General features: G+C 41.8%; 1 protein-coding gene across 9 annotated transcripts; it reads right to left on the bottom strand.

The window, feature by feature from the left end:
- Nucleotides 1-16,551: 16,551 nt before the first annotated feature.
- LOC108602833 (homeotic protein antennapedia) lies at nucleotides 16,552-106,325 on the bottom strand. Of its 9 annotated transcripts, XM_017991075.2 has the most exons (11): nucleotides 105,404-106,325; nucleotides 93,598-93,602; nucleotides 62,926-63,000; nucleotides 50,717-50,761; nucleotides 36,873-36,899; nucleotides 25,961-26,185; nucleotides 25,396-25,907; nucleotides 25,122-25,337; nucleotides 24,955-24,993; nucleotides 24,601-24,841; nucleotides 16,553-17,201 (listed from the first exon to the last, which is right to left on the bottom strand). In XM_017991075.2, exons 7-11 carry the CDS (start codon nucleotides 25,801-25,803, stop codon nucleotides 16,951-16,953), a joined length of 1,155 nt encoding a protein of 384 aa, XP_017846564.1. In that variant the 5' UTR covers nucleotides 25,804-25,907; nucleotides 25,961-26,185; nucleotides 36,873-36,899; nucleotides 50,717-50,761; nucleotides 62,926-63,000; nucleotides 93,598-93,602; nucleotides 105,404-106,325; the 3' UTR covers nucleotides 16,553-16,950. The 9 variants fall into 9 exon arrangements, with proteins under 9 accessions (XP_017846568.1, XP_017846571.1, XP_017846564.1 ...); XM_017991079.2 differs by lacking the exon at nucleotides 36,873-36,899 and having other exon boundaries at nucleotides 16,552-17,201; nucleotides 25,396-25,891; XM_017991074.2 differs by lacking the exon at nucleotides 36,873-36,899.
- Nucleotides 106,326-122,119: the final 15,794 nt, after the last annotated feature.

The following is a 122,119-nucleotide window of genomic DNA, read 5'->3' as shown; positions in this document are numbered from 1 at the left end:
GTCAGTGCGTCCCCAACCTGAGCGACTCGCATTCCCCGCCGTAAGCGTTCCACGCTAGCTAAGGCGAAGATCTTGTTCCGTATTATGTATTTTGTCTTGTTGTCTGAAAGGTTTTCGGTTTCGGTTTGCTGTCTTCTTATGCAGAGATTTTTTAATTTGAACCCTGGCGGAGTTTCTGTCACATACTATGATGCAACAAAATTTTAAATAAACGCCCAACAAACTCAGAATCAGCTTTGATTCAAAGTCACAGGGTATATTTGAAGATAATTTTTAATCTTTGCTAGAAACTTTTAAGCGCTAACCTATAAAATTTGCCAGATTTCTGCACTTTCTACAATTAAGTTTAGAAATTTCACGCTACAGTCTTTAGTTGTTGCTACATAAATATGTATTATATTATTTATATCTACAATTGTTTCCAAAATAAATACTTATAAATTGAAGTAACAGCTCTTTTGATCCTTTAAGTGCTTTAATTGTTATTTAAGTACTATTCAAATTGTATAATCACGTACGTTTGCCCATTTTAAAACATTTACTTAAAGCTGATGCTGCTCTGTGTAATATTTTGAGCTCCAAGTTTACAGCAGAGGGAGGAGACAGGAGGCAGCTCGTGCCGCGTGGCTTGGCACGAATGATTATTCGTCTTTTTGTTTGATAAATGTTTTTATCACCGCATCGAGTTCATTCATTGCCAGCAGCTTAATCTGAATGCCATCGTCAACTGATGGCAACGCATTAGTTTTGCCAGCTGCTGGACGGACTAGCGGGGCTGGCAGCCAGCGCCAGAGCACGAGGCACCAGGAGCGGAAGTTTCATTACAGTTACCAAAGGAAATAAGCTGATGCCCACGCTCTTGCAGTCGCTCTTCAGTCTTGAGTCTTGGAGCTGGCGGCGCTGAAATCGATGCGTATCTCGCATGATGATTTGCGGTGCGAGCTTGACGAAACTTGAACTTTTGGAAAACCATAAAATAATTAACACTTGATTGTTGTTTGGGGAGCGTTCACAAACTTTCGCTCAGCTAAAAGTTTGCTTAAGCGCCAACGGGGGTGACATTGTTTTAATTTCCAAACTATTTTGTTGCAATCTAAAAACAAATTTAGACTTTGTCTCTGCTCGTTGTCGTCAGCATGCAAATTGTTAAAATAGTTGCAGCACAAGAAGATTAATGTAAACATTAATTTATCAAATTTTTACGTTCTCAGCTCCGTGTTTGTCCCGTACCCGTACCCTCGCTGGCCTTTGTTCTTTCTAATAAACTTAAGTGCAGCTTTGCAGGCGCTGCTATTGGAGCGCACTGAAGCTGAGACAAAACAAAGGCAACAAAATATAAAAAATTAACGTCAAACAAAGAAAATCCACCATTATTATGTGCCACGCACATAAAACTTTTAGCTCCAAAATGCGAACAATACACTAACACATATACATTTAAGGTTGCAGTGGGTGGTAAGAAAAGTTTGGAAATATATTTTATATGAAGTTGGCATTAAAATAGTTAAAACCATAATAGAATGGCAGGCATACCCAACCTATTTTACCTTTCTTTTCTTGTTTAGTATTTTTTGCAGTCAGTGCGACAAATGTTTAGTCTGTGTAAACGCTTTTAATATTTTTATTAATTTGTATAATTTGCTTGACACTAAATTAAAATTATAAATAAAGCTAAGAATGCTTAAACTATTACATAGTAGCAATAACAATTAATCAAGCTTATATTAAATGATTTTAAGCTAAAATGTTGTGACACTAATAATATTTTGGATTAATTTATTACTAGTTTAAATGAATAAGGCTTGAACTATTAATAGTTATGCCACATAATATTATATTTTTACTTCATAATTGTATATACAAAATTATAACTGAAGAAACTAATTTCTACAAACTCTTCGAACTGCTCCATAAACCAAAGCGTGAAAAAATTCAGCTTTTCATCCCCGAAAAGGAATCCATTGTTGGTTTTGTTTTTTTTTTTTTTGGTTGTTGTTGTTGTGTTATATTTTTTTGTTGTTAGCTAACGAAACAAGGGTGACTTGACGGACAGACGTCGGCGAGGCTGTCGCTGACGACGTTTTTCATCAGCTCTCGTCATCGTCATCGTCTCATTCTCATTCTCATCTTGTGCCAACGCCAGGCTACGCACAATTGTGAGCTGCGTATGTCCTGGGAACAGTTGCCGTTGCCCTTGCCGCCGCCATTGCGTCTTTTGCGCTAAGCCTGTCGCAGTGGTTGCTGCTACATGCGGAGGCACAGCCACAGCCACAGGGGCTGGTGCTGATAGCTGAAGGCTGATGGCGGCAGTGGCAGTGGCAGTGGTGGGAAGTTGTGCGTATTTTTGTGTCACATTCCAATCTATATCAATCTTGTGTTCGCAATGACGGATGACATTTGTCAATGTCAGACATTTTCGTTTTCCATTTCAGCCCCCATTGCAAACTGCTGCTGTTGCTGTGCTGCCTGTGCCTGAAGTTTTTGTGTCTGTAAGACAATGTCCTGGTGCTATGCTGGGCTTAAAGTCACTTGCCCCAAAAGTCAGCTACTTGCCTTTAACGCCCACCCACGAATGATGGGCGGCCAAACGCATGAGTTTGATGAATTTCATGTCAAATATTTTCGTTGCTTGCCTCAAATTCTTTTTTATGAAAAGCATTTTCCCGGAATAAGCATTAGCTATGTACTGGGCTTGGCTGGGGGGTGCGTATCCACCCCAGTTGTGACTTGTTGGCAATCAGTATGGCTGGAATTACTTAATGTGTTTGCATTAAGTGTTTTTGATTCACAAATATTTGCATGCATGCCAAGCTGAATTTACTTAGAGGGTTGTGTTAACTAATTAAAATTTCGCTCTACTTCGTTGCAGTTACGCTTTGGATAATGACTCTTTTTAGTTACTCATGGCCCAATCTTAGTGAGTGGCACTTTAGATAGCAAGTTCATTAATCAAAGGCTGTTTAAATGTTTAATAACAAGCAAAGCAGCGTTGTCAAAACAAACACTCGACATCATTCAACAAACTCTAATGATATGGCCAAAACGAATCCAGCCTCTGTTCAGCTCATCATCATCATCATGAGATACAAATGTGAGTATGAAAACAAACAGGAACCACCCGCAAATCAACAGTGGACAGAGTGTCATCGATGGGCCGCAGAGCCGTAGCCACAGTCGGAGCAACAAATCGAGAGAGAAGAAAATAAGCAACAAGCCGCCGCCGTTTTGTTGAACATCATTAATAACAAACTGCAAGGAGAAGGAATTTGGCTGGAATTAATGAATGCCTAAACGCATATCCAGCCCAACGTCCAGCCCGAGTGCTCCTTTTGCTTAAATTAATGAAGTTTCTTGTTCGAACCGAAAAAAGAATTAAAAACAAAACAAACCCGAAACACGCATAAACAATTGAAAAGTGTGCCGATGACAGAGCTGCGAACTGTGGCCCACCCAACTCATCCAAGGGCAGCAGCAGCAGCAGCGGCAGCAATTCGGAGCTGGAACCAGCGTGTCTGCAGCGTATCCTGCGCCAAAGACTAGACACCATGTCGACGCGCGTCATGGATATGGATGCCGAACAAGTGCGTTGGGCTTTGTTTGATCGATTCCAGCGTAGGCCCGCTCCGGACCGGGCGCACACTTGATTAATGAACGCCAAACGTGGTTTCACACCCAAAACGATATCGCATACAAATCGAATTAAAGACAGCGCGCACACCAATGCGGTAATTAATTTCTAGTAAATGTTGATAAATGATTTCCAATACGCCAGCCAGCCAAGTGCCAATGCAAATTCTGTTGGACTGGAGTCAAGCGGAGAGTTTTAAACTATGCCACAGCCACAGCCAAAGCAGACAAAAGACTATAAACTATAAATAGTTGCTGCTGCTTCCGCTGCTGCTGCCGCTGCTGCTGCCGCTGCTGCTGCCGCCGCTTTGGCTGCTGGGCTCCAACACACACTTTTGACAAATGATGTGCCGAAGAACAGCTTCAAGTGACGGTGGCAATTATGCGAGGAGCCAACTGAAACGCAAATGACAGGTCGATTGAGTTAACGTTAACGCTAAACGCTCAGCCGCGTGCCACAGCGTTTAGTGGCAGCCACAGAGCAGCTTTGTGGCTATTTTTGTGAGCGAATTTTACGCGCGCTCGCGATCGCTGCACGATCGATTGCCAATCATTAATAATCCATCGAAACGAGGGCCGCTCACTCGCGCATTTGTGGGGCCAACAGGTGTTGCCACAGCAGCAGCAGCAACTTGCAACAGTCTTTGCTTCGATTAGGCAGCACGATCGTCCTTTCTGTGCTGGTTCCTGGCTTAAGAATCGATCATCGTCACGCGCGTAGCTCATTGCATTTAAAGCCAACTACCCAAACAGCTAATAGCAGCGTTCGATCGTTCGTTCGTTTATAGCCATATGGCTATGAAAAAGTAATTAAATGTATGGCAAATTGTTTTGCGCTTTCAAATTCAATTTGTAGTTTCGATACTCTGCGCATGACCACACACTATGCACTAAAAAGTTTAATTATAAATTTAATTTTCAAAAGTCAGACTAACTTTGAATTGAAATCTTTAATTTAAAAGACTTAACTCGACGCTTTTTTATTGCCATTATAATTTTGATATAATAATCGTAATGAAAGTATAAAGCCCAGTTAAAACACTTTCCATTTCTAATTGTTGCGATTACAAATAATTAAAGAGCATTTAAAATATGCTAATCATAGAGCATGAGACTAAGAAAAAAGTCACCACAGACTCAGCTCTGAATCGACTATCTTTAGCTAAAGCTTACACATACAACGATGCTAACTTATAACTAAAGCTCGCTTTAGTTAAACAGCAACTAACACAAAGTTAATACTGGCAAGTAGTAATTAAATCGTTTTAGATTTATTGCAAGCACAACAATGTATCATAATTTGAATTCTTTGCTTTTAATTAAAGATTATTTAATATGCGAAATGTCAAATGCACGCTAGTTGGTTAATTTAGTGTCTACGCTGAATTAATCCTCATTAGCTTAGGGATAACGAAATTAAATAATCAATTGATAGACGCTGTTTGTTACTATTAATGCTTGGCAAGTGTGGTTAAGCAAATGCATATGTATATACTTATATATATAATTTCAGAAAAGCTATGAAGTTACTTAAATCTAAAATCCAAAATTTAAACGACTTTCAACTCACATGTGTGTGTTTGCTTAGGTTAAGCAAAGACATTCTCAACTGCTTGTGTCAAGATGGAAATCGAAACTGAATGCAAGAGTGTAACTGCTGTTGACAAATCCAGAGCTCACATTAACTGGGCCGTCAAAGCCGTAAGTCATAAATCAAGAGAGAGCAGCCCAGACAAAAGGCGCAACACGGTCAAAAGTCAGAAGTCAAAAGTCAAAACACAAATGTAAAAACAAAGAACAGAAAGTCTGTGGGGGAGTGACATGCAGAGCAGAGCGAGTTTTATGACGGTCATCGATGACAATTGACAAGGACACAGCAAATACTACCTACAGCAAGGATTACGTACAAAGGATTGCCGAATACAAAATATTTGCATATGCGACGAAGCGTTACGCATGCGGAAAATGTCAAGGATGTGCAAAACAATTGAAAGGCAAAGCGAATCGAATGCAAATACAAATATTGACCTTAGACTGAATCATTGCAAATAGTAGTAGAGCACATGTTATTAAGAGTAAGAGCTACTACCTAGAGCAAACAAATAGTTATAAATTAACTCAAGGTCTCAAGCCCTTTGCTAACCAGTTTGCAGTTCACTTGAATTAGCTACAATGAAAGCCAAATTGTTTACGTTTAAATTGTTGCCAGTGGGGCAGACAGACAGAGGCTGGTGCAACAGCTTGTTGCATTGCGTGAAAATGTTGAGCATTTGCATAATTATTGTAATTATGAATAAATATTCATTAGTGCTGGGCTGTGCTTAAAGTTAATTCGATTTTAATTATGGCGATAATAATTACACTCGATTAGTTCGGGAACGACGGGTAAAAAACCTTTGCTCATTTGCATGCTAAATTAATAAATATTTATTTAATTTGCACTTGTTGTTAAAGTGTAATTTTTAAAGTATGAAATATTAAAGGAAAAAATTGTGAAATTAAAAGTAAACCAGTTTGTTTGCTATTAATGAAACTTTATTGAAGAGCTAAATAAAATTTACTTGATTGTAAACATTGTTAGCTTCGCTTGCTTGAAGGTTACCCAAAAATCAAGCACACCTTTTATTTAAATCATGCAGATTCCGACTAAGCGCTGTAATTAAAATTGAACAAAAACAACAAACCCGAATCAGCCATTGACCTCACACTGTGGACTGTGGGTGAGCAGCTGAGAAACCAGTTTCGAGCCCTGTCCAGTGACCCATGCGAGAAATGCAGTCTCGAGCAGATAAATTTTCTACCTGTCAATAGATGAGGCTACCTTAATGGCACCCAAGATAAACAGGCATGTTGTTTTCTTCTTTCTCTTTGATTGTGCGCTTAGCTCAAGTCCGGGGCGCTCTCTCTCTATGTTCCCATTGCTGCTGCTGCTGCAGTTGCATTTCAAAATGGCGAGCTGGACACATGGCTGAAAATAGGTTAATGCACTTGCTGCCAAAGCCACTTAAATGAAAATTCTTATAATTATATTGTAAAACATAAGACGCGCTCAATGCGAATTAAGCGCAACACGCACCCATTGAGTTGCTGCCGCCGCCTTGGCTGGGGCTGTGGCTGGGGCTGGGGTAATGGCAATGTCAACAGCAAATGTGGCGGCCGTATCGGCTGCTTGCAGCTCCAATTTCGTGGTCTCCGCCAAACCCGTAATGAAGTCATTAAAATTGCACCCTTATTATGGCTTTTAAAGTGATTGCAAAATGAGCTGAGCTCGCCACCTATGGCTGCTTGTATAAAAAACTGGGTGTGAGTGAGGGGGGGTAGCGGGCTTCGTTTATTGCAGTCAATGTCTTCATTTTGCATGCATCAAATTTGTGATTAAATAAAAAAAGTGCTGGCACCTTTTTCTTATGAAATATTAAATAATAAAAGCAAAAAACGCGCACACACGCATGCACCTGAGCGGAAGGAAGGTGCAAGGAAGCAATTTCCTGTAATTGCCACCATTCTTGTTAATCACACTCACACACAGACACACAAATGCACATGCACATGCACATGCACTTGACTGCAGTAGCTCAATTTTGCATCTAAATAAGCGTTGAAATATTAATAATGAGCTTTTAAAATTCAGCGTTCAAGGCATACGCCCAGCTTGCTGCACTGCTCTCTTATCTCGCCGTCTCTTTCTTTGTTGCAGTACATCAGAAATTTCACCGCTTAAATTGGAAGCTATAACATAAGTGAATGAATCGATCGTTTTGTCGGTAACTTAAGTGATTCTGCTGTGATTATATGCTGGAGAAAATATGATTTTTATTTAAGCATCGGCAATATAAAATGTGCTAAATACGATAAGCATGGGCGTAGCTAGCTAATCATAAAGGGGGTTAACTGCGTAGCTATTCTAAATGCTATAAGAGCAAACATAACATAATTATTATATTATTTTATAGCATATAATATAATATTTTAATACTCTTTGATAAAAAATTAATATAGCTTAAGATATAATACGAGTAAGGTAATTATAAAGGGGGTTAGGGTTATCTGCAAACCAATTTTATAGTGTTTAAAAGCAAATATAATATAATTATTCAATACTCTTTAATTAAAGCTGCTGTTGAATACAATTTAAGATAAATTACAAGCATAGGCGTAGTCCATGAATACAATTCAAGATTTTACCCAATCATGTGCTTAGGAAAATTCTGTAAAATTCGAATTAAGTTTTGAAGGTGTTGCCTACCCCCTCTTCACAGTTACATGACTCCACCCATGGCACACAAGCCTTTCACCAAAAGCTCGAGGTATTCTAAGTATTCTTGATTACAATCTGTTGTTGGCACACACAAAAGCGTCGCCATTAATTACGCCAATTAAACATTTTCCTTATTTGTCTTTTTGGTGTCTGTGTTGCAATTTCTTTCATAATTTGCTGCAATTAACGACTGATCAGCAATTAAAGTTGCATTACCCGATTCAAGTCTTAGCCCCGCCGTCAGTGACTTCAGTAATAGTCGACGGCGCCTTAATCGGCAGCTGCAGATCATCGAATGATGCCGCAAAAGTGCGTGTATAATAAATTTGTTGTTGTTGTTGTTGTTGTCCAGCGGGTTTTTGGCACCGTCTCGAGTCTCGAGCGTTGAGTGTACATCAAAAACGACTTAAGGCCACACTAACGTGTGTTTGGAGGATTTTTCACAGTTTCTAATGATGATGACCGCATGGCCATTGCCTGGCCACAGTCTCCACTCTCGGTTTAGCCTTGGCTCAAATGAAGCTATAAGCATTAAGTTAAGCTCTTAAAGCTTAGACACACTCAGTTGGCTTAGCTATTCGAAAGTCGGTCACTTTAACATTTCCTGTCTTCACAGCTGTTTACTTAGGATATTAAAATGCAGATACAATGCGATTCAATCTCATCAGAGTGTAAAGCTCGCGGCCCCGACTGCACACACACAGTGAACTGAACTTATGAGCGAGCCAAGATTTATGAGTTTTAATTTCCTGAGCTGTTGCTTGTTGCCGTTGCCGTTGCCGTTGCCGTTGCCATTTCGTATGTTGTGCATCCCGACTACACAAGTTTGTATCTTTATTCCTGTGTGCCCACACATGCGTGCAAGGAGGACACACATAACAAATGCAGCAGCAGCGCTAAAAGGATGCAAGGAAATTTGAAGTGCCACACGTAATATGCAGGGGCAGCGACAATGGCGGCAACGGCGGCGGCGGCTGCCTGTCAGCACATCTGCAAGCAAAATGAGCTATGGCCAATTCTCATAATATTAGGCTAATGTCTGGGACTACCTAAGCGGTACAACAGCGGGACAGCTACTGGGAAAAGTGAAAGTGAAAGTGCGCCTGGATCGAGCCAGGGCAAATTTCATGCAACACTGCGTGCCACAAAAACAAATTATGCAAGAAGTGTGCCCTGAGCAACTGCAGCAAGGTATTGGCTGCTCTATTGCGTGTGGCAAAATGCAAAATGGCAACGCAACTTTTTTTTTTGGGAGACTCTCTCGACTCTCGACCCGACTCGACTGACTGACAGCGAGTTATATATGAGTGCACTCACTCAAACTGACTAAATTTCGTGCCCTTCGCGTGGTTGGGGACAGCGCCAAGCGAAATGTTTACCCTTGATCGATTGCCGTTGAACCGTAACGGAGCAACGCACGCGTAACAAATGCAATCCTCCTTAAAAGCAGAAATGTGTCACACGTTTGCCAACAAGCCCCACACTCCGCACCCAGACCCGCCCACAATGCGCGCCTGATGCTTTCAAATCTAATGGCTGAATCCTTTCACAGCAGCAGCAGCAACTGCTCAGTGTTTTAGTTTATTTTTATATTGTGTATATGTGTGTGTGTGTGTGTTTTCGGGCTCCTTTTGGTTCCGTCATTGTCGCCATTGTTGATGTCTCCTACAAGTTGAGGGAGCTCCTTGCTCGCTGCCTTTTTTTATTATAAACTTTTTCTTCCACAGCGCATTGCTGCTTGCTTGCTTCTTTTTATTTTATTGTTGTGTTGTGTGTGTGTGGAGAAAACAAAGATAAATTGGTTAATTTCCCCATGCTATTGTTGTGCAGCCATCAATCGATGCCTGGCTCTGGTAATGGACTTGGCTGAGCTTACGCATTACTCCTGCTCCTCGTTCTGTGTCCCTGCGCTCACAATTCTTCTCTTCAGCTTGGCCAGTTCTATTATCGCTAGTGCAAGTGTATTGTGTTTGTTTTTAAGTAAATTGTTTTTGGTCTTTTGCAGCAGCAACCATTAGGTTTAAACAAACACAAATTAGCACAACAATTGGTGAGCCTTAAGCCAAATGCATTAAATTTACATGCCTAACGACCTTCTAATATCCTGCGGCGATAGTTTTAATAAAGGTCAACCCTTATTTAATACACCTGTAGCTTAAACTATTGTTTATCCCATAAGCAGCTGTTGAAGATTTTAGGAAGAAAGGAATAGGAATAAAATAAGGGTAAACAACATTAGAATAAATTATATATTATTATTGAATTTATTACAATGTTGCACATGTAGTTTTAATCATATTTCATTGCTTATTAATATTTACTTAATTATTTTTTTATATATTAAAAATACTAAGAATTCAAATTGTTACATTTCAGCAAAGTTTGATTTAATTAATTTGCTTTCAATTCAATCTGAATTTTTCTTAGCTTTCTGCTTCACACTCTCAATACATTAAATGAAAACTATACGCATATTTATATGCCCATCATCAAGTCTAAACTGATGATAATGGCAAGATAATTAAGATCATCACTCTATGGAATTGATAAACATGTGTAAGCTACAACTTTGTAAGATCTATTACAATCCATAATCGTTTAGCACTTTGCTGTCAATCAGTCACTCGACTCGACCTCTCCATCAGGCACTCGAACAGTCGAACAGTCGAATATGGATAACTTTTCGAATAGAAATTCCAAGCTGACAAGTGTGCATCACACTTCGAATTTAGTGCCCAAGGCATTGCAGCAGCAGCAGCGGCAGCAGCAGGCCAAGTTCAACCAAAGATTTGCTACCGTTAAGAGCAGTGGCAGCCCATGTTGAGAGCGGAGGTTTGAGAACGGAGAGAGGGCTAGAACAAAAAAGACTTCAGCGTGCACAAAAAACGGAACGAAAACTGAAATACGACTGCATCATTAAATTTAATATGATACTCATTTAATGAAATTGTTGCCGATTTGTTTTGGAATACACGCGCGCACTCGCCTTCGACTTTGACGCCTTCGCCAATGCGGAACAGTGCGCTGCTGCCCGAAGCGCCAAGCTACTACTATGACGACGATGGCTGTGAAGGAGGTTTGCCTTGTGGGCGGAGTAGAGAGTGCAATATTGCGAACATGGCCGGATAATGACGACAATGCCAGTGGCTGTGGCTCTGTGGCAGCGCCCTGGACCACGAGCGCCCATGACGACTTGAAAGGAAGCCCTGCCGCAGGCGAGGTGGAGAAGGCAACAGCAACTGGAGCTGGAGCTGGAGCTGAAGCTTGAGCATCGTAGTTAGTGGCAAAAATCATTCTAATGACAGTAGAGAACGTAAAAAGCTCGGAAAGTGTTAAGTGGTTTCTCATTAAACTTTATGTACTGCTTCGTCTGACGCTATGTCGGTCGCTTAGCCGCTCGGGCGGTCTGTGTGGGGGTGGCATGAGTAGCAGGCAGGCATAAACGATGGCCAGACCAATGTCATTAGCACTTTTAACCGCATATTAAATTTAGTAAAGCGTTGATTAATTACCACACACTAAAGTTCTTTTTATTTATTTTTTGTGCTGCTGCCCCATGTTGCAAGCTAACTAACTAACCTGCCACAAAAGCTCTCAAACTTTGGTGTATATCATATCGAAGCTGCTGCTGCTGCAGTTGCCGCTACCGCAATCTTATCTTTCAATGAGCCGCCGAGACAAATGACACGTGATTTTATTTGATTTACTTACATCTGCAGCTCAATTTTCAGTTTGACTTTTGGTCTCGTTGCCTGTTTCTTATGGTCACACTTACAGTTACATTTACAACTGGCAGCCACTCTTCCTCTTTCGGTCGCATTATCCAAAATGATTCGATCATTAGTGGCGCTGAACAGTTGTCGTCGTCGTCGTCGTCGTCGTCGTCATCGTCGACCTCGTCGTTGTGTTCCTTGGGCATTACTGGTAATTACTGGAATGTTGTGACAACATTTCCCTGCTTGTCTTCAAATTACTTAATTTTAATGGCCAGCAATATCGCACAAAAGATTGAGATGTTCATACTTGGTAAGTGAGTGGATATTAGGAACTCGACTCTGGGCTGATTGAGAAATTGATATGCTAATGTTAATGCGAAAACAGTTATAAGGCTCCTACACTGTTTAACCTTTTCACTTGATGCGGTCCACCCACAGAGTAATTACAAAATTAATAATTACATTTTACGCTCATAAGACTATTTTTTAGAATTGTTTTGTTTAAAAGAATTAAATATTTCTAATCCAAGTTCTTCATTTAAATTTTACTAGACAACTACATAAAATATTTATTTTATATTTTCAGCATTTATAATTTATTCTTTGAATTATTATCTCTACATTACAAATTAAATTACTTATTAAATGAAAGCACAAACATTTTTAATTTATGAGCAGCTTTTTTATTTGCATTTTTATTAAATGAGAACTAAAATAATTAAATTTGATGAGCAACTTTATTATTTTCAAATTTGTATTTTAAATAATTTAAATAGTATTTTATTATTAACAACAACTCACAGCTGCATTAAAATCACCGCCGGCATCTACTTACACACACACACACACGCATACACATAGGGACACTCATACAAATACATGGCGTAGCTGGCAGCAGCAGCAGAGATGGCAACGGCGGCCATATTGAAAATCATTCAACTATTTCGAAAGTGTGGGCGGAGCGTCAAGTGCGCATGCGCGTGCGAGCGAGACAACACTAGGCATGTTTTGTTTGTGAGTGGCTGAGCGAAATTGCGGTGCATGCGTATTGAGCAGAGCAGATGACAGAGGTCTGCAGCGGCCTGAGTTCGAAAAGTAACTGAAATTTCGAAAACTTACGATGGTCAGGCACAGTGGGAGCGATAGCTGCTCTCTCTGCATTTGTGAATGTATTGGTTGGCACTTGCATGAGTATTAGTGCCGGCGAGATCTTCGAAATTCGTGAGGGCTTCAATGTGTGCGTTTCGAACTGCGTCTCAAACCGGATTTCGAGCTTACTCTCTCTGGCGGCGGTGAGGATGAGTTGTTTTGTTCCATAACTGGTTTCTGCTCCAACTCGGTTTGAGGTTTACCTGCTGCTGCTGCTGTTGCCGCTGACGCTGCCGTTGCGGCTGTGTGGCTGCCATCGATGCTTTTTTGGGAGTTAATATTCTATTAGAGGCTCATTTGTGTGATTGCCATCAAGGATATGGACACTGACTGGCAACTGACTGACTGACTGACTGAGTGAAGCGATTGTCGTTACACTTGATGCCCACAGCCATTCAATTGATATTGCCAAATATTTGCCAAGTGTTGTCTAAGCTCTAAGCGATTCCTAATAGTTTGAACAACTCAATTTGAAGCGTTTTCGTCTGCAAAGCTGCTAATTATCGTTGTTGTTTCTTTGTAAATGATTTATGCCTTGGCCATTTTAAATTTATCATTTTGCCTGCGGCTGAGCGCAAACTCAATATCATTTTGATGGATAGACGATCGATTGATGGATTGATTGTGTGTCTGTGTGTGTCTGAGCGGGACTGGGCTGCACTTGTCTAGCTCTCATCATTAGTTCGAGTGGATTTCTGACATCTTGCTTTGTCTCTTGCTGTGGCCTTCATGTAGCCTGCCTATTTCAATTTGTTTGTAATTAATGATTTATTCAAGGTACTCAGAGTGTTGTCTTAATTCCAAAGAAGTGATTATTGTCTAGCGAGTACCAAGAGTGTTAACTTGACTTGTATTGGCTGCAATACGAATAAAAATGGCGACACTCTCTTGCATTGATTAATGCCTTTCGTTCGACATAAGGCGTGCGAATTTAATTAAATTCATATTGTGCTTAATTTGCACTCAATTAGTAAAACTAGATAAATATTACGTTCTATTCTATACACTTGTGCTAGGTAATAAGGCATTAAGAAAGATGAGCATCACACCCAAGAGATAAATATGGTCGCTCTGTCTAGGTAGCGAATTCAATTTAAATTCTATGCGAGGTGCTTCATTTTGGGCAAACAAGAACGTTTTTAATTAATTTCAACAGACCGAAAAGCAAATAAAATTCAACAAACTCAAAACCCGATGCGTTCTTGCAGAAAATCTTGCAGTCGCCTGCGGCTACACAGACTACTCAGAAAGTGGGAAATGGCTGAGGCTGTGAGGGACTTGAGCAACGCATCCGCGTTGGCTTGACGGCCAGATAGAAATTGGCAGCTGCTCAAGAGCTATTTCGAGTGGGGATCGAAATGCGCTTTACACACACCCAGCAACTACTTCAAGTAGCCATTGAGGCGCAACTGCAAACACTGGAAGGAGCTGGGGAGCTGAGCAGCTGCGGAGCTGGGGGCGGCAATCAAATGTTGACATATTCAAGCAGTTTGCGGAAAAACGATTTATACTCGCGCCTGTTGCAAGTGCCAGACGCTGGGCTTTGGCTTTGTGTCGTGTTCTGCATATTTTTGTTGTTGTCGTCTCAATTCAGAGAAATAACTCGCCACACAAAAATTATTAATTTCCAACTCAGTGACATAAACGTGAGCACAATTCTGTGCAGCGTTTAACAAATGGACAGCGATTATGCGAACAATGCGAATTCAATTTGTTTAAGTTGCTGCTGTAGCTGGAGCTCGAGTACGCGCTGCCCACCTTCGCCAGCTTGCATTTGTATGTTGCAATGGTGTCATGTGCTCCTGAGCTCGCAATCGCAGCTGCTGCTGCTGCTGGTCCGTTCGGGTCGCAGCTTCAGGTGGCTTTGCTCCATTGGTCAGTTGCTGTTTTGTTAATGCCACTTGATTAATGACTTATTATGATGTCAGATTAATAAGATCGTTTTCCAAATGGCTTGCTTGGATCACCAGCTCTCTGTAAGGCAACAAACATGTTATTCGCATGAGATCAAGAGTTGAAGTCAACATTGCCACTCACCTTTGACTTTGGGGGCCGCTGCCCATGTCTGTGCCTACAAAATAAATTCAATTTTAATATGTTTTAAGCAACTAAATAAGGCATTAATACGCACCATTCGCATAGCAAGCTGTTCATCATTATTGTTGCCTGTAATCCCCACCCACACTCACAAAAGTAAATTATTGTTGAATTTTTAAATACTATATTTTTATTATAAATATTACAAATAAAAACAAAATCTCATTTGTAATTTAATTATAATTTTTATGCATTTTGTTTGCTTCTCTTCTCTGACACCTTCATCTTGTTTTACACTAGTTTAAGTTTTATTTACAACAAATTCAACACACCTGTGCTTGTGTGTGTGTGTGTTTCTCTTTCTATATAGCATACACTTAATTGCATCTTTAAATTTAGTAATAATTTTGTTTTCAATTTTTGTTTTTTTTTGTAAATTTTTTATGCTTTTTTGTTTGTTCATGTTAACCGAAACTTAGACGTTTACTTTCTTACAGAATGAGGCCGAAAGTTACGTATCTGGATTGAGTTGAATGTTTAATGCCAATCTATTGCAATCTTCAGATTCTCTTTTTGTTTGTTTAATGAAATGATACTATTAACTTTTGCTTAGTGTTTTGGATTTAAAGCGCATTTACAAAACGAAACGATCGCTACAAGTTACATGCACTATATATTACTTTAGTTTTTGTTTAAATACATACACATATATCTACATATAAACATATGTTGCATTACTTTACTTTTTGCTTTTCCTTTCTTTATAACTTTGGTATATGGATTTTCTACATTTCTCTCTCTCTGTCTGTGTGTGTGTGTGTGTGAAAAACGTAGAAATTTTTGAGTTTGAGTTACATACATACATTCAATATAATTGTTATAGTTAAATATAGTTGGCGACTCTACGACTTTCACAATATCTCAGCGCCCTGCATTCAACAATGCATTTTGTTAATTATTGCATTAAATTATTTTTACTACTTTACATGGATTATTTGCATTTTGTTACATAAATAGTTTTTTTTTTTTTTTTTGAAAACAGCGTGTACATTTTTTATTAACAATATTTAAGTTTTATGTAATTTTTTCACTTCTTTTTTTTATAAATTTGCCAATTAGTTTTTACTTTCGGTATACTTTATATCCTTTATGTTCTAATTCAAATGTTTTTGCAATTTTTTTTATAAATTTTTTTTAAATACAAAAAAAAAATCAAATTAAAAATTGCACAATAAAAATATATAGTTTGCTTTAAACAGCGTGTAGCGCTTGCCAGAAATTTTGTATAGCAAAATAATCTTTAGGTTTTGCCAATCTTTTACTTTGGATTTATCTTTCATGTTTTCTGCGCAGGTTTTGGTATCTCTTTGCTCCACTTATTGTTAGTTTGGGTTGCTAGTATGCTTTGCTATTTTAGTTAGTGGTCGTTGTTTGCTTTCTCAGACATAAAAGACGCTACTCTTAGCAATTGGGTTCGAGTTTATTGCTGCTAAAATTGCTACAAACATTTATTCAAATTTACGCTTTATATGTATGTATGTATGTCGTAGGTATATATTATGCTGTGTATATAGTATATTTACGTATAAATTAATCGTACATTAAAGTATGCTTTACACTTAAGACGCATTAGACTAAAGTTAGTATGTGTGTGAATTATTCGTATATATGTTTCATATATAGTGTTTGCCTTTTAATTATTATGTTTATTATTATTACTCGTAGTAGTTGTTATTATTATTCATATTATTATGCTTTAGTTAATATATATAGTATGTATACATATATAGCTTATTTAATTCTGAGGTCACATGAGTTGGTTTTGTTGAGTTTTACGCTTTAATTGTATGTTTACTTTTTTTAGTTTTTTGTTTTCGTTTGTTTATTCATTTAACTTATTACGCTTTCTCCATTTGCATTTTGTAAAAATTAAATAATAAGTAGAAAATAATAACAATTAACTAAGTTATAGTGTATAGTGTTTAGTTTAAAGTTGTGTGTTCTACTCAGAGACGCAAACACCACCATCGTTAGTTGCATAATAGTTCAAAACAAATTCATAGTTTGTAAATTGGATTTAGCTTGAAATTTTATTTAGTTTTTGCTCTTAGTTATGCGATCTGCGCTACTTGGGGATTCGGGATTTGGACTGCTCTCTCTCGCTTATTGGGGACTGTTGGGTGGCGTTATTTCGTCGCCCTCGCCACCGGAGCCCGGCTCGCCCTTCGTCTTGTTCTCCTTCTTCCACTTCATGCGTCGATTCTGGAACCAGATCTTGATCTGGCGCTCGGTTAGGCAGAGCGCATGCGCGATCTCGATGCGTCGCCGGCGCGTCAAGTAGCGATTAAAGTGGAACTCCTTCTCCAGCTCCAGCGTCTGATAGCGTGTGTAGGTCTGGCGGCCACGTTTGCGCTCTGTTGGTTAGCAAGAAGAGCAGAACAGAAAGCGGAGAGCAAAGAGAGAGAGAGAGAGAAATACGCAATTAAAATCAACGCACAAAATATACAAAACACCAACAACAACAATACAACAACGATTACAATGCATACACCAACAACAACAACAACAACAATAACAACAATGATTACAACTATAAAATGTTTTTTTTAATAAATGCAGCCGCATATCTGCATTTGTATCTGTGTAGCTATAGCTGTATCTATAACTGCGGGCTTTGTTCTAGACCCTAATCTTAGCTTCTTCGTCTCCGACCCGTACCCTTTCCAATCAGCGCACCGCACACCACATGAAGCGAGACGCACGCAGCGTCCAACGCGTAGACCGATGCTGATTAAAAGACGACCTTACCGAATTCGGAAATTTGTACTTGTCAAAATCCCCACAGGTCCACCGACGACTTTTAGGGGACTCGGACTGCGGCTGCTTTTGGATTAAGGTTTGAAGATTTCATGGACACACACACACACACACACACATACGCAGGCTAACTAATTACAGTGGAATGCCATGAGTCGAGTCTAAAGCATATCATGAATTTAGCTCAAATGCAAAATGGCTGCACAGTAGCTGCTAAAAGTATGTGCACGTAACTGTAAAAAAATTCGGCATAATTACAATGGCCGCAATGAGTACAGCGCGCCTAATGACACTTACTATAATTATAATTTTGGTAATGACAAGCAGCACACAAAAAACAGAGAGAAATAATAATAAAAACCGAAAGCAAAACATGAAAATGCCACACAAATATGTCAAATATAATATCCAGCTAATATAATTGTCAATGGCAATCTGTCTCAGCCGCGCACCCGCACCCCCGCAGCCCCTTTTAAATGCTTGACTAGCGTGAGAGCGCTGGGGGTGGTCAGGCAAACAAAAAAATTGTCAACAGCTAGACGCGCGTTTAGTGCGCAGGAAAGGGAAATGGAAATGAAAATGGAGTTGCAAATCACCTCAAGTGCTGCAAGCTTTTGGGGGCGGCTGAGCTCAGCTAGCTTAACTATTTTTTAATAACATCTTCAGCATTTGTCTTGCTCAGTAGTTTTTTTTTTTTCTTATTTCTTAACTTGGCTGGCGGTCATTACATCATAAGCTCTTTTTATGCGGCGGCCATTAATGTGCGCGAATCGGTTTCAAGCTCAAGCGACGGTCGAGCGACGGACAGAGCGACGCGACGGGCAGAGCTACCTTCTTTTAAATGACACGACTGATGCCATGTCTATAACCCAAGGCGTACGCATTTAATCATCATCAGTTAGACGAGAGCCGCACAAAAAGTTCAAACCGCGATTTGCAGCCATAAAAGAAACGCGTGCGTTTTTTTTTATTTAGAACTTTGTTCTAGGACGCTTTAAAGTAAACTTATAAGCTTATGCTCGGAACGGAAGCAAAAAATACTGCAGCTAATTAGCAGGACCCCAGCTCGAGACGTCAGGCACATGCAACTCAAATAAATGATTATTTTAATTGATAAAAACACCTTCATGGCTCACAAGCCGTTGACGACGACGACGACGCTAAAGTGTTTAGCTGACCGTTGAAGGGTAATTGATGGGGTTGGGCGGTGGCCAGAGCGGAGGAGAGCTGAGCAATTTAAGAGCGAGCACGCTCACTTTTGGCGGCTAAAATTAGTTTTTAATGATGCCTTTGCACATTTCATGTGGCCATCACTCAAAAGCATCAAAACACAAAAATTGTTTCTTGGCTTTTTAGATACGATAGAGCCCACTACACACTCTCTCATTCCCCCCTCACTCTCATTCTGAATCTAAATCGTGTACGTGTACAGCAAAAATTATTATAAACGCATTAATGGCGCTGGCTGCTGGTTGCATGTTGGTTGGAGCAGCGGCCTGTGGCAGGGGCATGCGTATCAACTACAAAAATATAATAAAGGTGAAACAATTAATTTGGTTGAAGTAAAAACGCGGCAGCAACTACGCACTCAAGCTCAAACTTAGGCCAAGGCGCCGAATGTGGCGCACAGTTCTCGGTTCGTTGCCACGCCCCAAATGTCTAACTACTGGCCAGTTGGAACTACCGGACGGACGGACGGACTGGACGGCTGGCATTAATGCTTTTTGATATGAAAGCGTATTGTAATTAAATTGCGATTAGGCCACCATTTTAGCCATTTTACTCGTCTTGCTCCATAATGGATTTTATTCCATTTTTTTTTTTGTATATTTCCCCACACACAATTACAATACAATTATTGTGAGTGTATTTGTATTTATGTGTGTGTGTGCGTGTAGAACGTTTAAAGGAAATCATTAAAATAATTACTGCGGCATTTTATGAAATGCGTTGAAGTTGCAAACAAATTATAATTATCTAAAATCAAAATCAAATTTAAAATATAATACAACAATCAGACAGAGAGAGAGAGAGTGAGAGCAAAGCGTGTGAAATGCAATAATAATTTTAATAATTTTGTTTACTTATAATTCTAATAAAGTTGCTTGATTGATTGCCTTTGCCATTTGCTTATCGAAGCTACAACACAAAAAAAATTAATAAGCTGCTACTTGGCTAACCTCTAGCTCTAGCTTAAAGCCAGGTTAAGGCTTCGTAGCCATGACTGTTATTGTTGTTGTCGACGTCGGTGGTCGTTTGTCAAACTTGCATGTCATGCGCCAGCAGCGCTTAAAAAAATGTGAATGCAATGGAGAAAAAAAGTAAAAAGCACACACATCAAATGCGAGTAAATGTTTTTTTAATTGCGGAAATTACAGACAAACGCGCGCCGCCTCAGCAAATGCTGGCAAATTATTATTATTTATATATATGCGCCGTAAGTTGATAAATTTTCGTAGCCCAGAGAGCTCAAGAATGCTCGTGTGTGGCATCAATGATGTCACCCCACTTTGCAACTGCAACTGCAACTGCAACTGGCAACACGTAACTGTCAAGTCAGTTAGATTGTTGCTTATGCTAAATAAATAGCGCCAATGTCTTCATTTTTAATTAAACCCACAGAGGTGGGCCACAATTAAAAATTACCATTGACCAGCAGCAGCAGCAGCAGCATAAACAAATTTAATTTCAGTCTCTTAGTTAACCCTTGCTGGCCATAATCTCAGGAGACGCAGCGACTTTTTAATTTGGGACTTGTTAAGCACTTAAGAGGGTTAAAAATCGACAAAAGTTGACAACACAAAAGGATCAGCAAAAGGAGCACAAAACAGAAAGAGTGCTGGGGCAACGGACTTATGAATGCGTTCATTATATTTAGTTAAACCCACCACATGTGGCAAGTGTCAGCTGAGAATGCCAGACTTGAGCTAAGTTTGAGTTTTAGTTTAATTTGGAGTACAGGGTATTTTATAGTTCAGCTTGCAGCAATTGTGGCAACATTGTTAGTTGCATGTTCCCCATTTTGGAATGTATTTCGAATTTAGATTCAGTCGTTCAGTCGCTCTCGCTGGCCAGGGCTACCCATGTCAAAATATTTGACAGCTGACTAAAACATGTTATGCGAGCAGAGAGACGGCAACGGGCACAGAGAGACCAACTAGGGTACAGCTACGGCTACGGCTAAGTCTAAAGGCAACGGGGGCGGTTACACACACACACACACACACACACACACACACACATAGACATATCCCTAGACATACCAAACTTTGACTGCTCTCAAGCCCAGCCTGCTGAGCATGGCGGCCATTGAAGACATTGGAACATGTGCTCTCAACATTGATGGCTTCAGTTTGAATCAAGACTTTAGTTGAAGATTAATTTAGCTTATTAAGCTGTTGATTCAAATTGAAAAATTTGCATAGCTTAACAATAGTTTTCTCTTTCATATTAATATTAGTTTAGCTAATTGAATATTCATGCCACTTACACTTCTCGCACCTCATTAAAAATTCTGTTTTAAATGCAAATATATCAACTAATCAAGTTGCTTGCTTTTGATTAAACCAACTGTCATGTGTGAGTAGCTTGGAATACCTTATGGCCTGCAAGTGCTTCCACTTCCACTCACGCATATGCAATGCAATGGGGGAATCCGTGGCAAAAAGATGCTGCTGCTGCTGCTTCTGCTGCTGCTGCTGCTGCTGGGGCAGACCACAAGAGAGCTTCCTCACTTCATTGCTGCATGAATAATATTCGTAATTTGTCAAAAAGGTTGGCCAAATCCCAAAATAAAAGAACAATACAGCAAGTGAGAAAAAATTCAACGCAGAATCCAAAAGTAGCGCTGCGATTGAGCCAACAACAGCAACAACAACAACACCCACATTTGTTGTTGTTTTGCTTGTGAATGCTTTGGGGCAATACCCCGAGGACCTTTGGCGAGCTGTTGCCATTATTTTGGACTTGTCTTCTATGCTGGCCAGCAGCACTCCAAACAACAACAAAAAAAAGCGAAGTAGAATAAAAGCGAAATTTCCTTTTCGCATTTGCTGCGCTTTATTAAACTTTTTTTTTTTTGCCGGCACATGGAAATCCCAAAAGTTCCTGTGTCATTTTTTTTACGTTGCTGCCCCCCAATGTTGCTGCCTTGATGCGCAGTTGTCGTTGTCGCTTTCGTTTTGACAGCCCGTGTCACATTGGCCGGCTGGCAGCAGCTGCCAGCAATGGCGTTGCCAAGGCAGCTTCGATGGTTGCGGTTCTGCTGTTTGGTTTGAAAAAATCTTCACGCATTTGGCAAATTATCTTTTGATCCGCACGCTTAAATTGTGTGCGCCCTAAGGTGACTAGCGGGGGGAGGGGGGAGGGGTTTGGCCAGCGGACAGATCTAAGCCGCAGCAATCGTTTGGCTAAGTAGTTGTTGTCTCGGCATTGAAAAGTAGTTTGCGCGCAAATCCGCAAGTTAACAAAACTCCTCTAGCCAGGATCTCGAGCAGGACATTACCGAGTAAGTGCAGACAACAAAGTCGCGCGCCCAAGTTTCTAAAGCCAGCGTCAAGTGGCGGAGGGGAGTGCAGGCGGGCGGGGGTTGATGGGGATCAACGTTTTACGTTGAGCGCAGCCATGAAGCCGTGAAAAACTTTTTGCAAACAGACAACGTGCAACGTCCAATGTGCAACTTTTTGGCGAGAAGTTCTTTTCACTGACACTGACAAGCGTCGGGCGGAGCCAACGCCAACTATATATAAATATATATATATATATAAATGTGGGGATTGGAAGCTGTCGCACATAATGCGCAGAATGAAGTGCACTTTTCATACTTGCCACAGAATTGAAAAGTTGTTTGCCACACGAACGCGCATGCAGCTTAAATAAATATTGAGTTAAATAAATTGGCAGCTAAGAATCTCTGGAGCTGAAGGTCAACAGTCACTTGTTGCGCGAAATTATCAAACAATACACTCGGCTGCTAATAAACTTGGCCAGCAGCAAAAACCCAACTAGGCGCTTGCTGCACTTGAACTTGCTGCGTCTCCACTCTGTTGTCTTCTTATGAGCTACAACTTAATTGTGCGCTGCGCTTTTGTGGCTGCGAGTTCAAAAGGACGCCAGTCACGATTGGCGCGCCTAATGCGCGCATGAAATATGACGAGGCGTTAAGTAGTTCCCCCTCCCCACCAGTCGTAGATACAGTGGTTGCAATATATATGCGACTGTGCCACTCAATGCACAAATCTAATTTAAATGCAGCCTGCTCAGCTTCTCAGTTCTCTCTCTCTGCTTTGGAAATTGAGTTGTTGTGCGATTTGCTTTAAGTAATTTTTAATATTCGATACCACTGTCTTGGCTATTTTTATGGCTTGCACAATCGGCAACGAAAGGCGAATATATAAAACCTAAGCGAAAAATAAACTCGTATGCATTTAATCATCGTAACTTAAGCTCGCGATCATGTTGTGCCGCGCTCACAGTCAGACTCCAGCTCCGAGTCTAAGCCGCACCCTGCGCGCTCTCAGGTTGCAAGTTCTGAGCGCTTGTGACTGTGACTGGGACTGTGACTCTGGGCTTTGTGTTTAAATGCAACAACAACAACAACAACTGAAATGCAAACTTCATGTCACCGCAGCGTGCGCGTTGCCTTTTTATATTTTTTTGTGGTAGGACAGCAGTGGTGGCGGCATTAAGACGGCGACCAAAGTGGCCAGCTTCGGGTCCAGGCTGCTGCTGCTGCTGTGGGGGCTCTCGCTCCATGAATGGAGCGCGGCCGCAGCGTGTTCTGGAGATTAATAAATTGATGGCATCCATTGCACATAACGTGTAACTAATGGCGCTCATCAATTCTGCTTTACATCTCAATCTGGTGTTGGCAAATAAAACACACAAAAAAGAAAAGAAAAGAGGAGCAGCCAGCGTGGATATAAAAACGCTGGCAAGATTTAGTAATGAGCAACGCTTGTGGGCAGGATTAGAGCAAACACTTAAGGCTCAGTTCACTTTCGCTTTAGCCTAAACACGCTCGAATTTCTTTTCAGCGAATTGTAGCACTTATGCAACTCTCGATGTTGCATGCAACATGCGTCTGCCTGCTGAGCATTAGTTACGCTACGATTCTCGGGCAACCTTTTCGCTTTCGTTGCCCAGCACTATTGTCGATTTGCATTATTTTGCCGACCGCCTCCTGTGACAATTGACGAGCAAACTCCTCGCTGCGTCTTCCCATTCCTTTGTACCTCTTTCTGACCTCTTTCACACACTGCGTGACCAGTCCGTCCGGTCTGCAGTGCATTCATCCATTTCGTTTTGGGAAATTTGCAAATGCTGCTAAATGTCAGGTATTGTGCTCACTGCAGATGGATTACGGCTAATGCGAGCGATTGGCCAAGGCAATAAAGTGAAATTACTCGAACGTGTTCCAAGGTCGGCAAACGTTGCTTGTATTTTAGAATTTAGTTGCCAAACATGTGCCAAGTGTCTTAAAGTCTGCAACTTCCTAAATTAAATACGTGTTTTTAATCTATGAATATGCATAAACTATTCATAGCTACTGTGCTGCTCATTAACTAAAATTATTAATCATTTGTCATATTAAATTTTGACTACGCTTATTCCCTTGCCGCTTTGTCTGCACTGCTTGCTCGACTCGAATGAAGCAGTGCACAGTGCAGCCATTCACAAGTGTACGTAACTGTTTTTCAGTGTTGCCACATTAACCTTTTGAGATTCTAGATAACACTTAGAGAAATTTTATTGCCCCTTTATAATTTTTGGAATTTGATTTAAAATTTTGTGCCATCCCATTTTATTCCAAATTAAGTTGTTAAAGCTTATTGTTTGTTAATGAATTGTTGTTTGTTTTTGTTGTTTGTTTTGAGCGTATGCAACTACTACTTTCTATTAACTACGATCAACGGTACAACTAACTACAGCAACCCACTACTATAAGAAGAAGAAAAATTCCACTTAATACGTTTCGTGGAATTGTCGATCACTTTCCTTGACACTTACCAAACTGACTTCGCATCCAGGGATACAGTGGTGACGGCATCCCTGAAGATTGCGAACTCGGATTTTGGGATGGCGGTGTATGTTGTCCTGGATGTCCCTGATGCATTTGCGGCGGTCCCTGCCCGGCGCCCGGATGACCCATCATGCCCTGCGGCGGAGCCACAGCTGAGGGCACGCCCGTCTGCTGTTGACCATACATGTTGCCCATGTTGTGATGGTTCTGATGCACCTGCAAATTTAACAAGAGATGGATTAGCAATGGTACGAACAAAATCGATGAAAAACCAACACCAGCCGCTTAAAGAGATTTGATTTTGAATTGGCGTAGGGCGGGCTGCTTACCTCTGTTACATCGGGAACGCCTACGTCAGTGTAACCCAACTGGAAAAGCAATGCCATGGGAAATGAAAGAATGCAAGCGTTAGAGTGTTTGTTAGAAGCGGTTATTACTGTACTTTTGGGGGTGATGAAGAGCAGCAACCAATATAAGAATAGAAATTTTAAATTACCTGCGCCTGCGGATGTCCCATGTGATGTGGCAGCGACATCTGTGCGTTCATATGATGGCCACCCATTTGGTCTACTAGAGGCGGCGAGCCACCCTCCTGCACCAGTCCCAGCCCACCGACGGCTGCCTGCAGCTTGCAGCTGGCATAGACGACGGGCTGTTGCTGTGTCACCTGTTGCGTCACCTGAGGATGCTGCTGCTGATGCTGATTTGTGTTCTGCAAGGAGTTCGCTTAGAGACTTTGCTTTGACTTTGCACTTGAGTCGGTTGCTTACCTGTTGCGTCACCTGAGGATGTTGTGGCTGCTGGCCTTGCTGCTGCTGCTGTTGCTGCTGCGGCTGTTGGGCAACGGAAACGAGCTGGCCGCCATTGGTTTGCACTTGCGGCATGACGCCGCCCACTTGACTGGAGGGGCTGTCGGGACGCGAGTAGCCTTGATGCGCCTGCTGCTGTTGCTGGTCCATGCCCTGGCCATTGTAGTAGGGCATGCGATCGTAGGGCGGGAAGCGCGGGTAGGGCATGTTGCCCTGCTGATTTGGATTCTGGCTGTAGTGATGCATCTGCTGCGCATCGAGATCGGTGACGCCGTTGCCCGGATAGTGGCCATGGTGCATGTCCGCGCCCATATAAGAGTTGGTAAAGTATGACGTCATGCTTTCGCAATTATTTGTACTCATCGTCATTTTGTTTGTGTGTGTGTGTGTGTGAGTGTAGAGTTACTTAGTTGCTAGTGACTGTGACTCGACGTTGCTTGTGCTTTTAGCTACTTTCCTATATACAAAGTAAACTGTGAACTTAATTAGTTTCCATCTATAAATCGTATTAAAGATTAAGACTTACCTAAATATGCTTTGAACACTTAAGTACAATGTACAGTTGCGTCTTAAACTTATTGTGTGTGTTTGTGTGTGTGTGAGGTATAAAATAATTCCGTTTGCTGTTCCTCTTTTATTGCTGTATTGGCCAATGTAAACTCACACTCTCTCTCTCTTTTGGTAGAAAATCCGTTAGTTTTGTAGCCTTATCCTCTAGTTGGTAATTTGCTCAATTTTGATTTTTGAAACTCTGCAAATAATAAAATGAAAATTTAGTTGCTTAGCGCTCAAAGTTTGTATCGTGAGTGTCGCCTTAGATTGATTCAACATATGTCTGCAGCTTGGGGCACATATACATACATATGTTGCACGATCTGCTGCTGCGGCTGATAAATTGCTTATGCTACGCTTTGCAAATATTCTTAAAACTAATCAGCCGCATGTTGGTTGGCTAGAGTTAAGCTTACAATTCCCTAGAATATTTCAGATAACTTTGCTGTGTCTTGCTGCGCCTTGAGAGCTTCGGGTTGACATGCTGACAACATTCGTTGAATTTATGAATATTAAATCAATTGTGTTATCCCCTTTGACCTGACATCCTTCCGGTCAAAGTGATTTAATTTCCTGGCTCATTATCACGAGTCTCTGACCCCATAAATCAAAACTCGAACAATGCAGACGGACGGACGGACAGAGAGTCGAACACACACACACACACACAGACAGACAGAGACACACGTTACATGCCAGTCTCCAACTCTCTCTCTCTCTCTCTCTCTCTCTTTTACTCTTTCGTTGTGGTCGTGATGACAATACTGCCAAAAAACTAACTAACGGTAACTTGTTGTCGGAAATGAAACTTTCACAACTTTGTAAAATGGCCAAAGCGCAAAAAGCGAAAATTGGGGTAGAAAGAGAAATGGGAAACTTTAAAATATTTTAGCGACAAGCGTTGGCTTGCATATTTTTCCGCCATTTCTCTCCACTCTTTCTATTTGCTTTCCCCTGCTCCAGCTCCTGCTGCTGCTCCTGCTTGTTGTCTGCCATTCTATGTTATTTCGCTATTGTTAACGAAATAATTTCTTGTGCCGCCAACGCCAAACGCCAACGCCAATGCTGCCAAAGCCAAAGCTTCCCTTTCAATTACACATTTCCCGCTGATGCGAGCAGGGAGGCGGCTGAAGTCGGCGCGAAAGGACAATGCCAGGCGGAAGGATGCGCAAGGGCCGTAACCACTCACACACACACACACAATCCATAACGGATGCGAGCAAATCGGTGGCGATGGCTCGCTTTCTGCCTATGATGCTGCTGCTGGTCTGCAGGCAGGCAAGTGTACGATATGTAGGTGGTTATCAGACATGTGGTGGGGGGTGGAAAATATGCGGACGAGACGACAGCCTTGGCCATGGGCCGAGCAGCAGTTGGGGGCAAAGAAACTCACTCAAGCACAAGCGAGATGATAATAATGTCTGATGTGTGTTTTGTGCTGTTGTTGTTGTTGTTGTTCGTGATATTATTGTACTATGCCACTTATTGTTGTTAAGTGAGAGGGAGAGAAGTGTGTGTGTGTGTGGGGCTGTTTACTTTATGATTTATGCTTGTCTGATGTGATTTATTCAAGCGAACAAATGCTAAAATTTGATTTGCAATAAAAGATTTGCGGCCAGCTTTAATTGTTTATTAGCTATTAGTATAGGAAGTTAGCTATTTCTAATAAATAAAGCAGTTTTCAGTATTCAAATTGTTATTGTGAGTGGCAGCCTGCCTCACAGTTATGCAATAAAATATGATTTGAATTTGAAATATCAGCTCGAGAGTATGCAACTTATTTCAAGCATAACTATTTTTGCCTCACAGGTGGCGCTTGTTAGCTTAGTGCATCAGATTTTACAAGAAAATAAGAAACTCATTTATTTTTTACTAGAGTTTGTTGATAAACACATTTTTGAAACGAATTCAACTTCTAGATAGTAAATATATATTAAAACGAAACATCACAAAATACATAGCGGCAAAAGTGAGCATTAAAAAAAACGTATATTTTTCGTTAAATTTGTTTGGGCGAAATTTTGCTTTTAATTTCACTGAAAGGTATGCAACAGTTTTTATGTTGCCAGTCGCGCTCTGTTGGTATGACATGGAAACTCAACTGTGCTTGGGCTGACAGATGTCGCTTTTTGTTGACGTGCCGTGGCGCCACCTTGTAAAGAATTTAGGAACTGTCAATCATCATAAAGCAATTCAAATGAATTTGTTTTGAATTTACGCGCCCAATAACAGTACTGCTGATATGAGTAACAAAATGCTCTATGTTTATGTTAGTTAATTGTTGAATATGAAGCATAAAGATATTTTAATGATCGTTCGATATGTATGAAGCTATATAAATAATTAGTTAAACATGTTAAAGTTAAACTTTGCTATTCAATTCATCAATACAATTTGTTGCAATTAAAAACATTTTAAGCCTATTATATTTTAATTGTTTAGAATTTAGTATAAAATAATATATGCCTATCGCTCAAATTAATTTCACACCACTGTGCGACTGTTCTTGCAATTAGCAAAGACAACAACCTAAGTTTCAAGCCCAGCCCACTTTCTCACTCACACCAAATGCACACTCATACACACACACACTGGCAGAGGCATAAACTGGATTGCGCATATGCATATGGCAGTTCCGTTACCTGTTTAAGTTGCCTACAACAACAAAAACAAAAAGCAGAGCAAAAACAGCCGCCAGCTGATTTGAGAGTCAAAAACGAGCGCAACAACAAAAATTTGCCCACACACAACAGACAGCCAATCCATCAAAAGCAGCAGCAGCAACAACAACAACCAGAGTAAGCGAAGTGCAGTTAATCAGTGCAGACATCAACACAATACCGATTATGAGTGTTCGGTCTCACTCACACGCATGCGCTGTCTCTGTTCCAATGCGATGATGGAGGAGCGAAAACATTCGTAAATGAATGATTTCATTCTTCAGCCATCAGCCATCAGCTGCAGCCATTTTGATTTACGACTGCGTCGGCGTCGCTGCTTCTTCTTTATAGTTTTGCATAGCAGCCATGCGAAGGCGTCGCCCGTCAATGTCGCTTTGCCTGTATCTTTTTTTTTTAGCTGTTGCTGTTTTAGTCTTTTGTATTCTGATATTATGCTATTGCTATTGTTGTTGTTGTTGTTGTTGTTGTTGTTGCTGGCGGCATCATCAGAGACTAGCGCCGACTCAAGGCAACGGTAAAACTACAAAAAGGTAGTTAGTGTAAGCCATGTTAGCAGGCCAACATGTGGGGTGGTGGGGTCTCTCAATTAAAAGCAGAGTCGGAAACGTTCTGCTTTGTTGCTCAAATTGCTGCTTTGCATTTTATTTAAATAAACAATCTTTAGCGCTCTTGGTTGCTGTGCAGATATTTTTATTTTGGAAATTAAGCAACGAAATCAAAATAAAAAGTTCCTGGAATCCCACATGTTTTCATTTTGTGGAAACTTTGTTTTCAATCGAATTGTTTTCACTGATTTTGCTGCGGATTATCGCAACTCTGCTGCTTACCCAAACGCTTATCTTAATTCGCCCTAAACGCTAAACAAATGACCTTGAAACATTGACCAAATTGTTGACAGAAAATAAAAAAGTTTCATAAAAAAAAAACACAGCAAAGCGAAAAAAAATCGAGAATAAATAAAGAGGCAGTGAGGAAAAAATAAAGAGAGCTGTGGCAAGTTGAAGCACGTGCCTCAGGGCGAATGCCAGAAGAGTTTATTGTGCCATCAACTAAAGGAGCAAATAAAATTTTATTACCACTATAAATTTCAGCACTTGAAGCGGACCAAAATACAGAGAGAGACAGAGAGAGGCGAAAGACGCAGAACGCAAAACGCAAGAAGCGTCGGCAGGTTGCTCCGCAGGCTGTGGGGACTGCTCTACTCAGTTCCGAGTCTGAGTTTGAGTCTGAGTCTGTTCTGGTTTCTGTGGATAAGCCCACGCGATTTAGCGACGGTGTTGCATAAAGACGAAAGAGCGAAAGAGGCAAAACGACGAGAAACAGGAGGACAGGACGGAAGCAAAGGGGCAATCTCGAGAGTCGAAGTCGAGGCCTGCATTTTTCTCACATTTATCTTTTTTCGAGTGCTGCGTTTTATTGCGATTGGAAATTGAGCTTGTCAACGCGGCTGGCCGACAGAACGACCAAGCGACTGAACGGCGACGCTTGGCTAGTCCAACTATAAGGGGGCGTCCGTCCGTCTGTCCGTCCGTCCGTCCGTCTGCTGAAGGGCTAAAGTGGCCCAACAACAGCTGGCTCGAGTTTTGGGCGCGCGCGCTCGAGTCTCGCTGATAATAAAAATGTCAGCCGCTTGACGATTGCCGGTTCATAAATAAAGTTTTGCATTTGAATTGGAAATTGAGTAACGTATTGAGCGCGCCGAGGACGAAGCCAGCCCTGACTAAACTTAGCCTGAGCAAAGTGCATTTCCTACATTTAATTGGCGCTACTTAGCATCGGCTAATGGACATGAGCTCAGTGTGAAGCACCTGCCCAATTGGGAATATTTTGCCAAGGAACAAACTGAAATAAACTGATAATAAATCTAATTGACACATTTGCGCCGGCAGATAGGAGAGTCTCGCATTCCCAGGACAATTGACATGACTCCGCTGCGAGCAGAAGCAGCAGCAACAATAATAACCAAACATATGTGAGTGCGTGCAATTAAAACGGCAATGCATTGCTAATGACCTCGATTTGCAGTGCTTGGCCATCGATCAGACGATCTAGTAATTATGGCCTAAGAGAGTTGACATGTACAACAGCAGAACAGCAGACAATGCAGGATAGGCATAATTTGCGATCATGATCGAAATCATCCAAAGCAGCAACAACGAAGCGATCGAACGAGGACGAACGAAATCGGAAACGAAGCGAGCGATCGATCGTCAATCTTGGCCCATGTCTGCCGTGATAGGACGCGGCCAAGGTGACCGGGGTCGAAAAACTCAACGTCAGTCTCTGGCCGTTCGTCAAGTGGATGCGCCTGCTGTTCCATGTTGATCGTCGATCGGTGATCGGTGCCTGCTGCTGTCTGTACTGTCCACACTCGAGTGTGGAGTTTTGCGTCAGCGCTTGGACTTCATCTGTGTGTTGCCATTGATTGGCAGGCAGGCAAAAATGCGCCTCCTTGCCTCGGTGCCTATTGGAAATTGATTGGCAACAACATGGCCAGCGCTCGTCGCTGCTGCTTGTTGTCCGCCATCAGTGTTGTAATGAGGAATGCCTTCATTACAAGTTGCAATGCGTAAACGCAATGCACGCATGCGCATTGCCACAGCCGCAGTCGCAGTCGCAGCAACAGCAAAGTTGCAACAACACGCAAGGAGACGGCAGCACGCAATGAGGGGCACAGGCAAGGGGGGCAAGCTATAGACGCTTTTGCAGCTTTATCGCCGTTTGTCACTGGACGTTTGTTGCTCTTGTTAAGTGCAAATGCAACCGCTTGTCGCTCGTCGCTCGTCTCTCATCTGTGTTTATTTTTATTTTAATTCTGTGTTTTTGTTGGCAGCAGCAGCAAGCAGCTTTGCTGCTTGTAATGAGAGAGCAGCAGCAACTCGCAATATTGTTCCACAATTGAATTGTTAAGTGCGTACGAGGACAACACAGAGACACCAAAGCCATAGACGCCATGTCCACTGTCCAGCAGCCACCCCCTCGGGTGAGCGGGAGGGGCAACAAACACGACACAGTTTGCGGATTGCGTGTGAAAATTATAATTTCGTGTTTAAGCTGCGAACCCAGCGACCGACCAACTGAGCTGAACCGCTGAGCAGTGACCAGGCCACGACAAAGAAACTTAACTTAAAATGTTGTCAACAATTTGCAAAGTGGTTGCAAGTTGCTTTTCAGCTTCGGTTTGGGGTTTCAGGTTTCTTTCAGTTTCTTCAGCTATAAAATTTCATTTAATTGCAGCCAACGCGAAAGCTAACAACATTTTATTTATAACAAACAAACCATAAATTACCAGCAGTTTAATTGCTCGCCAAAGACTTTCGCAACTTTAACAATTACTAAATTAATATTCAGAACTGCAGACTTTCACTAAAAGTGGCCAGCTGAGCGCGAATGGAACAAAAGGTTGAGATCTGTTTGATGTCCTGCCGTGTGTTGAGCAACAGCAGGACATAAAGAGAAAGTTGGGCAACGTGCAATATGCAATTGTTTCGAATGTTTTTCAAACTAAAAATGACGCAAGAGCGCAGGCCTTGAACTCAGTGCACTGCAGGTGCTCTTAAAAACTGTCACTGGGCCAAGCGCGCTTCGTTTTATGGCAATTTTATGCTTTTGTTTAGCTAATTATAAACTTGGAGAGCGAAAAGCATTTAATTGCTGAAGGTGTGTCAAAAACGTTCCGTATCGAGTCATCTGCGCTAACGTTTTCAACGTGTGTGGGAATACTTTACTTAAGGATTCAATCAAGCTAAATAGCCGGATTGGCCTAAATCTTTAGTGCTATAGCAGTGATCAGCTGCAGCCAATGTGCTTGCCACTAATATCTCGCTCACAAGCTCCTCCATATAGCTGCTTATTTACTTATGTGGGCAAATCGGTGAAATTTCCCTCTCGCCCTCCCCACACCACGACCTTTTTCTCATCGAGCAGCGCATTTCCCAAACTGCTGCTTCCCCCCGCCTGCTCGACTCCTGCCTCGTTCTGTCTTCCTGTCTCCATCTCTGTCCTATTCAACTTGCCGCTTGACACTTCTCTGACAGCGACAGGCCATGAGCAAAACTTTTGTTCTATATATTTTTTTGTGTCTTTCTTTTTCTGCCTCAGCCTTCTGCCTTCTGCAGCGCTCTCTGCCCCGCTGCCTTCGCTTTATGCTGAATATGAGGCAAGCCAAAGTAAAGTAAAGCCAACTTGCAAAAATGCTAAAAACAAAACGAAAAGCGACGCCCAGCTTTAGCCGCAGCTACAGCTACAGCTACGGAGCTCCAAGCCCAAGCCCAGTGAATGTCATGACAGGCTCAGTGACTTGGGAACCGGGGGCCAAACTGAATTGCTGACTAACAGCCCTGTCGCGAAATATGAGTCCATTCTCCCAAGCAGATACACTCTGGGCACACTTGCTGAAAGGGATGTGTGTGTGTGGGTCTCTGTGTGTGTGTCTATGATCTGCCTTTGGCTCCACTGTGCGCGCACGTGCTTAAATACTTTGGCAGCCAAAGCGAAATGAGAGAATACACTTCAGGATGTGACACAAAATGCCGCCATCGTCGTTGCTGTCATCATTGTCTGCTTTAAAGATTACACAAAATATTTGTAAAAATACAAAACACAACAGCAGCGGCAGCAGCAGCAGAGGCGTTGGCGGGGGGTTGGGCTACAAAAAATAAACTCACAGCTTTACAAAAATAACAACTGCGGAGGCAGGCAAGGCAAGCAGTCAAAAGAAAGAAAAGAAATCAAAGAAAAACATCCAACAAAAATGAAAAAATGTAACAGACACACACACACAAGCACACACATACGTATTTATATATATACGCTCACACGAAATATTTACAAAATATTTTCCACTTCAACGAAATGGAAAACGCGACCGCCCCAGTCGCAAACGCTTTGCCCGCGCCCCTTTGCTTCAGCTTCTTGTTGTTGTTGCTGTTGTTGTTGCCGTGACACGACTTGAGTTGACTTGGCTTTTGTCTACCCCACCAGCAACCAGCACGTCCGTCAGTGCGGCTGTCACAGCGTCCTGCCCGTCTGGCTATAGCTATAGCTATGGCAATGGCTCGTTGGCTCCGCGTTTGCGTCTGCGTCGGCGTCGGCGCCGCCGCCTGCCAACGACAAAAAGAAAATGCAGCGCAGCGTAAAATACCTCGGGAGCAACACCAGCAGCAGCAGCAGCAGCGGCAGCAACAACAACACTAAAGCGATTCAAATGCGCGCCAAAAACAAATTGCAAACTGAACTTGACTGAGAAATCAGCAGCAACAAGAAAATCTCATGCGTACCACTTGAAGCGGCAACAACAACAATAACAACAACAACATCTTAGTGTGAAATGTATCTGTATCTTTAGCTAGCTGGCTGACAGCAGCTGCAGCTTTAGTATCTTTAGCATGCGTTTGCTTAAGTGAATTGTGCGAATAAAATAAACAATCATAAATGCAATTGTTCAACTTTGTGCTCCGGCACTTGGCACAGTGGCACAAAAGTTGCCGACCCAGAAAAAAGTAAAAGCCTGTGGCGCCAGCGCTGTTACTGCAATAACCTTGAAATGTCTGTTCAAAATATATATATATTATATATCTTTAATTTAATTTCAAACATGCAACTTTATAGTCTCGCCATTAGCCTGGAGTTGACTTGAGCCTATCTATGCTAATGCGCTGCTGCTTGGCCCCAAATCCCTTTAAAAGGACACACGCTCATTGCCCACCAGAGAGTTGGTTACCACTCAGCGCCTGCCTGCCGCTGTTGCTCTATGATATGATAATTATGTGGCGGCCACAAAAAGCGCACACAAAATGTTAAATTCATACGCATGCGGCGGGGAGGGAGGGGGAAAAGGAAACAAGCAGCGACAACTACAACTCAAAAAGTGGAAAATGGAAAATGTGTGAATATTTCATTCGTTGTGCAAGCTAAACATAAAAATATAAAAACGAGCCGGCGGCGGCTGCTACACATGCCACATGTGGCAACGGCAACGCATACACGTCAATGTTAATTTAGTCAACGCCAGCAAACAGCGCTGCAAACAAATGAAACAATTCCATTGGGCATTGTTGTGGCCAACCTGCCCCCGGCCCCTCCGCCTCAGCTACTGCTACTTGGCATTGCCAGAGCAGAGTCCTGGCACATTCGCCTGATTTCACATGTGCTTCTTTCTCTGTCAACTTTTCCGAAATTAGTTAGCAACATGACGAGCTGCCAGCCAGCCAGGGAGTCAGCCATTCAGCCAGCCCTGCGGCAACAAACACGCCCATTAGCAGGCATCAGAGCAGCGTGCACTGGGGGCTGCGCCTAATGCGCAGCTGACACCTTGCCAAAGTAGTTTTCGTTGTTGTCGAGTCGAGTCGAGTCGAGGCGCGGGGGATAATTCACAGCGGCAACCACAAACGGCACAAGCTGAAGCCATAACCGAAACGCAAAGGTCCCGTTGGGGATTTGGCCAACAGGCCTCAAACTCGGCCCACACTCCCACATACGGACTGGGGGGGCTGTGGCCACGCCTTGCGCCTAACTAACTCATTGCTCTGTTAGTCGTGCACGTGTTGCAACACCGCACACTGACGCGAGCGGCTGCCACAAGCGACGACTGGCAACGGTTGGCGTTGGCGTTGCTGCTAATTAAAAAAATTTCAGCTCACCCACCCACAGCACAGCCACCCCCTCATGTCATAAGCTTTGGCCTGTGGCGGTCATTTAGTTTAATTATTACAAATGGCCAAAAAAAAAGACAAAGCGAAACAACTAAAAGCCAGAAAAAAACAAAATGCAGATTGCAGATGCAAGCAAATAAATTAAATTTACATTAAAATGCAAATAGTTTTAAATGCAGCAAGTGACATTTCAATTGGCATGTGACAATCGACATATAAATAGCATAATTGCTATTTATTTTAAATTATAAAATGTACAGTAAACATTCTCTATAAGCAAACATACGCCAAAGTCTTGCAAATTGCATTCGATTTTAACATTTTTTGATATCAAAATGTCTATGCAAATTTTACTTTAATTTTGATATTTACAGAAAGGCCAAAGTCTCAGTCTCATTAAAAACTTAAACAGGCCGCAGTGAATTAGAATTAAGAGCAATAAGATATTGTAAATAAATGAATTAATTAAATGAATTATATGTATAAAATACAAAACTAATTTGCCTTACAATTGAACTCAACATTTTTTATATATGCAACATGCAAATAAGTTTTAGATTAGCTGCCTATTTAAGATGTTTACTGTATGCTAATAATGAATTCTCAAAAGGGAGTCTTTAGCCTTTTAAAGTTACTCAAATCAACACTTGCTGCAATAGCTGGAAATATATTTTTAGAAAAGAATATTTTGGCATTTCGAAAATTACTTTATGCTCAAATTGTTCGCAATTTTGACAGCCACTGCGCTGACATTTACTTCAACTTGCCTAAGTAAGCCAAGCTGCCCCTTCACAACGATTTGGCAACTTAACTTTGGCGCTGACTGTGAAATCTGTTTTTGCTGCTGCTGCTGCTGCTAAACTTTGCCGTGGCCATCAACGCCCAACGCCAAAGTCAAAGCCCCAACCACTGCTGCTGTTAAATCGATAAAAACATTTCAACTGCAATTTGGCTATCGGTTTTTGTTTTTTTCAGGCCGCAACGCCAACTACTTGTGGCTACAATATGTTCAGTGGTCATGGCTATCGAGTTGTCCCCGCATTAGATACAGAGATACTGAGATTCAGTTGTATGCCCACGGGAGCTCTGAATGTTGAATGCTGTGAGCTGAGTGCGTGTGTGTGAGATAAATTCGCTTAGTCATAACCAACGCAACAAGCTAAGAAACTAAAGGCGGACTGGCCATTGAGCCTGCCCAGATAAGCGTCCAGCTGGTGCGGCGGCCAACTCGACCATATGGATGGGCAGCTAAAAATGGCATTAGACGAACGTAATCGCAAGCGTTGCACACGGCTCGGCTCGGGTGGATTTTCCATTTTCCGCACAGAGCGCAGCATAGGAAAAACAACCCCCCAACCAAGGGTAAGTTCAATACGTTGCGTGTGTGTATGTGTGTGTGTTAATGTGTGTGTGGGGTGGTTTTTATTTGTTCACTATTGAAGTTTTTCCCATTTTCATTGCAGACTCAAATTAAAGCGTCAGGGTGTAAAAATTCACATTTACTTAATTACAACGTTTCGAATTGTATTTTAAATGAATTTTTTTTGCTTACGCTTCAAGTTGGCGAACAGATATTTACCTGAAAGTATAAAAAGAAAGTAAATGATTAGTTTGAATTGTTTGCTTGACTTTAATTTAAATTGAGCTACAATTACTTCAATTTAAGTTGATCCCCGCACATTTATTTGGAACCAATTGAGCAATATTTTCAAATACAATTTCAAGCTTGGTCGCATTCAATTTAGAGCATTGCTATTGCGATTGCTATTGCTGCTGGCACTTAATCGGCTGTAATAAGCAATTAAGAAAAAGTCAACTACAGACGCAGCGCCAAAGTGTTGATTAAGCAGCCATAAAAGCAATAAGCAGCCCAGCCAAGCCACAGGCCAAGGCGCAACATCAACAACACTTGCCAAGACCAAGAGCAACAGCAACAGCAGCAGTGAAAAAAATTACTTAATTAGCCACAGCAAGATGTGCTCTCGAGCAAAAGGCAAAAAGTCCACACTTGGCCAAGTGTAAATTGAATGAAATATTCATGCAGAGATTTCTCGTTGCTGTTGCTGCTTCAGCCCAAAATTGGCAACGGTCAGTGGCGAAGGCTTCACAAGTTTTTACATTTCTTGCGCCTTGGCTGCATTTTATGTTTTATTGAATTGAAAATCTCATTATCACCTCGACGCATTCTTTGAATGCATTTGGACGTGTCCGGGCCAAGACAAGAACCAAACAGGTCCCGAACCCAGCGCGTTCACATGGCTCTGCTTGTCCGTCCGTCCGCTCCTTCTGGAGCTTGGAGCAGCGCACAAACTGTGGCCAACAGAATCGTCAGATACTCGCAGCTAATTATCGTAATTATTGCAAATTTACAAATTGATATGAAATTGATTAGTGCCGCCAATGGCAAGACAGCAACAGCAACAACAACAACAACCCAAAGAGACAGCGACAGCGACAGCAACTTGGACAGACAGCGACAAGTTAAGACGAAAACTTGTTTTATGAATTTTGTTGCTGCTGCTGGTGCAGTTTGCGATTTGTGATTTGCTGCCGTTTAGGGCTGCTGGCATATTAAATATTTAAAAATATTAAAGCTTGCAACTCAACTGTACCTCAATGTAATTCTACTTAAAGTCATTCAATTTGTCCAGCCACTGGCAATGGCCACAATACACTACAAAGAAGCTTCATGGTGAGAACAAATTTTTCAATTAAGCCATTAAATTCACTGCGCGCCACACACCAACAAATTTACACACACACACACAGAGAGACAAACAATCTCTCACACTCGATCATCATGATTATCATCATCATCATCTCAATGTTGCTGTTGCTGTTGCTGTTGTGCTCGTTGTCGTTCCTTCTGTCGCATTATTTTATTAAGCATCCACATCAACATTCACTCGGTCCCAAACTCTGCTCTGTGTTCTCCAATTCAAATGTCGCTCTGGCTCTTGCTCTGGCTCTTGCTCTGCTCTCCTTGCTTATTTGCTCGTTGTCCACTTTTACGCAAATTTTATTCATGTTTGCCTCTGTGTTTTAGTTGTTGCTGTTGCTGTTGCTTGTTGCACAGCCTCGTTTTGCTCACATTGTAAAAATGTCGTCGGTTGTGAGCTTTAGTTGCAGAACTAAGCGCAATATTCAGTCGATATATGTGAATTATTAATGCGACGATTGCAATCAAAAATAATACGAGTAATTTAGACTTTGATAAGTATTAAGTACTTAATGTTGCCCAAATTTATTCATTTCATGTTGAACCCTTTATAACTTCCCTAATTATCAATCACAAGCGTGGGAATCAAACAGAGCGAATGCCAATCAGCAGTGAATTCCGCAATATCCGTTTGCCTTGCTACTAAATTTGAGTTTTCATTACTTAAGCTAGAATTTTGCAATCACTAGGGACATTTCCGCTTAAGCTAAGTAAACAATTTATAATAAATGCCAACTCAGGCCTCAAATATGTCAATGAGTTTTATGCGCTTGAATCGAATCACATATGTATGAGTAATCCTTGTGTATATTTGGGCAATCGATAGCTCAGCCCACCTGCAGTTGTCAGCTGGTGGCTGGCACCGTCAACAGCGGCGGCGGCAGCAGCAGCTGAGACCGCAGACAAGGGACAGAAAGTTACTAATTTTCAACACCTTTTTTTCCTTTTTTATGGGTGTGCGATGTTGGTCTCCCTAGTTGGTTGCTTTGGTTGCTGGGTGTTCATGCAAATGGAATAGTTTTCACCTGCTTCCTTTAGTAGCAGCAGCAGCAGCGGCTGTAGCAGCGGCAGTGGCAGCGGCAAAAAAAAAAACCATGTGTGGCATGCGTGCTGCTTGTTGTAGGTTGGTGGAAATTGCATGTTATTAGCATTAGCCGCATACATGATCCCTACCACTGATAGCGCAAACCATATTTTATTTTTATACAAAATTTGTGCGCTTAGACGTTTTATTTACCAATAACCAACGAGCACATCAGACAAGCTAAAAGCAAAAGCAAAAGCTGAGGCTAGAGCCGTAACAGTGTCGCAGCATAATAAGAAGACATTACAGCAACAACAGTGGCAACAGCCACTGACTGTAAAAAAATAACAAAAAAATATAAAAACAACTTTAGCAACAACCTTTGCGTGCTAACATGCAATTTCAGTGTAACCAATCGACAGAGCGGGAGAGTGAGAGAGAGAGCGAAAGAGAGAGAGAGAGAGACTATAAAACATTGTGAATAAATTTTCCAAATACTAACAAAACGTTGACGCTGCTGCACAGTGGCATAGAATCATAACAATAAAGAATATTATCTAAATATTACGTATACGCCAGTTTGTACGCAAGTAAATCGTTACACGCGCACACACACACACACACACACACACAGCAAATAGCTGCTACACATACAAAGATTTTGTTAGATTTGGCCCCTTGCACCTTCATCAAGCTCTAACTGCAATCCTTGCCACGGCTGCCACAAACTTTCTGTTTGTTTATCATTAAGACATTTTACACTTTGCCACGGGGTTGCCTTTTATAATCTGCCGTCAGCATATGTCCTCATATGCGAACAGTCTCTGGTTGTATGTGTGTGTGTGTGTGGCAGGATATTGGCGCCGTTGGCTGTTTGTTGTAAGGATTAAGCGCCAGTTACCAACAGCCAACTGCGCTCGTTGCTGGTCGCCCAACTCTGCACGCATTTGCGGCTCTGCCCTCTGGGAGAAGTTCATGTGTGGCTTACATGTGAAGCTTGTTGGCTCGCTACATGGCTCGCTCTAATTACAATAATTTTTCTAATGCCGCGCGGCATAAATTTGTAACGTGACGTGACGATAGTCATCTGCCTGGTCTGCCCAGTCCACAGAGCCCGCTTGAGTCTGATTTTCGTTCGAAAGCAGCAACATGACAATTTGCAGAGACCGACACGAACATGCAACAGCAACAGCCACAGCAACATGGAGGCCGCAAGCAGGCAAAACAGGCAACAAGAAACGTGTGCTCCGATAAGCATCGCCGGGTCGCTGTTGTCAATCACACAAGTTGCGCTCAGAGCTTTGATTACGCTCATTGCGCGAGTTCGCTTGGGTCGTCTGCAGCTGCTTGATTTGAATTCAAATGCGCAATAGACGCTGCCGCCGCGACGGCCGCATCAGATGCACATTGAACAAGTGCTCAAGTGATCAAGTCTCAACTCGGACCGCCCGAAAGTGTTGGCCGGTGGCATTTAACCGCTGTAAATGAGTTTATCTGGCGCAATCAGCAATTTTCGGTATCCGCTTTTGAGTCACAGAGTCGCTGCCGCAGTCGCTGCCGCTGCCGCTGCGCATGTGCAGCTGAATGTTAATTAATTGAAATGTACTCGAGCCTCAAGCTCAGAGCAGCGACAGTGTGACAATGTGACAGTGCGACAGCAATGGCGAAGACGACGCCAGCCAAGCAACAATGCAACAGCAACAGCAACTGCTACTTGCAATCGCAAATCGCTGGCTGGCCCCAAAGTCGGCGGCGGCGGCTCCCCATTGGCAATCGCGATCGCTGACGATAAGCAAATTGCAGGCGCTACAGTTCAAAGGAAAACGAAAATTATGCGACACTAAAAAGCCGATTTTTGAATTTAAAACAATTCGAATAAAAACCTTGAAGTGCGCTGTACTCAGCAGTGGGAGGCAATTGGGTTAACTCCAAATAATATTTCAGCTGCAATACGGTTCGCTAGCTAATGACCCATTTATAAGAACAACAGCAGCAGCAGCTACAACTCTTTTGACAACAACAATAGCACTTACGGCTAATTAAGTTATTGGCTGCTAGTTGGCAACTTGTTGGCCCGTCGGCAGTCGCTTGACATTCGAGTGCAATTGAGTTAATCCCCGGTAAGTCGCTGCTATCTGCAGCTGCCCCAAAACCTACACGAGTTGCACCACCAGCCAACAACAGCAGCGGCTACAACAACAACTTGCATTGTGTACTCGCCTTATTTGTACAGCCAACAACAACAGCAACGTGCGCTGCGTTGGCGTTTTGCTGTTGTTGTTGCTGCTGTTGCTGTTGCTGCTGTAGTTGTATGTTAATTTGTTGGCGTTGTGCATCTTTGGCCAACTGCAGCCTCAGTTGTCGTTTAAGCCTTGTCTATTTGGCCGCATTACCGCAGCGCGTGTCATCATTAACGTGGCTGCTTTCCTGCTCATTGTTGTTGCTGTTGTTGTTGGGCCCTTTTGCATTGTTTTGGTTGCCCCTTGCCCCTGCTGCTGCTGCTGCTGTTGTTGCCAGCAGTGCATTAATGTCGCCACTGACCATCTTATGAAACCGCAGCCAACAATAGCGACCACATTAATGGCAACACCAGCGGCAACAACAAATGCAACAGCGACAGTTGCCTCTGACCCAAAAACTGAGCAGACAAACGAACTCGGCTTAAAGAAATGTTAGCAGCATGGCTAAGAGTTTAAAATAAATATTTTTCTAATTTTGAAAACGCAAGCAAATGTAGCAAAATATCAAAAACTTTAATGAATAGTTAAGAATTTTATTAAAAGCTTTGAAAGTCATTTTGCAATCTTTATAAATTATGCAGCTATTTTAGATAATTGCCTATTTACTTTAATACTAATTCTTTGCTTTTAGATTCTTTTTAAATCTAACATTAAGCTACTGTTGAAGTTAATGGTTACAATCTGATTTAGCGTCTGTTATAACTTGAAGTTAATACTTATCTAGCCTTTAAAACTAAAGCGCATATTTAAATAAATAATTTGTGATTTTGATTGCCAGCTTAGGTTGGCTTAACTGTAAATTAGAGTGTTCTGTTTTTAATGCCAATTGATAACTAGTTTGCCTGCATAAATTTCAGACTGAGACTGAGACATCTGCTTTTAAGCCAAAATCAGCGCGCAGATTAATTTTAAGAAATACATGCGACAAATCTATTGGCTTAAGTTGTAGCAAATTAATGAGTTTGCATAAGTTGTTCATGTTGTTGTTGTTGCGAAATCGAATCCGAGCAGTTGGCACAGTTTAAAAGCGAAATGAAATTAAATTGGCCAAGTCCAGTGGGAAACTTGTTGCTGGTCACAAAGTTGGAAATACTGAAATCAGTGCTGCAAAATCTTCCCAAGCCACATTGATTAAGCGCTGTGACATTTCTATTGCTTGCTCTCAAAGAAATGGAAATTAATGGCAGATTGATAGAAATCGCCAGAGCCATAATGGATTCGGATTTTTATGGATGCTGCTGCTATTGCTGTTGCTGTTGATGTGGCTGTTGCACGAGTTGCTCTTGTCATTATCTGTATATACAATCGGCGCCTTATGCAAATGTTGTTGACAAGCTTTCAATGTGTATGTGTGTGTGAAATGTATTCATAAAACGAGTGATAAAAATTTGTAATTTAATTGCAGTCAGTGAGTTGGAGTTGGAGTTGGCCACATGCAATGCCAACTACAACAGCAATAATGTTGTCATCATCATGAGTTGCAGCCCAATGTGAGTCACACACTCATATTGTATGTGTGTGTGTGTGTGGCATATTTAGTTAGAGATTATCGGCGACAGGTGACAATGACAGCTTCATTATAAAGCAATTAGTGTTATGTATTAAACTCACATGTGTGTGCAACTGAATTGTGGAAATTAATTTTTAATAAGACACTACGACAAACTGGCAGTGACAGGAGTCAAGCAGACAAAGGACCAAAGCTGCACTCAGCTGCCAGCTAGTCTGGCTGCACTTGTCTCTGGGCTTTAGAAGTCAGCAGCAACAGCAGCAGCAGCAGCAACAGCAGCAGCCACTCAGCTTGCAGCTTCAAGTCGAGTGCGTAGTCCAACAGCATGTTGAACAAGCAGCGCTACAAGCATCTAATGTTCATATATATACTTTATATATAGTAGCTATGCTATGTAAACGATATGCTAGAAAAATGTCAGTCAAACTGTCGCTTCCAACACACGCGCAGCAGCAGCAGCAGCAGCAACATCGAGAGCAGACATTTTAGTCACTTGATGCTTATATTGAAAATTGTTTTCTGCATTGCATATTTTGCATGCCCCACGTTGTTGCATCCGACAGGCTACTCAGTGCTCAGCTCTAGGTGTATGAGTATTAGTGCGAATATGAGTGCTCATGTGTGTCTGTGTGTGTGTGAGTTTTACCTTCGGCGCTGCTGCTGTCGAGCTTTGTACCAGCTGCGACTGCCGCAACAGTGTCGGCAAAAAATAAACACACATTTATGGAAATTTATTCATAGAACTTATGAAACCGATAGACAACAGCAGCAGCAGCAGCAGCAACTACAGCGACAACAACAACAACAACAGCAGCAACAAAAGAGGCTGCCGGACTGGGTCGCATGTCCACTAGCCCAGGGGGGTTATAGTCAACCCCCCACTCCGTTCGCCAGTCGACACTCTTCGACCGCAAGTCTGGAGGTTGTGAGCCTGGTTTAGTTTTGCCAAACAGTTGGCAGTTTTTTGCTATTTCTCTTTTTGTTTGTGTTTTTAATATGATTGCCGTTGCTATGTGCAGTAAATTGTAGTTTAAAAATTGTAAATGACGAATTCATAGCTAGATAATCATCAAGCGAACATCTCAATTAGAATGCATTGTTTAAACAAATAGAAACGTGTGTAATTTAACAAGTTTTTATACGCTTTAAATGTAATTGTTGTTATTGTTGCATAAATACTTGACGCCATGTCGTGGGCACATCATCATTACACACACACACACAGACGCACACACACAAATATATTCATGTGCAATGGCACTCAATAGAAGCAGGAAAAAAAGAAACTTAAAAATATGCGAGAAATGATTTATGATGCTACATACAGCTCTGCGCTTGTATTGGTGAATGGTTGCTGTATTGTTGTTGTTGTATTTGTGACTCTCTCTCTTATCTGTCCAATGCTTGAAACGTTTCATCTGCATGCGCTAATTATTTCATATGCATGTAAAGTGTTGACTCTCTCGCTCGCCCCCCCAACATGCTTGCGCTCTCGCTCTTCTGCTATGTTGCTCTCGCTCTCTCGTTAAGCTTTTTATAATTTGTGACACTTGCTGTCCGTTTACTTAGAACAACTTGTTTGATTATTGAACCGCGTAACTGTTTAACCCGCTATTAACAATTTACAATTCACAATTCGCGATTTACGATTTGCGATTTGCGATTGCAGCTAATTTGTTTTCTACAAAACGTGCCGAGCTCGAACGTTGCCGAGATTTATGAACTGTTTTAATGATCTAATTAAATTGCAACTAGCCATGACTATCATCCTATCGTTTCAGTTCATTTTTCAACCAACTTGCAATTAATTATGAGACTCACTTATGCAAATTGCTGCCTCAACTATTTTGCAAATCATTTAGCTGCAACAACAGCTCATGGGAAAATCGCATATTTTCAATTACAATGCAAATACATCAAAGTTTATGCTAATAGATTAAATTGAGTCTCTCTTACCTTAGTTGTTGCTGTGATTGTTTTCGTGTCTTTTTTATATTTTTATATTGTATTTTTTTTTTGGTTATGTAAAAGTCGGTGCCCAAAATACTTTGCTCAGTTGAATTTGGTGCGTTAGTTCTTTTTAAAATTGAAAACTGCTTTGAGGCTTTGACTCTACTTTATATACAAATCGATGTATTTGTTGTTTGTTTGTTTATAATTTAATATATTTAATATCACAAATTCGTTTTTTGAAAACGTCGACGCTTTGTTAAATTTACACTTAGATTAATTGATTCGGTTGCGTTTATTTACAAAATCGACAATCACAATTAATTATATTTCGGCGAATTTATAAAACACAATATATATATATACACACACGTAGACAGACACACATATATATTTATATATACAATCAACAAATAAAATGTTGCAAATGTTTTGTGTTTGAGTTTTTTGATTTGATTATCGTTGTTATTGTTGTTGTTGGTATTGTTGTTAATGTTAGTATATGGGTATTGATAAACTTTTTGAATTTCTTGAAATTTTGCAAACGATACAAAAGCAAAATGAACAAAACTCGCACCACTACGATGGCAATCAGAACGATAAACGAAAGTACGAGAAGACGCAAACGCAAATAATTTCGATGTTGACGGGTCGACTTGCGTTTTCTACCCATAAACAACAAATATTTTATATTATTATGTACGGTCAAAATCAATTCGGCAGTCTCGATTCCAGTTCGAGTTCGAGTCCCCCCAAGAGTGGCGCAACGCAGTCACCGTCGCCGTCGCCGTCGCTGTTGCCGTTGCGTGCTTATCACCCAGCATACGTTTCTTATCAGCAGCGGCGTTCAGTTGGTTTCGCTCGTTGCTGAGCCAGCGCCAAAAATTCGCAGAGATTTGGAGTCGATTCGAGCGATGCGAACGCTGATGAAGTTGATGGCAATGTTGTTGTTTCAATGTCTGCCCAAGTGCCGGTGACATCTCAGCCCTCGAAGAGAGACCAGAGTTCAGTTGCTGTTGCTGTTGTTGTTGGGCTTTTGTTGCTGATAAGGCAGTTGGGCGCAATTGTTATTGCAGAAATTGAAAAACAAAAAAATCAATTGAATTCAATTTAATTTGGCTTTGTGTGTGTTGCTTTTCTTCTTCCTTTTATTGCGGCTGCTTTTGTCAGTCCACATACGATTTTCTACGTATTTTCCATGTCATTTTCGCGCACAGTTATTACTCATACTCGGCCACACGTAGCGCTGCTTCATTTTGCGCCAAAAACCTTGCACCCAAAAGTGTTTGTTTGTCTAAAAAGTCAGAGAGTTGTGTGTACGCCACGAAGCCTTAAAAAAGCGAAAACTTCCTTTAAAATGCACACAAGTTTTAGTTTCAGTTTTAGGTTTGGTATTTGCCACACAAATGTTGTTGCTGCTGAACACGAGAATTATTTACGTCAGTTTGGAATGAATATCGCGAGAACGAATACCCGAGCGGCGGCAACACGTCTATTTGGCACGTTCATTCATTCACAACTAACCGTTAACGCTCGTAAACATGTATCTGAAGCATTCACCAGCAGCACAATCCGCACACAAGGCTCGGGCAACATGTTGCTGAGAGTCAGACGAGGCTGGCTGGCTGGCGAATGAGCGTGCTGGCAACACGAACATGATAAATGGCGGCATTGTTTTTGGGCAGCGCACAGTGCGTGCCATGTGCATAGAAACGTTATGGAAATTGAAACGCATGCGAGCTACAGCTGCTCAATAAGAAATTAATTACAGTTAAGCAGCTAAATAATTTTTATATTTATTTATGCATATTCTCATATATTTTCTAACTTTTAGTTATGTTTTAAAACGTTTAATTGCATTATTGCTGTCTCTCGTGCACATGACAGCCATTGTATTGACTAGCAACATTTGCTTTCCAGCGTGTTGGCAACATGTTGCTAATATGTTGCGCGCGCTGCAAACTTGTTGGCTGCATGTTGCTGGCTGCGTAAATGAAGCAATAAAGTCATAATTAAATACTATTTAATGCCAGTTGAGCACTTTAAACTTCACACACATTATCTATAATATATATGTATATATATTATGCCTAATGTGCATATTGTAATTGAAAATTGTATAGAAATTCACAATTGTGGCAAACTAAATACTTTGATTTTGTGCCGATAATTGCTGTCATGAATATATAATAATAATTTTATAAATTTATCCAATTTTATGTGCTGCTTTTTTTTCTTGTTTAAGGGGGTTGGGCCTGGCTGAGAAGGCGGCAACCGACAAAAGTTGCTGGCGCTGTTGTTGTTTGTTTAGCCGAAAACCCTTTCAACTCTTTTTTGTGGGAAACAGGCTGAACTTGAATTTGAGTTTGCAGCACAAGCAACAACAACATAATCACAAAAATTACCGCCATGCATATGAAATACAAATACGTCGCCAAAAGCGCACGCAACAAACATGAAAAACATTTTTTTATTTTGTTTTTTTTATAAACGAAAAGATTTATTGCTTTTGGCGGCGCAATTGTTAAGAGTAAAGGCGAGACAGAGAGCGCGCATAAAATAGTAAAAAGTTCAGCTACAATTGAAAGTGAAAAGCGTGGAAACGTGGAAGTCATCGAGAGTGTTGCCGTCGTCGTCGTCGATGTTGCTGCTGCTGCTGCTCGGTCAGCGACGCCGGCGGCCACGTGAATGGCTTCATTATGAATATGCTTGTCCTGCTGCTCAGCTCCTGGGGCGACTTGTTGTTGAAAATTTCTGATTTCAATATCCCTTTGCATACATTTAAGCGCTAATTGCGTGAAGCCATAAATCTCAAATTCTGTATTTTTTTTTTTTTTTTACAAACAACATAAACTGAAATTGAAAAAAGAAACCCGTGCGCTGACATTGATAGCTTCATTTAATGCATTTGCAACGCAACAACGAGCAACAGTTGCCGAGCTAACAGCTGTAGATAAAAAAGCAAAAGCAATTGCTACTAAACAAATTCATTTCATGCTAGAGATAACATAAAGATTTGTATTTGTATAGTAAGAGTTTCTAACAATTTCTGAGCTGCAGCTTACATTTAAGTTGTCTGTTAATTTAATTTATTTGGGCATCTGCTTCAAGCACATTTAACATCCATTAGGCTAGGCAATTCTCTTGATTGCACACACATGCGATTGCACCACCCTCATGCCCGCCGCCGCCGCTCCACTCCCCCCGTTTTTAGCAAATAAAACCGCTTCTGTTAAGTGACATTGACGCGTTTGCGTTATTAGCCGCCCTCACCCTGCCCAGCGCTGCCCTGCGCTGCTTAGTTCAATGGCAATGGTCGAAAATCAAGGCTGAGAGCCTGACGCCGACACAATGCAGACGACAATGACCAACATATCAAAAACAATTCCCGGCAAATCCGTTGAATTGAAATTTCAACTTTACGCACTGAAAAACTGTAACGAGGGCCCTGAGCCTGAGAGCCAGAGTCTGATCTGTTGTTGTTCTGCGCTCGCTGCTGTGCCCGAAAGCTGACAAAAGACGAAAATCAGCAAACGTTACGTGGCGGGCGCATGTCCTGGCAGCCACTAGATTTGAAATTAGAACCTCCCATGCACAGCTAATGGGCGCAGCGTTCGCAGTGAGTGAAATGCGGGTCGACGTCACGGAGAGGGGGGTACGGGGACGGGGCAAAAGATATTCCAAACTCCCATATCCGCACACATTCCACATTCCGCATATGAGTATTGAACGACGAAATGAAACGCACATAAATCAAAATGGCCGGACAGCGGGCCAGCGGACGCCGCTCTCGCTCGCTCTCTCACACCCACACTATTGCGTTTCCAGTATGTTTCGGCTGCTGTGTGTCTCGCTCTTTGTGTGTTGGTTAGACTGACAGGCTGGATGGCTGGCAGGCAGGCACACGGGAAATGAAACTGAAAAGGGAAAGGAAACAGCGTTTTGCTCTGCTGCAAAGGGAGCTGCTCGCTCGGGCTGCTGCTGCTGCCGCTAACGGGTGCGGTTGGTGGTGGGGTGGTGCTCTGGCTTTGAGGGTAGCAGGGCGAAACATGGCTGAGTGCGCGCTGCTGAACAAATGAAATGACGACGGGTTGACTGCCTGTCAAAAGAACAAACATGGGCGCATTGCGTTGCCGTCGCTGCCGTCGCTGTTGCTGCTGCTGCTGCCGCCATAGGAAATCAAATGAAATGAAATGCACACATGACGAAACAAAAGCCAGGCAAAAACCTAAAAAACCAAACAACAACAACAGCAGCAACAACAAAATTATCAACCAAAAAGCAAAAAGGCCTCAGCACAGAGGGCAGAGCCAGACCCAGACCCCAGAGCTCGAGCTCGAGCTCGGTTTGCCTTCATCCCGACAGCAAATACTACAACAAAAGCTCAAAACAACAGCCGAAAATAAGCAAAGGCAAAAGGAAACCAACAGCCATCATTGTAATCATCACCAGAGCAACGACAACAGCAGAGCACCCCCCTCGACTCTGCTCCTCTCCTCTGACTCTGACTGAGTGTGGGTGCCAGCAATGTTTGACTGCTGGGTCGCGTCGCGGTTGCTGCTTTGTGGTCCATTTGCTGTTGTTGCTGAATATTAATTAACGCTAATAGAATTGTTGCATTGAACTGTTGCAATCAACTGTGAGTTGAATGACAGTCGAAAAAAGGAAACTAATTTGATATTGAACAAATGAAAGCAGCACCTGTCGTCATGGCAATAGTTTATAAATAAATTTTCAATAGAAAAATGAGCGCTAGTTAAGGCTACGTAACGCCCACGCAAAGGAAAATTGAAATGTTTTCTTTTTCACCCCTCTCCACTCCCTTACATGTGTTCTCGAGCAAGGATACGCAGCTAGGCTCTGATCAGGCTGCCAACGCACATGTTCCAATCTAAGCGAACAGAACAGGCAACGGATACAAAAAACTGTACATGGCATGATTACACTCACACATGTACATATGTATGTGCACAAGCCGAAAAAAGAATTTCAATTTTGGAAACGTGTTCCGGCTAGTTTTTTGTTCTACTTCGATTGGAGGGTGAAACACAGACATCGACATCGACACAGTTGCAGATACAGCTACAAGCCCAACAACATTTGCCTTCGAGTTGTCTTTGCTGCGTTTTTGGACACTTCGTTGCGTGTGTCAGTACCAAAAGAGCAACCAAAAAAAGTCACCCCTCTGGACAATGACGGATGAGTGTTTGGTGCTGCTGCTGCTGCCGCTGCTGTCATTATGGCGGCGAGGGCGGCAAAGTGTCTAAAAATGTTGTGCCTAGAGAGCTGACGAACTGTCACTCACAGCGAGAGATTTTTCGGACTATGAATGGCGTGTGTCAGGTCAAAGGGGTGGGGGATTGAGCGTCTCGACGCAACTTCAAAATGGCTGCCGCGCAGAAGCTGCAACGTTAACTTGGGGGCGGCTGCCTTTAACATTATTTCCGCAACATGCACCTTGATTAATATTCATAAATATCCTGCCAGACACAAAGGGTGCTGTCGACAAAAGTAAAATACAATGCACAAGAGCTAGAAGCAAAGAAAAAAATACGCTGGCAAGCGGAAAATGGAAAATGTTAATTGTTGCCTCTTGCAACGCACTCAAGTCGAAAGCGCGCACGCAGTGGAAATCGAAGTGAAAATGCGCAGCTTTACATTTTCCATTTTGTAGTTATAATTCTTTTGTTTCCACAAATGTGTTGAAGGCCAGCAGAAACAAAAAAAAAATATCATTGTGTTTTCTTTTAAAATTATTCATGAATAATTTGTAGGCCTGGTTTTTGGGTTGGGCTCGAGACTAAGGTAGAAATTTGTGTGTGTGTGTGTGTGTGCGCGTCTTACAAATGTTTAATTGGTTACGCTCGTTGGTTCGAGTTGGTTAAACGCTGCAGTTAGTACAACTCTATGCAGCTGATGTGAAAGATCTGGAGAATTTGATATCAAAACTTACTTTGCTTAGCTAAGAAGGTAATCCAATTGTTTATCCAAAGCGTAGCTGTAATGAAAACCAGAATACAAACTTTTGATTAGCAAATGCAATAAATTATAAATGACTAGTAAACAGAACTGTAATGCACTCAAAAATTCGTCACACGTACACGTGCCCAAGCAAATGGAATTACTTTCACTTTACCCTTAAAGTTCTGCTCCCAAGCAATTTAATGTGATTGCAAAAGGGCTGTGGACATAATTACACGAAGCATTATCAGAAATTAAATGCCCCAAATCAGTTGCCAAACTGTTGCAGCTACATTTTCGCTTAGATGACAACAATGTCACTCGCATACAAATGCGTCTGGCCTTTCCCCAAAAACCAAAAACGAAAACAAACAAACAGCCAAAAGTCTGTAGCGCCAACAGCAAAAGTAACTTTTATTTTGTTTGGCTGGCTGGCTGGCTGGCTGGCGTCCTTTTTGCTCTCGCCCATACATGAGTTACAATATTTTTCAATTAGAAATTATTCTGTTGAAAGTAATTCGATTATTTTCACTTGGAGGGCGAGCAGCCAGCGCCAGCAGCCAACAGCATTGGCCGCTTCCGTTGCCCAAAATGCCAAACAGTGCCACAGGACAAACTCACAGCGTCGCCGTCTCGCCAAAACAAAAAAAAACACAAAAGCACAAGTAAAGTAAAAATTGAATTGCAGAGAGAGAAATGTTTGCAAACAAATCGAAAGGTATGGCAGCATTTTTGTTAACGCTGCAATTGGCCAAATTCTGCAGCTGACAATACACATATGAGATTAATACGCGTTTAAATAGTTAACTCGGCTTATAAATCTTTAATCTCTGATTGCATACAAATTGGCAAACGTGTCGCTTAATCGAGCAGATCACATTCGTTACAAATGTCGCTCGCACTTCATAAAACAAATTTATGAACTCGACGTCGCCGCCGCCGCCGCCGATCATTGATCTCGACATCTTCATCAGCTGCTCACTGCGCACTGCAGTGCAATTGAAATTGGTGCAGCAGCAGCCGGAGCAGCAACTGTGATCTGATCTCGAGGCACTTACAACAATGTCGAGCATGTCCGAGACTGAGGGCTCTGTGGTTATAACTCAATCGCTGATCCAAATACCAAACCGCCACCGTCGCTGCCGTTCGCAGCAATTGCTCCCAGGTTACCCATTGTTGTTGATCCCCCCACCATACTCCCCTCTCCCAACTGTTGTCATTGCGTCGTGCGTCGCTCTGACTGACTCTGAATTGCGATTGCAAGTACATTGGAGCTGAGCACAGCTTTTGAGCCTGGGCTAATGAATATAATGCAGCTTTTGGGGCTGCGCATTGTTGCGTCGCATTTTTTGCCATATTCGTCTGACGTTTTTGCGCACGAGTTATGCGTATTTATGATATATGTGTGTGTGTGTGTGTGTGTGTGTTGGCCAAGACTTTGTCTGCGTCTGGTCTTTGGCTAGCTAAAATGCTTGAGATGATTGTTTGGTAACCTGTTGCGTTGTTGTCGGCAGCGTTTTTACCTCCTCCTTTTTTTTTTTGTATCTTGGCTTTAGTTGTTTATTGTTTGCCTGTGGACCGGTTTGCGTTTATGACATTTTGTTGTAAGCCACGCACCTTCAAGTCAAATTTATAACGCTCATTGCGAATGAAGTTGTTACAGTTTTTCGCAGTTTTTGATTTGATTGTGACATGACATGGACTTGCAGTTGGGACTGGGACTGGAGCTGACAGGCAATGACGCAATGACGTTTGTGCCAAGGTTTTTTTTTGGCTTTCATATTTGGTCTGCAAGCCGTTGTTGGCAATTAAATGGCTAAGTCTGCAACATGCTAATCCAATTTAGTGTCTTCCCGGAACTTATGAGCGCACACAGTTCAAATCGATTCATTAAAATCAAAGCCAAAAGGCACCAAATTTGCCAATGGCCCAAACCCAAAAGCTGACCCAAACACACACATACATATGCGTGTGTGTGTGTGTTTGTGAGCCATAATCAAAGCGAGCACAGAAAAAGTTCGCAGCTTGTGGTAATTTTGTGGGCGTTCTTACTTATATTAGGTCAGGAACGTGCTTCGCATAGCTTTGCTCACATCTCTCTCTAAGGCTCACTCTAAGCCCAAGAAGTCCTGCGTGCGAATCAGTTAAACAGCAACGTGGCCACCTTTCACATGCTGCTGCTGCTGCTGCTTGCTCAACACTCGATGACGACTCCGACTCCGACGCCGACGCCGACTCCGACTGCGACTACAGCTTGCGCCAACGCCATCTTGTGGCCCAATATATGCATGAGGCGCACATAAATCAATGTCAACCATAATCATTTAAAATCAATCAAAATACGAACGCTTTGACTGCAGAATTGCCTGGAATTGCCCGAACGTGGCCAGTCGAACAGCCGGCCAAGCAACCAACCAGCCAGCCAGCCAGGCTCTCTGCTGACTGCTCCTACTCCTACTCCTGCTGTGTTTTGCCCTCTGCGCTATCTACCGTCTATGATCTGTGTGTGTGCAGTTGGTCAGCTTTTGCCTCAGACTGGCTCTGGCCTGGACTGCCTGGACTGGCCTGCAGTTGAAGCGATTAGCGGCCTACAGCTCCTCCACATGGGCGCCCCCGCTAAGCCTCTCTGCTTCGTCAATTTGTGCAGTTTTTACGCGTGTGTCTCAACCTGTCCAAAAGTGGTCGAAGTTAGATACTCACACACACACACAGACACACAGGCACACACACTGACATTACCATACACACAGCTTTCCAATTCATTCTCAGTGTATGTCAGTCAAATGGCCTGCGTGCTTCTATTCAGGCTTAGTTGCTGTTGTCTGGCCAGTCTCCGTCATGCGTCATGCCAGCCATATCCATCTAATAGCTGCACAGTGGTGCAAAGCTTAGCTAACACGCGACTAAATTGTAAACTAGATTAATTCATTATATAGAAGTCTCAGCTGCTCACTACTAATAATATTTATTATTTATTTGATTGCTGTGCGTTTTATTAACTTAAAGTCAAGTAAAGTACTTTCATTCTTCAGTTATGAACAATCTGCATATATTTCATTACTTTCATCTTCAACTACTTATACTTAACTCCCCCTCTTTATTGACTGTTACTCTTGACTGCTATTTTAAGCTCGCCCAACACAATTTCCACATCTTTCATAATTTATCTGAAATATTTCTTTCTTTTTATCTGTCTGCTCGCCTGCTGCTAATTTTCTATATGCTGCTGCTTATTTAGCTCAATAATTTTGCATATTTACCCACTGTCATGGACTTGTTTTCTCGCTTGGCAGGCAGGCAGCACCACCAGCGTTGCAATTTGAAGTTGCCTGTCGCCTGCGCAGTTTTGATCGCCGGACTAAATTGGCTTATCGACCCAACTCTGGGGGCTGTCTGTGCGCCATTTCGACCAAAGGCAGCAAGCAGAGATAACAAACAGGCGCAAATTATGGCTAAATTATCAATACAAAAGCGCGATAGGCCAAACAGCTATTACAGTTACGTTGAGCGTTTATTGATTGCCCAGATCCTGCTGCCAGTCAATGCTCAATGCCTTGCCACCTGTCAGCCCCGATATATACGCATATATATCAACTATATGCTTGCATATATATCGTGTGAACTGCTGCATATGTTAATGTTTAACGCGCCATCTTGCCCCAAGCGTTTGCCTGCTTTGTTTCTTTTGTTATTATTTGAACTCGGCACTGGGACTGGGTTTGGGTTCGCCGCAGGCTTTGAGCTCGCATTGGCTTAGAAAATTACAGTGCGGCTACTTTATGATGGCGGCGGCAGCGGCAACCCACGTTACTATTTTTTGAATAATTTAGCGCTGTGAAATTCTTAGCTTTGCTTTCGTTCATTATAATAGCGGGGCAATAAATCATCAAAATTGCAGCTTTCATTCAACTTCAACTTCAAGCGTTGCTTTTGATTCTAATGGCTGCGGTTCTGTATTTGAAAATAATTTGCCAATTGTCTTTAGAGACTTTCAAAAACCTCTTCAGACGGCGTTCAGGCGTTGGCGGCGCTTGAAAATCCATGTTATTTATTCTGTATAATGCATAGAGTTTTGGTCAGCTTGTGTGTCAATTTTTGGCTCGGCTCGTGTTGATTTCTTTGTTGTATTTGCGTGTCTCGCATAAATTTAATGCGTTGTAGTTGACATGACATGTGCGTGCAAACATTTCTCATTTCCATATGCTCAGTGTGTGTGTGTGTGTGTGTTAGCGTTTAAAAAAAACTTTATTTATATATATACTTTATGCTACGTAATTAAACTAAACAACAAGCAAGCCCCAAAAAGAAAAACAACGTGGCCTAGTGAGTGCAACTAAATCGAGTTTTATTGTGTTTCCCTCCAGATAAGCATCGCATAGAGTTCTAATTACAAGCAGAGCCATTCATAATTCACAAATATATAAACCAACTGGCTCATAACTTGAATAATTTTAGTGCGACTGCGTGTTGGAATTTAGTTCTCTAGGTATTAGTTCCAAACTGCTTGGAGCTTAAATTTACGTTATTAGCTTAGACTTAATGACTTCATAAAGTGCAACAAATTAGCCTTGAAAACAATTAAAGCAAACTACATGACAGCAGCAAGTTTTGTTGGCTCTATTCATAATTCATATTCATAATTAATTAGATTACAATTCCAATAAAATAAATAAAATAAAGTAAACTAAAATGTGTGTAATTTTTTATTTACTATACATTTGTAATTATAATGATTAGCAATTGAATCTTTACTATGTCCAAATGGCTTTCAATATATTTGAAATTGTTTCACCAACCAATTCGAACTTAAGCTATTAGTTAGTATATGCTTCTAAGTTGTATCGTTGTATGTATAAGCTTTGGCCTAAAGTTAGTCGCCAGCTTAGTTAGCCTGATTTTGAATTCAGCTGCCAAATCATAGCTCTATTTTTAGCATTTTACTAATATATACAACAACTGAATTATTCAAATACTTTTTAGCTTAAAAAGTGCACATAAATTAATCGCAGTCGCATATTATTTGTCATTCTTTTGTTTGTTTGCTTCATATGCTGCAGGAAAAGCTTTGGAAATTTATTGACGCGTTGCCAAATGGATTTCACCCCCAACCTAGACGACAATTATTTATGGTCAACGCAATGTTCTTTTTTAATTATGACAAGACAGCGCTACTTGACAGTTTTAGCACTGGCAAGTGTCACACGCTGGAAAATGAAATAAACAAAAGTAAAACCCGAAAATACAAATTGGAGGAAAGTGATTTTCCTCAGGCTATTTGCATAAACGAAATTCGAAAATAGATTTATACACACAAATGTCAGTCTAAGTGTTTTGCAACATGTTTATGATGACGACAAATATATAAATATGCATGTAGTTATTTTAAATATATATTTTAAATAATACAAACACACACACACGGATAGAGACAGACAAAAGTTTGTGGGGACGGCATCGATTGATTTATGAGCCCAAATTGAGGGCCCATTGCCGGATACCGAAAATTGTGGCAACCAAAAAGGTGCACAAGCAGCTTGCCACATAATTTTCATTCATGAAACTTGCCACATTCTGTGAGTGGCGCCTTCGCTGCACAGCTGCAAGAACATATGTATCTAATTTTTATTAATTATCAAAATTGATTTCAGCTGAAAAATGTTTATAAAATTTGTGTGCATGCGTTTTATATTTTTTAGACAGTTTTGAGTTTGTTGTGGGGGTTTTGAGTCTTTGCCCTTTTGGCTGGCAGCTTGTGCGCATAGAACCTTGAAATATTTTGGCTTTGGCTTTGGCTTTGACTTGTCGCTGGGCTCTGTGTTTATTACTTTATGAACTCATTAAATTTAATTTTACTGCGCATTTTTATTTCAAGCACGTTCCCACTCTGACCCCAGACTGAGAGACTCAAAGTCTAACTCAGCTGAACCGTCAAGTTTGTTGCTGCTGCTGTTTCCTCCCCCGCTTTTATTTTTTGTTGTTGTTGCTTTGTTTTTGTTTGCTAATTAGCTGAAATTTTCATTGTAGCCAATTAATTATGTGACACGCTTATCTGCAGCACATTTAATTTCGTCTGACCTGCGGAAGTGAAAAGCTTGCCCACTTCCGCTCGCCCTCTCGCTCTCGCTCTCTCTCTCACACTCTTGGGCTGACCAATTGCGACTCAAGCAGGCCAATTAAAAGCCAATAAGCAGCCAATTCATGTAATTCACTTAAACAAACTGGTAGAGCTCATAAAAAGCATTTTACGGCCGCATTAGAACCTTTCAACTCGCAGCTCTAGTTTCAGTTCAGTTTCAGGCCAAAGCCAAAGCCACTCGCACTCGTTGGGCTGGGCCACATTTTATGGGCAACCAGCTGTGGTCTCCGAGACTGCGAGACTGAGACTCTGTGCTGTGGCTTGTGTGGCAAATGGCAAAATGATTGCTTTTTATGACCTCATAAAATTAGATACAAATCGTTTATCTCGCTCTGCCTTTAGCTTGTCTGGAGTGTTGATTTTATGCGAAGTACGCGAGCATCATCAAGCTCAAGCTGCTTTCATCGGCTAATAAAAAGTGAGTGTGCCACCAACTGGCTAAGTAAATAATTATTTAACGCCTTTTATGTTTATTTTATGTGGCGATTTGTGGCTTCGGCTTGGATTTAACGACTTTTGGGTTAGGTCAGCAAGGCGTAGCGGAAATTATGCAATGCAAACTGCAAAATCTGTCATGCCCAATTGAAATTGAATATATATGGAGAAAAGGTATAAAATAACTTATAAGTTGTTAATAAAACTAAATATTTTATAACTAAATGCCATATAAGAGAGAGAAACAGCCACAATTAAAACAAGCTGCGCTGCTTCAGAGTGCAGAGACGTGGGCAAGGGGGGCATAATAATAATAAACTGAGCCGCAGACACGGGCGGATATTTTTTGACGTCCAAAGTAAAAGACATGCTGCGCTGCTGCTGCTGCTGCTGCCTGCCCAGAGGCGTAAATGGTTTCGAGGCCATATGCATTGGCCCGGCCGAAAGAAAGAAAGACAAAAAAAAAAGGAGCAGACACGCGGGGGAGCGCAAACGAATCAACAGAATCAGTTTTTGGTGTTGCTGACTGGCGGCTGCTTAAAAAGGGAACTCGGACGCAGCTGGTGGGCAGCAACAACAGCGACTAAGAGAGTGAGAGAGAAGGCAGCACATCCTTTGTGCACTCAAGCGAAAGGTAGCAACAACAGCAATCGTGGGTTGGCAATTTCGTAAAGTGACCAGTTCACAAAATGTGAAAAAAAAAATGGAAAAACTTTAACTCGTTGCCAGAGCCAAAAATTGAAGGCATTACCAAAAACAAAATAAACACACACACACACACATACGTACGTATGTTACATATATTTGTTGTTGGTTAAACGTGTCACAACTTTAATTTCCGCCCTTTGGAGCTCTATCCGCCGCAGGACTTCCTACATCAGCGTCGAGTCGAGTCGAGCGTCGAGCGTCGAAACAAAATGCACACTCGCTCTTAGCCATGTTCACTTTGTATGTAAATCATTCGAGCAGGAGCAAGAGCAGCAGCCAGAGGATGCGGATGCGCCGTAGGTGGTCAACGTCAACGGTACGCGACCGCAGAGGGCGCCGTAAAAGCTTTTTGTGTCAACGCCATCAACGCTGAAATCAATTCAACCACCAACAATGCCACCCAGCCCGCCACCCAGTCAGCCAGCCACCCGTTCTTGCCACTTGCCACAAACAGTGTCTACGCTTGCCTCGATTGCATGCGGGGCGAACTTTCACCTACGCGCCTTGCCACACAGCACAGCGGGCAGCACCAGCAGCAGCCGCAGCAGCAGCAACAGCAACAATGCTTGTCTTCTTTGTATATTGGGTGTTGGTGTTGTCGGTGTCGAGCTGGTGTCTCGACTGCTGTTGGTTGGTGCGAAGGATGCCTTCAGCATGTGTCAATAGCAAAACTGCGCAGGAATTATGAAATATTTTATTAAAACTGAAGGCAAATGACAAAGACAGCGACAGCGACAGCAGGAGACAGAAGTGCGAGTGGGAGTGGCAGTGGGAGTGCGAGTGGGTGTGGCACTTAAAGTGCGGCGCATGTAAATTAAATTTCTAGTAACGGAAATAATATTTAAATTGATTTAAATATTGCGTTTAATGCTTGGGCAAAGCTTTCAAATTAATTTGTATGCCCGAACAACATTCAAACAGACAAAAGTACAAAGCCATCAACACACACACACACACACATATATATGCATGCATGTATGTGTGGGCAATAATTCATTGTGCGTCGCTCGCACGCCAATTTCAATTATTTAATCAATAATATTAATTTTCGTATCATATTTTGTCACTGGCAATAAATGCAAAATTTGTAAAGCAGTCCACACACACACACACACGCAGAACATTTCACTCATGTAACACAAACACACACATACACACACACAGCGGCAGTCTGACTGCTGCAGGATGTTCACACATTTTGCATTGCATGCCATTGTCCTGCATCCCTGGGCGATTGCACATTTCATTTGCATTTTGTGCATTGCCTGCAATTTCATTTGTACCACCCCCACCCACTCAGCTGTGGCCAGCAGCGAAATTAGCCACTTAAATGCGCCTCCCACGCGCAGCAACTGCTCGATTTTCATTAGCAACAATTACTCAGAGCGGATGGGCGACCAATTTGCATGGCCAAAGCTGTTGCCACACACACACGAACCCACACACACACACGCATACTTTCACTTAAATACGCATCCTTGTTGTCAGGGCTTGTTTGTTTTATATGCATTTCATTTCATTTCATTTCATTTCATAGTACGCCTCGTTTTTTAATCAAATTGTCAATCGCTGTCGCCCTCGTTAAACGTTAAGCGTGCTCAGCTCTCTGCTCTCTGCATTGGCCCAACGCTTATTTATGGCCAATAAACTTCAAACGTTGCACTGGAATTTTTTCATTTCAGTCCCAGCACTTTAGGCAGCAGCCAGTCCTTGTTGTCCTTGCCAGCATCACACACAACAAGCAGAAATTGAATTTAATTTTGTGTAAATTACAAAATGCCAGCAGCCAAGCAAATAAAAGTTAAATAGTTGACAGCGAGCCCGAGCTCAATTTTAAATACTTCTTTGTTTCTTGAACATATGAAATGCATATTTATGCTCTAAAAAGTAAAACCCACAAATATGAAAGGACATATGCCAGCCAAATTGCATCATAACGACGACGGCGCCTTGAGTCCTTCATGAAATGATAAACTATTAGCTACTTGACCTTGCTACAGTTTGGGCCTAATGGCAATTAAAATTTAATGCGCTTGCACTTTCCGCTGACCTTGGCACATTGCATAAGATTGTGTGGCAAACGAGGTCATGCAAATTAGTGAGGCATGTCCTTGCAGCAAATCTTTTTGCTTTTTGTTATGTAAGCGGACCGCCAACCAAGCCGAGTCGCTCTATATTTTGACTATACAAATGCGCTGAAACAAAAGCAACTTTCTCTTTCGATTGTTGCAGTCGGTGCCTGGTGCCTGGTGCCTGGGACTAATCTGCAGTGTCCTGTGAGGTCCTGACACTTTCGCTTGCGCTGCAAAGCAGTTGCATTCTATTTTCTATTTGGCAAACAGGTTCCCGCAGTGCACTGACAAATTTCTCGAGTCCGACCGCTCGCTCATTCGTTCGAAACGAAGATAAATTGTGTGTGAGAAATCCTTTCAAATGATTTGTTTACCAACAGCAGCTCAGCCTTTCTCCTAGCTCTCCAGCCGTGGCAGCTGTTGCATTTTCCACGCATTTATCAGTCCACGTTGTCTGCCAATACGCCATGTCCATGTCCTCCTCATCAGGCGATGGACACACATATTTCAATGTTCGTGACTCGATTTCTTTTTCTTTCTCTTCCTGGTTTGGACGCTTGTTTTCGTGCCCGACTCAACTGGCGACTTGAACATTTTTATTTTGTGCGATTTAATTTTTATATTATATGCGGTCTCCCTCTCTCTCTCTGTCTCACTCTCGGCAAGCATCCCTCATGGCTTTATCGACAAACACTTTAAGCGCTGCCAGCGGCGTCCGCTCAAGGGGGAAATCCAGAGCCCACAATGGCGACTACACCACTGGCCCAACAGCTGGACCGAAGCTGGGAAAACATGTTTGAGCGCATCCATAAGCAACTGGAGCGCTACTTTAGCCGTTAGCTTTCACAGCCAGTATATAAATCGTTGTTGTTGTTGTTGTTGTTGCTGTTGTTGTTGTTGGCCATCATTTGATGCTAAACTTGTCCACACTTTATTACCAGACTCTGTGCTCAAAGGCTCAATCAAGCACTCAAACCTGTGCGCGCTTATTAAACGTTGTCCATGGTTCAGGCCTGGCCTGGCCTGGCCTGGCCTGCGTCTAATCTCGGCTTGTCACTGGCTTTGGCGCGTTTAAAGTGGCCTGCCCCATAGCCCCATAGCTCATAATGCTGCACTGCACCGCGAGTTGCCCCCGACACTGACACTGGCACCGACTCTTGCTCCGGCTCTGAGCTCTGGGCGCTCCGACTTGGCGGCACAATCTTCAATTCATTTACATTTTTATTCACGCAGATTAACAGTATCGGCTTGTCATCTGCTTTTGTGTGCGCTGCGGCTTATGCTAAGAGCTGCGAGCACATTGAGTGGCCATGTCTTTGGCTCTTTTGCGTCGCTTGCCAGCTGGCAACACTTCGCTGCTGGCTGCTGGCAGGTGGAGCGAGCGGGGCCAACTCCTCCTCCTCCTCCTTCTGCTTGTCGCACGTTCGCCAAACTGTTGCAATGTCGCAAATTTTTATCGCACGTCTACAAGAAATTCAACGCGTGCACATTCCGCATTCTGTGCTCACAGCACATCTTCGCATAGCGCACAGTGGTGCCAAATGCAGTGCAAACAAAATGATAAAATAATTAAATTATTCGTATAAATAAATAAAACAAATTTACAAAAGCGCTGGAGATTTTTAATGAACTGCTTGGCTTAATAGCTTTGCATTGTACAGTTTAAAATGATTATATTATGATCTCTAACGCTTTTCTTCAATGGCAAACCTAAATATTAAATCATATTTATAATTTTTAAATATTGTTAATACATGTTCTCAACAAATAAATTACATTCAAAGCAATGCTGAAGACTTTTCAACTAATTGCAAGTAAAATTTACAAGTTCTTTGAAATAATGAAGGATTAGACTTGGATTTCTGTCGTTTTCATTTATCAACATTACATGTGAGTACTCTTATAAAAATGATACCAAAACTCTTTGTTTTTGAGCAAAAAACTAATAACAATTAACTGTTAATAATTGAAAGATATTAAAGCAGATTTGAATTCTAAACTTTCACTTCTTTTCAATTGCCTAAAATCAAACGCTGCTTTTGTTCGGAAGACACTGAAAAGTAGTTCTCAAATAAATGATTTTGTACAAATTTTCGCATTGCTTTGACCCACTGTGCTTGTGATTTGTCGTTGAACATTAGCAACGGCAACAGCATTGCCTGTTTGGCAGCTTGCACTCGCGTACATCTGTCTGTCTATTTGCTGGGCTGTTGCTGATGCCTGTTGGCTGGACCTGGAGCTGGAGCTGCAGCTAGAGCTGGTAGCCTGGCTGGGTTGGTTGGTTGGCAGCAGCAGCAGCATTAAGCAGAGACATACATAGAGAGTAAAATACATTGGTTGGTGTGCAATTGACTTGCGCTTGTTTGATTGCATACGAGCTCGCACCTTGGGCACGGACTTGGATTGAACGCTGTGGTTTTAACTGTGGATTTGAGTTTGAGTTTGGGTGGATGTCTGTGCGCCACAGTTCGCAGAAATAAAGATGTTAAACGTTTTGCTGATTCGTGTTTTATGAACTCAATTTCAATTTATAATCTCTGTTGCCACTCACTGGCTGCAGTCGCAGTCGCAGTCCGACAGACAGTTTGAGGCGTTTTAGCCTTTTGTGTTATCGGCTACACTCTAGAGATTGTTGCAGCAACAAAACACAATGTCCAGTCCGACTGTCTGTCTGTTCGTCTGTCTCTCTGTCTGTCAGTCAGTGCAAGTATCTATGGGTTACTTAGTTAGCTCTTGGTGCTGTGCATTGTCAAGTTTGCAATTTTAATGTTGACAGAAATCAGATACAGGCGACTGGAGGAATGCTGCATGCGCATTTAAGGCATTTCGCATATAAATACATTGGCTTACTTGGCTATAAGTAGATGCTGCTGCAACTACAGGTGCGATGCGCTGCTTTGCTTCGCTTTGCATTTGCGTGTTTACCTGCAATGAGTAGAGAGTGCAAAATAATTGAGAATTAGTACAATTGCTAAACAGATTTATTATGCAATAATTAATTGTGTGTGAGTTAAGCTAAAACTATGAGAAAGTCTCTCACATAGTGCATGCCCTCGCTCTAAAGCCGAAATCATATTTCACAGACGATATCATTCCAATTAAGTGCAACATGTATGCGCTGGCGCCAACAGCCGCTGGGGACTTGGACTTTGACTTTCCCCACTTATCCGGCCAAACAATGTCTGTCTGCATGTGTGTGCATGTGTGTGTGTGTGTGTGTGAGAGTTTCTCAGCAAGATGTTGTCGAGTGCTTAAGACGCAGTTTGTAGATCTAATTTCCCTCAAAAGCAGCCTGTAATATCCTGTCTGTCTGCTAGCTAAACATGCGTGTGTGTATATCTGTTATATGTGTGTGTGTCTGTGCGTGTGTGTGTGGGTGGCAGTTGACACTTTGAAACAATTTACTTATTTCATGTTTGCTGACGTCATCGCTAGAAAAAGTGTTGCCTATGCAAAATGAAACCCAAACTAAACATTCAGAGCTCACTCTCTCTCTCTCTCTCTTACACGCTCAGCTATGGCCGCATGGGCGCATGAGTTAATGGGCGTGGCCAGGGGCTCTGATTACTGCTGCATACTTCGGGGGTTGTTCGCTTTGCTGCTGCTGCTGCTGCTGCTGCTAATATTGACGCTCTGCTGATGCCGATGACGTTGACAGTTACATTGATTTATGGCCGCCTGCTCTGCTTCGGCTTCGGCCTCGTCCTTTTCCGTATCCTGTTCAGCGTGCAACTCGCTTACCCGTTTCATTTGGTCGCCTGAAATCTTATCCATCAAGCGACATGATGATGTTGCGCCCCTCCCCCTTTTGGGCAGCGCTCCTTTTTTTTTCCTGCTGCTGCCCTAACTGGGACGCAATTAATGTATATTATTCACAAGTCCGCTGGCAGCTTGATTGCGGTCCTTTGTGTACAATTAGTTAATTGAGCTCTGACCAGCTCTTTTTCCACTCTCTTTGGCGTTAGTTGAAACAAAAGTGCGGCCTTATCAGAAACAGTTATTTGTGGCACCGTCAGCGTCTCGTGTTAACGCTGATGAACTCATCTCTCTCACTCACTCACTCACTGTGTGCCATGCCCTCGCTGCTGCCCTCGTGGCCATCACGCAAGTTACAAGAAACAATCAACTGACCATTGCCGCGGGCTCCATAGAGAGCGCGAGCCCAGGATATCAGAGAACTCAACTTATGCTGGCAAAGGCAGCGGCAGCAGCAGCGACCGGACTCATGTCGAATGCGGTAAATGCAGCACATCCGATGCTGCTGCTGCTGCTCCCTGTCCAACATCACAGCTGATGATTCAAGGCGTAAAGTAACACAACGCTGGGGACTGTGTGTAAAGCGTGTGGATTGCAGCAGAGGCAGCAACGGCAACGGCAACGGCCACGGTGGCAACGGCAGAAAAAAGTGTGTAATGAATTATTACCCTCTGATAAAAGTGCATGTCGACTTTTTCCTCTCACTGTTTTTTATTTTTTATTCTTTCTCTATTTTCATATGCTTGCTATTGTTGTTGTTGTTGCTGTTGCTCATCGATTGTTGTTGCATTTGAATTGAAGTGCGGCTGCGGCTTTTAAAGTTCAGCACGTCAATAGGCAGAAAGGATATAAAATAATAAAATAGAATAATGTATTTGAAGCTATGCAAAGCAATAATTATAACTGAGGTTTTTTATGAATAAACTTAGAGCCCAATTTAACAAAGTATTCTCCATTTATACCTTTCTAAAAATAATGCATTTAAAATCTAAATAATTATAATTTGATTTACCGTCATGTGTTTAATTTTTGTTTTCATTAAATCTCTCGTCTCTGAACTTGTAACTAATAAATTTATGGAATTTGTTTCACAAAATTGAATTCCAAAAATAAACGAATTACTCAGATACTTATCATTAAAAACTTAAAATGTTTAAACCAATAACGCAGCAAATATTTTTATCAGCAACATAGTCGAAATTTACTGTTGTGCTGAATCATAAAATTGAACACTTTATAGCTACAGTAAAGCAACATTTATCTGGGCAGCATCTAAGTCTGGTCTACTGTCCTCTGGCCACTGCATTTACTTTTCGGAGTTCATAGATTTAAGACAACAACAAAAAAATGAGAGAGAAAAAAAACACAAGCACCGCTGGCTAAACACGCGCCCGTAATTGCGGCAATTGGGGCTCATTTCTCTGTCATAAATATCTTAGCTGAGCTGAAAAATTACCAAATCATGCATGTGCACACACACACACAGATACACACACACACACACACAACAGATACAGTGGTGAAGCCAGCATTGTAAATCACCTTCACACCCAACAGACACGCAGACAACAGCAACAGCAACAACAACAGCAACAGCAACAGTTGCAGGCTCCACTCATGATGTTGCTGTTGCCTACAATTTCTAACACGGGCGGCATAATCGATGCCCATTGCCCCAAGGTCACAACGTTTGCGCTAGAAAACGCTACGTTAATAAATTACGTGTAAAACAACGTGTGAACTAACATAAATAATTTCCTTAATCCACTCTCCACTCTCTAGGCACACACACGGACACTCACACACACACATACATGCACAACAATCGATTAAGCGTAGATAAAAATCAATTTGCGGCAATAATAAATTGCTCAACTACCAGGCGTGCGGCAGTTGCTCGATCTCGAGCTGCTCTCCCACTCTGTCGCTCTCTCTCTAACTGATGCTTGCTAAGATCGGCAGCTGCAGCGTCTTAACGTGGCCGTGGCCAGGGCCAATTTAGCTTTTATATTGCGCACTGTCGAGTCTCAGACTGCAAACAGTTTCTCGAACAAATTGGCCGCAAGGTGGAAACAAAATGGCAGAACGACGGCCAAGCAGCAAAAAAAAATTACAAACATTGTAATCATGGGTTAAATATCGCCTGCTTTGCGTCCCCAACTTGAGCAGCAGCCTCAGCTCAGCTCTGCGCATGCGACTGCAACTTGGGGCCAGGTGGAAGGCGCGTCTGCGTCTGCTGCAAGTATCTAGAGTTGAAAATCAGCAAAGCTCAGCCAAGCCAAGCCAAGCCAAGCCAAGCCAAGAGTTCATGGATTAATCACCGCGGGCAGGGCAGTCGCTGGGCTCATCCACATTGCGGTTGCTAACTCACGATTCACAACTTAATCCCCTGGACTGGAGTCTGCGGTCTGGGGCGCAGCATCGTTTGTCGATTTGTGCAATTCGCATTTAAGTTTAGCAGCTCCAGCAACGCCCCCTTAGCACACCGGCAACAGCCCCGCACCCCGCTGCGCTCCCCAGCAGCAGCAGCAGCAGCAATTGGCAAAAGTCGCAGCTGATTCATCGCAGCATAAAATAAATGAATTCATTTGCCAAATGCATTTGAAGCCGCAACGCTTCGAGCTGCAAGTTGCAAGTGTCTAGGCCCAGTCTAATTGAACTGTAGATGCAGCAGCTGTAAACGGCTGTCATTAGCCATTGAGCAAGAGAGAGCGCAGCCTTTTGGCCATAAATATTTGATGGTTTAAACGCTGCTTTAAGCTAAAAGGCAAATTAAACAATGCACAAACCGCAAACGACAGGCCGCAAAAATTCAGAGTTCGCAGTTCGACACTCCCGTTCATATATATATTTTATATATTAATTTGCGAACAATCGAGAAACGACATGTGACACGCGTTTTTTTAAATTTATGCCCAACGAATTGCATTTACAATTCGCTGCTCTTTTTTATTTTTTGCTTTGCAGTTTGTTGTAAATGTAAAATGTTGCAGCCACAAATAATAAAAGCGAACTGCGAAGGGTTCGACCTGCATCTGTATATATGTATGTGTGTGTGTATGCAACATATCAAAAACAATTCGAGCTCATCAGCATCATCGTCATCGTCATCAGGCGTACGTTACCTTTACCCCGCTGCCCCCAGTTGCTGCTGCTGCCGCAGGCACACTTTTTTTATTGTGGCTGCCACACACACGCCATAAATCAATGTTCGATTTTTCACAACAACAGCAGCAGCAGCAGCAGGGAAATTCGCAAAGAGTGTGTGCAAAAAAAAAAGCTGCAAACGTAACGAAACTCAGAAACATTCAGGCGACAGCCAGGACTTTGGGACAGGCAAGGACACAGGACATTATGTTCGCGCCATGTTTAAAAATTTCTGCTCAGGCGTTTTTACTTTTATTTCTTTTTTTTTTTGATTTTCAATGCTTGTTTTTGTGTTTGCAGCTCATGCGTTACACATTTTATTCTTGTTCTGCTTGTTGTTGTTGTTGCAACAGTGAAATGCATTAAATTTTGTGGCATGCGGGGCGCCGGTGGCAGCAACATTGCAAAAATACGTTTCAGGTAGAAATGTATGACGACAATTGTAACAGATTCCAGATGCCGGCGCGAGCGAGTGTGTGGCATGCCACAGATACAAAACTGATCGCAACTCAAGCAAACTTAAACTTTTAGCTTCAAGCAACATCTATAAAACATTTCGACAGTTTGTCACACACAGAAAAGTTGCTGCAAATATTGTAGGCAGCTGTTGCAGCAAACAGAACGAAACAAAACCAAACAAAACAAAACAAGAAAGTGCAAAGTTCACAGTTGCCAAACTTTAATGAACTCTTCAGACAAAAAAGAGAGACTTGAAGTTGAGACAGCAAACTTTGCTACAATTCTGACTACAAATATTTACTTATGCATGCAGAGTTGGCTTATTACCTGTTTAGACTGCTACTGCTACTGAAACCCCAACAACGAGCCAGTTTAGTTTTGGCCCGGACTGTGCTACGTTTGGAACTTTTTGCGCCTCGTTCTCAGTCGCAGTTTGCGTTTTTCCAAGATGATTGTGCACAGCAATTTCATTTGCTTAATGGGGCACATGTTGTTGGCAATGGCATTAGCATTAGCTTGGCCAGCTTAGACTGCAATCAGTCATCGAGAAATGGATGCAAACACTTCAAGCGCCTTTAACTATTGCCGTCGGCCCAATCACAGTTGCTGCTTTTGCTTAATTTCTGTGCAAATTACGAGCCACGAGGAATTCCTTGCGCGAAACGCAGCTCTCGGCGCCGCCAATTTGCCAACTAGCCGCCTACACGCTGCCAGCTGCCTGAGCTGGCCCAAAAAAGCTGCGAGAAAAATGTTTCAGCTTAGCAATGCTACGGCCCAAGCAAAGTGACAAGGCAGCAACAGCAACAGCAACAGCAACAGCAACAGCAACAGCAGCAACAGAAGAGCCGACCAAGGGCATAAATTATAGCTGCGTCTTAAGAGCGCCAGTTGAGCTTGAATAACGCTACTTTAAGTGGCAATAACTTTCGGCCCGGCCTGGCCTGGCCAAGAGCCCTACACAATGACTTAATTTGAAGCAGCTAAACTGTTTGGCTGATAGCTCTTCGATAGGCGCCCCATAAAGCATAAACAGACTCTCTTAACTCTTAACTCCGAGCTCCGAGCTACGCAGCATGCGCAGTTGCCACAGCGACTCTCAGCTGGCGGCCACAAACTGTTGCAAGCAATAGAAACAACAGACAATGGCCCCAGAGCAATAAAGTGTTGCGAATACAATAAAAGCTAAATTGAAGATTTCAAAATTTAATTGTAATATTTTATACATTTAAATTAAAATATTTTTTACTATGGGTACAGCAATCAAAAGTTTTAAATTCTTGCATTTTAATTGAATTTATTTAGTGTAAATTTGAATTGGAAAAGTTTCGTATTTATTGAAATTTTCATTGAAAATTATCATAAGCAAATGTTGAACATTTAATGCTGTAATTTAATTGAAGCCCATTTAAATTTAATGTTTAAGTATTCGCTATAATTCTCAAATATTTAATAATCAATCTCAAATGTTAATTATTGTATGTTCATTTTCTGATTTATGATTAACTCACAAATATAATTGGCATTGATTTTTTTTGCTCAATTGCAATACAATTTATGCCACTGTGCCCATGTGGCAACGTGTTGTCATCACAGCGCTTTGGCTCTTTGTGTGTATGCGTGTGTATCTGTGTGTGTGTGTGTGTGTGTGGCAGGCAGCTAATAAAATTAAAATGCCATATTTCAGGCGTTGATAACAACAATAAGTGCAGCAAAGTCGTCGCCTCGTGTCTGCGAGTAGAAAATTATTTTTTGGCACGAACTCAGTGCACAGCCGCCGTGCGTGCGACAGAGACAGCATTACACTTTTCAGTCTATTGATATGACCAAGCAGGCAAGGCAAGTTGGCCAAAACCCCAGCAATTTTACCTGTAAAAAGTTTTTAAATGCCTGCAAGGAATTTTTGCTTATTGATTTTGCTGTTGTTTCGGGCTTTGAGCAAAATGCTGTCAAGCAAAATGCTGCCAAATTATGAATATTGAATTTGCACAACAGTGAGGAGGAGGTGGGTGGCAGCCTTTTTGCCTGTAGGTAAGTGAAGTCCTGATAAGCATCGCTAGACAAGGCGCAAATGGGCAAATGATTTATGTTTGCCTGATGCTATTGATTTCTTATCAGCTGCGTGCTTGAGCGAATCCCCCAGCAAAAAACATAGAATGTTAATCTATTAATGTGTGTGTGTGTGTGGCACCCACTGTAGTGCCTCAATCTCAGTGTGCTAGCCTGGAAGCGTAATTAAATTAAAATTCCTGTTACATGACAGCCAAGCCAGTCAGCCCAATGTGGACACAGACAGGAGCAAGGAGCAAGAGCAAGCGAGGCGAGCTGCTCTAATATTTGAATGTGTGCAGCTTTTATGGCATAGATATTTGTATCTGTGTGTGTGTGTGTGTGTGTGTGTGCATCTCTGAAGCTCGTTTTGTGCAAACTAAGACACGTTGTCAGCATTCATGTCACCGTTGGCCACAGCGCCAGGGCCAAGGGAGGAGCTGCCACTCTGACTTTTGCATTCAACTAGATTTTTCATTAAAATTTAGCAAAAATTTTAATAGTTTTTGGGGATATGTGTCAAGCGCCATGTCATGCTCTAAATACGACAAATAATTAAACTATAGTTTAAATTGCCTAAGAGTTTTTAATGCAGTTTGCTTTGATTTTAGTGCGCTCAACCTTTGGCGCAGTTAAGTAAACAAATCTATGTGCAAACGTTTAAAGATACATTTATTATTTTGAAATTGCGCAAAACACATCATGATGACTGCTCGCTAAAGGGCTGTCTGTCTGTCTGTCTAGCGAGTGGATTGGGTGTGCGGCTGGGGGGGGGTGGCAAATCAACAGCAGCTTCAAGTCCAAATTCTCCAACTCTCTCTCGCAAGTTTGAGAAATCTTTTTACGTCAGTTCTGGTTGTCTTGTTGCCTGGCATTTTCTTGCGTTGTTACCTTCTGGCATTAGAGGCAGGCAATGCTTGGCTGCTCTCTCTCGCTCTCTCGCTCTCTACCTCTCTCTGTCTGCCGCCGGTGCTGCTGGCAATTTCCTTTCAGACGCGCTGCGCACAAAATACACGAAAACGAAACTTTTGCGAAAAACGTTAAACGCAACGTTGTCCGTCCCAGTTCCAGTTCGAGCTCTACCTCAATCCCCAAACACACACATACACACACGCCCTCTCTCTGTGTGTGTGTCTGTCTGTCTGGCTGTTTGGTTCATCCTTCCGTTTGCCTGTCTCAGAGTCTCAGTCCCAAGCAGCAGTTTAGTATATAACAAGTCAGCGTCAGCTGCTCCCCTGTGCCCCCGCCCTGCCCAGCTACAGCTATAGCTCCTGCTCGAGATCTGTGCTGTGTTGTCCGCTTGTACGGCACTTTGTCGGCTGCCTCGAATACTTCCATGTTCATTTTACAAGTAAAACGGAAATGACAGTTCCGCAGCGAGCGCCGAACATCTTTGCAGTTGCCAGCGTCCCTCACAAAAGTTCCACCGTCCACAGTCGCTACGAAAGTGAAAGAAACCTTTTCCCGCATAATAGTCTGTCAAAGTGGCTGCTCCGTCGTCGTCGTCGTCGGCGTCGTCGTTGTCAGTCAGCTCCCAATGTCAGCTGCCTGCTCGAGGGTACTTAGCACTTAGCTAGCTCCACTTTAACCCACTTCAGCTTCAAGAGTAGATTCGCTTGCAATTTTTTTCTCTCCCGGTTTGAGTCGCCATCTTTGCTTTTCCAGCTAATTTTCTAATTATGAGCAGCAAAGCGCACAGAAATCATGTCAAGCTCGCTGTCTCCAGCGCTGATTTATGGCCGTTGGAGAAATGTCAAATATTTCGCTGGCCAAGTCCCCAGCCCAGCGCAAATTCCAGCTCCAGCCCACGCGCGCTTCAGTCACAGCGCTACTCGAACTTATCCAAATCATTTGGCTACGTCACAAGTGTAAGTTTATTGTTGTTTGCGCTTTGCGCTTTGAGTTTGATTTATTTATTTATTTGTCGTTGTTGTTGTTGTTGTTGCCCCAATCATCGCCAGCCGAGCGACTGATTAGCTTAATTTTCCGCTTGGCGGCCCCGCCTTGTTATCAATAGCAAAAGTTTCTGCTGCTCTACAACTTGCCAAAAAGTATCTTAGCAACAATGCAAACATATTTTGTACCAAAGCGAATACAAATAATAAAATAATTATGTTTGCAAATGGAAATTGTTAACGTCACCCGCATAAAAATAAGTCGCATAGCTTGCATGCCATGCCTCATGTATTGATTCCCAGGGGGCAGCGGGTCGGGGCAGTAACATTGGCCATGGGGCACACTTCCAAGTAATTTGCAAAACTCCAACATCCGACACTTGGCTTTAGTTTTTCGGTGACTTGATTTATTGTCGAGTGCCACGCTGGGGACACAATCAAACTCAAATGCAACCAAAGCCAAGCCAGAGCTTCAAGGTTGCCCCAGCACTGCTGCAAGTGAAGTAGGCGCATCACACACACACACACATATATGCATGTGTGTGTGTGTGTGTATTTCCTTTGAAGGTCAGTGTTTGTTAGCGCGTTTATGGCAGCTGTAAAAAGGACAAAAACAATGACCAGCCTCGATGTCCTTAGCTTTGACATGCAAACCCATAGGTGACAGCTCAAAAGCTCACATGTGTGTGTGTCTCTGTCTGTGTGTGTGTGTGTGTGTGTTTACATGTTGGAACAAACGTCTGTATTATTCTACGGAAAAAAGTCAAAAAGTCAAGCTACAACTTTGAGGCTTCAGCTCCGAAAACTCTCACAAAAATAATCCCAAAAACTTCTGCGCTCAAAAAACATGGAAACGTTCAACACAATGACAAGCGCGGCAAGTCAGCGGTGTAGGGGGATGGGGTGGGGCAGTGGCAGAGACGTAGACGTTGATCACAAAAAGGAAAATGTCAAAGTTCTTTTGCGGTCTCTGAGGTTCTTTAAATGTTCTCGCTAACATACAAACAAAAATATTCTCTCTTTTTTTTCTTGGAACCTACGGACAGGGAATTTAGCACACCGAGCAGCGCTGCTTATATATTTTTATACACTTTAACATTTTGATAAACAAATGGCAATGGCAATCAAGAAGTTGTGTATGTAAAAGGCAAAAGTAGGCGTGGCAGCAGCCATAAAATTGATCAGCAGCTAAAGCTGAGTGTCTGTCTGTTCGACTGGCAAATGAGCAACAAGAACTCAAAGGCAATGAGAGCTAAAGTTAACCCCATGTTATTTTATTTCATATTATTACTTCCCTGAAAATTAAAGTGTATCAATATGTTGCCTGCATCCAACTTTTAATGCGTTCTTGTTTTGTTTTATTTTTTATACATTTTGTGCTCGTTTTTAGGCTTGAGCTTTGCTCTGCTTCTTTTGTAAATTATCAAAGCATTTTGTTCTGATGTTCGTGCCTTGGCCTCGACTTGGCTAAAGGGCAGAGCAGCCAACACACAGGCACAGGAAATGTCAATGAAAAGTTCTCTGTGTGTGAATTGAGAACTGGGCTAAGTTTTGTTTGAAAAATAATTAGAAAATCAAACATATGTTAAAGCTTAAAAGTGCTGAAATTTTGGCTTAGCGTGCTGTATTTTTTATACAAATATGCAATGCATATAAATTTGTGTTTTTTTAACTACGTTACGCTTGCGTTCTCATGAAAAGGAAGTGCACGTCAAAGCTTAGACACAAGCCACGAAGCGTAAAGGTGCAAGTGAGGCTGAAGTAACAACATTCATTGCAATTGCCACCAGGCGAGGCGAGTCGAGTCGAGTCGCGTTGGGGGCAACAACAATGGCTTAAAGGGTATCCGTATCTTTTGGGTTGCAAGTATCTGCATGCAGCAATGCGTGCCAGCGAGAATTTGTTCAGCAATTTCGCTAAACTCGAGGCGAAAACTCGTTACAAAATGAAAAGGGAAAACTACTAACAAAATGAAAATAATAGCAGTAGCCAAAGCCGAAGCTGAAGCTGAAGCTGCAGTTGGAGCCACAGCAGCAAAACGCACAAATTACAACAATTAAATGGCGAATAAAGTAAGCCAAGCCGCAATTATCACATCACTAACAAACGTAGTCAGAGTCGGACTCGGAGTCGGAGTCGCAACTGCGAGACGCAGACAAAAGGCGGCGGCTTTGACTTTAATTTATGAACTGCGCCAAGTGGAATTGCTATGGAGACTTGGGTTGGGTTCGACTGTGCGCGGGGGGGTGAGCCCGGCCGTCTTTGCTGCCGGGTGGCCACTGAGGCGCGCATTTGGCATCTCGCTTGTTATTTTCACTTTACTTTCAGCAACTGCCGCCCAGAGAGGCGAGAGCCAGACAGACAGACAGACAGACAAACGGACTGCGGCTCAAGGTGAGCAGCGATTTGTAGTGACTAATGTTAATGTCAAAATCAAAGGTAGCGTGGAAAAGCGAGTTGTAAAAAAATAAGCAGGTAAAGCAGCAAAAAAATGCACAACAGGTGTCAGCAATTAAAAGATGCTCTTCTTCTTTTTTAATGGCAGGCAGCAAATACTAACTGTAGCTGTATCTGTAGCTAGACCAGTCGCTTAATAAATTGACAACGATCCAATTTCATAATGAAATTTTTGCGGCTGTCAGCCTTCAATTGAATTGGAAAAACAAAACAGCGACAGAAGCTGAACAAAAGTAACTCAAACAAGAAGAAAATAACAACGCACTGAGCACTTCTCCCCATGAAGAAATCCAGCTGACAGGCCCAGACCGCTGCTCTGCTCCCCCCTCTGTCTCCATCCGCACTTTGTATGCAACCCCAGCGAAACTTGGAACAGAATGTGCCATGATGTTTGTATCTGCGTCTCTCAGTGTGTCAGTATACACACTCATATATATATATATATATATAAATATATATATATATATACTATATTGTTGTTGTTATTGTTGCTTATAGTTATATCGAGTAAACGAAAAACAAAAACTTTTTTCCACTTGAGTAACTTAAGTGCCAATTCCTCAAAAAACAAAAATGAAAAAAATGTTTGTGTGTGTGTATATATATATTTGAGTAAGTGCTTGTGTGTGTGGCACACAAGAAAATTCAAAGCAAATAAAGCAGCAGCCAGCAAAGCAAAGTTGAGCACATGAACAATTCCATTTTAAAGACAAAAATATATAGAAATCGATTTAAAAACTAGTTGAAAGACAAGCAGCAAATAACAAAAATAAGTTTAAAAATATTTAAAAAATTAAAAAACTGTCAGTGAAAGATCAGAAGACTTTAGCGAACAAGTATGAGATTATTTAGAGGTTTGGAAGTTTATGTTAACATTGATCTAAGCAAATTGCTTAAGTTAGTTTACATTACTCATAAGTCCCACTGTACTTTGCTTAATGTACCGGATCTAAAAAATTAAAATGATGAAGGTGAGCGCAGCTTATAAAACACAACAAACAAAGCCAATAATTGTTTAAAATAATAATTGAGCAACTATGCTTTAGAATAATGATTTGAGTAAATCAATGAACTGCAAGTTATACAAAATCAAATCAAGACCTTGGACTAACATTAACGCTTGCATTTTTATTTTGTAGAGCCGACGGCAATTTTAAAAATATATTTTTTTTAAAACACTATTTAAAATTAAATTTAATGCATATTTAATTTGCTTAACAAAGTGAAGCTAACATAAACTTCAAAGCTTAAGTCGACTCTTAATCTGCCTTGCCTATTGTTTCAATAAGGGCAAAAATGAATAATGGCCGTCAATTCGCATTGATCACACACATAGACGCACACACACACACACACACACGCACACATTTTATAACAGTAACAACAACAATAGAGAGCTAAAGACAAGCGGCCATGATTTGCCGTCGGCAATTTGTATTGCACTTTCAGCCATTGAAGAGCGTTCGGTCGGCCTGGCAACGGGCAACGGGCCCGCCTGCCATGCGAAGACTTTGAGTGGCGGTTGCTAAATGCGCATCATCCACCATTGAGCAGAGTATCTGCGAGATACTTTCGAGCAGCCATGAACACATGGCCAGATACTTGAAGCAACCCCAAAAGAGCGCGCAAAACAGCTGCGCAAACTAAAGAGCGCACAGCTAAGAGCGACATTGTGCGCTCTCTTATCCTTTTCCAGTCGCTCTTTGCTTTAAGCATTGCCGTCTCACTCCCTCGCAGCAGCTGCATAGCTTCCCGCCAAATTTTCATGCGCTGCGCTGCTCTCACTGGAAGCAGAGTGCGCTCTCTCTCTCTCTCCCGAACTGGAAGAGCCAAACAAGTTGCCGGTTCGTGGCCTCAGGATCCAAAACACAGTCAACTAGTTAGGCTGCCAATTAAATTTGAATGCGAATTTCAAACATTTTTTGCTTAATGTCATTGCCAAAAATTCGCAAATATATTTCTGTTAACAAAATTGTTGGCCACTCGCCTTGCATATTTGATGGGCAATGCGTAGCTATTTATAGTTCAATTACATTAACATAAATTGGCGGTAGATTCTCTATGCGGCAGCCTGTGTGGCTAGATCGTTGGTAACTCTATTTGGCTAAAGCATCAAATGTGGAAAACGATTTTGGATATTCGCACGTCTGACCCTTTTGGGTTTTATGACTTTTTACCAAACACTTGAGCGAGTGCTGCGTTGAATAATCACGTGGGGCCTACTTTTTGAGTTCGCAACACTGCAAGAAATTTTCAGTTAAGAAGTGAATTCAGCAACAAACAAATCAACCTCTAATTAATCCAAACAGCTAAGAGTTGAAACTGATTCTTCTTTTGATGTCAAGTGATGAATTTAAAGAACTTAATAAAATCTATCTAGCTTTAGTTTGGCTTTAGATATTTCATGCTTAAGTCTTTAGAGTTTTCTCGGGTATATGAATTCTTTTGAGCTCGACTGGACCTTCACATTCCTTTGCATCGGTTTGCCTCGAGCTGCGTTCGTTGTTCCTGTCACTGAATCGCAGTCACGTATCGATTGCAATTGGAAGCAGTCGACAGTCGCCACTTTGCACAGCTTGGCGAACAGAAAATAATTAAGTTCTCAAAAGATAAAAATCATGTTAGCCCCAGATCAATTAGTAGATTTTTGCAGCCCAGCGCATATTTCATCTTTTGCTGCCCCAGAGCAGGCCTAACGCTCCACTCCCACCACCGCCGCTGGAGCAGCAGCACTCGTAGTGGAGAATGCATAAATTTACATATGAACATGTCTTGAAATGATATTGAAGGCTGTTGAAATGCTGCAGCGCAACCTGCGGAGCGAACTGTGGCTGGGAATGGAGACGAAGACCTTTGGCTGAGCTCAGCACCTGCCTGTTGCTGGGCCTGCGGCAATTGCCTGGGCATCATCGGATTGGAACTGGACATGCACATGCACAGACGTCAGTAACTCATTTATCGCTTAACTGGACACACTGAGTCGTAGTCGCAGTCGCAGTCGCAGTCTGGGAAGCTTTGGTTTCGGTTTTTGGGCTCGAATTTGGTTTTATTTTGACAACGAATTTGCATGCACTCGAAACTGTGTTTTGAGCCTTGTTAATTTTGACTAAAGTCCGCTTGGCTTACGTGCAAAACACATAAGCGCCAATCGCAGCTCCAGTCTGCGCAGTTCCAATCGCAGTGCCAGTCCCATTCCCATTTCGAGTTGCGTGACTGCGCGCAAATTCGAGAGCTACGCATGCGCGCTTCTAAAATCACCAACAACAACAACAATCGTTAACAACAACAACAACAACAACGGGAGGCTAAATGTGAAACAAGAACCAAAACAAAGTGTTCGATGTTTCCGTTTCAAATTCTATGGAACAAGACATTTGCGCACCGCCAGCAGCTTCAGCAGACAAGGCCCAAGCACTAATGTGCAGATCCCAAGCAGATCCCAAAGAGCAGCTAAACTGGCCATGCGCAGACTGTTCTGGGCATTGTGAATGGAAGACTCGACTCGACTCGAGGCGCGTTAACAATTGTTCTTGGCCATTCGTTTTTTTTTTGTGTTTTTTTTTGGCTAAAAACAAGTTCGGCATTTGGCTTTAACAGACCGCCAGAAGTGGCACAGACAAAATTGCAGTTGCACAGTGGGCAAAAGAGTTTTCTCCGGCAACTACAGCTGCGTCTTGAAATTTTAGCACATTTTGTAGCCAAAGCACCCACTGTCTCTATGGCGGGGCTAGAGCGCGCGCGCTTGCGATTGTGCCACCGATAAAGGCACTTGCGCATTACAACTGCTCGAGCAGAGCAAGTCCATGTCCAGCAGCTAACCAGCCGGCCCAGACAGCAGCAGCAACAGCAACAACAACAGCAGCAACATGCGGAAAAAGTGCAAGAGAATTAACAATTCATTTTATTGTTAAATATGCGACTGGGAGTGAGACTGGGAATGGGTTTTAAATACGAAATGCTTTCGTACGAGTGCTGTGCGCTCTTTTGGGCCAGGCTAACAAGCTAGGCACACACACACACACACACACACACACAAGGCTTTGTTAGCCCTGTGGGCAGTTGAGCGCGTCTCATAGTTAATAATGCGATAATTTCATTTTCATTCAAAGCAAATCGAAGCGAAGCTCTCGCTACCGTATTACGTTGCATAGGAGTCTGTGCTGCTGCTGCTGCCGTTGGCGTGTTGCAGCAACATGTTGCAGCGTTGTTATGGCCTGATGCATGCGCAAAATTTAAATTATGTTGTTTTGTCGCATGTTTTTCGCTTCTTATGCTTGTGCGCGCTCTTTCGCTTTTTATTGTTGTTGTTGCCTGTTGCTGTTGTTGCTGCTGTTGCTTGTCGATATTCAATAATAACATGAAGAGTATTTTTCGTGGAAAATTTGTGGCATGCAAACAGCAGGCGCGTCTGCACCTTAAGGCAAGCCAAAGCGCTTAAGTCGTTGTTTTTCTGTCACGTTCAACTGTCATTTGATAAACATTGAATTCTCGACCAGCTGCGCTTGATAAAAAGCCAGCTGCACAGCTGATGAAACGGCAAGGGTTGGAGTGGGCCGTGGTGCTGGTGTGCTGTCGCTGTTTCAAGCTGCCGCAAGATGTTACGATTTGCATACAATCACAGAGCCAATCTTAGGATTAATAGTAGGATGCTCTGCATGCCAAGTGATTTAACAATCATGTAATGAAGGCCTCGGAGGTTAAACATGTGTTCGCCTTCACCTTCAGCCTGGCGAATGAATCAATGAATGAATGAATCAATTTGCCTGCGCCTTATTTGATTTGGGCATAAATATTCTTTGCTGATATGAATTTCCTTAACAAAGAAACGAACCTAGCGCTAGTGCGCAGGCTCTAACCGAAGCCCTCTAGCGGCAGTACATGGAAGCTGAAGCAACAATACGCAACAGTGGAATTAAATAGAAAATGTTGTTGTATTTGAAAAGGACTCTTAGCTAGCAAATTAAATAGAACAAGTAATAATAGTTAATAGTTAAAATAATGAAAATAGTTTACTCCTTATGATTTAACTGATGTTAATGTTAATCTCTTTATTATATAGTAAGCATTATTGCCTTTTAAGATAAAATTATAAATAACAAAACTTTATTTTCTATAATAGCACAGAGAGTTGCAAGAATTATTTAAACTAGTAAATGCACTTGAGTAGCAAACTACATAAGCAATGCTGAACTAACTAACTAACTAACTTATGCTTAATTTGAGCTAAGACCTTGAAGTAGGATTGATTGAATAGATACACTGATTGTTACAATAGAATGTTTCTTATATTAAAACTTTGATACTGTATTAGAGCAATTCATATAAGCGTCTGCTTATATATCATTACATTTTACTTTAGTTCAAATCTAATGTAAATTTAGTTCAACATTTTTGATTTTTATATATGTCGGAAGAATTATTGCCTTGGTGATTTTCTTTATTATCAGTCATTTTTATGAGCGGAGCGAGTCTCAGCGTGTGCGTCCTCTTTCACTTTTCACAAATCAAGACCGACTCGATTCTCAATTACTCTAGACTTTACCGTTATCTCGTTCTCTCAACGCAACACTGAGCCACACTGACGACTGCATATACAGTCGTCCCACTCTTTTAGTACTGACAATTACAAAAGGATTCACCTTTTGTAACACTTAACCATTCGCTTACATAGTTGCGCGCGCAATTCAAATAATGAACTACACTCCGACATGTATTTAAAATTTCAATATTTGTTGTTAATTTGTTGAAGAAATAATAATTTCAAAATGCGCACTGCCCAGTTTTAATTTTTAACAGGCGCTGTTAGCTTGACTACTTCATAGTTAATTTCATTACAAATTTTACTTAACTCAAAACATGATATTCAATCTTTTTCAACTCATTCTATTTCATTTTACTTTTGCTATTATTGAAATAATTTGTTTTTTTATACTTTCAATCTTTATTTTTAACCTTTTGGACCAGGTACCACCGCGTAGCATCAACAATTTCACGTTACAACTTACCAGTGCCACACTGGTCACACACCACGCTAATGCCACATTAGCCACTACAGTCTGTTTCAACTGTTCTCTCATCAGTGCCACACTGATCTCACACCACGCTAATGCCACATTAGCCACTACAGTCTGTTTCAACTGTTTTCTCATCAGTGCCACACTGATCTCAACGGTCTGTTTCACCCGTATTACATTCCACTAGTGCCACACTAGTCTCCACCAATGCCACATTGGTCATCACGGTCTTCAACCGCTATATCAACTGAATTCAAATCATCTTCGTTGATATCCAGCTCGCTGGGTACCTGTCCATCTGGCATTTTTCGTAAATTCTCGTGAGGAAATTTATACTCCCTCTTACTTGTGATAGACTTTAATTTATACCGATCACCGTCTAAGACTTCTGTTACAACAAAGGGCCCACGAAATTTCGGATCTAACTTGGTTTGCTGTCGCTCACTATTTTTGATTAAGACGTAATCTCCTTCGTTAAACCTGACAACTTTTGCTTTACCTTTGTCGAATCTCTTTTTGTCATATTGTGCTGCGCATTGCATGTTCTTATCAGCTTCTAATCTTTGTTTATCTAGCTGTATCTCTTCTTCCTCACAAATGGGAACCAGACCTAATGGTCTCGAGCACTTGCCAATTAATAACTCCAATGGACTGGATTTTGTAACTCGATTAACAGTACAATTTAACGATAACTGCACTTCACCTAAAGCGTCCTGCCAAGACCGTTCACTAGATTCCACCACTGTCAACAAATTTTTCAAAGTACTCATGACTCTTTCGACCTGACCATTGGCACGGCTAGCACCGGTCGCTATCAAGTGAAGCTGAATTTTCTGAGAGTTACAGAAGTCGATAAATTTACCACCTGTAAAGCTTCTTCCCTGATCAGCTATCAACCGAGTGGGCACACCAAACAAAGCAATTGAGGATTTTAACGCGTCTATACAACTATCTGAATCAAGTTTGAACGTATGATACAGATGGACATATTTTGTGTACCCATCTATCTGCACTACGATGTATTCTTTACGGTCATTTTTGCCACTTAATTTGCCGGTGATATCTATGTGCAATGTGTGCCATGGTATATTAGTCTTTGGTATCGAATGTAACTCGACTTGAATTTTACCTGATGCTGACTTTGTCACTCTGCAAGTGATACAATTTTCAACAAATTTTCGAACATATTTTGACATTCCCTCAAACCAATAATGGTCATACACCTTATCAAGAGTTTTTTCCCAGCCTAAGTGTAATATAGACTCGTGAACCTGATTGATAATTGACCATCGAAAAGCTCGTGGGATCACTGGCAGGCAACGAGTTCTACCATGCCTTTGTATTTTCCTGTACAACACGGATGCTCTAATTTCGTAAGTTGTAGCCAAATCATCAGGGAGTTCTCCTTCCTTTAATTTTCTAATTGTACTCACAATGTCTAGGTCACGCTGCTGTTCAGCTTGAATCCAATTTTCTGTGATGTTCATTAGTTCTATTCGCTTTTCAATAACTTTGTTTTGTATTTCTTTACTCGTGCTAGGCAAGGGATTTCTTGATAGAAAATCGACATGGGCCATGCGCTTTCCTTCACGGTACTCTATGTCAAAGTCAAAAACTTGCAAAAATTCCCACCAACGATATACTCTAGCTGATAATTCAATTTTTGTTCTAGTCGCCTTCAAAGAGTTACAGTCAGTAAAAATTACAAACTTTCTACCATGCAGGTAATGTCGAAAATATTTGACGGCATTGACAACCGCGAGTGTTTCTAAGTCATATGATGTGTACTTTGACTCACAAGGGCTTGTAGTCTTACTGAAGTATTCCACAACATAAGGCTTGCCTTCAATTCGATGCAAGAGAATGGCACCATAGCCAATGCTACTAGCATCCGTGTGCAATTCTATAGGATGTTGCGGATCAAATATCGTTAAAACTGGCTTGCTTGTTAGAATTTTAACAATTTGATTTCGAATAATTTCATGTTCACCTTTCCAGACAAAATTCATTTTTTCGGATGTGAGAGAATATAGAGGCTTCATTAATTGAGAAAATCCTGGTACAAACTGACGAAAATACGAGGCCAATCCAATGAATTGCCTTAAAGTGGTAATAGACCTGGGTGGTGGCAATGCACTCAGTGCTTCAATCTTACGCCAATTAGGACGGATCGCGCCAGCTTGTACTTCATATCCTAAATACTGTACGGTGCTTTTCAAGAAGGAGCATTTTTCTACGTTAAACGAAAAGCCTGCTGTTGTCAAGATGTTTAAAACGGTCTCTAATCTCTCAAGTGCATCTTCCTTAGTGGCTGCCACGATCATTATATCGTCCATGTAAACGATAACATACGAGAACGCTAGTTCGCCTAATGCTTTCATTACCGCTCTCTGAAATACTGAAGGCGCATTCTTTAAACCAAACGGCATTGATAAGAATTCGTACTGACCTTCAGGAGTCACAAAAGCCGTATATTCAATGGAGTCAGTATGTACTGGAACCTGATAATATCCACAAGCCATATCCAAACAAGTGAAATATTTAGCTCCTCGCAATCTAGCTAACTGGTCAGATATTAACGGCAAAGGAAACTTGTCAGCCACTGTGTTTCTATTTAATTCCCTGTAATCTACACACAGCCTCATAGACCCATTCTTCTTCTTAACTAACAATGCTGGACTAGCATATGGCGAACAGCTAGCTCTTATTACTTTATGCTCAATCAACTCTTGTACTTTTGATCTTAACAGTTCTCTTTCGCTAGGACTGAATCGATACGGTCGCCTTTGTACGGTTTTGGTCGGATCACTTAAGCGAATTTTCATTTCCCCAGTGCTAACACGTGTAAGAGGAGTTCCTCGAATAAACGATTTTGAGTATTTTTTTAATAATTGTATTAATTGATTTTTCTCTGTGTCATACAATTCAGTTTCTAAAGTATCAAAGTTATATTCGGTGTCAGAAACGACACATGCGTTAACTGTTTTGTCTTTTACTAACTCTACCCCGTTACTTGACACTAATGCAGAATATCCCTGTGCCAAGATTTCACGCCCAATTACAATTTCATTTTTCATACATTCGTCGTGAACTACGTGAAACATTATTTCAATACAATTTCCATCAATCATTACGTTACTTAAAATCTGTATTGTACTCACTAGGTTGGCATTACCTATGCCACTTAGCGATATGACCTTATTAAATCTCTTTCCAATCAACTTAGGTGATAGACTCTCTTTAACCAAGGAGCACTCAGCTCCGGAATCAAAAGTAAACAAGAACTTCTCACCTAGTTGCAGCATGGATGCTTTTGGTTCTTTTACTATACAAATCTCTACTCGCTTATGTATGCGTGATCCTGATCCAGATTCTTCTCCACCAGCTCTCTTAGGACATTTGGATGCGAAGTGCCCGGGTTCGTGGCAACGATAGCACGTGATGTGTGTCTTAGCGTGCTGTGCCATTCCTTGATCCGCTCCACGTTTCTCTGCTGAGTACGACTGCTTCTTCACTCTGCATTCCGCCTTTTTGTGTCCAGGTTGGCCACAGGAGTGACAAGTAATTGCAATTGGCTTAAAACGTTTAGCACTTGGTTCCTCGTGCAAGTAGTTGGATCGTTTTGAGTCCAGCGCATACACTTGTAACTCAGATTGCAGATCACGTCTGTTGCGAATCTTAGCTGTGTACGCAACTCGATGCAATCGCCTGTCATGGCTTGCTAGGTGTCCCAGTACTACCGATGCCGCAATCTCTTCCTTGTCCATATCACGCCATTTGGTGACGAGTGACGTAGTTTTGCGGCTTGCATAAACGGCGAGGTTCTCACTGTCATTTGGTCGACTATTCAGCAAGTTTAAAATTGTTGCTGCTGGCGTCTCAGTACTTTCAAATCGCTGCTCAAACAATTGTCTGAATTGCGGCCATGTGATGCCGGCATAACAGACCTGCGATAACCACTGTGATGCGTTTCCTTCCAGAGACTTCGTTAACGCCAAAATTAAAGCACTGCCTTGCAGCGAGGTCTCACTCAAAATGATGTCCACCGTCGCGCACCACTGCATTGCATCGGCGCCTGCTACATCTGAATTAAATTTTGGCAACACGATGCCGCCATTTTGTAGAGGCTCGCCAGACGACGCTCGCAGCGCTCCCGCAAGTTGTAAAAAGTTTTGGTTTTGTTGCTCCAGCAAAATACGAAATTGCTCTTCAAAAGCTGTAGATCTGGTGTTAGATCCCACTTCTGATGTCGGAAGGCTCTTATTGCCTTGGTGATTTTCTTTATTATCAGTCATTTTTATGAGCGGAGCGAGTCTCAGCGTGTGCGTCCTCTTTCACTTTTCACAAATCAAGACCGACTCGATTCTCAATTACTCTAGACTTTACCGTTATCTCGTTCTCTCAACGCACACTGAGCCACACTGAACGACTGCCATACAGTCGTTCACTCTTTTATACATGGACATTACAAAAGGATTACCTTTTTATGTAAACATTAATGTAAATAGTTCAAACATTTTGATTTTATATATATAAAACGTCTACTTGTTGAGCTTTTGTTATATGTGTTGCTTGAAAGAAATAATATTAAAGAGTTATTTAAATGACAAATGACACCAAGAATTGTTGGTAATGTTTGAATGACCTAATTTGAACTAACTAATTAACTAATGTTTAATGTGAATGTGTCTTAAGTTCTTGTTTAAAACGATACAGTGATAGCTACAATTGTACCTCATATGGAATAATTACTATAGAGCAATCATAAGCTCTGCTTTATATATAATTTTAAATACTTCATATTTATTTAGCAACTTGAACTGCAGCTTCACTGGTTCTCTTTGCTGCCAGTTCAAGCTTATGCTGTTCTATCTTTTTTCTGTTCTATTTTGCGCTTTTTTTGTTATCGCTGCAATTATTTCGATATCCATTCAGAGAGACCAAAAAGAGCTTTGGAGCAGCGATTTGCTGACATTTTCCCAGCTTTTAATGTCAGCGCATTTGGCGAGCTGAGGCACGACCCGCTGCAGTTGCCTGCCGCAAGCTGTGGCAAGTACTAAAACCACTGTCAGGCTCAGGCTTTAGGCTTTGGGCTGTCATATCCTTTTGCGGCAGCGACAGTGGTGCGGAAATTTGAGCGCGCTTCTCATTCATTTGCGCCAAATGTCATTATTGCAGCTCGTTTGTTGTCGTCTGTTGCAAGTTGCACGTTGCAGCGACTGTTGTTGCCGGCTTGGGTCTTTTGTAAGACTCCCTCGTTAACAGATTATTTTCACACCCGTCTCTGTCTCTGTCTCGGGCTGTGTTGCTGCCAATTTGGTAAAGGCAGCAGCAACTGGACGCGGGACTGCGCAGGCGTTAATAATGCGATTTCAATGCAATTGCAGTGGCCAAATTCAAAGCCAATGCCTGGGAAGGTGGCAAGGAATATGAAAGCGACAGCCGCTTGGCCAGCAGCCTGGCCTGGCCAGGGACTGGAGTGACACATGTATGCACTTGGTTTAGACACAGAATTCAGGCTTGAGAAAGGAAAAACAATGGCTCGGTGGCCACAATCAGCAGCCATCGCATTTGGTCGCTGATAATTGCGAGCTGATTTCAAAGTTCAAAGTTGAATATGAGATGTGCCGTAGCTTAAGCCAGAAGCTGAGCTCAGCTGTTCGCTCTCGAATGAGAAAGAAAGTGACTTGTAGACAATTAGAAATCCACACGCGCTTCCAGCGCTGCTGACATGCTCCAGGGCACGTCGCACTCAGCTGCGCATGTGAATACCCTTGGCAGCGCATAGATGAAGCGGGGCGGGGGGGTGGAGAGTGGGTGACCACCTAGGCGTAACAGTAACCAAATTCATATGCATATTTGTCTGCCTTGCTGCGTAATTGATTGAGACTTGAGCTTGGATTTTGAAGCAGCTCACGCCCAACACACAGCGAAAACATCCATAAATATTTTTGTCGTTTTCGACGAATTTATGGCCGCAACGGAGTCGTAAAACCCGTAAGCGCAGCCAGCGATAAAAAATTAAACGCAAAAATAGTTTTTTGGGCGCTTAACTTGCGATCTGTGAGCAAAATACTTAATTAATTGCCACCCCAGGCAACTTCTGGGTGGCCCCTCGCATTGATTTATGCACAGCGCGAATCGGCGAGCGCCTAATCAGCAGCATTTGCATGCGCAGTCGCCGACGCAGTCGCAATCGCAGCCAAAGTATTTTATTTATTTTTGCAAGCGCTAAAATTAGCGAAAACGTTTCGAATTAGCGCGCAGCACAGTTTGAGAGTCACTGTAGATGCGACTGTTTGTCGCTAGATGGCGCTGCTGTTGTTATCCTGCGCATGGGCAGGACATGGTGCGTGTACCAGCTAAAAAGCTTTAAGGATATGAAGTGCAGGCAGCGGCTTAGTTTGTTAACTGCTCGCTAGAGTCGCTGAAGTGCTGAAATGTCCTTAAAGCTTTTAACAGGGTGTAGATTAAGCAATAAGATATATTCATGCTCATTTTTTATAAATTATTTTTATTGTGCAGACCACACAGCAACATCTAAGATAAGAATGTAAAGACAACAATATGAAAAGCGATAAAGACAATGCGCAAAACGTAAAGCAATAAAGCTCGAGCTTCCCTTTAATTTTAATGCTCGCACACCGACACTTAATAAACAATAAACAATTAACAACAACATGATCATCATCATCAGCAGCAACAACATCGAGTCAAAGCCATGAGCCAAGTTCAGTTCTTGGTCAACGAGATTTGCATTTTGATGAATTGCAGACCCAGACCCAGACCCAGACCGACCGACTGAAGAGAGATGTTTGTCCAGCACGAATGCTACCTGTAAGTCATTTTTCTGACACTATCTTTGCATGTTAGCCGTGGGCGTAGGAGCATAGAGGAGATCGGAGAGGGGCTGCTTCTTTTTTTTTTTTTGGCTTTTGTGAGTGACTTGTGTGACTGGAAATTTAAATTAACCTCTTGGCTGCGGAGTAATTATTTTTGTCATTTTTTTGCCAAAACAATAAAACATAAAAAAAAACATGCGCTTGTTGTTGTTGTTTCGCCTTTGGCTGCCAGCACTGAGTTATTGTACAAATTAAAATGAACGATGTGTCGGGAAGGTCAGTCGCTGCTTTTGTTTGTAGTTCTTACGCCCTTTCCACCCCACTCAAGCGCTCTCACCTCGGCTCCTCTTGAGCGCTCACTGCTCGGCACATCACACGGTCAAACTTGACTTCAATTTTTTCTAGCTTGTCGTACATGATGTGACTATGAGCTCTTCATGCTCCGCCATGTCATGGCATGAATATCAGCATGTCCAGCTCTACGGTTGGATCGCGATAAGAATTAGCGGGCCAGATGAAAAGCTTTTGGGTATTGGCTAAATGCCTGAGCTCAGTTACCGCTCTCTACCCTCAGTGAAGAAGAAGAGCGCTGTGTATAACTGTAAGTGATTACTTTACATGGAGGCCAACAATGGACTAAGCGCCGTGTCCGTTGCCGTGTCCGAACTTGACACTTGAAATGGCTTCGCTTCGCTTCGAGTTGAGTTGGAGTTGAGTATCTTGGACTCGCATCGCTGCTCATCTAAATTCATAAGTGGATGTCAAAGACAATGGCGGCATTCAACGTGTGGCGTCATGTGCGTGAGTAATTGCCGTTATATGCTCTACTAGAAGGCCAGTGGGCGTGGCAGTACGCCTACACACAGCTAGACAGACAGTTGAGTAGCAACTTCAATGCGGCGCTTTGATTTATTTTTATGCAATACTTTGATTTAGAATCTTTCCTTGTTCAATTGCAACAATTGCAGCTTTAAAATATTTTCATTTTTAACAAACAAAATGCGACTTGAAATAGACCAAACTATGGCAACTGTGAACTCCAACTACAAGTTGCACATTCAACTCTCGAGCATTTTCAATTTCAACTTGGCTTCAATTGAGACTTGGGCCCATAAATTGCAAGTGCGACAGCTGTGCAAATGTCGCTGCCTATCTGTGTGTGTGTGTGTTTGTGTGTGTCTGTGTGCGTGTGGGTGTGCTTGTGTAGGTGTTTGCAATTGGACTGTGTAGTTGCAAGTTGCTGAATGAAGTTTAGTTCATTTAACTTGCAACTTATGACGCGCCAGAAATTTGCAGACAATGTCTGACAGACTTTCAAAATATTTCACTTGAACTCGAGGGCGACAACAACAACAATAATAATGGCACACAAGTGCCCAGCTGTATATGCATCTGTGTGTGTGTATGTGTGTGAGCTTGAGTGTGTTGTAATGTGCAAATAAATGTAAACGTACTTTGTTTGAATTTTGAATGACCTTGGCATAGAGGAAATGGCAAAAAGCATTATTTAAACCTAACAAGCCGACAACTGGGAGCACACACACATACATAAGTGTATATGTGTGTGTGTGTTGGGGTTAAGGGTTGAGGCTTGTGCTTCAAGCTGCTTTGCTCCCAATTTACGAAACTCAATCAGAACACGGCAGCCCATTAGAGACTCTCGCCACGGGTGCAAAGCAAAGGGGTGTGGCCCCCACCCCAACCCCAACCCAAGTCCAATGCCAGCCTGTGCCTGTCTGTGTGTGTGTGTGTGTGTGTGTGTGTGTGTTGACTCTGCGTGTATTTTGCTAATTTACTAGACAGAAATACGCCTTTAACCCACCAAGCTCATTTATTATATAAAACAGCAACAGCAGAGACTGGAGACTGGAAACTGCAGCAGAGGCTGCCACAGGAGTCGGAGTCCACACAGCTTGGCAGACAGTGCATGGAAGAACCCTTTTAGCCTGGCGACACGTGTGTCCAGGGCTGCCGAGAAAGGGTTGCAAAGTGTAAAAATCGTGTTAATTCCAAAGGCAGCGCACAGAGAGCACAGAGATTTTTTGATGTAACCATTTATATGAGTTTATAATTACTGAAATTAGTTGTTCCGCTTCTACAATTCTTTCATTTCCTTGCTCTGCGTATGTGTGTGTGTGTGTGTGTGTGATTTATGGGAGAAATCTGTGTGGCATGAGTTGACAGCAATATGAATCATATTTTAGCTTATGCTGCATTAGATATAGAATGAAATATGTTTATTAAATATATATGAGATGCTGGCTGCTAATTTTAATAAGCAACTAACTGATCTAAATGCAGATATAGACTGCATTAAATTTGTTGAAATGAACTGATCGAAAGGCAAATTGGTCATGCTCTATATAGCGCGGGTCAACTCAGTTATATTTTAAGGTTTTACGCAAAATTGTATAAAATATTTAAATGCAATTAACACAGCACAGCACAGCGGTTGAAAATCAGACAACAACACAGGCCCGAGCCACGAATGAAAAAACTTTTGTCAAATCAACTTCCTTCCGTGCTGGTTGCACAAAATGAAAAATTTCATATGAAATTAACCCTGGCGCGGCAGGATTTTGAGCTCAACCCCGACACATGCAAGCCGAATAAAAAAGGAAGAGAACGTAAAAAATAAATAACCCCAAAAGCAGCAGCGCAGGACTTCGGGGTGGTGGACAGCAGGCGAACTCCGGAGGAGGCTCCGGACAGCGCCAGAGGCAGACAATGTGGCAACAAATTTGTATGTAAATGTATGCAAAAGTAATTAATCATAGTCGCACATGCACGCACACACACACATGAAGGCAATGCGGACATTACATATACAACAAGTATACGCAGCAGTGAACGGCGCAAGTGAACTTGTTTAAAGGTTAACTTCATTTTTATGATATTAAACGACGAAACGAGGCAACTCATGGATAGATTCGATAGAGAATTGCTAAGATTATTTATCGCTTGGGTTGCTGATTGAAGTTGCGCGTTCGTCTCAGGTGCCAGCGCACCCAAAATATGAATCCTTGGCCCAACTACACGTGTCCGGCCATTTGCCCAGCTCAGGCTCAGGCTCGGGCGGGGGTTGCTGATAAGGTTGGCGGCCATGATACGCAGCACTTAGTGCAAACTGATGATAGCGACCATCCCAGCAGCAACACGAAGGTACCAAAGACAGAGAGCGATAGAGAGAGAGAGAGACAGACAATGGCAACGGCTGCAGCGTTCACAAAGGAAGAGGCGGCGGCGGTGGTGGAAAATGAGAAGCAAACGGCGATGCCCTCAACAAGGCAAGTCGCACACACAGACACATGTGAGAGAGAGAAAGAGATAGAAAGAGAGAGCAAGACTGCTGTGTTTTTGGTCGTTCATAAATCATCGCTGAGACGACACCGTGTTAAATTGGAACTTTTCCCATACATAAATAGAACGGAGCGTACCGAACGAATAACAAAAATATTAAAACTACATTTTTAGTATTTGTTGGCCACTGCTATTATAGTCAGCATTAAAATAAAATAAATTAAATATTATATGTTAGTTAGCCAGTTAGTTAATTTTAATGCCATAACACAGCTTTTAAATTTTATATTTATTACTTGTAAATTATCTACTTGCCATTAAAATATTTTGCCGTAAATTTCGAGTTCATTTGCCGATGTTATTTTTATTTTTATTTTTAAATTGCATGGCGTGCAACATTTTGTTCCCTAAATGCAACAAAGTGCAACATGCGCTTATAAAATGCAAATGCAATTATTTTGCTTGTGTGTGTGTGACTATCTGTATGTGTGTGTGCTAGACTAATGCCATCTCGCTCGCACTGGCCGATGTGGCCAAAAAGCCATAATTTTCCAATTAAGCGAAAATGAGCGATTTATTTGCCATGAAATCAGTGAGAATCGCTGATAAAAATCTCTTCATTCTGCTAGAGCCAACGGACACCACCAGGATATGTTGCTGTTGTTGTTGTTGCTGTTGCTGTTATATTTCGCTTTGGTTTGCAGAAAGTGCAACGCGAAATGTTTGCCGCCGTTGCAATTATTTATTATGCGCATGGCAATGCCCAGCCGAGTGTCTGTTGCAGGGGCAAAGAGGCAAGAGCGACCGAATGGGCAACACCAGCTGCTGTTGCTGCTGCTGCTGCTGCTTGTGGGTGGATTGTCTGTCTGTCTGTGTGTGTGTGTGTGTGTGTGTGTGTCGCTTAACCCCCCAGGCCAAGCGTCCGCATACGCTGTGTCAACACAAGAGCAGCGACGCATCGTCTCTGCTGCAGCAACAACAACAACAACAGCAGAGGGAATTGCCATGTTGCATTGTTGCTGTTGCTGTTGCATTGTTTGGATTGCTGTTGTTTTTGCTGCTGATTTTTTCTCACATTGCTGCGCTTGTTTTTTTATTTCAGCGCATTGGCTGCAACTTCAAGTGGAAAATTGCTGAACGCGGATGTTGATTCCCTTACTGTTATACTGATTGCTGTTGTTGGCAGCGACACAGTCAGTCAGCAATGGGGTATATTGGTTGCTATCATTTTCACACTTCAAAGTTAGAAGTAGAGTCGATTAGTCTTTAGTGCAGCGCAATTGCTGCTTTAATTGCATGTCTTGCTTTAGTAGGAGGCTCAACTACTTAACACCTGTTAGAGCAAAACTGTTGGCCATATGTTAATTAAAACTGCAGCCCAGAACACGCCAACGGGCCAAGCTTCGACGTTCAGCTCGCATGTCAACATGCCCAAAATTCACTTGCCACAGAGTTTTGTACAAAGCCAAAGCCTTTTGCATTGCCTAATTCAATTGTGAGCTGAAGCCTGCTGCATTTATCAACACCTCACTCGTCTGTGTGTGTGTGTGTGTGTGTGCAACAATTTCCGTTGGCTGCGCCTGCACAGGTGCCAGATACAATTTGTGTTGCATTTTTAATTTGTGGCGCCCCAGCAGCAAACTGACTTTCAACAATGAGCAAGCAAAACAAACTAAATGAAGTTCAAGTTGGCGATTAAGTGTGAAAAATGTTTGCGTTATACATTTTATATAAATTCACTTAAAGTTGCATTTAAAAGAAACTTTTGGCCAGCAGGACTCGAATGCAGGGCAGCGCCATAAATTTCCGCATTTGCCAAGTGCTGCTCTCTCTCTCTCACACGCGCTCTCTCTCTCTCTCTCTTTCGCATTTATTTGCAGTTTTATTTGTGTTAATTTAAGCGTGCAATACGCACAATTCTGTCGTCGTCGGGGTCAGTTTAAAAATACGCAGAACGCAGCATATGAGGAAATGCGTATGCAACTGCAAAATTTATGAAAAATTAATTTTGAAATCGTTAATTGAGTGTTTATTGTTATGCGACTCACTGAGCGCAACGTTGGCGCCTCCCAAAAACGAAAAATAAAAATTTACTTATGCATATGCGAATTATTAATGCGAATGCACATTAAATGCTTCTGAATTTATGTGCAGCTGCCCCGAATTGTGGCACTAATATAAATTAATTGTGCGCCATAAAATGTAAACGAAATAAAATCAGAAATATATATGGAAAAATCTCAGTTAAATAGAAATGCGCCAAATGTCAGTCAGTCAGTCTTACTCTCAATTTGCATATGCACTTAAATCATTTTGTCGAGCCTTCAAGTGCTTTGCATGTGTGTGAGTGTGTGTGTCCGTGTGTGTGTACAATATTTCTCACATAAATTCACACTTTAACCAATTTGCATGCAATCTGCGGGGGTAAAACTACCAAACAGAACGCCCAGCCCAGCCCAGCCCACCCCTAAGGCTTCCACTACCCCCAGTACGTCAGTCTGGGGCATTCATCGAGTGCGCGCAGACAGCGACGCAGTGCAACGCCCCCGCCGCCATTGCAACACCCCAACCACCCCAAAGGGTGTGTGAATTTGTTGTTACTTTTATTTTTCTTGCTTTGCAGCAGTCACTGCATTGGCAATGCGAACTTTTGCATATTTAAGCGACGCCTGTGCAAAACTCAGTGCGAGTGACTGAATGAGTTTGAATGAACTCGCCATGAACAAATGCGAAACAGCTACCCCTCAGCACCCCCCTTAGCGTTAAATGCATTGCAACGGCAAAGGATAACAAGTGAAAAGCATTGACTTTGCACACGCACAGTGGCACAAAATCAATTGTGCATCGAAAGTAGCAACAAGCAAACAGTTTCATTCTATTCTTTTATTTTAAATGCAGCATATATTTTATTTAATTTACTTTAACCACTGTGCAGGCAAAGTTCGTATCCTGCAACGGCAACGGCAACTGCAACTGCACTTAAATCAAAAGGTGACTAAACGAGAATTTCCTTTTTAAATTAATAAACTCGGTCGTTCGTTCGGTCGACGTTGCGCTTCAACCTCAAGACTTTGGGCTCTATTAGCCGCTGGCCAAGCAACGGCCACAGTGGGCCATAAATTTAGTGCGAAAACTTTTTGACGCGGTGCATTTTTTACAAAGTATGCGCTAGCTATAAGTACAGTAAGCATTCCATATTAGAGCAACTGCTTTGAACATAGATTTGCTTATTAAAAAATAAACAATCTAAAATTAAGAAATATAAGCAGACATAGCAAACTAATTTAACAGCAAAATACACATCTGAATAATATTGAAATTTTTTAATTTTATAAAAAAAATAAGCTGACATTAATTGTTGATTGCATTCAAATTGTCTGTCTGATCTCATTGCTCGTAAGATTAATTAGAGTATATTTGTTTTAAATGAAATTGATACGCTGAACTTTTAGTGCATAAAGAATGAAAGTAAAATTGAATGAGAAAGTTGCTTAGATAGCTTGATTACTGTATTAAGAATGCTGCTTATACGGAGTGCTTACTGTATTTAGTTAGTATGTGCCAAAACTTACTCAGTTTGCATAAATTTAATGTAGAGCGACTTACCTAAGCTGCAATGAAAAGAAGCAGAAATATTTATTTAATAAATAATTCGAAAATGCAGTAAATTTAATTTGTTTGTATTGGAAATTTGTTTTATTTTGTAAATTTGCAGCCCTTGTTCGACTATAGACGCTAGTTCAACTACCCTGCAAGTCAGCTGCTTAGATTGTTAGCCAGGATACGTGAACGGACTGCGACAGGCACCACACACACAACTGACTGATAAACATCACCCTTAGCCCTCTCCCCGGTCCATGCCAAAGCCTGCCAGCGGCATTGGAATGGAAATGGAATTGGTATTGGATGGTCGGGCGCATTGCTGGAATGCTTGGTGGAATGCTGGCCAGGCCAGGCGACCGCACATGTCCTGCCAAGTGTTTTAATTATAAAAATGAGATATCGCAGAACTTGGAAGCAGACAATCCTTCGAGCGGCACAAAAGTTCGAGCAAGGGGCGCCCCAGCTAAGCTCGAGAACTGCAAAACTATGCGAAGCGCGCGTGGCAGTTGTGACCCGCAGGCAGCTACACACACATGCGTCTGTCTCTGTGTGTGTGTGTGTGTGTGTGTGTGTTATCAACAAATGCGATGTAGGTCTTATCAACTGCGTGGCGCAGCAGCAGGCAGCAGGCAATTTAAATGTGGCAGACGAACGCTTGTCAAGGCAGGAAGGAAGCAGCAGCAGCGAGTTCGCCTCAATGTTTCGACTGCTGCCGTCAATAGCAAAAGCCAAAGTCTTATGCTGGCTTCTTATTCATTCATGCGTTGCACATTCGCATTCGACTGCGATAAAATGAGCAGATAAGCTCCTAGCCCCAGGATATGTGTGTGCGGCTGAATATCTGATTCAGTGAGTCACAGGACATTCGCGTTAATTGCTAAAATTCATTATGCTCAAGACGTAGCGGCAGCAAATAAAATAAAATATAGTTAACTACACTCGACTACACTTAATTTAAAGCCAAATTCAATCATTTGCATGAGCTGAACTTTCATGCTCAAAATTAATGTCGAGAAATCACACAAAAGGCCGCGACACTCAACTCAAGTGGGCGAGGGGGCGGCGGCGGCAAAAGTCACCAAAAGTGGACGAAACGGAAGCCATAAATGAAATTAAAACAAAAGAGTGTGAGCTACAACGACATTTTCCTCTCTGAGGACTTAAATTAGGGTCACTGGGTGTGTTTGTTTGTTTGCTTGCCACTTTTTTTCTACTTTTTTTTCTACTTTTTTTTTTGGTTTGTATTAAGGTTTGGGCCATTGCGTAACACAAAAACCCGCTAACATAGAGAGAGACGACTGCGGCCATAGACAACGAAAATTTTGCGCTATTTTCATTTTGAATGCGGCGCCCATTTTTCTATACATTTTTTTCGTTTTACTTTGCTGGTCAGCAAAGTTGGTAAAATCAACTTTGGATTTCTTGAATTTATTTTTTTTTTTGTTTTTTTTGTGTTTTAGCTCGCACAGCAAGCGGCTTTGTTGTTTGTTTTCTGTTCTGTTTTAGTATTTGCCTTTATTTGTTTTTCTTTTTCGGCTGCCACCCGCTGTTTTTCCCCATTTTTTATATTACCACGCCATTTATCATTTCCCTGCGCCAAACGTATATATTGCTGTCTCGCTTGCACACTATATATGTGTGTATGTGTGTTATATATATATCTGCATATATGTTTTGGCAGTCATCAGGTAAATAAGGCAATTTTCACGCAGCTTTAATTTAATTTATTAAAACTTTTGGCGTCAGCTGCGATTTTCATTTCCCCCCTTTCTCGCTCTTCTTCTTCTCGCTATGTGCGTGTGTCTAAGTTGTGAAAATGCCTTAACACGAAAATTCCGCTTGGGCTGCGTTTTGTTTTCGTGTTCAGTTAACTGCGTTCTTTACATTTTCCTGGCCAAGCGTAGAAGCCTCCAATGGAATTTTTGGTGGGCCTGCGTGTTTGCTTTTGACACATTTAATACCACCCACCCACCCACCCACCAGCCTGTCCACCCGCCCGCTGCTGACGCTGACATGATTTATTATTTATTGTTCGAAACATGAAACGTAGCTTGAGCTCTTAATTTCCTCAGCTTAAAGCTCAATTTGGCAGCTACATTGCCATAGATTTCGAACTCGACGCTTTGCTTTGAATGTCAACTTAGCTGGAAACACACACGTGCCTCATTTTGTTGGAAATTAAGATAAGCGCAGCAGCCAGAGCAACACACGGAACGAGAAGAATTGGTTTTATTTTTGAGAAATTAAAGAGGCGACGTGGAGCGGGGGCTGTGGGGCATGCAACATAGAAAACAACTTTGCCGCTGAACGGAACGGAACGGAGCGCGCCTAGCGAGATAGATGGATGGCTCTGGTGCCAAGATTTATGTTTGATCAAGAATTTCCCGTACACTGCACGCGTTTTTCCTTGGCTTGAATTGTCTGCGTTGCTGCTGCTGCTGCTGCTTTGCTTAGTATTTTTAGATTTTCCTTTTCGTTTTCAGTTGCAGTGCAATAACCTCGCCGCACCTCACCCCAAAACCCCCAATGTATCTGTATCTTTGGCTCTAGCTGTGGCCAGTAGTTGCAGTTTGGTTTTATTTTCAACTTGTCGTCTTGAAGCTGCAGCCTGCAACGTGCAACGTGCAGCGTGCAACGTGCGAAGAAGAAAAATGTCTCTTGGGTGTATTCATAACATGCCACAGCCATAAATATGCGCTCTACGAGACATCCGACATCTGTGTCTGCGTTTGCGTCTGCATTTGCGTCTGGGGCGACCAATCCGACCACAGCCAACGCCCCAAAACGAGAGGCGTGGCCCGCCACCAAACTGTGCTTTGACGAATTGAACGGATGCAGTGCGTCCATCGTTGATGACTGCCAAACGGGCTCTGCTTAATTGAGAAACTAGTTTCACATCACTGCAGACGAGCCAAAGTCCCATGCACAGTGGGCCACAAGCAACAATTATTGAGAAGAAATAGTAGAGCTCTTAAAATGAATTCAAATCAATAAATGAAATGAAGAAATAAACAAAAATAATAGTAGTTTAATCATTAGTTCAGCTAAATTATTAGTAAACTAATGTAAACGAATACTAAAAAAATTATTTCATTCTTTTTTTAAATTAAAATCCAAAAAATTAGATCAAATTGATTTATATCCCAATAATAAATAGCAAACAAATATCTAGTATTTTATTTATATATTTATATGATATCTAATGATTATGATATTTCTCATTATTCATAAGGATGCAATTTTCTTTCTTTTATTTCAATTTTAGCAGTCTAAAGTATTTAGAAATTCTGATACTTGCGCATTTGCAACCCATTGTGGCATCGATTCTGAGGCGCGTTGCGCTTGTCGCAGGAAGTGTTAAGCGGAATGTTTTAATAGCAACGATCCCTTCTTTTCTCACCTCTTTTTTTGCTTTTTATGCAAATTACAAGAGGCTGCGCTAATAACACGTTCGTCTCTGCATATCCGACAGATAAAACATTTTAATTTTCAAGTGCATAAACAAGTTTTGGTGGCTTAAGCTGCAAACGCAGCTCGTTCTTGGCCTCAACGTCTTGGCAATATCTCAATTGCAATTGCATTTTGTTCGCTTGGCCACCTACTTGTAGTTTCGCTAGAGCAGAGCGAGAGAGAGAGAGAGAAAGAGAGCGAAAGACTTTTGCACAGGCGAATAAATAAAATTGAAATTAAAAGTTGTTTGGCAACGTACACCGAAAATACACGAAAGGTGATAAATCAGGTGACAGAAATTAATTGAGTTATTCAGCATTGGGTGCATCGCATATAACATTTTAATGTGTGTGTGTTCATGTGTGTGTGTGTGTGCTTGTCGTCGCTGTTGTTATTGGGTGTTGCTCAAAGTTGATATCGATATCGAAACTCAACTGTTGTCATCCGGCCTCACGCTTGAGCTTCAAGCCGCGCCTCAAATCCTCGTCCTTTCTGGCTTGTCTCTCTGCTGATTTTGGATTAATTTGTTCTGCAGTAAAGTTCAGCCAAGCAGCCAAGTCTCCCCCCCCCCAAGCGCCAAACGCATTGCATTGCTGGCAAGTTGCGTCACACACACAAGAGCGCAGCTCCAAAATAAATGAAATGATATACAAAACAAAAAAAAGAGGTAAAGGAGCAGAAAAAGGCACAAGTCATCTACCTGGGGCAGCAGGTTTTTGGTTTTTGGTTTTCGGTTTTGGCTTTGGCTTTGGCTTTGCAGCAGCAACAGAGCGCGGAATGATATATGAAGTATCTCATGGTATGACATTAACAGCACACACGAACATGTAGTTTTGTTATTTATTGAGTTTTCAGATATTTTGAAGGCATTAACATTGAAACAAATTATTATGATTACAAGATTTATTACCACATACAGAAGAGCGAGAGAGCGAGCGCGAATAAATGCAAAATATCTCATTTAAATGAAAGGTGCAAACGCTCTCACTCTCTTGCTTAAGAATTTACAGTTCAGTTGTTTGATTGATGGCCAAATGAATATTTTGTTGTCATACCAAACAGTAGGTGTGTGAATTTTACTCACGTAGAACGTGCGCTACGTGTAATGCTTTAAATACTTTGATCTTTGGGCATTGCTTTGGGCTTTATAGATAAATAAAAATAACAAAATAAAATGAGCCAAACAGTCAACAGTGCATAACAAATTTAAGCTACTCAAATGTGTTTTTAAATAAACAAAGTACACTTAGAAATATATAAAAATTCAACGAATATGAAAAATAAATTACGCATACGTAATAAATCTAAACTAAGCGCTTGGCGCTCATAGCTGTAATCTGCATTTCATAGCTGATTTAAATGATTGCTGATTAGCGAGCTCTTGAGTAGGCAGCCAGCCCAACTACGCGTCTCGTCTATGCCTTATTAGCAACGATAATCTCTGGACGCTGGCCAGCATTTAGCATTGGCAAGTGGTTGGGATGACCCACGCATTTGTGTGGACGCCTTGACGACACTTTTGGTCAATTGGCAATTGCCAATTGGCTGATTGGCAGCCAGGCAGTGGGCAATTGCTGGCGATTGGCGATTGCATAATTGCGGCCAGGCTGGTTCAATTGGAATGCGAAGCAGCAGCAAATGAAAATTTTTATTGCGGATGCAATGGGCAGACGATTTGCGATAAGTCGGTCCGTCGGTCCGACTGTCTGGCCTAGTCGTTGTCTAATCAGCGCTTATTGATTCAAACGACAGGCCGGCTAAGCACTGTTAGTGGCACAGTCTGGGGGCATGCAACACACCTGCTCGCTGCTTTGGTCTGTTAGCGGTCTAGAGTTTGACTTGGGTGCAAATGTTTTGGTGCAGCGCCAGCGGCGGCGGCGGCAACTGGACACGGACTTCATAATTGCGGCACGTTGATGCAGCACGTTGTTGCACGTGGAACGTGCTGCCACTGGTTGTTGTCAGAGCCGCACATCAGCGTCGCGTAGTCAATTGTTTTTTACTTGGAAGCAACTAAAAATTATTTTATCACACTTTTTATAGCTGCATTGGTTGCTCATAATTTAATAGCAATTGTTGCTGTTGTTGTTGTTGCAACTTGACTTGGGTGTTGTTGGTACCTTGGGCCACTTTGACTAATTGCAGTGCAACTTGCAACTTGTTGTTGTTGCTTGTCGCGCCTGTCAGTCAACTTGTCGTACAATTTGTCATCTTCTATGTCAGCGCTGTTAGGGGAAATGCAATTTTATTAGATTTTCGTTGAACTGCCAAACGGCGACGCGGCGGCCCCAACGTTTATCACTTCCTTGGACAATTTACATGCAAATTGTTGCTGAGTGGGCTTCAGCAATCTGATGGAGACTCCAACTCAACTCAATTGAATGCTAAGCAATTCGAAATATTTTAAACTTCAATTCATTTCGAGCTCTAAATTATTAAACAGTTTTCATATTATTATTTAACTTCACACTCTACTCAGCTCTTTAGCACATAATGAAGTTTACACATTTTCGATTTTCGTAGTCAACCCTTAAGTTGAAGCTTACCTTGTAACCTCCCCTCCTCGCTCCGCTTTGCTTTGCTTTGTCTGGGCGCATAAAGCTTTCGACTTGAAGGAAACCAATTTGTTCAGCCGTTTGATTTAAACGGTTTTATGGCTGCCCTCTTGTTTTCATTGGCTATCTCGCTCGCACAGTCGCTGCTGCTGCTGACGCGCCCTTAAGTATGCCACTCGGCGCACTACTTCTCAACCCACACACAGTGGGTCACAACAGCACTCGGCTGTGTGTGTGTGTGTGTGTGTATAGCAACCCCCTTTGATATTTGGCAGACAGTGGCAATGGCAAATTTGCAGCATATGCAGGACAAAAACGAAAGGACGAAAGAACTGAAGCGACAGTTTCGCAAGACATTTGGTCAAATTCAAATTCATGTGCGGGGGCAGCAATGTCATTGCCTTTGCCTTTGCATGTGTGCCAGACCCCGCCAAGCCCCCGCCCCTGGACACACACTCATTCAATTGCCAGTCGAAGCCGAAAGGGGCGTGAGTGTGCGTGTGTGTGTGTGTGTGTGTGTGTGTGTGTGTGTCGACGCAATGTGGTGCAAATGGCAGCCGTAACGGTTTAATCTGTTTTAAATTATTTTTGGGAATTTGCAGAGAGGCCAAACAATGAGCAGCAGGAACGGCCCTCGCTAATCTCTACGCGCTGCTGTCCACAGCGGTGGGGGAGGGGGGGAGCAGCATATTTTTATTTTTTTTCTGCGTTGCTTGCGAATTCAAAACCAAAAACTGATTCCCACTTGGGCTGCCTTTTTGCATCTGCTTCGTTTTGCTTTTCATATTTTTGTTTTGTTGTTTGTCAGTGCGCTGCCCTTATAATCCCCCCCAGCAACAACAACAACAGCAACAAGAAGAAGAAGAAGAAGAAGAAGCAGCAGCAGCAGAACAACAGCAACATATAGTGGCATCTCAGTTGCACTCGCTGTTTCGCTTGCCTGGCAACGCTGCTTGGCATCAAGATTAATTTTAGACGAAAAAAGGAAAGAAATAAGTCAAAATGATTAATGGGCTTTAATTTTTGTTCGTCGCTGCTTCTTGCGTTCATTCTCGCTGTTTATATATCTAACCGAAAAACGCGGCACACATGTATATATAATATATGTGTATGTGTGTGTGTGTGTTGCTCATAGAATTAGATGAAGTATTTGGAGACTGCGTCGCGCACCCGCAAGTTTCAACTTGGAGTTGGAAATTGTTTTCAAAGGTTAATGTTCAGTTTCAGTTTTCTTTCAACCATCTTGACTGGGTCGCCATCATGTTCTCTCTCCCTCTCTTTAGCTCGCTGATAAGCGATTAATGGTTGCCGCTTTTGGAGTTCAGCATGGCGCACATCACTTAATTGTTAATTATAGCTGCAGCATATTGAGTTATAATGTTTCAATCTTTCGTTACTGTAGCTTTGATGTTAAAGTTGACATTAGCATTGTTCGCTGACACGATTTCTCATATTCCGGTTAACTCTTTGCTAAGATTTTTGTGCCTTTTTAATTGTGAAATTTCCACGAAATGCTCATCGCAAGTTTTGCACTTGGTTCGTGTTTTTTGGGACTGACACGATTCCAAAACCAAAGCCAGGCCATCATGTTGCTGCTGTCGCTGCTGCTGCTGCTGCTGCTGTCGTCTGGCTGGTTGCTCTGGGGTTCAGCGGGGTCCAGGGCTGGTCGGTCAGTGAGCAATCCAAGCCGCATTTGTGTCATTCTGCGACAACTTTGACATGTGTGACATTGTTTTTTATTTTTCTACATTCGTTGTTGCTGGCTCAGTGTTTTTTTTTTGGTTTGTTGGCCACATTTTCGTGTCGCTTGACTTTGGCTTAGAGCAACGGCAAATGTACGAATTATTTCATGTTTCTTTTTTGCGCTTTTATTTCGCATGCGAAACTCAACTGCTGCTCAACTGCTCAACTTGCCCATGGCTAGTAACTTAGATACAGATACAAATACAGATAGTTAGATACCAGATATGTATGTCGACAAACACATAAAAAAAACCGTCGCCGCTTGGCCTTTACTCCAAGTTCTTGTTGTTTTTGTTGCCGCCCAACATTGAACAAGGTTTCGCAGTTTCTTCGCTTTTTAGAGCGCAGTTTTCCAAGACTTTTGCCTGTGCTTAGCTCGTGCTGTTTGAACAATGAGCCATGAGCCGAGCCTTGGCGGCTCGTTTGAACGCAGAGTCAGCAAATCGATTTGCAGTTCTAGTTTTAGCTAGAGCGTAACTAATTGTCGCATAAAAAAACAAAAACATGCGACAGATTGTCAACATATCTCATGCCAAATTTCCATATTGATATTCATATTTTGTCATTGTTTGGACATCTTCAGCTTCCGTCGGCCCGACCGACCGACCGCTCGCCCGCCCGTCGCTTCCTAGAACAGCCTCGACTAGGCAATATGCAAATGTTATGCAACAAACAGAGACACACACAGACGAACATATGTAAGTCCTGGCGACGGCGACGGTTCCGCTGCTTCAGATTGCAGCAACTGCAGATGAAGTTCTGCTTTGGTTTGCTTTGCTTTGGGTTGCACGTAGATTTATGTCGCTTTTTATGAGTTATTGACTTCTTCACACAGATAAATCACAAATTTCCTCCATTGTGATGTGTTTGTAAAAATATTAGAAGTGAATGTGATTTATGGCAACGACATTGAGCACACACAGTGAGAGAATTTCTCACGAGTCGCAGCCAAAAACAACCAAAACGTATTTAGGGCAAAGCGTCATAACAAACTAAAATTAAACTGCAGCTATTAAGTTAAGCAACAATTAAGATTTTTTCAAGTGTTAGCCAGCGTTTGCTTATTCGATTCTTTCGATTGCTTCTTAATCCTTTGCACAATGCACATGACACGGCCATTCTAAGCAGCATCCACTTTTGATTTATGCCTTTGGTCTGCTCAACATCGAACTGCATACAAATGATTTGATTTATTATGAAATTTCATTTTCAGTTGAAAGTAAAAATCCAAAGGCCTCAGCCTGATCTTGTTATTGTTGAAGATAACCAACTTCGCAGTCTCAGCCTCAGTTCGAGCCGAGGCGATTCAGATCACTTTCAAAACGGCGACAACAATGCGAACTCATAAATAATAATTCCAGGCTGACTCGCGCCGAGAATTTATCTAAAAAAAAGGGCCAAGAATTCTGAGCAGAGAGGACACCAACTGTAAAAACAGGTAACCTTCGAAGCCTGGCTGCAGACAATGGACCGAGAGTCAAGCCAAAAGTCATGTTCCGGTGCTCAGACCCGTAGGCTCCGGCTCCGGTTCGTCGGCAATGCATTCAGACTCGAGTCGAAGCTGCATTTGCTCAGATACGCGCACCGAATTGCCACGGCGAAGGTCGCATATTAATTTTTATGACCATTGCATAACCTGAGCCCGGACGCTGCAAGAGCCTTCGCCAGGTGACTTCCTAATTGTTAATGATGCTATGGAAAATTTGCTTTATGGCTTTATGACATGTGCAAAAGGAAAACGCAAGTGACGAGACAAAAAAAAAGATGAAAATAAATATAAAAACCGCACAGCAGGTTTTCACTTTCATGCAAGTTAACTTCGGTGCTGTTGTTGTTGCAATTTCAAGGACATTTGAAGCATAAAAAAAGGTGATCAGGTAGTCTTGGATTTTCCCAATAGATTTTCAAGTTGCTGTGCATTTATTTTTTAGCAGTTTTTTGAGTTTATTTCTTGTCGCGTGAATCTCTTTGCCATAAATCTTTGTCACCCGCTCGGCGCAATGTCACTGCGTGTGCGCCCCGCTGGGCGCCAGCCCAAAAACCCAAGTGCGCTCAGCTCTCAACTGACGCATCCCCACTAACAAAAAGCAGTTCGTGTGTCCTCAGGCCAAACCAAAGGCGCTGAGCTCCAAACAAAACGCAAAACACATGCGAAGCGAGACAAAAATACCAAACAAAACTGCAGCCACAGCAAATTGCCACCCAAAAACGCCACTGAGGGCAATGCCAGCAGCTAGGAGCAGCTAGCAGCGCCTGCTTAGTCCTTTTTTTGTGCTGCAGGCTACATCAAAATCCGCAAGCCAAACAGAAATTAAATAGCACAGCAAAAAGACCACAACAAGTGGCATGCGAAAAAAAAACAAAATTCAACAATGAAAATGCAATTGTTAGTTAACAAAAAACTATAGCAAATATTCTCTAACAATTTGTCAATTTAATATGCTAAACTTAAATGCCGATTGCTTATTATATTGATGAGCAAATAATATGTTAAATGTTAACTTATTGCTAACAAAAAATAAATATATTTACTTGATTTTTTATGTGTGTGAATCTTATTTAGTCGTTTCTCTATTTCTTTGTCATTGTTTTTGCATTTGATTAATTAGCCGATTCATGTTGCCATTTATCAATTTAGATTTTCAAAATAATTTTAATTTCAAATGCTGGGCAACTGTTTTCAAACAAGTTTTGTTTATCGTGTATTTTATTTCTTTTAACAAGCGCTTTGTTTCGATATGTGGTAAGATTTGTTGAATACAATTTTATTTCTTTCAATTTCATTTGATTTGGTTTTTTTTTTTATTTGTTTTTGTTGCTGGCGCGTTGATTAATGTATTTACAAAAGAGTTGTCGCCATTTTTTGCCAGATTATTTATTATATAAATCATGATCAGAGTGTGAATTTGAACAGCTCAGCAATGAGTCTGAGCAAGTTGTTGGGCGTGAATTGAAAGTATATAGTATATATATTGTTAAGTTCAAAGTAGCAAATACTAATATAAGCAAGCGTTTAGTTTAGTTTGTTTTGTATAGTGCAAAAATCTGACTAAAACCACTGACTGGCATATCCATTTACAATATGAATTTACCCAAACTCTGTTCGTGGCGAGTCGTAAATCAAAAAAGTTTTTGCAAACCAAACAGAAACGGAAACGGCAACGGAGTTTATGATTTTGTCAGCAGTGAAACATTTCCAGCTGATTAAATCGATAAATTATGAGAAAATAATAGTATCATCTGCACATGATGGCAGAAATTGTTTAAATAAAATGAACTCAACTCCACTGACTGTTTATGTAGTAACAAATGCGTTAACAGCAAATAAACTGAATGGCCGGCCGAATGTTCATTAAAGCTTATTGAACAAATCAACAACGCATCAAATAAATATTTATTATTTAGCATGCAGCAAAATGAAATAAAAAACAACAACAACAAAAGCATTTTATAAATTGTAAAATGTAATAAATCTGAGCGCAAGTGCAGCAGATGAACGGACAGAGAGCGAGTGCAACAGCCAGAGTGAGTGAGAGAGCAAGAGAGCGCGACAAATATGCAGAAGCCAGACAACTAGGACAACAACAACAGCAATAAGGACAATGCGCCGCAACAATGGCCGCATAAATTTTCTATGCAGCGCATACATATACATATATGTTTCTATGTGTGTGTGTGTGTGTGTGTGTGCACTCACACTCAGTAATGGCCGCTAGTATGCGGAAGTGAAACTATGTTGCCCAGGATATGTGTAATAACTCAAAACGATTCCAAGTTCAAAGCGGCCATTACTCGTGACCAACAACTCCAGTGGCTGGCTACATATTTGGCCTATAGCTACAGCCTCCAGTTGTGCTGTGGGTTGCTTGGTTGGTTGGTTGGTTGGGTGGGCTACTAAAAATTTATGCAAATGTCTAATAAGCCTGTCAACAGTTTGCAGTTGAGTGATGAGCCCAGCGCCAGGACTGACTGCTCGCAAACTTTTGAATTATGAAGTGTTGAATTTGCGCCACAAAAAGCGCCACACACACACAGACACACACATAGAACTTGCAACTTACCGTTTAAATCCAATTGGGGTGTGCAAATCCGTGATTCAGCCGCCTGTCTGGCTTATAAATTCAACTAGCTCCAATGCACGTGCTTCAAACTTTTACACCGTTAACTTTTTTCTTGTCGTTTTTGCTTCCTTATTTTTATTAGATTTTCTTTTCTTTTTATTATTTTTGGCTGTCTGCTACGTTTTGCTTGTTGTAAATATTGCTTGATTTTATTTATGGAGACTAGAAATGTTGAGCGTAGCGCATTTGAATCGAACTCTGCTCGTTAACTCGGCTTTGATTTGCACTTGAGACTTGTTGGCGAGTGTAACGAGCTAATTCACAATCATTCACACTTATTGCACAATTTGTTAACCGTGTCCAGACACCTGCCAGACGCACTTAAGTATCCATGAGGGTCAACATCATAAAAATTTGAAAAACAGAAGAGAGAAGCGCGCGCGTTTCTTCTGTTTGAGTTTTTATATCTTTTGCTTTTGCTTTTTTTTTTTTGTTGTGTTTGTTTGTCGCGTTTAAGTGTCTGCGTCTGGCTGCGGCCAATGTGCGACTGTTGCGGTTCTAATTTTTTTTACGATTATTGTTATGATTATTTTTACGATTTTTACGAGCTGTCAATTGGCCGGACGAGCGCCGTGGTGGGCGGTCGAGCGTTTCTGGCAGCGACGAGCTGAATACGACGACCATGGGCAACCGAATAGTTTGTTAGCTTTGGACCCCAAGAGACCCAAGAGATGCGAGTGCTCCGGCTGCTGCGGCTACTGCTGCTGCTGCTGATGTTGATGATGCTGCCCCCAGCGTCGAGAACAACAACAATAACTGCTACTACTAGTGCTACTACGACAACAACTGCGACGACAACGACGACGGCGGACAACGTGTGGCATACACCGCTGCGTTGTGTATTGTGTGATGTTGATTTCTTTACGACTTCTATCAAACTAAACCCATAAAGCATTCAATTCAAAGCATATACATGTGAAAATCCAAGCGAGAACTCCTTATTAATCCAGAAGCAACGCGCCAGCGGCCAACTGCGCAGCCAGCGTCGGCGTCAGCAGCAGCAGCAGCGTGCTCCCCCCTCCCTGCTCCAAAAGCAAAACAACAGTATATAAATAATCTTATAAGAAACTCAACTCGAGAGAGCCAAAGCGCTGCTCAAGCGCTGCCAACGTTATTTATGCCTCAGCCGGCGTCGACGTCAACGCCAGCGCTACGCTGCTGCTGCGAGGCCATAAAGTATCTGCAGTCACTACAAACCAAAGCCGAGCAAAACTGAAAAAAAAAACTAGAAATTGTATCTTCTGCTCGCTTTTTGCGCTCAGAGTCCAGTTGAGCGAGCTGAGTTGAGTGAGTTGGTGAGTGCATGAGTGCGAAATTTACGTGCCACGAGTAGAGCTTGTGGCAGTGCCACATTCAGTTGCCAGTTGGGCTTGTAACTCACATTCGCACAGCGGCTACTTGCGGCTTTTTGTTGCCGCCTGCCGTAGCAACAATGACGAACTTTCTAGCTCTACAAATTGAGACAGAGCGCTCGGAATGTTTTTGTTTTCAATTTTCATTTGAGCTTTTGGTATGTCTTAATATTTATTTTATTTATTGCAAATAATTTTACAAATTCAAATCAGATATAGAGAAATAATTGCTGAAGAAATTCTATTAAAATACTAAAAATGGAATAAACAATGTAAATAGAGCACTTAGAATGTTTTTGATTTCAATGTTCATTTAAGATATTCAATTTTATTTTTATTTTTATTTATAACATAGTTGGTTCAGAATTTGTTAAAAAAATTTCTATAAATGAGGATGAAAATACAAAAGTATATATAGTATATAGGCATAAATATAATTATCAATTTATTTTTAATTCAAGGTTTTCATCGTATATGATAATATATTTCAATAGTATGATATATTATATTTCAATAGTATTTTTATTATTAAAATTCTACTCAAATAATTATTTTTGTCATACTGAAAACATTTAATTCTGAATGTTATTTCAAAATGTATGTTTATTTTTATTTAATTCACCTCTACTTGAATGAATATTTCTGATTTAATAATTATGCTTCTTTCATTCAAATTGAGCAATTTAAAACGGGTGGAATATTAAAATGTTGGCTGCCACAAATTCGTAATCTTTATTTGCCGACTGCATAACAATCATGGCGTAAAATCTCACACACGCACTCACACACACACACACACACACACACATACGCTCAACCAACCCCGAAAATGAGTAAAAATATGGCTCCAGCATCGCTCGCTCTCTTTCGCTCTATTTTTTTGCTGCTCGCTCAGTTTTCTGCACAGCTGTTGGTCGAACTGAGCGTGAGCAAGAGATCGGCAGCGTATAAAGAGCAAACGAAAAAAAGAAGAAGCAGAGAGAGAGTGTAGCAGCTGCTGTGAGCAACTAAAAAAAAAACAATAGCACACCACGTGCAAATGCTTTGCCCTCACCCCCGGTCCACAAACAAAACGACTCCAAGCAGAAACTTGGCCAACTTTGCGCTGCCCGCAGTCAACGTTAACGTCAACAGCTGCGTTGACGCTGACGCTAACGTTGCCGTCGCCGCTGCCGCAACGCGTCGCAAACAGGGAGGAGCCGCAGCAGCGCGCGCTCATAAAGCATTCTCGCCTGTCGCTTGCTCGACCGGAGAGCAACACAACTAACACACTCGCCGCCGCCAAGATGGATGACGGTGCCTCAGCTCTGCCATGTGCGTAGGCGAGAGCGCAACAGTCCCACTCAAGCGTCAGTGCAAGCGAGATGGCAATATGCGGCCGCGTTAAGTGTGACGAATGTGCCATTATTTTGCTTTATTGTGTCGTGAGCGGCCGCGTTGCTCTTTTCAATGGGTTTTCTCACATAAATTTACGCAGCCGTCGTGCCGTGCCGTCGCTGCTGGCGTCGCAGCGACAGCGAAATTTCAGTTGCTTACTCTCCACAGTCGCAGTCGGGCCGTCGGCTTCTCACTGAGTGCGAGAATCATTTGGCCACTTGCCGTCTGTCAATGCATGTGGCAAAAGACGACGGCAAAAGCAAAAACAAAATGATTTGAATACAAATTTGGTTTATGGTAATATTTTTAATTTATTTTAATACAAATTCAAGATGCTTAAAATGAATTAAAATAGAGTAAATTAATAGAGTTATAGCTGAAGATATTTTATTTGAATTATTTTAACGAATCCAAAATAATAGTTAGATATGGAAAATTTAAAAATTTGCTTTGACACGAATTAATATAATATTACTAATTCTTATTAAAGATATTAAATTTTAATTTTTAAAAATTTGCTTTAAGTTATTGAACATTTCTAGAGGTTTTATTCTTTAATTATAATAATGAAATATCGAATCAAATATAATGAATACATTTTATTATGTTACGATTGAGCTTTATATGAATTAATAAATTAATTATCATTGTAGAAAAACAAACAAATAGAACAGATCTTATAATGATTACTGTCCATATATCCAACGTATATTATTTGAATATATCAATTGTTTTTTAATACTCTACCCGTTTGGATAGTGTTCAGAGCCTGGCAGCTGTTCCGAGCTTGTTTTTATTTTTGGACAATTTTACACTCAATTATGTGAGGCAATAAATATCTGGAGAGCGGATGAATCGGTTTTAAAAGCACACTTGGCGCCCCACCCAATATTGTAAGCACGTTGAGACCAGAACCAGAGCCAGAGCCATGCCCACAGGTCCAGCTAGCTGTGCCGGGCCGTACGCATCGCTGCTCTTTGACAACTGTGCGCTCCTAAATCATTCAATTGGGATGCCAGTGAAGGCGCGGGTTGAAGCTGAAGCTGAAGCTGGGGGACTGGGACTGGGATTGGGACTGCGACTGAGGGTGGGAGCTCAGCTGGAATCGTGTTTGCTGTAAACTGTGGGCTCGTCTTTTTGTCCTTTTTGTGGCGTTCACCTTGGAAAGTATTTTCACATGATGCCAGTGGGCGCCCTTAGTATCCATTTCCGCTCCAGCTAACAACTGAAATAACAACAACAACAACAAAAGCAACAACAGCGACATGCTGAAAAACAAGACGCGCGTGCCGTTCTGCCGGCTGAGCTGCGAGCTGGGTATCCAGCCTAACCCATACCCAGCTCTTGGACTTGGCAATCGGGCAAATAAGTCAACCTGCTGCTGCAGCAACAACAACTGCAACAAAAAACAAGCACAACTAAAGCCCAAAAGTGATCGATGAAGTCGCCCGCGAAATTTACGACGTGAAACTTAGAATTGTTTCGCATGTCGCTTCGATTTTGCCTTTTGCCGCCCCAAAGTCTCCGCCGCGTCCCTCTGATCTGCGCTCAACAAGGCAACAAGACAAGTTTTTATTTTCAAGTGCAGTTTAGAGCTAAACAAATGTATTTAAATTTAAAACTTATATATTTAAATGCTTAAATATTATGCCATGCTATGCAATTGTGCGGCCAACTAAAGCAAACTGACAATAACAATTGCGATGAATGAAGTTTAAGTTTAGTTGCTGTTGTTGTTGTTGTTGTTGTTGCTCTGTGTGCCATGCCGTGCATGCATACAAATAATCAGTCAAGTTGATCAGGTGAGTCAATAAATAAAGCGCCAACTGACGCGAGCGCACGGTAGCCGCAACCAACAATAATAATAACAGCAATAATAATAGCAACAACAACAAGAACGATTCAAATATCAAGAGTCAGAGTCAGAGCCAGGGAGACAGCAGTCGACACATGTGTACATATGACAACATTTTAATGGTCGTTTATCATAATTTGTCTTTGAGCTAAGCTAATTCCAACATCCAATTGCTTACTTTGTGGCACATACATGCCACACGGGGCGTGGGCGTGTGGGTGTGGGCGTGGCAGTGTCAACAATTTTTGATTAAGCTGATTTGGCTATATCACAAAACACACGCAAATTGACAGCAATAACTCCAGAGAGATGACAACTGCTCTTTGGTGGCCGCCATCAAGCAAATCAGTGAGATTCATTCATAACAATTGAGGATTATAGTAGGCGTGGCATTTGTAGCGCAACTATTTTGCATTTTGTTAATTTGCATGGAGTTATTATTGAATGAACTCAGTTAATTTATGATGAATTTTTTAGGCTGAAGTCTACTTTATATTTATATTGATTTTATTGCGGCTTTGAAATTTAAAACAAGTTTTTTTATAAGGCGCAAACAAAAGAACTATAAACAAAATTTTTATTAAGCAGCAAAGTATCAACAAAAATTTATAAAAAAGAGTACAAATTATTGTTGGAGCTTAAATTTCTATTAATCGTTTCTGTTAATTGATGTGATATATCTAAATAATGATTTTTCTAACAAGAGTTCTAGTTTCGAAAATAATATTTTCCTATTTAATAAACATAAATATTTTTACATATAAGTATTTTTACTTTTGAGCCAACAATAAATTCTTTACGTTAAACATTTGTTAAACAAATAAGACTTGAATTGTTTTATTTATGCTGTTCATTCATAAAATAATAGGATTACTGCTTACTGTTTAATAAACCAACTAAGCCTTAACTTTTGTTTATTAAATATATTCAAATCTATGCAGAGCTTGCAAATTTATACACAGTTAACCGCTATTTATATATTTACTCGTAATAATCTTGATTATTTGCTTGATTATCTTATCAGCAAATAAATTCGCTGGCAAGTCAAAAACTATTCCCATTGGCTGGGCTTTTAATGATATGATTATGAAAAATATTAAAGCCACTAAGAGATTGCAAATAAAATACGACACACGCACACACACAGAGACACACACACACACACGACCCACACATGTGTGCTTAGTTATGTGAGAATCTGCGTGTGTATTTGTATATGATATAGGTTGAATGTTCATATCTATTGTATCGAAAGCAAATGCTTGGGCGCCATTAAAATGAAAGAAGCGGAACGCCTACAACTTGGAAGTGCTCGATGGGCTGCGTGAGCGGGCTGCGGGGCTTAGCTGGGTGGTGAAATACGATGTGGCAACACCCTACGGCGCCACTAACACACACACACCAACACACACACCCACTGGCAATGCCTCTCCCTGGACACGCACGCAAGCAACGCACGCACGCACTCGACACATGGCGCTATCGGCGCTTCCGGTGCGTGCCCGCCCTCAGCAGCAGCAGCAGCAAAAAGGACCGCAGCCCGCACCCGCTGAACTACTACAGAGCGCCTCGAAGGGAGCAGAAGGCAAAAGCCTTGAGTAGGCAAAGAAAAAAATCTAAAACGCAATAACTTTGGGGTGAAAATAGCCGAAAATATCGATGGAGTAGGACATGGCACAACAACAAGCTAAGCAAGCAAAAGAAAAGCCCAATATTATACCGAGGAGGGGAGGGGGTAGAGCAAGAGGCAGAGAGCGAAAAAATGCCAAAATAGAAATAAATTCCTTTGTGTGCTCTTATCTATATGATTTGTGATGCAGGGTGTCGTCAATTGTTGTTCTTGCCACTGACAATGAGTGGGCGCTGATAGGCGGGGCCGCCAGCTAAGCATCACTAGTAGCCCAGTAACCACAACAGCCTGTCGCCTGTCCCACATTCTACACCCTCGAGCAATCTCAGAGCTGAGCAGAGCAGAGCAACGTAGCTTGGCAGCTTGGCCGCTTAATGGAATTTTTTCAGCTGCTTGGGAGAACTTGCTGTCCATGTGGCGCAACATAAGGAGCTTGCGATATTTCGCACATAAATATGCAAGCCGGGCAATCTATCTTGTGCCACCCGCACGTGAAATGCCCTTTTTGTTGTGCTCGTCCTGCCGTCCTGCCATCAAGTATACGAACAATTTCTTAGAGGCCGCTCGGCCGACCGCCCGTTCTGTGTCTCCATAATGAAAAATACATAAGTAAGTATTTAGAGAGGCACGGCCCAAAAACAAAATGTATATAAATAATATCTCATAATGTCGTGAAGTATCTGCAAACAGCACTGAGCTTGGTCGAGTTGGGACAGGTGGGCCATAATTCCGTTCCCCTTGGACGGAGACGGAGTCGACTGGGCGCGAAGCATTCGCATCCGTATATTATAATAATGCGGATAAAGAGATACAATTTCATTGATATTGTCTAAGAGTCCAATATTCGCCGAGATTTATGGCCAGCGAACGTTTTGGTCAAAAGCAAAATAAAAATATCCACAGTTGTGATGATACCCCGAACCCCCAAGATTCAGTTTCAGCTGCACACAAAGACGAACTTGCAACTTGAGCTTGTCGTTGCTCTTTTTATTTTTTCGCTCTGCTGTTGTCGCTTTTGTTTTGGCCGAGCCAAAAGATTCATGTTCATGGCCAAGATACACCACAAAATTATCAAATACTCGCACATATACGTTTTTTATGTGTGCCGCAGATACAAAGATACAAAGATACAAGATACTAAGTACCAGCTACACTCCCCTGCCCCTCACAACGCGCTTGTTGTGAACAAACGATTTTTGATAAATGCGTGTCATTATTTTTTTCATTATGAAAGCCATTTGTATGTGTGGCTCGAACATTAGTTTAGAACATTAAGATATTTCATATAGGTAAGCAAAATATGCAGAGTATAAATTAAATAGGGCAGAGAAATTAAATACGAATTATTTGTAAAGCAAGTCAAGCTAAAATGTTAGCTAGAGCTTATAAAATGTACTAAAAAATTAAATGGAATAGTCCAATATATTCTGAAGACCTTAGTTATTATTATTATTATTTGGAGTAAAGTGTGCTGCGACCTAAAAAGGTCTATAGTGGTAGATGAGTTAAAGTTCCCTATCCAGCCCTATTTTGTGCAGAAATGTCAAAAGTTGTACTGGTTTCATCTGTCTTGTATTTAGGGTATGAGTCCCCAACTGATTATGTCTAACTCTGCAGAGCGCAGGACACTTCTCCAGTAGGTGCTCTAGAGAGAATCTGCATAAAGTATCGTCCACAATTTTTAGTTTGTACAGATGTTAACGCAGTAAGGGGAAGCCTGTAACTATCCTAAGTGAGTTTTTGCTCAAGTTCAAACAATCGACGGTACGTTTCGTGTCATAGCCGACCATCAGTCTTTTACTATGTCTGGCTCCTAGCGATTTTTCGCACTAGTTCTCGCTTTCCCACTGAGTTTCTAGAGTTATGTTTGCTGTTACCATAACTTGACCCAAGCCCACGAAAAGGCTCCGGTCCCCAGAATGCAGAGCTTGCTCCCTTCTTGGCTAGCAACCTCATTTCCTGGGATTCCGGCGTGGCCCTTAGTCACTATGACTGTCTAATTAGTTCTAAGCTGCAAATTAAATAGGCAAGCTACAGAATCTTTTATTGGTAGCAATAAATACATTTGAAAATATTTTGTTATGAAAGATATAAACTCTAAATTGCTGAAGAAAAAATATTCCAAACAAAAAATCTTTCTAAGTGCTGCGCATTTTTTGATGTAGTTTTAATTTTTAGATATTAGCATGGCACATAATTAATTCTTTTATTACTTAGCTATTGCTTGTAAAGAATTCTTTAACAATTAAAATCAATTCTGTAATTGTTTTGTATTTGCCTTGAGCAAGAGACTGAAAAACGAAAGTCCGTGATTATGTTTGGACCACACCTGAGCAGGGCTAAGAATTCGAGCCAAGGCCACATGGCAATGAAATAGTCACAGCTCGTTGCAACAAGGTCAAAAGGCTGCTGCTGGCTGCAGATTGTGACTTGCCACGCCCACAGCCAAAACACTTAACACAATGCTGAACTATCAGGTGGTGGTTGCTGCACTAATTACCCAAAGCGCTGGCACCGCACCGCGCGTGTGTGTGTGTGTGTGTGTAATAATGCATAAGAAGTCAAATGCTGCAGCAGTTATAAAATGCAATAATTGTTGCAGGCGTTCGCAAAATTCGTGTGGCAAGGTCAGTAACGTGCCGCAGCGAGCAGCAGCGAACGCTGAACAGGAATCAAGGTTAATTGTCCATTAAGCGTGCGGAGAAAGTGCAAGTGTCTGGAAATCCCACCACCACCACCAGCAGCACCACCGAAAGTGCGACGCTATTGCCAATGCCAATGCCAATGCCAATGCCAACGGCTTGCATCTTAGCGTTGCACGTAAGGCGTGCAGCTAATTTATGAGTTCAATGCGCCGAGTTCAAGTGCAGAGTCAAACATAATTTAAAGCTTAAGCTTGATGTAGCTTAGAACAATTTCTTATGCTTTCTCTCTAGTTGAAGCAAACAATTTTTTAGCAGCAAATCAACGAGTGTCCACCCACGAATAATGAATTCAAAATCACTTCCGATTTGTCGATTGAATAAAATGACTATAATAAATTTGCACACACACACACAGACAGACTCAATAAGAGCCTGCTGAGTAATCCCCTCGAATTTGGGGCATAACAAGTGAAAAAAGATTGGCACCACTTAAAAGAAATTGCCAATGATAATGATAAAATAAACAAGAACAACAACAACAGCAACAACAACAACAACAAGCAAACCGCAATGGAGAAGAAAAGCAAACTTGTATCCTTATGCCTGCTGGCAAATAAACAAAATGCCTACGAAAAGTTTTTCATGAATTTCCATAAAAAAATAAGAAAAACAAACGCACACACACACACAGGGAGCTGAAACTGTGGCAAGCACACAAACAAGTTTGGGGCCTGTGGGTTGGGGGTGGAGTTTGGCTTTTGGGCGAGCAGGAAAAACAGTGAAAAACCGTAACCAAAACCACATTTTCTTCATTTCGACTGACTGTGGGTGGAACTCTAGCTGCTGCTGCTCCAGTCGGAGTTGCAGTTGTTCTAGTCTGAGGTATGATAAGTCCACTTGTTTTGCTTTGACTGACAAGCAAAAGTTTTCCACACACACATATGCATACGTATCCTGAGGGAAATCGGTTTTGCGCAATTTCGAAAATGTTTCGCTAGCAAACACCCTCAAATTGTCAGCTAGTCAACTAGTCTCTCCCCTATGCAGTTGCCAGCTCCCCGGAGGCCAACAAACTTAATCGCTTATGGCTGTGCCGACTGAAGAGCCAAAGGGGAGTCGAGAGCCCACTACGCTGATTGGACTCCCCCTAAGCACCACGATCTATGCCTTAAGCAGATGCAAATCAGACAGATGTCAATCTGCAGTTTATCTGATTGCCACTTTGATTTGCAGCATCGCCATTTGGAATTTGCCAGGCGGCTCAAACAGCTTCCCAATTAGCCAAATGCAACCCTCAACAAGCAAATTTCTAATGCATATACATCCAATCAATTCAATCGATCACGCGTAGTTGATGCTCGCAGTTAATTTCGCATAAAAAACATTCAATTGATAATTATATTTTACAACTATTTCCTGCTCTTTATTTTTGCCAACAGCAGTAACTTTATAGTTCATAGGAAATCGAACAATTTATAGATATTACTGTAGCAAACTCAAGTGCACATTCCCAAACGTGCCAGGTATTTCAAAAGTTGCAGCGCAACAAAAACCAATTAAATTCAAATATATGTCTGTTTGTTTGTCTGTTGTGCACAGTAATTGGCAAAAGATTGCGGAACTGGCGTCTAGCCTACGATTGGGCTGTTGGCTGATGACATCTTTATTTATAATTCAGTGAGAAGATCAAAAAGCTTACAGAACACTGCGTATGGTAGGTCCAACTACTGGCAACTATAAAAATGCCAAGGCATGTGAGCAATTTGGCAAACAGACAGCAACAGCAATGGCAACGGCAACAATAACAAAGCTTGTTTACATTTACCAAAATGCTGAATGTTACGTGTCAACAGTCGTCCAGTGGAAATCCATAAAAAGAAAACAATGCCGAAAGGCAACTGCAACTGCAACGGAGGCGCAAAGACTGCAAATCGTTGTCATTTGCTGTTGCTGCTGCTGCTGTTGTTGTTGAGCCGGGGGCCACAGGTTCCAGGAGCAATGAATTGTAATACGCCATCAACAATGATGAGCAGATTTACATGCAAGTGCTGCACCGACCCCAACTGCCAACAGCAACAGCAGCAAGCGGCAGCAAGCGGGCAACAGCAAGAGCTACGAAATCCCAAACGATGGCAACTCAGTCGACGACTTAATTAAAACGTGAGCTAAATGCAGCATGAAAATAATGAAAAACTGACCGAGTTGTGTGCTGCAGGTGGAAACGCATGCTCAAGGCACAAACACCAAGTGCATCGTCGTCGTCGTTGTCGTTGTCGTTCCCCTTCCCATTGCATTGGCTGCATCGCATGCAATTCCAGTTATAATTAGTGTCAACAACCACATTACCATGCCCGGCCAGGCGAGCAGTCGAGTCGAGTGGAGCCGACCCGAGTCTCCAATTAGATGTGCGACAGCAATCAAACCCAAAATGTCGAAACTGTCCATTAAACCAAAGGCCATAGAAAGCGTTTCTGCTCGAGGCTCGCACCAAATTTGTCTACGGGGCGTATGCGTGCGATGAATGCGTGGGCCAAGAACTGCATTCAGTTGCAGTTGGTTGTTGCCGTTGGCTGTTGGTTGTTGCAGTTATTAGTGCGAACATAGACAGCCAGCCCCAACGTCCGATTTGTTGTCTAATCGAAAAGGCTTTGCCAATTCTCATCACGATTCGCGTCGCTTTCGCTGTATTAAAACGACAGATACGCAAATGAACAACAACAAGTTGATTCTTTTTATTGCACCTTTGTGCCGGGCGGACTTACATACAAATTGAACTAGGGAGTGCTTATGCAGCAGCAGCAGCAGCAGCACACTGCATGCAAAAGTATGTTGACTTGCGAAAAGCATTTCGAATTTATTATATCATATCAATCAAACTAATAATTATATTTAATTAATTAACAGCAGCAGCAGCAGCCACTGCTCATTTATTTTATAGGCTGCTGTGGCAAGTTTTGCATTTGCAGCCAATTACTTCCAGTCGTTTCCTACATTACTTTATCTGCTTTGGTATTCAAGTGTGAAGTGGCCGGTACGCAATTTAAATGAGCAAACACCACCCCACCCCCGAACCAAAGTGAAGCGGCAAATGAGTTTTTCCCTTCAGTTCTGCAACTTTTTTGCTCACCGCTCATCTATATGCGTCTATATGTAAGTGTGTGTGTGTGAGTAAACCGCACACCTTTAATCAGCATCTGCTGCTCACATCTTCAAGTTGCCACAAAATGCTTTATTGCATTTTGTTGTGTTATATTACCCCCGTGTAGCAGCAACAGAGCAGTGTGCCAAACAGTGTGGCAGCAGCCGTTGCCGTTGCCTTGCCTTGCCTGTCAGTCTGCTGTGTCGGCTCCAAGTCCTGCCGCCGCTGCTGCTGCTGTTGGATCCTGGCTGCTGTCCTGCTGCTGTTGGCAGCAACCCCAATGCCAAAACGCAAGCCGTGCCCCACCCCAGCTCCCAGTCTCTGCTCCACGACCAAAGGCGCAGAGGCAGCACAAATGTCCTTTGCTTGTTTCTGCCACCGCCCACACCACTCAGCCTCAGCCTCAGCTTCAGCTTCGGCTTGTTGTTGGGGCTTCTTTTTTTTTTGCTTCTTTCTTTTATTTTCATTTTGCTGCGTTTTCTTTTGGCATTTTTCGAAATTAGTTTTTGCTCTGTGCGAGTCGACTTGAGTCGGTTTTAATATATAGCATCCCATACATATTTATAGAGCTGCGGCACATTCATCTTCAGACTCTCCATCCCCACACGCCTCATGCCACATGCGGCAACTTGTGAGCGTGCGCAAGCGTTCGCTGCTGCTGCTCTTCACCCACTTAAGTTGGCATAAAGTAGGAAAAATGGTTTTCATTTGCTGGCAACATCATCAGCAGCAATGCGCCTCATCTGAGACCGCGTCAAAGTGAAAACATAAAATTAACGTTGCTCGCTAATTTCCTAAACGCCTACCAAAGCACTTTGTTTGCTTTTCCTGTGCAGGGGGGAGGGGGCGCAGCGATTTCAGTTGGCCATTTAAAAATTGAGCTTGGACACAGCTGGTGCCATCTTTAGTCCCCTTTTGCTTTAATATCACATCAATCCTTAGACCCAACACAGCTGAACAGCTGCCAACTAAAGTTGCTGGTGACAATCCGAACCAATTGTCGGACAGAGTACAATGGCTAAAAGATTATAGAAATGAAAGTTATGGTTAGCATACCTGCTGTTGATATTTAAAACAAATGGATAGATATCTTTAGTTTCAAGTGACATTTTTGTAAAAAATGGAAAAATGGGTATTATGAAGTTGCTCAAATGTATGTAACAGGGAAGAAGGAAGGCGTGGCAGACCCACATAAAGTATATATATTCTTGATCAGCGAGCAACTTCGACAGAGTTTTTATATTGAATATGAACAGCCGTCGACTGAAAGAAAATTATAAGAAAAAAGTAGTAAACATTATTTAAAATTATATATAAAAGAAAAACTTAAATTTATTTAATGTTATTATTATTTTTAGTATAAAGTTATGGCGATTAAAAGTTACTTCCAATCATATAAAATATCTTAAAATGCCTCTAAAAAACGAATCTGTGCCTATTAAAATCAATTCAAAGCTAATTTTAAATTGGTTTTAGACTTATAAATATATAAATTACAATTACAAAGCGATAATAAAATCTTTTAAATTACCAAATACCTTTGAGTTTCGGCATAATATTAACAAGCAAATAATCACTTATTATTTAGCATTTATTTAATTCAAAGTCAAAAAATTGCTCAAGTGTTCCACTGTTTGCTTACACTTAAAACTAAACAACAAGCGTAAGGGGGGTGTGGGGCAGCGGAAAGATTGGTGCAACATTTAGATGAGGGTAAGAAATAATTCATTCGCTCGTTGCGACGCGGCTCAAAAACCATTGCATAATATAAAAGGCGTAGGTATCGCTTCTCCTGCCCCCAAACTGTATGCATATATACACCTAATATCCTTTTTTTTCGCACTTGCCCACACTCTCGGCCAACGCACGCAATTTGCTTGAGAAACAAAAAGTGGCAACAGAGAGAAAAGTAGCAGCAGCAGCAGCAGCAGCAGCAGCAACAAGAATAACAAATAAAACATTTTATATAATCTTAGCAAATATATCACACTTAGCGCGCGCGCTTGCAAGGCCAAGCAGCCCCACCCACACCCACATCCCAGCATAGGACGCATCTTGAGCAGAGCATCTCCATCTTCATCTCCCAGAACCCATTTCCATTGTCGAGCGTTTCCGAATCCGAATGCGTTGGCTGCTTTCTTTTTTCTTTTTCTGCTGCTGCTTGCTACGTTGTCTGCTCGAGCAGCTGTCGTTGCGTCTTGCTGTCTTTGCTGCTACAGCAGGCACCATCTTGTGCTTTGCGGTGGTGGTGGTGCTACTGCTGGTAGTGGTGGTGGTGGTGGGTGTTGTTCATCTTTGTGCTACGTGCGAGAAAAATACCCTCGAACATATTAAATTGCGAATGCTGAAAATGCTTTATGGCTTTTCAGTTAGATTTATTTCCATTTTGTATGTTTTATTTATTTATATTCGACTTTGCCGCTTTGTTGATACTCCCACATACACACACACACATACGCACACATACACACGCCTAATATTGTAGCTGTTATATTGCTACCCCTACCCTTACGCGCTCTTAGCCTGAAGGGTGAGTTTGTTGTGTGAGTGTGTTTGGGTTCGTTTTCAGTTTCGGTTTCATATATATACATATATATATATATATATATATATATATATATTGTTATTGTTGCTGCTGTTGAAGAATGATAGCGAAACTAATCGAAAAAATAATTGGATGCTGCCACTGCCACATTTTGCCTTTCTTGCTGCCATTTCTTTTCATTTTATTTTCTATTTTTGTTGTGGAAAAGTTTTTATATTCAGCCACTTGCATGCAATTCCCAAATGCATCGTAATGTTTAAACAATTTAAAGCTGACAGCAATGCCAATTCTCAAACTTTCTCAAATTTAGTGCCGTAAGTTCAGTTAGTTGTGCCATTAAAATTTCTATGAATCGATTAGCTGCAGGCTAATATTAAAATGAGCAATGTCCAGTCGAGTATTTATGCATTAAGTGCAGCGGCAACATCAACTTGCAACTGCCGCTTGGTTTAGTGCCGCTTAATTGAAACGAAGCACCAAACTCAACAAAGGCTGCCTGGCTGGCTGTCTGCTGTGTTCAACATAATCATGTCCTGGCCACTGGGCAGCAGCGAACACAAAAGGCGCTGGACACCAAATTAATTTGGAAGACAAAATGCTTCAATGCAAGCGCGAGCGCTCGCTATTTGCGTTGGCCAGGCCAGCGCACCAAATGGCCCAACAGCCGCCGCAGCAGGCACTGAACATGGCCTAAACACGCGCCAAGCTGCAAGCTGTGCTTTTGGCCAACACAGCAAACGTGACTGTTGGCCAAAATTCGATTTGAATTTGCGCTGCGCAGTTGAACGTACTTTAAGTTTGGGGCATTAACTATATGGCGCATGCATTCGTGTGTATGTGTGTGTGATTTTATATAATGCTGAAAAATTAAAACAATACGCCACAATAAATGCTCAGAGCGGCGCACTTCCCAGCGTCCATTGTTGCAGGCAGAGCGGCTTCCTGGCCGCAGGATCGTTGCGACAGCCCAAACCCAAACCAAGCCCTCAGCGCTCGCGTCTATTCAAATGTAAATTTTTCATGAGCCCTCCAGCCTCCAGCAGTAAATGAAATGCATACTCTTCCAATTGTCTGCAGTTTGATTTTGTTTTTGTGTGAGAGGCGAGAGGCGAAATACGCACAAATCGAATTGCCTGCCATATCCTTCCGCGTATTAATTTTTAACCGCACGACCACACAATTATAAAAAAGCCAAAAAAAAAAAATAAAACAGTAGCTGCGAACAGTGGCAATCAAAAGTCAGCCAGACGCAGCTGACAGGATGTGGCAATGTGCGCAGGACATGAAGTTGAGGCTGAGGCTGAGTCTGAGGCTGAGGCGAGTACAATTGGCTGCCTGTTGCCAGAGCTCGAGCTCGCTGGTAATTGTCGTCGCCTGCCATCATTTTAATAATTATTAAAATTATTCTTGTTGAAATGATTATGGCGCTTGTAAGTGCCCCTTGCCCACCACACGCCCCTCACCCAATCTTTGTGCGCGCCGCGTTATGAGGCGCATAAATCTTTTTTTGGTGGTTTCGGAGCCAATGTGACGCCAACTGAAGCAAATGCTAGAGCGGAGTTTGTATATTCCAACAATATTTGTTACATTTAATTCTAAATTAATTTTTGGGCATATAATAGAAAAAAAATAATTCAATTTAAATTTAAATTCAGTTATCAATTATGTTATTTTAATATTTTGTTTACTACATTTAGTATTAATAACTTTGTTCTGACTAAAGTTAAATTCATTATTAATGTAAATGTTGTAAAAATAAATGTGTAAAGGAATCTTCTGCTTGATATGTTTGAACTCCTTATGACATTAGTTAAACGTTTTACTGAATTTTATGAGCAATATATATTTTAAAATAAATATGTAGAATATTTAATAATGATAAAATAATTTTTTAATAAGTATTTCTTACACATTTTAATATATTCTTAATAACTTTTATTTATGACACTGCCAACAAATGTGACTAAAGTTAAATGCACTCAAATCATTCACCTATACACAAATATAAATAACTACGCGCACACACACACACACCCATACACTGGCACACGTACGCAGTCGTAATGAAATCCTTCGCTTTATTACCATGCAATATTCATAAATTTCTGCGCAA

The sequence above is a fragment of the Drosophila busckii genome, chromosome 3R, assembly GCF_011750605.1.
Source record: "Drosophila busckii strain San Diego stock center, stock number 13000-0081.31 chromosome 3R, ASM1175060v1, whole genome shotgun sequence".
In the NCBI taxonomy this organism is placed as follows: domain Eukaryota; kingdom Metazoa; phylum Arthropoda; class Insecta; order Diptera; family Drosophilidae; genus Drosophila; species Drosophila busckii.
The sequence above is the reverse complement of the archived record's forward strand: the minus strand, read 5'-3'. Positions and strand labels throughout refer to the sequence as shown.

What these genes read in the sequence shown, in the direction of transcription:
- LOC108602833 (XM_017991079.2), bottom strand. Translation starts at nt 25,803, where the DNA reads ATGACGATGAGTACAAATAATTGCGAAAGCATGACGTCATACTTTACC. An exon ending in ATCCTCAGGTGACGCAACAG is followed by an intron (nt 25,338 to 25,395) that starts GTAAGCAACCGA and finishes AACTCCTTGCAG; the next exon opens with AACACAAATCAGCATCAGCA. An exon ending in TGGGACATCCGCAGGCGCAG is followed by an intron (nt 24,994 to 25,121) that starts GTAATTTAAAAT and finishes TTGCTTTTCCAG; the next exon opens with TTGGGTTACACTGACGTAGG.